The sequence below is a fragment of the Haematobia irritans genome, chromosome 4 (assembly GCF_050003625.1).
Source record: "Haematobia irritans isolate KBUSLIRL chromosome 4, ASM5000362v1, whole genome shotgun sequence".
Classification (NCBI taxonomy): domain Eukaryota; kingdom Metazoa; phylum Arthropoda; class Insecta; order Diptera; family Muscidae; genus Haematobia; species Haematobia irritans.
Genome location: NC_134400.1, coordinates 116,065,528 through 116,209,706, shown reverse-complemented (window position 1 = coordinate 116,209,706; position 144,179 = coordinate 116,065,528). Strand labels below are relative to the sequence as shown.

General features: G+C 33.2%; 9 protein-coding genes across 9 annotated transcripts; 4 read left to right on the top strand and 5 right to left on the bottom strand.

Moving 5' to 3' along the window:
• Nucleotides 1-41,407: 41,407 nt before the first annotated feature.
• Nucleotides 41,408-63,962, bottom strand: LOC142234039 (dynein axonemal intermediate chain 4). The gene is made up of 4 exons (XM_075305111.1): nucleotides 63,630-63,962; nucleotides 62,174-63,570; nucleotides 46,636-46,851; nucleotides 41,408-41,702 (listed from the first exon to the last, which is right to left on the bottom strand). Exons 1-4 carry the CDS (start codon nucleotides 63,810-63,812, stop codon nucleotides 41,504-41,506), a joined length of 1,995 nt encoding a protein of 664 aa, XP_075161226.1. The 5' UTR covers nucleotides 63,813-63,962; the 3' UTR covers nucleotides 41,408-41,503.
• A 10,930-nt stretch (nucleotides 63,963-74,892) lies between these two features.
• On the bottom strand, nucleotides 74,893-85,589 carry LOC142233681 (uncharacterized). Its single transcript, XM_075304679.1, has 6 exons — nucleotides 85,336-85,589; nucleotides 85,125-85,269; nucleotides 84,429-84,491; nucleotides 78,773-78,862; nucleotides 75,227-76,257; nucleotides 74,893-75,164 (listed from the first exon to the last, which is right to left on the bottom strand). Exons 1-6 carry the CDS (start codon nucleotides 85,522-85,524, stop codon nucleotides 74,940-74,942), a joined length of 1,743 nt encoding a protein of 580 aa, XP_075160794.1. The 5' UTR covers nucleotides 85,525-85,589; the 3' UTR covers nucleotides 74,893-74,939.
• On the top strand, nucleotides 78,858-80,611 carry LOC142233682 (uncharacterized). The gene has a single exon (XM_075304681.1). It carries the CDS (start codon nucleotides 78,908-78,910, stop codon nucleotides 80,540-80,542), a length of 1,635 nt encoding a protein of 544 aa, XP_075160796.1. The 5' UTR covers nucleotides 78,858-78,907; the 3' UTR covers nucleotides 80,543-80,611.
• A 4,093-nt stretch (nucleotides 85,590-89,682) lies between the features above and the next one.
• Nucleotides 89,683-109,587, bottom strand: Coq4 (Coenzyme Q4). Its single transcript, XM_075308344.1, has 5 exons — nucleotides 109,452-109,587; nucleotides 90,715-90,971; nucleotides 90,428-90,632; nucleotides 90,136-90,359; nucleotides 89,683-90,078 (listed from the first exon to the last, which is right to left on the bottom strand). Exons 2-5 carry the CDS (start codon nucleotides 90,960-90,962, stop codon nucleotides 89,925-89,927), a joined length of 831 nt encoding a protein of 276 aa, XP_075164459.1. The 5' UTR covers nucleotides 90,963-90,971; nucleotides 109,452-109,587; the 3' UTR covers nucleotides 89,683-89,924.
• LOC142237026 (uncharacterized) lies at nucleotides 92,207-95,134 on the top strand. The gene has a single exon (XM_075308341.1). The coding sequence runs from the start codon at nucleotides 92,207-92,209 to the stop codon at nucleotides 94,988-94,990; it is 2,784 nt and encodes a 927-aa protein (XP_075164456.1). The 3' UTR covers nucleotides 94,991-95,134.
• On the bottom strand, nucleotides 107,494-108,953 carry frc (UDP-sugar transporter UST74c fringe connection). Its single transcript, XM_075308342.1, has one exon. It carries the CDS (start codon nucleotides 108,815-108,817, stop codon nucleotides 107,744-107,746), a length of 1,074 nt encoding a protein of 357 aa, XP_075164457.1. The 5' UTR covers nucleotides 108,818-108,953; the 3' UTR covers nucleotides 107,494-107,743.
• A 1,304-nt stretch (nucleotides 109,588-110,891) lies between the features above and the next one.
• Nucleotides 110,892-113,912, top strand: Gorab (Golgin, RAB6 interacting). Its single transcript, XM_075303326.1, has 4 exons — nucleotides 110,892-111,114; nucleotides 111,476-112,094; nucleotides 113,158-113,298; nucleotides 113,374-113,912. Exons 1-4 carry the CDS (start codon nucleotides 111,024-111,026, stop codon nucleotides 113,588-113,590), a joined length of 1,068 nt encoding a protein of 355 aa, XP_075159441.1. The 5' UTR covers nucleotides 110,892-111,023; the 3' UTR covers nucleotides 113,591-113,912.
• Nucleotides 113,913-116,300: 2,388 nt separating this feature from the next.
• Nucleotides 116,301-118,733, bottom strand: Zyx (lipoma-preferred partner zyxin). Its single transcript, XM_075303325.1, has one exon. It carries the CDS (start codon nucleotides 118,563-118,565, stop codon nucleotides 116,547-116,549), a length of 2,019 nt encoding a protein of 672 aa, XP_075159440.1. The 5' UTR covers nucleotides 118,566-118,733; the 3' UTR covers nucleotides 116,301-116,546.
• Nucleotides 118,734-124,502: 5,769 nt separating this feature from the next.
• LOC142233535 (mini-chromosome maintenance complex-binding protein) lies at nucleotides 124,503-126,703 on the top strand. Its single transcript, XM_075304494.1, has 3 exons — nucleotides 124,503-125,872; nucleotides 125,943-126,186; nucleotides 126,250-126,703. The coding sequence occupies exons 1-3, from the start codon at nucleotides 124,644-124,646 to the stop codon at nucleotides 126,637-126,639; spliced, it is 1,863 nt and encodes a 620-aa protein (XP_075160609.1). The 5' UTR covers nucleotides 124,503-124,643; the 3' UTR covers nucleotides 126,640-126,703.
• The last annotated feature ends 17,476 nt before the right edge of the window (nucleotides 126,704-144,179 follow it).

Sequence of the window (144,179 nt, the reverse complement as noted above, 5' to 3'; positions counted from 1 at the left end):
GATTTGGCTTGCGGAGCCTCAAAGAGAAGCAAATTTCATCCGATCCGGCTGAAATTGGGTACATGATGTTGGTATATGGTCTCTAACAACCATGCAAAAATTGGTCCACATCGGTTCATAATTATATATAGCCCCCATATAAACCGATCCCCAGATTTGGCTTGCGAAGTCTCCAAGAGAAGCAAGTTTCATCCAAGCCGGTTGTAATTTGGAACATGGTGTTAGTATATGATCTTTAACAACCGTGGCAGAATTGGTCCATATCGGTCCATAATTATATATAGCCCCCATTTAAACCTTCTCCAGATTTGACCTCCGGAGCCTCTTGGAGGAGCAAAATTCATCCGATCCGGTTCAAATTAGGAACGTGGTGTTCGTATATGGTCGCTAACAACCATACCAAAATTGGTCCAATCACTCAATAATTGGGCCATATCGGTTCATAATCATGGTTGCCACTAGAGCCAAAAATAATCTACCAAAATTTTATTTCTATAGAAAATTTTGTCAAAATGTTATTTCTATAGAAATTTTTGACAAAATTTTATTTCTAGAGAAAATTTTGTTCAAATTTTATTCAGTTCATAATAAAATTTTCATCATTTTCAAAATTTTATTTCTATAGAAAATTTTGTTCAAATTTTATTCGGTTCATTATCATGGTTGCCACTCGAGCCACAAATAATCTACCAAGATTTTATTTCTATAGAAAATTTTGTTAAAAGTTTATTTCTATAGAAAATTTTGTTAAAATTTTATTTCTGTAGAAATGTTTGTCAAAATTTTCTTTCTATAGAATATTTTGTCAAAATTTTTATTTCTATAGAAAATTTTGTGAAAATTTTATTTCTGTAGAAAATTTTGTCAAAATTTTATGTCTACTTTGTCAAACTGAATTATATACGTATTGGATCGATCTTTTTTGATTTAATATATACCACGTATGGACTTACATACAATTTAGAAGATGGTGTTAGGAGGTTTTAAGATACCTTGCCATCGGCAAGCGTTACCGCAACTTAAGTAATTCGATTGGGGATGGCAGTGTTTAGAAGAAGTTTCTACGCAATCCATGATGGAGGGTACATAAGCTTCTGCCTGGCCGAACTTACGGCCGTATATAAAGGGTGATTTGTTAAGAGCTTGATAACTTTTTTTAAAAAAAAAACGCATAAAATTTGCAAAATCTCATCGGTTCTTTATTTGAAACGTTAGATTGGTCCATGACATTTACTTTTTGAAGATAATTTCATTTAAATGTTGACCGCGGCTGCGTCTTAGGTGGTCCATTCGGAAAGTCCAATTTTGGGCAACTTTTTCGAGCATTTCGGCCGGAATAGCCCGAATTTCTTCGGAAATGTTGTCTTCCAAAGCTGGAATAGTTGCTGGCTTATTTCTGTAGACTTTAGACTTGACGTAGCCCCACAAAAAATAGTCTAAAGGCGTCAAATCGCATGATCTTGGTGGCCAACTTACCGGTCCATTTCTTGAGATGAATTGTTCTCCGAAGTTTTCCCTCAAAATGGCCATAGAATCGCGAGCTGTGTGGCATGTAGCGCCATCTTGTTGAAACCACATGTCAACCAAGTTCAGTTCTTCCATTTTTGGCAACAAAAAGTTTGTTAGCATCGAACGATAGCGATCGCCATTCACCGTAACGTTGCGTCCAACAGCATCTTTGAAAAAATACGGTCCAATGATTCCACCAGCGTACAAACCACACCAAACAGTGCATTTTTCGGGATGCATGGGCAGTTCTTGAACGGCTTCTGGTTGCTCTTCACTCCAAATGCGGCAATTTTGCTTATTTACGTAGCCATTCAACCAGAAATGAGCCTCATCGCTGAACAAAATTTGTCGATAAAAAAGCGGATTTTCTGCCAACTTTTCTAGGGCCCATTCACTGAAAATTCGACGTTGTGGCTCGTTAGTAAGTCTATTCATGATGAAATGTCAAAGCATACTGAGCATCTTTCTCTTTGACACCATGTCTGAAATCCCACGTGATCTGTCAAATACTAATGCATGAAAATCCTAACCTCAAAAGAATCACCCTTTACTTGTTTTTTGTTAAATCTCTACAGAAATAAAATTTTGGAAAAAGATTCTATAAACTATTTTTTTTTTTGAGAAATTTTAGAAATAAAATTTTGATAATAAATTGTATAGAAATAAAATTTTGAGAAAAAATTCTATAGAAATAATATTTTGAAAAAATTTTTTATAGAAATAATATTTTGAAAAAAAATTCTATAGAAATTTTGACAAAATTTTCTATAGAAACAAAATGTTGACAAAATTTTCTACAGGAATAAAGTTTTGACAAAAAATTCTATAAAAATATTTCTTTAGTAGATTTGTGGCGATTTGTGGTAATCTTCAAATTTTGTTACATTTTTTTTTTTGGCACGAGTGGTAAAAATCAAGCCTTTCCAGCTTCTAATTTCCTCCTCTAGAGCCAACAAAATGTAAAAATTATTACACAATGTCCCTACATTCTGGCCCTTCATCCCTACCAGACGCTAAATATTAGACAAACCCCACATATAGGGAATTTCCCCTACTTCTAGTAACACTGGCTGTAGTTGATATTGCACCTACGGGGTTAGTATTCCACTAATATTGAACCCATTATTAAAAAAGAGAAAATCGCTCAATTAGTGTGGGTAATAAATCCAAATTTGTAAAAATCGTGCAATATTCTTATGTAAGAGCTACAAGTACGTATAAATACGATCGGTTAGTATATCAAAATTTGAAATTTGAGTAACATTGGTTAATAAATAAGAGTATTATGGGCAAATTTGGGAAAATCAAGCGATGCATATATATGGAAACTATATGTAAATCTGAACCAATTTGCATAATATTTTGCGGGGTTGATTAATACCAGAAAAGTTTACCTTGTGCAAAATTTGAGTAAGATCAGTTAAGAAATGAGGCCTCTATGGTCAAACATAAAGTTATTAGGGGCAAATTTTTCAAAATCGGGCGATACATATATAGGAGCTATATCTACAACTGAACCGATTTCGATGAAATTTTGCACATACCGTTAGTACTATAGAGGACTGGATCTAGCCAACTTTGAGTAAGATCGGTTGATAAATAAGGGTCTTATGGCCAAATTTAGAAAAATCGGGCGGTACATATATATGGGAGCTATAGCTAAATCTGAACCGATTTCGATGAAATTGCGCACATACAGTTAGAGGTATAGAAGATTATATTTAGCCAACTTTGAGTACTATCGGTTGATAAATATAATAAATTACAGCCAAATTTAGCAAAATCGGGCGATACATATATATGGGAGCTATATCTAAATCTGAACCGATTTCGATGAAATTTTGCAGACTTAAAGGGTGATGCAGAATATTATTTTGTGCTAAATTTGACGACGATCGGTTAGTAAAAAAGTGCAACGTGACCCCATTTGTCGAAATCGGGCGATACATATATATGGGAGCTATATCTAAATTTGAACCGATTTCGATGAAATTGCGCACATACAGTTAGAGGTATAGAAGATTATATTTAGCCAACTTTGAGTACTATCGATTGATAAATAAGGGTTTTAGGGCCAAATTTGGCAAAATCGGGCGATACATATATATGGGAGCTATATCTAAATCTGAACCGATTTCGATTATTTTTGGCACATATGGTCAGTACCATAAAAGATTAAAGTAAGTCAAGTTTAAGTAAGATCGCTTAATAAATAAGGTTTTTATGGCCAAATTTGGGAAAATCGGGCGATACATATATATGGGAGCTATATCTAAATCTGAACGGATTTTGATGAAATTTTGCAGACTTAAAGGGTGATGAAAAAGTTTACTATGATGACGATCGGTTTGTAAAAAAGCGCAACGTGACTCCATTTGTCGAAATCGGGCGATACATATATATGGGAGCTATATCTAAATTTGATCCGATTTCTTCCAAATTCAATAGCGTTTGTCCTTGTGTCCAAAAAACACCCTGTACCAAATTTTATCCAAATAATTGCGACCGGAATCCTGTGAACAACAAATACATGGACAGACGGACGGACGGACGGACGGACACCAAGCGCTAGATCGACTCAGGAGGTGATTCTGAGTCGATCGGTATATATTTTATAGGGTCTAAAATCAATATTTCTGGTAGGCACATTTTTTGGCCGGTCAAACTTATTATACCCTGACCACTATGTGGTTTGGGGTATAAAAATGAATTCATACACTTGGTGTCAACTCGACAAAATGCTGAAGAAGTAAATCATATCCAGCAAATATACGCTCATATTAAACAAAAATTTCAAATTTATTCCCTCTCTTCATGATAGAAAATTTTTTCTTAAGAATATTTACTTGTACTCATGCTCATTCACTACACTAAATAGTCACGCTCGCATCTCTAGTTAGTATGTGGGTGAATATATTGCTTTATTAGCTACAACTCTCCCACTTGCCTCAAAACAGAATAAAAAGGATTTCTTTTTTTTCTCATATCAGTCACACACATTTGTGTCTGGTAATTATGAAATTTCTAAAGAATATCTGTTATTTTTTGCCCACTTCATTCATCACAGCTTTATCTTTGTAATTTCTTTGGTTCATTTTTTTGACAGAAGCTCAGTTGTACTCAGTTTTCATTAGAAAGCATCTATCTGTCACACACACATTGATACATTTGCCTCATCCACACTTTTAGCCATTTTGAAGGGAGTTTCTTCAGAGACTTTAGCATTACACTGAGTTTTCTTTTCTGAGGGACAAAATGTTGACGCTAAAATATTTTTTTTGTAAATCAAATAAAAAATATTATAAGATAATCATTGCATCGTTTGTTATAAATTAGGATTTATTAGAAAATACTTTATATATTTCCTTCGTCTAAAATTTCGTTCCGGAGGAAAGTATTTTTTTTTTTTTTTTTTGATGTAGCAACAATACTTTCATATGCACTGAAAAAATTCTTTCCTTTGAAAAATTATTGAGAACAATCGCAATATTGTGAGTAAAAATAGGGTTTAATTTATCTTAAAAAATTCAATTAATTGACAAAATGTTCTATAGAAATAAAATTTTGACAAAGTTTCCTATAGAAAAACAAAAATTTGACCAAATTTTCTGCAGAAATAAAATTATGACAAAATATCCTGTAGAAATAAAATTTTGACAACATTTTCTACATGAAAAAAAGTAAACTGTTTTATAGCAAGAAGGAACTACATCGTACGAAAATTGAACTAAATTATAGTCCATATATCACAATGGACTGAATAGTCTAAGTGAGCTTGAAACTTAATCGGGCTGCCACTTTAACCTACTTCACATTTTGCGATTCCAACAAAGCGTTGTTAAAAACAGGAAAATTTAATGCCCTGGTGTACTTTTTAACTACAACTCACGAAGTCACACCCACTCATAGGAGAAAAAATAAGAAAAAAATCATTGGCACCAAATCATGACCATTTTAACCATACTTGAGTTCATTTTTCCTATTTTTGGCAATCATACGATTTTTTTTTTTTGCTTTAGTTCATATTGAACTTACGTGAAAGGTCATTACACACTTTAATTTTTCCCACGTTTACTTTACCCACGTTTATTTCATAAAATGTTTCAGACGTACTTAAAAAAAGAACGATATCATTGGGTTGTGGAAAATTTCGAAGAAAATAATAAAATTTAACTACAAACAAATAAATTTTTTGCAATAACAAAAGTTAAATTTAACGTCTATTTAACTTTATATAGAAATAAAATGTTTACAAAATTTTTCTAGAAATAAAATTTTGACAAAATTTTCTATTGAAAATAAAATTGTGCCAACATTATATAAATAAAAATACAATTTTTACTAAATTTTCTGTAGAAATAAAATTTTTACAAATTTGTCTATAGAAATCAAATTTCGACAAAATTTTCTATAGAAATAAAATTTTTGACAAAAAATACATTTTGACAAAATTTTTTATAGAAATAAAATTTTAACAAAATTTTTTATTGAAATAAAAATTTGACAAAATTTTTTATTGAAATAAAAATTTGACAAAATTTTCTATAGAATAATATTTTAAAAAAAAATTCTATAAAAACAAAATTTTAACAAATTTTGGATAGAAATAAAATTTTCACAAAATTTTCTTTAGAAATAAAATTTTCACAAAATTTTCTATAGAAATAAAATTTTGACAAAAATTTCTATAGAAATAAAATTTTGGGAAAAATATCTATAGAAATAAAATTTTGACAAAATTTTTTATAGAAATAAAATTTTGACAAAATTGGATATACAAAAGAAAATGTTGACAAAATTTTCTATGGAAAATTTATTTTCTATAGAAACAAAATTTTCTATAGAAATTTTTGACAAAATTGTATATACAAAAGAAAATGTTGACAAAATTTTCTATTGAAATTTTATTTTCTATAGAAACAAAATTTTCTATAGAAATAAAATTTTGACAAAATTTTCTATAGAAACAAAATTTTGACAAAATTTTCTATAGAAACAAAATTTTCTATAGAAATAAAATTTTGACAAAATTTTCTATAGAAATAAAATTTTGACAAAATTTTCTATAGAAATAAAATTTTGACAAAATTTTCTATAGAAACAAAATTTTGACAAAATTTTCTATAGAAACAAAATTTTGACAAAATTTTCTATAGAAATAAAATTTTGACAAAATTTTCTATAGAAATAAAATTCTGACAAAATTTTCTATAGAAATAAAATTTTGACAAAATTTTCTATAGAAATAAAATTTTGACAAAATTTTCTATAGAAATAAAATTTTGACAAAATTTTCTATAGAAATAAAATTTTGACAAAATTTTCTATAGAAATAAAATTTTGACAAAATTTTCTATAGAAATAAAATCTTGATAAAATTTTTTATAGAAATAAAATGTTGACAAAATTTTCTATAGAAACAAAATTTTTACAAAATTTTCTATAGAAATAAAATTTTGACAAAATTTTCTATAGAAATAAAATGTTGACAAAATTTTCTATAGAAATAAAATTTTGACAAAATTTTCTATAGAAATAAAATTTTGACAAAATTTTCTATAGAAATAAAATTTTGACAAAATTTTCTATAGAAATAAAATTTTGACAAAATTTTCTATAGAAATAAAATTTTGACAAAATTTTCTATAGAAATAAAATTTTGAAAAAGTTTCTATAGAAATAAAATTTTGACAACATTTTCTATAGAAATAAAATTTTGACAAAATTTTCTATAGAAATAAAATTTTGAAAAAGTTTCTATAGAAATAAAATTTTGACAACATTTTCTATAGAAATAAAATTTTGACAAAATTTTCTATTGAAATTTTATTTTCTATAGAAATAAAATTTTGACAAAATTTGACAAAAAAATTTCTATAGAAATAAAATTTTGACAAAATTTTCTATAGAAGTAAAATTTTGACAAATTTTTCTATAGAAATAAAATTTTGACAAAATTTTCTATCGAAATAAAATTTTGACAAAATTTTCTATAGAAATAAAATTTTGACAAAATTTTCTATAGAAATAAATTTTTTTGTTTGTTATTGTTGGCTTCTCTTCATTTTCTATAGAAATAAAATTTTGACAAAATTTTCTATAGAAACAAAATTTTGACCAAATTTTCTATAGAAACACAATTTTCTATAGAAATAAAATTTTGACAAAATTTTCTATAGAAATAAAATTTTGACAAAATTTTCTATAGAAATAAAATTTTGACAAAATTTTCTATAGAAACAAAATTTTGACAAAATTTTCTATAGAAACAAAATTTTCTATAGAAATAAAATTTTGACAAAATTTTCTATAGAAATAAAATTTTGACAAAATTTTCTATAGAAATAAAATTTTGACAAAATTTTCTATAGAAATAAAATTTTGACAAAATTTTCTATAGAAACAAAATTTTTACAAAATTTTCTATAGAAATAAAATTTTGACTAAATTTTCTATAGAAATAAAATGTTGACAAAATTTTCTATAGAAATAAAATTTTGACAAAATTTTCTATAGAAATAAAAAAACAAGCATACTTTTCCTCTTTTGGTTAAACTACACTTGTAGTTTAGTCAATGCATGGCTTTAAGCTGAGATCAAAAACAACAATAACGATTGAAGAGAAGCCAACAATAACAAACAAAACGAATGAAGATAGAGTAAGCACGCTCAAAAACAAACCCAGTCAACTATATTCAAATCGATGATTTGAGTTTGACAAAGGAAAAGAGATATGCTTGCAAAATTTGTTTAGGTAGTAGCCGACTATAAAACCCTTTTTCGGAAGTTCAAGTGTAATTCACTTTGGGTTGAGTGAATTACCCAAATTTATTCTGATAATTGGTTGATAGTTTTGCTGCAAGTAGAGGATGCTGATGAGGAATGTGGTAATTCCGAAACAGCTGTACATCCAACCATCTTGCAGTCTATAGCGCTTTGCCCTAATAAATTTGACAAGCATACTTTTCCTCTTTTGGTTAAGCTACATTTGTAGTTTAGTCAATGCATGGCTTTAAGATGAGATCAAAAACAACAATAACGAAATAAAATTTTGACAAAATTTTCTATAGAAATAAAATGTTGACAAAATTTTCTATAGAAATAAAATTTTGACAAAATTTTCTATTGAAATTTTATTTTCTGTATAAATAAAATGTTGACAAAATTTTCTATAGAAATAAAATGTTTACAAGATTTTCTATAGAAATAAAATTTTGACAAAATTTTCTATTGAAATTTTCTATAGAAATAAAACGTTGACAAAATTTTCTGTAGGAATAAACTTTTGACAAAATTTTCTATAGAAATAAAATTTTGACAAAATTTTCTATAGAAATAAAATTTTGACAAAATTTTCTATAGTAATAAAATTTTAAGAAAATTTTCTATAGAAATAAAATGTTGACAAAATTTTCTATAAAATAAAATTTTGACAAAATTTTCTATAGAAATAAAATTTTGACAAAATTTTCTATAGTAATAAAATTTTAAGAAAATTTTCTATAGAAATAAAATGTTGACAAAATTTTCTATAGAAATAAAATTTGTACAAAATTTTCTATAGTAATAAAATTTTAAGAAAATTTTCTATAGAAATAAAATGTTGACAAAATTTTCTATAGAAATAAAATCTTGTCAAAATTGTATAAATAAAAATAAAATATGTATAAAATTTTTTTTAGTAATAAAATGTTGAAAATTTTTCTATAGAAATAAAATGTTGACAATGTTTATTGTTGTTTTGATTTCAACTTAAAACCATGCGTTGACTTAACTTCAAGAGTAGCTTAACCAATAGAGGAAAAGTATGTTTGTCAAATTTATTTGGAATTTGTTTAATTTGTTAGATTTGTGGTAATATGTTTTTCAAATTTTGGTTTGATTACCGTGACTATAAATCTCCGCACCCAAATAAGCAATGTGATAACCTCATACATGTTTCAAGAGCAAAATGTTATTTTTTTTTTTTTGGCAAAAATGGTCCTTGTTTCCCATCCAAATATAGCCTTTTGCTTTGGAAGGTCATCATCATATTGCTTCTCTGCGTGCACGTTGGGTCTGCAAAATTCTTTATGTTTTAACAAATCAATAATTTGCTTTTTTCTATATACATACTTAAAGGAAAAACATTTAGAAGAACTTAATGAGTCCGGAATTTAGTTTCAGACGAAATTATAGATTTTCCATTGTTTTTACAATTACACAAATAAAATCGAAATGCTAAGAAAAAAATTAAATTCAAGACTACATGCAATAACTCAACGTACAAGAACACAGCAATAAATGCTCTTAAAAATGTGCAAGTCTGAAGTATAGGTTCGTTTTCCTGACAGGATATGTCTACAAAGAATGTCAATGAAATTAAAAAGAAAACAAAATCAAAACGGTTAGTACCGGCAATTCAATGACTTGAATAATGACGTTGATGCTATATAGAAATAACACTAGCAATATTCTTCAAAAAGCAAACATGAACTGTAGTGGTACACAAAAAATAATAATTCTTTGCCGTCACTAACGAAAATTTGAACAAACGATCAACGTTTGCTTTATTTTTTTTTTTTTTTGCGGTAAAAAAGTTTGTTTGGATAAAAGATTTACGGTCATTTTTCTGTAGTTCCGTTAGCCTTTAACAGCCAGTTAATAGAAAGTATATTGCGAATAACTTCTCTCCAGTTAACTTTAACTGAAAATTTGTCAGCAGTTAAGTTCCTAACTGACATATGAGATATATAGAGAAAGAAATAGAGATGGAAACCGGGAGGGTTGACGAAAGATATCAACATAACACAGCGAGAGAATGAAAAGAGAGCAATTTCTGTGAAACCGCTTGTATGTTGTTTCGGAAAACTGTTTTATAATAAAGCCAAAAATTTGATATGCTTAAGTCTAAATATTATTTAATTTAAATATTAGAATGAGTATTCGGAGTAAAGAGAATAGACATTCGGAACCAAGAGAATAGACATTTGAAAAACAAAATCAGCATGTGTTTTCGCCTTGAGAGAAGCATTTTATGTATGTGTGGACATCAGGGATGGAAAATGCAGTACTATAGTACTTTTTTCAATACTTTTTCACCCCGGTCAGTACCGTAGTACCCCCGCGAATGATTTAGTACCTTTTGTGTAGACATTTTTGAGTCGATATCAGATTTATGGTACAATAGCTTTGACAAAATATTTTATTATTTTGAGAAAGTCTTTACCAACTTTATTTGCTAATAGTCTTTTACAAATATGGCAAAACAGGCATGTTCATGTGGGAAGAAAATCTCGATTTTGTAAAAGACATAGTCAAAAACAGGATTTTATTGAACTTCAAGAATGTTTTAGTCGAAAAAAGAAAGTGATTCTATATTATGGATTTTTTATTTCGGTAGAAAATGTTGTCAAAATTTTATTTCTATATAGAATTTTTGCAAAATTTTATTTTTATAGAAAATTTTGTCAAAATTTTATTTCAATTGAAAATTTTGTACAAATTTTATTTCTATAGGAAATTTTTGCAAAATTTTATTTCTATAGAAAATTTTTACAAAATTTTATTTTCTTTAAAATTTAGTCTCTTGACAATAATTTTCCGGTGAAATTTTTGTTGAAATTTAGTAAAAAGTACCTTTCCGCTTAAAAAATACATTTTTTGTACTTTCTTAAAAATTGTATTTTCCATCCCTGGTGGACATGTGTTTTGTTTATCATTTTGGCATTATGGTTCGTTAAAAGAAATCGGAACGTACGATGAGTAAGTTAAAACATTCAGGCAAAGTAAAAAAAAAACGGCGGAAAATAAACAAAAATTAAAAAGGGATCATCATAAAAATAACGAAAGGACTCTTTTTAGAGTTGGGACAGTAAAATGAAAAAAGCAAAAAATAGTGAAAAATTAACAATAAAATGTATAAAAACAAAGTTTAGTTCCTCTTTATTAATAAGTAGTCCAAGAGTGGACGCACACCATTAAGTTCGAGTTTTGCAGCTAAAACTATTGAAAAAGTTTTTTTTCATTAAAATAAATTATTAAAGAAAAGTAAAAGGCAAAACAGGGTCATTTAAGAGCGATAATGCTAACGTAATACCGGCCATAAAGGTAAAAATGAAATTAAGTACAAAACACGATAAGTTTTAAATGCATTTAAAATTGTGTTAAATGCTAGTAAAAAAACTGTTCACGCCTAAATAAATTTATGTGTATTATTATAAAATTATTTATGTATGTTTATACTCGACTCCACGCTCTTCTTTTGTTAGAGTTTTTGAAATCCATCCAAAATTTCAAACTTTTTATACCAAAAACAGTTTTTTGTTACAAAATTGTTATATTTGCAATAAAAAAATAATATTTTATCCAATAGCTCAGTCCATTTCGTATATATCAAGCACGGTTTCTGACTGTAAATCTTTAATAACCCACATTTCGAAGTTTCATTATAAAAATTTAATATAGTATAAATATAAGTGTGTAAATTAAAAAAAAATTGGTTTTCGGTCGGAGCAGGGATTGAACCCACGACCCTTTGCATGCCAGGTAGACATGCTAACCACTGCTCTAAGTAGTCAACAAATGTATGTATGTATGTATGTATGCATGGACTCGTGGGCGCTGCAAACTATGCTATATAAATGTAACTTATAACGATAATTGGCTACTGGTGACTATAACGGCTACGTAGCCCAGTGGATAGTGTGTTGGTTTACAAACTGTATGGTCCTCGGTTCGATTCTCCGTTCAGGCGAAAGGTAAAATTTAAAAAATCATAAAATTGAATAATTTCTTCAACATTATATGTATTACAGAAAAAGGTGCCAAGAACTAAAAAATTTCGTGGAAGTGAATATTATGTGAGGGAATGAGCACAATCTTCTTTGGGGAAAATTCTTCCAAGCATATAATATTTTTGGGCTCAAAATGCTTTATGTGAACATATTATATGTTCACATAAAACAAACATATTAGTGTTTCGGCAGTATCCAATAATATGTTTGGAACATATGTTAGAGAAGCGATTTTTTTCAAAATTTGTATTTTTAAGAAAGTGGCCAAAAAAGGGTATGTTTCTGGCAAATAAAGTTTCTTTACATCGGCTAGTGAGCGCCCAAAGCTATGCTCTATTAATAAACCAGCTTGATTGTATGCTTGTTTATAGCGATATTTATCTGTTAATGACAATAACAGCAAATTAGCCCAGTGGATTGTATGAGTGGCTTGCGGTTCGATTCTCCGTCCGGACGAAAGGTATAAAATCGAATAAGTTATACTTTTCTTCCAAACAAACTTCTGTGCAGTGAAAAGCAAGTGGCAAACGATATTTGTTTGTCTAAAATTTCGTTTTAGAGGAAAGTATTATTTTTTGCGTGTAGTTAAGTGATTCAACATAAAACTGGGTATCTTTACATGAAAGATAGGCTTGTTTGACTAAGATCAACTTGACTTATAATAATTCTGAAAAAATATTCAAAATTAATGAAATCGTCCAAAGCAAAAAAGCGTTAAAAAATAGGAGATGTTTTTCAATACTTTATACTTGAAGTCGGGTCTGAATTTCGAAATTTAAGTTGTCTTTAACACGTTTTCAAAGAACTTCGATAGCACATGGAGAAAGCTGAAAAAATGAATAAATTAAAATTTGTTCCATAGAATCAAGTACGGAAAACTCAAATTTAAAAGAACATTATGTCCTAAAAATATCCTTATTTTAATTCTCCGCTTCTTTGGCTCGGAATCAATACAAAATTAGTTGTGTAAAAACAAACTCGAAGCTTTGTTTTCAGTGTAGTTACTATTCGTCTTGTTGTGCGTTCAAACTTCTTCTACCCATCGTACACTTCATTTAATCCAGGAAATCCTTAACCCTTTCGACCCTAAAGTTGCCTGTGGGCAACTTTTTGTGTTTTGAGACTCACTGTCAGCGTTGTTTTTGTTTTTGTTCATAAAACTGTAACGGTATCGAAAGCTACAAGTGTTTTCTTCAAGTTAAATGAAAAATCAGCTAATTTGGTTGTCAATTAGCAAAAAAAAAAATCATTAATACGCACGTACCTCAAGAAAAAAATATATGCGAATTTAAAAAGAGGTTTATACATGTGACGTTTTTCAAAAATTACAACTAAAATGTTGAAAGTTTTTATTAAATCTATTGTAGTACAAGTCAAATAAAATATTTCTGGAAGTCAAATCTTAGAATTGCAAAAAAACAACAGATGAGAAATTTTTAAAATTGAAAAGTTGCCTGTGGGCAACTTTGGGCAATTGTGGTAGTAAAATTACATATTTTTGAACATAAGGCCTGGAGAAAAAAAGTTTGAAAAACAATGATTTTGAAAAAATTTTGAACTTCAATTGGGATGTCCCAGTGACGAGAAATGCGGCGATGATGTGGAAAACATATCTGCAGTGCCACTTCTTGGCAACATACTAGTGGATTTGCACGAATATTGACGCTTTATAATACTTTGGTTTTTTACACCGCCAGTTAAATTGACATGGGTTAAAAACAAAAAAAAAACATTTTCGTGAGTCACGCGTGATTCACGCGAAGCCGTGAATGAAATTTAAACGAAATCTCGTGAATATGCGTGAACGGGATTAAAGAAAAATGTGTGGCGCGTGAGCGTGAGTAAAAATCAAATTGTGTTCGTGATTGTGAGTGAGTAAACTTTCTCGGAAATCACGCTCCCGATAAAATTCATGTTCACGATAAAATTCACACTCACGGTAAAACAGACACAAAAAGTCACAATCACGAACAAATTCACGTTCACGATTAAATTCAAGCTCACCGATTTTAATCACTCTTACGTATTTAATCACGCTTAAGATTTCAATAGCGTGAGTCACGAGAAATTTCGTTAATTACCAGAATTTTATTGAGCCACGAAAATTGTCGTGTTCCGAAAATATTCGTGACTCGCGAGATTTGTCGTGAATTACGAAAATTGTCGTGAATCGTGCGAAAGCGTGAGACATAAACGTTGTTCATGTGTGATCGTGCGCGAGTATGACTTTTCATTTCGTGAATTCATTTCGTGGCCGTGAATTCCTACCCACATGGCGTGCGTGAGTACAAATATTGCTTCGTGAATGTGTTTGAGCGTGATTGAAATTCCACTCACGCGCGCATCTAAGTATATATTTACTGTAAAATAACAAAAAACTTAACAAAAATCCAATAAAACGTAATATGTCCATCATTACAAAACAAACTATTTTGTAGTCACAATTGCCCAAAGTTGCCCACAGGCAACATTCTCTACCGCCTAAACGAATGGGCGTGGCCACCCGAAATTTTGGCTAGACGCTTCTTAAATGACTTTAACATGATTAAAAGTAAAAAAAAAAATTTGCGATACCTAAAAAAAATTCGGGGTCGAAAGGGCTAACGAACTCCCATCGTGCAATAAATCGGAAGTCAAGCCAAGGGATTGATTTGTATGAAGGGCTATATATAATTATAGACCGATATGGACCAATTTTTGTATGGTTATTAGAAGGCATATATGGATGAAATATGCTTTTCCAGCAAGATCCATAAGTAAAATTTGGGGATCAGTTTAAATGGGTACTATACCGATAGGGAACTTGTATAAAGTTCCAAGGCGATAGCTTCTTTCATTCGAAAGTTAGCGCGATGTAAACAAACTGACGGACGGACGAGTTTCCGGGAAACTCGAGATGTAAAATTTTGGGTTCAGTTTATATGGGGGCCTATGCCGATACGGTCTATTGGCCCCACCATCCGACCTGCATCATTAACGAAAGCTTGTTTCATTCGAAATTTAGTGTAATTTCAACAGAAAGTCACTCGGAGGGCATCACAAGATCCACTCAGAATTTCACCACGACCCAGATCTAAGACCAATATTTTGATGCGTTACACACGGAATGAGAACGTTAGTGAGTGGCCTCATCCTATGGTGGTCTGTATAATTGATTCAAATAAAAAATATTTGAGGAATTTCATTGGAACAAAAAATATTTAAATATACTAAAAGGAAAGAGGAAATATCTCTTCTTTCCTGCTCTAGACTAACAACACCATCAGTCCCACAATCCAATCCCAGCCCAGAAACAGAGCAGAGAGTGTGATATTTAATGAAAAAAAAGTATATACATACGACATGGCGCGCCATAGCTAAAGCTATTGAGAATTTATTGATTTTTATATAAAAACAAATATTTTTAGCCCCAGAATGTCATGTCGTTGATATATCTTATCGTCTAGATGGCTTGGTTGTTTTTGTACCCTTCTGAATGGAGCAGGGGGGAGAATTTTATATTTTCATTACTGAACATTATTAAAAATTGTTTTAATCTTTGGCAAATAACTCATAACAATAACCAACACATACCCAACAATACAACAACAAAACCTCTGTGTGGCCACCCACACACATAAAAAGAAACACACAACCACCACCACCCTAGTCAAATTCATCTTTCTCCCACAAGCGATTACCCAGTCTGTGTGGAGTCCTGTCTCATCATGGCTGGGCCAACACTTAAAACAACCCCAATAATTTCGAGTTATAATTCCTCGGTGATAGAATTTTGTTTTTTTTTCGGTTGGGAGAAAAACGTGTGCAACACATTATGTGCGATATAATCGTGGCCAGGGGCAGTAATAGGAATAGCGGCGAACAAGGAAAAGTTACATTATCGCAAATATAAAAATATCTAAAAACTTTATTATATATATCGTTTGATAATGATAGTCATGCTACATTAGAGTGGATCACTTTTAAAGGTAAGAAAAAATGTTTTTTCTTATAGTGATTTAGAAAATAGATATTTCTTAAATTATATCCTAGAACTTCTTTATCATATCCTTCGAAATATTCTGTAAAGAACATGGTTGACCCATGGCGATTACGATTGTTATTAAAAGTGCAACATTTACAAAAATTTTTGCAACATACGACGGTTGCCTTGTATTAGGCGGAATTGGGCAATCTGCCAATTGACAGCTCTATTGTAGAGCTTGACATTTTGAGGTTATACGTAAACTCAGAACGTTTCGACATACACGGACGTAAAAGTCTGTTCTTCATGTGTTTCGGTGTAAAAATTATGTGTTTGGAACTCAAATTAATAGCACATTATTTTTAAGTGCAAGCATATAATGTTCATAAAAAAGCATAACATGTTTGCGACATATCAAGACTTCATAAAAATAATATGCATAGATGTAAACATATATTAATTGAGAAATTGCGTTTCAACATATATATGTTTAGAAACCTTAGATACACGCACAGAAAAAAACATGTTTGAACATGGTTGCCGCATCCATTTAATGCTTATCTAGAGTAGGTAATTGTCGCGAAAACCATGCATTTTGTCTTTGTAAAAATAATTTTCGAGCGGAGAAAAATATATGCTGGCAATAAGCATTTAAATGGTTCTCAAATGCCGCAAACATGTTCTATTATTTAAATGATAGAATTTGAGACCATTACATGGTCGGGAAAATCATGTACATGACCATTCAATTTTTTTTTACTTTTTTGCAGAGAAAAAAGTATTTTTATAGGTTACGTATAGACATGTCTAGAACCATTACATGGTTCTCAAATGCCGCAAACATGTTCTATTATTTAAATGATAGAATTTGAGACCATTATATGGTCATTGAGTTTAACATGGAATCGGGCAGCTCTCAGTGATAAGAGAGAAGTTCACCACTGTGGTATCACAATGGACTGAATAGTCTAAGTGAGCCCGACACATCGGGCTGCCACATAACCTAACCTAACCTATGGTCGGGAAAATCATGTACATGACCATTCAATTTTTTTTTAAGTATTTTTATAGGTTACGTATAAATACCATGAACATTGTTTTCGTGACCATATAATTTTTTAATTTTTTTGCAGCGAAAAGAATTTTATAAAAACACGATTTTCATTTTGCGCGTCAGTCGCGTGTTGATTGTTTCTTGGAATGGACGGAGAATACGGAATTACTGTGTTTTGTGTTAATTTATTTATTCAGAAGAGGCACGTGGTTGAACACAAAAAAGGAAAGTGTAATTAAAAAAATGTACCTGTTGTTTTGTTCTGCATTTTGATATATGGTATCATTTATTTTTATTTACAGTTACATGATATCTGCGTATGTTAATTTGCACGACGCAAATATGGAATGATTACTTATTATTGAAATAAAGCCAAATTAGAGTGTATAAATATATGTGATGTTTGTTTGCACAACATTATAAATACAAATAAACAATGAAGTAGTTTATAAATAAATAAATATAAATAACAAAGTTAATTTTGTGTTTTCTTTTCTCGAGTGGCGTCCTTTTTCGACGACGAAAAAAGTTTTTTCATAAATATCAAAACATTTTAGGTTGTGACCATGTTATTTTAACTGAAAAAAAACAACATTTCTGACTAATACCATAACATTTTAGATCGTGAGCATTGTCTTTTAATGGAAACAAAATTCTTTTTATCAATATAACAACATTTTAGATGAGGACAATTTTATTTTTCTTAGAACCATGTTCACTGAGCCAACATGGTCGCAGGTGAAAATGTTACATGGTTGCCGCAAAAATAGCTCCTATCATATTATTTTGTTCTTCGAATATGATTGTGACAATCATGTTTCTTCTATGCGTGTAGAGAGAATGGAGAAAACAGATATGTAGGTATGCGTCTCGCACATGTTCCCCAAAATTTGAAATGTCTAAAAAAGATATGTTTGCATAGTAAAAAAAAATTAGTTTGAAAAAAATCTGAAAATATATATGATTGAAGCAGAATTTTGCAAATTATTTCTCTCCAACTAAGAGATACTTTACAAATTTTCTATAGAAATAACCTTTTGACATAAGTTTCTATAGAAATAAAATTTTGACAAAATTTCCTATAGAAATAAAATTTGGCAAAATTTTCTATAGAAATAAAATTTGGCAAAATTTTCTATAGAAATAAAATTTTGACAAAATTTTCTATAGAAATAAAATTTTGACAAAATTTTCTATAGAAATAAAATTTTGACAAAATTTTCTATAGAAATAAAATTTTGACAAAATTTTCTATAGAAATAAAATTTTGACAAAATTTTCTATAAAAATAAAATTTTATTTCTGATTGCACCAGAATTTCTGTGCACACCAGAATAAATCCTTGAAAACGGTTTTGACGAAGTCAACCGAAATATTGGACATAAAACTTAAATAAAAATATCAATCCTATGTTTCTTAATCGACCTATAGCCGAAACTACGATAAGTATTGAAATAAAATTTTGACAAAATTTTCTATAGAAATAAAATTTTGACAAAATTTTCTATAGAAATAAAATTTTGACAAAATTTCCTACAGAAATAAAATGTTGACAAATTTTTCTATAAAAATAAAGTTTTGACAAAATTTCCTATAGAAATAAAAATTTTTAAAAAATTTTTCTATAGAAATAAAATTTTGACAAAATTTTCTATAGAAATAAAATTATGACAAAATTTTCTATAGAAATAAAATTTTGATAAAATTTTCTATAGAAATAAAATTTTGACAAAATTTCCTATAGAAATAAAATTTTTACAAAATTTTCTATAGAAATAAAATTTTTACAAAATTTTCTATAGAAATAAAATTTTGGCAAAATTTCCTATAGAAATAAAATTTGACAAAATTTCCTATAGAAATAAAATTTTGACAAAATTTCCTATAGAAATAAAATTTTGATAAAATTTTCCATAGAAATAAAATTTTGACAAAATTTTCTATAGAAATAAAATTTTGACAAAATTTCCTATAGAAATAAAATTTTGATAAAATTTTCTATAGAAATAAAATTTTGATAAAATTTTCTATAGAAATAAAATTTTGACAAAATTTTCTATAGAAATAAAATTTTGACAAAATTTCCTATAGAAAAAAATTTTGACAAAATGTTCTATAGAAATAAAATTTTGACAACAATTTCTATAGAAATAAAATTTTGACAAAATTTTTCTATAGAAATAAAATTTTGAAAAAATTTTCTATAGAAATAAAATTTTGACAAAATTTTCTATAGAAATAAAATTTTGACAAAATTTTCTATAGAAATAAAATTTTGACAAAATTTCCAATAGAAATAAAATTTTGACAACATTTTCTATAGAAATAAAATTTTGACAAAAGTTTCTATAGAAATAAAATGTTGACAAAATTTTCTATAGAAATAAAGTTGTGACATTTTTCTATAGAAATTTTTCTATAGAAATAAAATTTTGACAAAATTTTCTATAGAAATAAAATTTTGACAAAATTGTCTATAGAAATACTATTTTGACAAAATTTTCTATAGAAATAAAATTTTGACAAAATTTTCTATAGAAATAAAATTTTGACAAAATTTTCTATAGAAATAAAATTTTGACAAAATTTTCTATAGAAATAAAATGTTGACAAAATTTTCTATAGAAATAAAGTTGTGACATTTTTGTATAGAAATTTTTCTATAGAAATAAAATTTTGACAAATTTTTCTATAGAAATAAAATTTTGACAATATTTTCTATAGAAATAAAATTTTAACAAAATTTTTATAGAAATAAAGTTGTAACAAAATTTTTCTATAGAAATAACATTTTGACAAAATAAAGTTTTAACAAAATTTTCTATAGGAATAATATTTGGACAAAATTTCCTATAAAATTAAAATTTTGACAAAATTTTCTAAAGAAATAACATTTTGACAAAATTTTCTATAGAAATGAAATTTTGACAAATTTTTCTATAGAAATGAAATTTTGACAAATTTTTCTATAGAAATAAAATTTTCACAAATTTTTCTATAGAAATAAAATTTTGACAAAATTTTCTATAGAAATAAAATTTTGACAAAATTTTCTATAGAAATAAAATTTTGACAAAATTTTCTATAGGAATAAAATTTTGACAAAATTTTCTATAGAAATAAAATTTTGACAAAATTTTCTGTAGAAATAAAATTTTAACAAAATTTTTTAAAGAAATAAAATTTTGACAATATTTTCTATAGAAATAAAACTCTTTATAGAAAATGTTGTCAATATTTTATTTCTATAGAAAATTTTGCAATATAATATTTTTTTGTTTGGTAGTTTTTTGGTAAAATTTTCTTAATGGGTCATCCGCCATGCTTCGACAATTGATGCAAACGCATGTAAATGTGTATAGATCTTAATGGGGAATACTAAAATTATGCGAGTTTCGGTGATTACTATTTGTTTTTTTTTTTCGAATCCCGAAATATAATACATAGAAATATTGATTTCCGATCCTATGCATATGCACCACTGTGGTCAAAAAAAGAGTAATTTTTAAATTTCGTTATCTATTCCGGAAAATCTAATTCATTCACATAAAAGTAATGCTCCATCCTCAACACACTTATGCCAACGACTCTTTTCAAATCGCCTAACAGGTGTTAAAGCCAATCCAGGAGGATCAAGAAGTCATATCTAGAGATCGGTGTATATAAAAGTGGTCCGATATGGCCGATTTGCAATACCACCCGATTTACGTCAATAAAAGCTATTTGAGCCAAGTTTCAAGCCAATAGCTTGATTTCAACTTTCGAACGGAAAGCCATCGCTAAATGGGATTCGAATTTCACCAAGGCCAACCATACTCATATATACATCCTGGAGTGTGAGGCGAATATTTCGATGCATTACACAAGGAATGACAAAGTTAGTATTAGTGAAGAGTATAAAAATTAATTAAGTTTCTAAAATTTTATCTTGGCAATAAAGCATTACATTTATATATATTTTTGTTAAATTTCCATGTTGACAATATTCATATCTTTATGTGTTGCTCTTAGGCGTGGTAGATAATATAGAATTTTTTTATGTGTATATTTATTGATTATATATATTTATAAATCTGTATATGCATATATGTACAAAATTTATGGTTATTTTATATACAATTATAACATCTGTATGTAGTATATCATGTGTACTATATTCATAGATACCATTACGATCATTAAAAGGGATATTTAATAGGTTGGTTGGATAGGTGATATAGAATTTTTTGTTTTTTTTTATAATTTTGTCTAAATTTTGATTTTGTCAATGCGCATTCAAAGTAAGTGTTTAATTTTGTTCATATTTCGTCTTTGCCATGGAACCAAAAACAATAGAAGAGAAGAAGATGGGAAATTGACTGCTGACAACATCAAACCATTGGCGGCGTTATGTCCCTACTTGTCATTTACTCGTTTGGTTCGACGCATTGAAATACAAAGAAAAAGAAATTAAGAGTTGAAAATAACTTGGAACAAATGGAGAAAATGTATTTATTTTTTTATTTATTGCTCAAAATTTAAAATTGCTTAATTAAAAAAATTAAGTTTTTTATAAAAAAAAGTTTTTTTATATAATTTTTTTTTTTTTTTATAAATTTTAAGTTGTTCATAAAAAGATTACAAAGGAACGAACATGTATGTATCGAACACCGTAAATGCAACATTTGGTTTGACGCAAGCCAATTTCCCATCTTCTAAAGATTATTGTCTTTGCATGAAACACAGCAAATGAAATCGAATGAATACCCAACAAAGATGAATCTTTTTCTTTCCATATTGCATATGAAAAAAGGACAATTTATTTATTTTAAATTGTTGTTTTCTACGCTAGATGTTGTTTTCCACGGCGTAGACCAAATCAAATACAATAGAAGAGAATGATGGACAATTGGTGGATGTCATACCAAATGTTGCATTTACGGTGTTCGATACATACATGTTCGTTCGTTTGTAATCTTTTTATGAAAAACTTAAAATTTATAAAAAAAATTTAGATTTTTCTATGAAATTTTTGTAAAACCAAAAATCAAGAAAACTTCAAATGGTTTGATACCCCCTGCTTTTAGTTTCCTATCTTCCTTTTAAATTGTTTTTTGGACTAAATATGGAAAATAAATACACAAAACAAAAATAAACACAAACTTCGATATGAAATTTCTTCAGTAGCAAACATACATACATATTTGTTTAGGTTTTTTTATTTATAAATATTTCAATTATATAAATTAAATTCCAATTAATATTTTTTTTATTTATAATTCAATTTTTTCTGGGGCCAATTCCAATTTCGAATGTAAAATGTTTTTAAATAAAAGAACCTATAAATGGAGGAAACGGATGTGGATACAGTGCAGGAAGGTATTATATTTATCATATGCATACATATTACTAGGATTAGGCAATCAAACTATTTAGGCATATTAACTATAATTGACTAAAATATAGTTAAGTAGAATATTTTAATTTAATGTTCTGGGACTCACAATGTCTCTAGGCATAGTCCTTTCATAACTTAATTGTAAATGTTTGTCAAAGGAATTTACGGTAAGCAATATGACAACTATTATTAACGACATTTTTGTTTTTTCTCGTTCAGCAACGTACAACACCGAATAAATATATTTGCAAAACAAAAAATCCTTGAGATTTTATTTATAGTCCTTGTTAATTAAACCGCTTTTAGTTATATTGATATATTGTACACACTTGGCCACTGAAACCGAAAGTTCAATATCTATTTTTTTTTTTTTTTTGGAAAACATAGAGTTCTTCAGTTTGCTTTATTTTATCTTGGTTTTGTATTCTAACTAAAATTAGTGATATTTTGATTTAAATTTAATTTTGTTTTTGTTTTTTATTTATCTTTTGTTATTTTATGTGTCCATCCAACCATCCGTTTATCCATCCATTTTACCGCTTTTAAATTATTCACATTTCATTTATTATCTTTCCGTTAATTTTCCTTTGCTTTCTATTTATTTTTGTTTTTCTTATTATTAACAAAAGTTTCTTGTGATACAAGTTTCTTTGTAACCTTTTATTCTGTTTATCCTTGAACAGAGGTCCTTTGAATTTCTATATAAATAACAAGTGAAATTTTACACAAATATTGCTTTGTTTTTGTTTGAAATTTTCACTAATTCTTTTTTAAATTTATTTTCTGTTTTTTCTCTGTGTTTATTCTTTTAATAATTCATACATAAAACAATGAAATACAGAGGGGGAAAGAACCATAGAGAGAGAGAGAGCACTCGATCAATGCGCTTCTTTTCTTAAGTGGCAGTTATTTTCATGTTGTTTCTTTGATTTCATATTGAAAATGAGAATGTTTGTGTATTTCTTGTTTTTTCTTTTTTACTTTTGTCTCAACTTACTGAACTTTTACAGGGTGTATCACTTATTTATCATACCGACAAAATATTACACGCCGAAAGTGTAGCCACGACCGGCTACTTCTTATTCACGTACGCGTTTTCTGTAGACTGATTTGAATTTTCCGCCTTGAGTCGTTTGCAAGCCAGCTGCTGTTAAGGCCAAAAAGGATGCGAGAGTATCACAGAAAAGTACTCTACTCAACTTAACATTTTCCAACTGCACACACTCAGGTTTTTGGGGTCCTCTCTTTCTCTTTCTTTTTTTCAAATGCTGTAGTAATAACCTTTTTGTTGGTGTTACTGTTGCAGCAGAATATTAGGTTATTTGACTTTGATGTATAATGCTGTTGCTTGCGTATGTATGTATGTGTGTCGTCCTTCCTTTATTTACCAATCCACCCACAACTTTGACCATTGAAAATAGTGGAATTGTATTTGCTACTTACTCTCTTTTCTAATTAGATAGAGAGAAACTATCACCACCAATTTCACTCTCAAGAAGAGAGAATTCCATAGAGAAAAATCAAACACAACATGTTGGCTCAAATAACACCCCCACACCAATATCTCATGACAACCTTATTTCTTATTGGAATCGGCAAGAAAATAAAGGAAGAATTTGAACACACACACATAACATACAAAGGGGAAGAAAACATGGTTTTTCTATATTTTGGCGGTGTTTCAGTTGCTGTCTCCTCGACTTGTTTACATCTTACTGTCATAATTGTCTAGTACAACAACAATAACACAAGGCAATACTGAAAATTTATAAAAATCATCTCACACACACACAAACTACCACTACCAAAAAGGGGACATATTTAGCCTTACTATGTATTTGTGCCTTCAATATCCTTACAGCCACAAAATTAGCAAAAATTGTCTCTATTATTGTTGTCAAAAAGGATTTCACCTCAAATCTGTGATTATTTTATTCACTGAAATTGAAATACGCAGTTCATGTTTTCTATTGTGTCTGTATGTGTGTATACTTGTATGAGGGGTTTTCATATCAATCTACCACTGCAGGCTGGCATGATTTATGACCATTTAATAAATTTGTTATGTTCTTAACAGTCTACGGGTTTTCGTCAAAAATAGAATAAGAGTACATTATTATGTGCAAAATTTCAAATTATGGAATTATTATTGTAATATTATCTGGAATTACAATAAAATTACTATTTTTTTTTAATTTTTCTCAGAGACATATAGAAATTCAGGTTAATAGAGAAAAATGCACATTACCATTGAAGTAGCCCTCTGATGGCTTTGTCGGTAGTTTGAAGGCCATCAATGGTAGCCAATCCCAAAAAAAAATCTAAAAAGATTTTTAAATGTTTATGATATTTCCGATTTATGCTATCCTAAATATTTGAACTATCTCTCTTACTGTATTTATGAGATTGTAATCTTTTGTATGTGAAACTATAAAATAAACATAAACCTTTTTTCTTTTGGAAAATAAAATAAACAAAAATAGATAAAAACAAGTAAGGAAAGTCTAAAGTCGGGCGGGGCCGACTATATTATGCCCTGTTCCACTTTGTAGATCTAAATTTTCGATACCATATCACATCCGTCAAATGTGTTGGGGGCTATATATAAAGGTTTGTCCCAAATACATACATTTAAATATCACTCGATCTGGACAGAATTTGATAGACTTCTACTAAATCTATAGACTCAAAATTTAAGTCGGCTAATGCACTACGGTGGAACACAATGTTAGTAAAAAAAAAATATGGGAAACATTTCAATCTAAAGCAATTTTAAGGAACTTCGCAAAAGTTTATCTATGATTTATCGCTCGATAAATCATATGTATTAGAAGTTTAGGAAAATTAGAGTCATTTCTACAACTTTTCGACTAAGCAGTGGCGATTTTACAAGGAAAATGTCGGTATTTTGACCTTTTTTGTCGAAATCAGAAAAACATATATATGGGAGCTATATCTAAATCTGAACCGATTTCAAATTTGGCACGCATAGCTACAATGCTAATTCTACTCCCTGTGCAAATTTGCAACTAAATCGGAGTTAAAAATTGGCCTCTGTGGTCATATGAGTGTAAATCGGGCGAAAGCTATATATGGGAGATATATCTAAATCTGAACCGATTTCAACCAAATTTGGCACGTATAGCTACAATGCTAATTCTACTCCCTGTGCAAACTTTCAATTAAATCGGAATAAAAGTTTGGCCACTGTGGTCATATGAGTGTAAATCGGGCGAACGATATATATGGGAGCTATATCTAAATCTGAACCGATTTCAATAAAATTTGGAACACTTGACTACACTACTAATTGTACTCCTAGTGCAAAATTTCAACCGAATTGGGGTAACCGTATTAGTCCATATCGGGCGAAAGATATATATGGGAGCTATATCTAAATCTGAACCGATTTTAATAAAATTTGACACACTTGTCTATAGTACTAATTGTTCTTCTTGTGCAAAATTTTAAGCAAATTAGGGTAAAACTCTGGCTTCTGGGGCCATATAAGTCCATATCGGGCGAAATATATATATATGGGAGCTATATCTAAATCTGAACCGATTTCTTCCAAATTAAATAGGGTTCTATTCTGAGTCGAAGTCGATTGGACTTCGAGATAGACACATGGTGTCTTTGGCAAAAATGCTCAGGGTGGGCTCCTGCGTCGATATAGCCATGTCCATCTGTCCGTCTGTCTGTGAACACATTTTTGTGATCAAAGTCTAGGTCGCAGTTTTAGTCCAATCGACTTCAAATTTGGCACAAGTATTTGTTTTGGCTCAGAATAGAACCCTAATGATTTTGGAAGAAATCGGTTCAGATTTATATATAGCTCCCATATATATATTTCGCCCGATATGGACTTATATGGCCCCAGAAGCCAGAGTTTTATCCCAATTTGGTTGAAATTTTGCACTAGGAGTACAATTAGTAGCGTAGTCAAGTGTGTCAATTTTTTTTTGAAATCGGTTCAGACTTAGATACAGCTTCCATATATATCGTCCGCCTGATTTACACTCATATGACCACAGTGGCCAATCTTTTACCCCGATTTACTTGAAATTTTGCACTGAAAGTAGAAAATTTGCTTGAAATCGGTTCAGATATAGATATAGCTCCTATATATAACTTTCGCCCGATTTACACTCATATGACCACAGAGGCCAATTGTTTACTCCGATTTAGTTGAAATTGTACACAGGAAATTAGCATTGTAGCTATGCGAGAATTAGCATTGTAGCTATGCGTGCCAAATTTGGTTGAAATCGGTTCAGTTTTCGATATAGCTTCCATATATATGTTTTTTCGATTTGGGCAAAAGTGGCCAAAATAACTAACTTTCTTTGTAAAATCGCCACTGCTTATTCGAAAACTTTTAAAAGTGACTCAAATTTTCCTTTATTTATAATACATATCTATCGACCGATAAATCATAAATACAATTTTGCGAAGTTGCCTAAAACTTGGTTAAGATTTAAATGTTTCCCATATTTTTTTACTAACTAGTGTTCCACCCCAGGGCATTAGCCGACTTAAATTTAAAGTTTATAAATATTGTAGGTTAGGTTAGGTTAGGTTAGGTGGCAGCCCGATGTATCACTTAGACTATTCAGTCCATTGTGATACCACAGTGGTGAACTTCTCTCTTATCACTGAGTGCTGCCAGATCCCATGTCAAGCTCAATGACAAGGGACCTCCTTTTCATAGCCGAGTCCGAACGGCTTTCCACATTGCAGTGAAACCACTTAGAGAAGCTTTGAAACCCTCAGAAATGTCACCAGCATTACTGAGGTGGGTAATCCACCGCTGAAAAACTTTTTGGTGTTCGGTCGAAGCAGGAATCGAACCCACGACCTTATGTATGCAAGGCGGGCATGCTAACCATTGCACCACGGTGGCTCCCTTATAAATTATAAATATTGTAGAACTCTGTCCAGATTTGGTCAGATTTAAATATATATATATATATATGGGAACATAAACCTTTATATATAGCACCCAACACATTTGACGGATGTGATATGGTATCGAAAATTTAGTTCTACAAAATGGTGCAGGGTATAATATAGTCGGCCCCGCCCGAATTTAGACTTTCCTTACTTGTTCTAATTAATTTACAAATTTGTACCACCACGCTGTGGAACAGGGTACACGAACATTTTTTCCAATTAAAATCTTAATTGAGTTTTAAAAAAAATTCAATTAAAAATTTAATTGATTCAACGAATGTTTTAATTGGAAAAAAAATTAATCACACAAATTAAAAATATCAATTAATTTTTTAATTGATACTATCATTTCTGTGATTGAAGACATTTCAATTAAAAAAATTAATTGGATCAATTAATTTCGTGATTGAATCACATTTTTTGTGTGTATATTGCAACGCCCAGAATGACACATGGTGTTTTTGTCAATAATGCTCAGGGCCGGCCTCTGCATCGTTCTAGTCATGTCCGTCCGTCTGCTTGTGATCAATGTCTTGGTCACAGTTTTAGCCCAATTGACTTCAAATTTAGCAGAAGTATATGTCTTGGGTCACAACAGAACCCAACTGAGTTTGGTAAGAAATCGGTTCAGAATGAGATATTGTACAGGTAGTAGAAATAACTTTCTAGCAACTCATATCTAATTTGGTTGAAAAGCATTTTGGATTTAGCATTCCAGCTAAGCATGCCAAATTGGGTTCCAATACACGCAAAAAAATAGTTCTTTCCTCCCAAACGAAATTTTAGACAAACGAAGTTCGTTTCTCATTTGCTTTTTGCTTTAAGGAAGTTTATTCGGAAGAAAAGTATACACTTTTTGTGATAAACGTTTATTCTTTTCCAGGATGTAAAAACAATTTCATAAAGACTAGCTCAAAAAAAAAAACAATCTTTTGTGGCTAATTGCATTTTCCCTCACATCTTTCTCACTTCCACGAGGTTTTTTAGTTCTTAGCACCTTTTTCTGTAATACCAACAATGTAGAAGAAATTATTCGATTTTATAATTTTTTTTTTTAATTTTACCTTTCAACATTACATACTACTATATTAAATTTTTACTATGAACTGTAAAATGTGTCTTATTAAAGACTTAAAGTCAGTAAAAACAAGTATATACGGCCAGGCCGAATCTTATGTACCCTCCACCATAGATTGCATACACGCAAAGAAAAAAAACGTTTGGAAAACGTGTACCGAAAACGTTTTTCTTTTGTTAGAGTTTTTTGAATTGCTTCGAAATGTATACACTTTTATCACGAAAAAAATTCTTGAACCAACAACACAGTCCATTTCGTTTATATCAAACACTGTTCTTTTCTGACTTTAGGTCTTTAATAAGACACATTTTACAGTTCAAAATTTAATATACTACAATGTAATGTTGAACATTTTTTCGGAATCTTCTTAACATATCTGGAATATATGTGAAAAAAAAACTTTGGTCGAAGCAGGGATCGAACCCAACCCTTGGCATGCAAGTCAGACGTAGCAACCACTGCTCCATGGTGCCCAACTAAATGTATTTTTCTGTGAAATAAACTTGGTTTAATCGGCTCGTGGGCGCCGCAAGCTATGCTATATAAATATAACTTATATGGGTAATTGTCTATTGATGACATTTTACAGTTCAAAATTTAATATACTACAATGTAATGTTGAACATTTTTTCGGAATCTTCTTAACATATCTGGAATATATGTGAAAAAAAAAACTTTGGTCGAAGCAGGGATCGAACCCAACCCTTGGCATGCAAGTCAGACGTAGCAACCACTGCTCCATGGTGCCCAACTAAATGTATTTTTCTGTGAAATAAACTTGGTTTAATCGGCTCGTGGGCGCCGCAAGCTATGCTATATAAATATAACTTATATGGGTAATTGTCTATTGATGACAATAACGGCTACATAGCTCAGTGGATAGTGTGTTGGCTTACAAATTGCATGGTCCACGGTTCGATTCTCCGTCCAGGCGAAAGGTAAAAAAAAATTAAAAATTTATAAAATCGTATAATTTCTTCTACATTGTTTGTATTACAGAAAAAGGTGCTAAGAACTAAAAAACTTCGTGGAAGTGAGAAAGATGTGAGGGAAAATGCAATTAGCCAGAAAAAAAAATTTTTGGAGTTAGTCTTTATGAAATTGTTTTTACATCCTGGAAAAGAATAAACGTTTATCACAAAAAGTATATAATTTTTTCCAAATACACTTCCTTTCAACGAAAAGCAAATGAGAAACGAACTTTGTTTGTCTAAAATTTCGTTTGGGAGGAAAGAATTATTTTTTTGCGTGTAGAAACTTCTACGAAAGACTGTCATCCACAATCGAATTACTTGGGTTGTGGTATCTTAAAACTTCTTAACATCGTTTTCTAAATTGTGAGTTAGTCCATACGGACCAATTTTTGTGTGATTGGGGATCGATTTATCTGAGCGCTATATATAACTATAGACCGACATGGACCTAGTTAGGCATGGTTGATAACGGCTATATACTAGCACAATGTACCAAATTTCAACAGACTCGGATGAAATTTACTCCTCCAAGAGGCTCCAAAACCAAATCTCGGGATCGGTTTATATGGCGGCTATATATGATTATGGACTGATATGGAACACTTTTGGCATGGCTGTTAAATATCATATACTACCACCACGTACCAAATTTCAACCAGATCGGATGAATTTTGCTTCTCCAAAAGGCACCGGAGGTCAAATCTGGGGATCGGTTTATATTGGGGCTATATATAATTATGGACTGATATGAACCAATTCCTGCATGGTTGTTGGATACCATATACTAACATCACGTACCAAATTTCAACCGAATCGGATGAATTTTGCTCTTCCAAGGAGCTCCGGTGGTCAAATCTGGGGATCAATTTTTGCGTGGGTGTTTGAGGCCATATATTAACACCATGTACCTAATTTCAGCCGGATCGGATGAAATTTTCTTCTCTTAGAGGCTCCGCAAGCCAAATCGTGGGATCGGTTTATATGGGGGCTATATATAATTATTGACCGATGTGGACCATTTGTTCATAGTTGTTAGAGACCATATACTTACACCATGACCAAATTTCAGCTGGTCCGGATGAAATTTGCTTCTCTTAGAGTCCCCGCAAGCCACATTTGGGGGTCCGTTTATATGGGGGCTATACGTAAAAGTGGACCGATATGCAATACCATCCGACCTACATCAATAACAACTACTTGTGCCAAGTTTCAAGTCGATAGCTTGTTTCGTTCGGAAGTTAGCGGACGGACGGACATGCTAAGATCGAAGAATTTCGAAGAATTTCACCACGACCCAGAATATATATACTTTATGGGGTCTTAGAGCAATATTTCGATGTGTTACAAACGGAATGACAAAGTTAATATACCCCCATCCTATGGTGGAGGGTATAAAAACAGTGCTTGATATAAACGAAATGGACTGTGTTGTTGGTTCAAAAATATATTTTTTTGTTGAAAAAATAAAAATTTTGTAACACACGAATTTTTTTGGTGATAAAAGTTTAAAATTTTCGAAGGAATTCAAAAAACTCTAACAAAAGAAGAACGTTTTCGGTACACGTTTTCCAAACGTTTTTTTTTTTCTTTGCGTGTAGGTTCAGATTTAAATTAGCCCCCAATATATCTTTCGTCCGAATTAAAAGTATACGTATTCTGAGTCGTGGTGAAATTCTGAGACAATCTAGCGATGTCCGTGTTTTATCAACGCGCTAACTTCCGAACGAAATAAACGATCCACTTGAAACTTAGCACAAGTAATTGTTATTGATAAAGGTCGGAGGGTATTATAACTGAGCCATATCGGACAACTTTTGGGTGCAACTGGGCCATATTCGACCGATATAAACCGACCCTCAGATTTGGTTTGCGGACCCTTTTGGAGAAGCAACTTACATCCGATCCAGTTGAAATTTGGTACGCGATGTTAATATATACCCTTTCAAGATCCATAATTATATATGTATAACCCCCATATAAACTGATCCCCAGATTTGATTTGCGGAGCCTCTTGGAGCATCAAATTTCGTCTGATCTGGTTGAAATTTGGTACGTGGTGTTTATATACAACTTCTAACAACCATGCTAATATTGATCCATATCGCTATATAATTACCCAGCAAAAAAAGCGTCGCCAAAAAAGTAATGAAAATGTTCTTTTTGGATCCGGAAGTGGTGCATAATTGACGCAGAAGCGATGAATTTAACTTGGGCTTGTCATAGGATGGAAGTCCTCCATTTCAACAGCCGTTGCACTGAATTTGCATCACTTCTTTAGGTGTAATCCGAATTCAGTGTTTTGGATGTAAATTAAAAAATTGTGTTATATTTTGTCAAATAAATATTTTTTATAATTTTTTATAATTTTTAATGGATTCTAACGCTTGTTGGAAACGTTTGACCTCAAATATTTTCAAAAATTCACAATTTTTTCAGATTGAATTTAGCATTTTTTTTCGACAAAATTTAAATGATTTGTACCATTTTATGAATTCTCACTCTGTTCTTAACCTATTTGAAACAAAAAAAGTTAAAATTACCCATTAAAAGTATGAACAAATCAAGTTATAAAAAATTGAATTAAAAGAACTCTCTGGGTAGTTAAAATAAAGAACATCAATGGGAGTGCATCTTATGGAAGTGCTTTTAAAGTTTTGCCTTTGGAAGAACTTCCAAATTTTTTTGCTGGGTATATATAGCTGCCATATAAAGCTATCCCCAGATTTAATTTCCGAAGTTTCCTAGAGGTGAAATTTGGCACATGATGTCATTATATGGCCTCTAACCGCTATGCAAAAATTGGTCCATATCGGTTCATAATTAAATATAATCCGATCACCAAATCTGACAATTGATACGATTGTCGATGACAGTCTACACCCTCAAAAAAAGTCGCCTCTGTAACATATACTCCCAAATATATTCTGCTTCAAGCATACATATATATTTTCAGAATTTGTGCAAACAAAAATTGTTTGTACTGTGCAAACATATTTTATGTTTCTTCCTAATCATATCTTTTTAAAGGCTTCGAATACACAATTGAATGAATAATTTGTACACTTTCAAACATTTCAAATTATTGATTTTGATGAATGTAAGCTCATTTATCCCCATAAAAATATGTCTCTCAAGCATCGCATTTGATTCTCTCAATGTGGTGCGTTGATGTCCTTTGTTATCTATATCCTTCGCCATTTTTATCTTTTCTCTCTATTTCTTCTTGCCCAAACATGTTATACTAGTTTTTGAACAATATATAATGTGCTAAAAATTTGAGTTCCAAACATATAGTTTTTACACCGAATAATATGAAAAACAGTCGTTTTCGTACGTGTACGCAATCTATGGTGGAGAGTACAAAAGATGCGGTTTAGCCGAACTTACGGCCGTATATACTAGAGGTGTGCACGTGAGTAATATTTTACTCACAATCACGCACGATATTGTTTGCTAGGCCTCAAACACACTCACGAAAAGAAAACTTTTACTCACGCATGAAAATTTCGTGACTCACGAATAATTTTATGAGTAATTTACCTGAGGAACGTGTCTGAAATCATGAGAACGATTAAAATAGATAGCGTTATTAAACTCTTAACATACTAGGTGTCACTAAAATTGCAAATGAATTTAACTTTTAAGCGTTTTATGTTGGAGAGCGGGATTATTTTCGTGAGCGTAATTCGTTACTCACGCACACTCACGAAGATATTGTTTTCGTGACTCACGGTCACGCACAACATTTTGGTTTGTTAATCACGCACACTCACGCCGTTAACATGAGCGTGACTCAAGACTCACTTGTGAGTCACGACAATTTCGTGACACGTGCACACCTCTAGTATATACTTATTGTAAACTCGGTTTTCCAAAAGGAAAATTCAACAACATAAGATACTAATTTCAATTTTGTAAATCCTTGACTTAAATTTTGTTCATTTTCTTAAAATATCTTCATTTTGAAAAAGCCACGTATTTGGCTCACGGTTTCCACTCGAACCAAAAATATTCTACATAAATATGGAGAACATTTTACCAAAAACACTCCAAACAAAAAACTTATTTTGCAAATGTCATTTCTATAGAAAATGATGTCAAAATTTTATTTCTATTGAAATTTTTGTCAAAATTTAATTTCTATAGAAAATTTTTTCAAAATTTAATGGAAAAATTTTTAAGCTGAGATCAAAACAACAAATATGATTGAAGAACAACCAACAATAATAAACAAAACAAAATTTTATTTCTATAGATTTTTATACCCTCCACCATAGGATGGGGGGTATACTAACTTTGTCATTCCGTTTGTAACACATCGAAATATTGCTCTAAGACCCCATAAAGTATATATATTCTGGGTCGTGGTGAAATTCTGAGTCGATCTGAGCATGTCCGTCCGTCCGTCTGATGAAATCACGCTAACTTCCGAACGAAACAAGCTATCGACTTGAAACTTGGCACAAGTAGTTGTTATTGATGTAGGTCAGATGAAATTTGGTACATGGGGTTAGTGTATGGTCTCTAACAACCATGCAAAAATTGGTCCACATCGGTCCATAATTATATATAGCCCCCATATAAACCGATCCCTCGATTTGGCTTGCAGAGCCTCTAAGAGAAACAATTTTCATCCGATCCGGGTGAAATTTTGTACATGGTGTTAGTATATGGTCTCTAACAACCATGCAAAAATTGGTCCATATCGGTCAATAATTATATATAGCCTCCATATAAACCGATCCCCCGATTTGGCTTGCGGAGCCTCTAAGAGAAGCAAATTTCATCCGATCCGGCTGAAATTTGGTACATGGTGTTAGTATATGGTCTCTAACAACCATGCAAAAATTGGTCCATATCGGTCCATAATTATATATAGCCCCCATATAAACCTATCACCAGATTTGACCTCCGGTGCCTTTTGGAGGAGCAAAATTCATCCGATCAGGTTGAAATTTGGTACGTGGTGGTAGTATATGATTTTTAACAACCATGTAAGTTGAAATTTGTGGATGACAGTCTTTCGTAGAAGTTTCTACGCAATCCATGGTGGAGGATACATAAGATTCGGCCTGGCCGAACTTATGGCCGTATATACTTGTTTTTAAATTCAATTTCCTTCATTCGTTTTGTTTTGTTATTGTTGGTTTTGTTCTTAAATCATTGTTGTTGTTATTTTGATTTCAGCTTAAAAGCATGCATTGACTAAACTACAAGTATGGCTTAACCAACAGAGGAAAAGAATGTTTGTCAAATTTATTTGGGCAATGCCCTATAGACTGCAAGATGGTTGGATGGACGCACGTTTCGGAATTACCACATTCCTCATCAGCATCCTCTACTTGCAGCAAAACTATCCACCAATTATCAGAATAAATTCAGGCAGTTCATTAAACTCAACAATGAACCACACTTGAAACTTATATTAAAACTTATATAAAAATCACTGACCGACTATGTCCCAGTTCTCCTGGCTTGACCCCTTTGTGGATGCTACATCAAGAATGTATCAATAGTTGCGGTACTTACAATTCTAAATTTAAAGCAAACCAGATGATATGTTTGAAACGATATTTTGTAGATCTGTGTATAGAAAAATGAACCGATATAGCACCTTGGTAGGAGCCACCGTGGTGCATTGGTTAGCATACACAAGGTCGTGGTTACGATTCCTGCTTCGACCGAACACAAAAAGTTTTTCAGCGGTGGATTATCCCACTTCAGTAATGCTGGTGACATTTTCTGAGGGTTTCAAAGCTTCTCTAAGTGGTTTCACTGCAATGTGGAACGCCGTTCGGACTCGGCTATAAAAAGGAGGTCCCTTGTCTTTGAGCTTAACTTGGAATCGGGCAGCACTCAGTGGTAAGAGAGAAGTTCACCAATGTGGTATCACAATGGACTGAATAGTCTAAGTGAGCCTGATACATCGGGCTGCCACCTAACCTAACCTACACTTGTAGTTTAGTCAATGCATGGTTTTAAGCTGAAATCAAAAAAAGTAACAACAAAAATTCAATTTCTATAGAAAATATTTTCCAAATTTTATTCCTATAGAAAATATTGTCCAAATTTTATTTGTAGAAAAAATTTTGTCAATTTGTTATTTGTATAGAAAAATTTGTCAAAATTTTATTTCTATAGAAAATTTTATGAAATTTTTATTTCTATAGATAATTTTCTCAAAATTTTATTTCTATAGAAAATTTTGTCAAAATTTTATTTCTATAGAAAATATTGTGCACATTTTATTTGTAGAGCAAATTTTGTCAAAATTTTATTTGTATTTATTTCTAAATTTCTATAGAAAATTTTGTTAAAATTTAATTTCTATCGAAAATATTTTCCAAATTTTATTTCTATAGAAAATATTTTCCAAATTTTATTTGTAGAGAAAATTTTATCTAAATTTTATTTCTACAGAAAATTTTGTCAAATTTTTATTTCTATAGAAAATTTTGTCAAAATATTATTTCTACAGAAAATTTTATGAAATTTTTATTTCTATAGAAAATTGTGTCAAAATTTCATTTCTATAGAAAATTTTGTCAAAAATTTATTTCTACAGAAAATTTTATGAAATTTTTATTTCTATAGAAAATTTTCTCAAAATTTCATTTCTATAGAAAATTTTGTCAAAATTTTATTTCTATAGAAAATTTTGTCAAAATTTCATTTCTATAGAAAATGTTGTCTAAATTTCATTTCTATAGAAAATTTTTGAAGTACCTTTTAGTTGGAGAGGAATTTTTTGCAAAATCTACCAAAACATCAAGAATTCTACAAATCTACCAAAAAAGTAAAACATCTACTATTTTTGGTAGAATTCTACCAACTGTGGCAACCGTGATTTGGCTCGGAAACCTTAAGTGAAAATCAAAACAATTGGGTTCAAGTAGACTTTTTTTTGAGTGTGCAGTATACAAGGACCGTTCTCCAAACAGCTTTATACCAACTCATTTACCTTATTTTCACCACCCGACCTTCGAATAAAATCCCTTAAAAGTTTCAGTAAATCGATTCATTCATACAAACAAATAAATAAACACAAATTAGTTTATATTTATTAAATTGCTATAATGAACTTTGCATTCGAATTCTCTGTCAATGACAATGGAGCAGTTTTGTAAATGGCTCCCCAATAAAAGAAATACACCGACAACGTAGCATAATTTGTCTGTCATTTGAAAATACTTCGACCTAAAAGTTTTTCAGCAAAAATTTGAATTTGGGAACATGCCATGACATAGCTCGTTTATGACATTTATTTGTTAACTCAACTGAAATAAGGTAAACAATCTAAAAAGAGACTATAAAATTGAAACGCACACAAAATAAAAATTTGAATATTTCGTGTTAAACACAAATTCAAATGAGTGAGCCAATGTTTTATATGTTATTTCATTTTGATATTAGAAGAAAACAAAACATGGAATCATTTCCGGTTGATATAAGCAATGATTTTTCGTTTTCAAACCGTTGTCCTCCCACCACTGTAACGAGAGGCAAACCTTGAAGGAGTATCACAGATTAATGAATCATAAAATTTAAAATCAAAATTCGTTTCTAATTCTTTCCAATAAATTTTGGACTTTTCAAAAAGTCGTCTTTTGACGTCTCGAGTTTCGGCTTTTTCATATACTATGTACACTGTTAGAAATATACTATGTACACAGATTAATGAATCATAAAATTTAAAATCAAAATTCGTTTCTAATTTTTTTCCAATAAATTTTGGACTTTTCAAAAAGTCGTCTTTTGACGTCTCGAGTTTCGGCTTTTTCATATACTATGTACACTGTTAGAAAAATATGTTTTTCATATGTTCCGATATAAACAAAATGTGTTTTGGGCACAATTTTTAAATACAATATATTTAAATGCAAACATGTAATGTTCCTAAACTAAAACTAAATGTTTGGTACACATATGTTAATATGTTAGAATATAAAGGGTGATTCTTTTGAGGTTAGGATTTTCATGCATTAGTATTTGACAGATCACGTGGGATTTCAGACATGGTGTCAAAGAGAAAGATGCTCAGTATGCTTTGACATTTCATCATGAATAGACTTACGATCTGCCACAACGTCGAATTTTCAGTGAATGGGCCCTAGAAAAGTTGGCAGAAAATCCGCTTTTTTATCGACAAATTTTGTTCAGCGATGAGGCTCATTTCTGGTTGAATGGCTACGTAAATAAGCAAAATTGCCGCATTTGGAGTGAAGAGCAACCAGAAGCCGTTCAAGAACTGCCCATGCATCCCGAAAAATGCACTGTTTGGTGTGGTTTGTACGCTGGTGGAATCATTGGACCGTATTTTTTCAAAGATGCTGTTGGACGCAACGTTACGGTGAATGGCGATCGCTATCGTTCGATGCTAACAAACTTTTTGTTGCCAAAAATGGAAGAACTGAACTTGGTTGACATGTGGTTTCAACAAGATGGCGCTACATGCCACACAGCTCGCGATTCTATGGCCATTTTGAGGGAAAACTTCGGAGAACAATTCATCTCAAGAAATGGACCGGTAAGTTGGCCACCAAGATCATGCGATTTGACGCCTTTAGACTATTTTTTGTGGGGCTACGTCAAGTCTAAAGTCTACAGAAATAAGCCAGCAACTATTCCAGCTTTGGAAGACAACATTTCCGAAGAAATTCGGGCTATTCCGGCCGAAATGCTCGAAAAAGTTGCCCAAAATTGGACTTTCCGAATGGACCACCTAAGACGCAGCCGCGGTCAACATTTAAATGAAATTATCTTCAAAAAGTAAATGTCATGGACCAATCTAACGTTTCAAATAAAGAACCGATGAGATTTTGCAAATTTTATGCGTTTTTTTTTAAAAAAAAGTTATCAAGCTCTTAACAAATCACCCTTTATTATGTTTGGGCCATGAATGTTTTATAAAAATAATATGTTTGAATGTAAACATATATAAATTTACAAATTTTGAGTATACATATATATGTTGTGATATTTTATTCAGAGAGCGACAGAGAGATTATAGAGAAAGAAATAGAGATGGAAACCGGGAGGGTTGATATCTTTCAACATAACACAGCAAAAGAATCAAAAGAGAGCAATTTCTGTGAAACCGCTTGTATGTTGTTTCGGAAAACTGAATTATGATGAGGCCAAAAATTTGATATCCTGAAGTCTAAATATTATTTAATTTGAATATTAGAATGAGTATTCGGAGTAAAGAGAATAAACATTCGGAACCAAGAGAATAGACATTTGAAAAAAAAGCAGCATGTGTTTTCGGCTTGAGAGCAGCACTTTAAATATGTATGTGTGGACATGTGTTTTGTTTATCACTTTGGCATTATGGGCACAATTTTTTTCTTGGTTTAAAAGAAAACTGTGGAAACTATACAAAAGTTACAAAGGGATCTTCATAAAATAACGAAAGGGAACTGGAAATAGTGAAAAATTAAACAGTAAAATGTATAAAAACAAAGTTTAGTTCCTATTTATTAATAAGTAGTCCAAGAGGGCTTGACGGACACCTTCAAATATAAAAGCGGGCATTAAGTTCGAGTTTTGCAGCTAAAACAATTGAAATAGTTTATTTTCTTTAAAATGAATTATTAAAGAAAACTAAAAGGCATTATCGCTCATTTTAGAGCGATAATGCCAACTTAATACCGGCCTTAAAGGTAACAAGTGAGTAAAGTAGAAAGTCGGGCGGTCGACTATATCATACCCTAAACCACCCCTACTGAATTAGTAAATATAAGCCTTTGTGGGGTATCATTGGTATAGGTTTTGGAGAACATAAAGGGGGGTACATGTTTATGGGTGTCTTGACACAATCTGAGCAGAAATGTCTAATTTTAGGAGCTATAGTTTATTTTGCACCAAAAGAGTTAGTATGCCACTAATATTGAGTCCATTATTAAAAAAGGGGAAATCGGTCAATTAGTTGTGGGTAATAAAACCAACTTTCTGCAAAGAGGGCAATAGATTTATGTAAGAGCTACATGTAAGTCTAAATACGATCAGCTAGTACATCAAAATTTGAAATTTGAATAACATAGCTTAATAAATAAGAGTTTTATTGCCAAATATGACAAAATCGAGCGATGCATATATATGGGACCTATATCTAAATCTGAACCAATTTGTATATTTTGCAGGTCACTTTGTGTAAAATTTGAGTACGATCAGTTAATAAATGAGGCCCCTATGATCAAAAATAAGGTTATTAGGGGCAAATTTTTCAAAATCGGGCGATACATATATATGAGAGCTATATCTAAATTTGAACCGATTTCGATGAAATTTTGCACATATAGTTAGTGCTATAGAAGATTACATTTAGCCAGCCTTGGTTACGATCGGTTGATAAATAAGGGTTTTACGGCAAATTTGGCAAAATCGGGCGATACATATATATGAGAGCTATATCTAAATCTGAACCGATTTTGATGAAATTGCGCACATACAGTTAGAGGTATAGAAGATTATATTTAGCCAACTTTGACGACTATCGGTTGATAAATAAGGGTTTTACGGCCAAATTTGACAAAATCGGGCGATACATATATATGGGAGCTATATCTAAATCTGAACCGATTTCGATTATTTTTGACACATATTGTCAGTACCATAAAAGATTAGAGTAAGCCAAGTTTGAGTAATATCGGTTAATAAATAAGGTTTTTATGGCCAAATTTGGGAAAATCGGGCGATACATATATATGGGAGCTATATCTAAATCTGAACCGATTTAGATGAAATTTTGCAGACTTCAAGAACGATGAAAAGGATTACTTTTTGCCAAATTTGGTGACGATCCGTTTGAAAACAAAGGTAACGTGACCCCATTTGTCGAAATCGGGCGATACATATATATGGAAGCTATATCTAAATGTGATCCGATTTCTTCCAAATTCAATAGCGTTCGTCCTTGTTCCCAAAAAACTCCCTGTACCAAATTTCATCAAAATCGGTTAATAATTGCGACCGGAATCCTGTGAACAACAAATACATGGACAGACGGACGGACGGACACCAAGCGCTATATCGACTCAGGAGGTGATTCTGAGTCGATCGGTATATATTTTATAGGGTCTAAAATCAATATTTCTGGTAGGCACATTTTTTGGCCGATCAAACTTATTATACCCAAACCACTATGTGGTTTAGGGTATAAAAATGAAATTAAGTACAAAACACGATCAGTTTTAAATGCGTTTAAAATGGTGTTAAATGCTAGTAAAAAACTGTTCACGGCTAACTATGCTATATATGCGCTGCAAACTATGCTATACTATATAAATATAACTTCTAACGATAATTGTCTACTGGTGACTACAACAGCTACGTAGCCCAGTGGATAGTGTGTTGGCTTACAAACTGTATGGTCCTCGGTTCAATTCTCCGTCCAGGCGAAAGGTAAAATTTAAAAAATTTATAAAATTTAATAATTTCTTCAACATTATTTGTATTACAGAAAAAGGTGCCAAGAACTAAAAACTTTAGAGGAAATGAAAATTATGTGAGGGAATGAGCACATTCTTCTTTGGGGAAAATTCTTCCAAGCATATAATATTTTTGGGCTCAAAATGCTTCCAAACATATAATATTTTCACATAAAAAAACATATTAATGTTTCGGCAGTGACCAATAATATATGTGCTTCCTGCAAAATATGTTTGGGACATATGTTAGAGAAGCGATTTTTTTTTTTTTGACGAGTAGGTATTAAAAAAATGTTGTACTATTTTATCCATGTGGATTAGGAGTGTGTTTATTAATTTAATTTAAGAATTATACTGCACTTAATAAATACGTTTCAATATTATTCGTGTTTATTTGTTAGGATAACCAAAATACCCCAAACTTTTAACATCACGCAAAAGCTCTTTATTATTTTCCAATATTTTATATATGGTTTTCTCCAAATGCTCGTACTGAAAATGGGGTGGAAATGGCATCTCTTCAAATTTCAAAATCTCCACATTGCCTCTGTCATTACCTACAGCTGCAGATCGGCCACAAAGAGTCAATCTGAAATTGAAAAGGTATTAAAATATTTGAATAAGGTATTTAAAACGAATTAAACTGATGAAAATCTAAAACTTCGGTTTTCTGTGTGTGATAAACAGCACTTACGGTAGAAGGCCAGTATTCTCGCAATTACTTTTTTTTTAATTATTAAAAGTATAAATGAAAACAATCAAAACCTACACTGAAACAAGTAAGGAAAGTGTAATGCCGGACGGGCCGACTATGTTATACCCTTTACCACTTTATAGCGCATCATTTATGATGCCATCTGAAGCCATCGAAATTTGTTGGGAGCTATATTTGAAAGATTTATATTCTCTTATATTAAAATCTTTACCGATTTGGACAAAATTTTGACCGTACCGTAAGCCACAGTTGGTAGAATTCTACCAAAAATGGTAGAATTTTTACTGTTTGGTAGATTAGTATAACTCTTCATTTTTTGGTAGATTTTGCAAATTATTCCTCTCCAACTAAGAGGTACTTCATAAATTTTCTATAGAAATAAAATGTTGACAAAATTTTCTAAAGAAATGAAATGTTGACAGAATGTTCAATAGAAATAAAATGTTGACAAAATTTTCTAAAGAAATAAAATGTTGACAAAATTTTCAATAGAAATAAAATTTTGAGGAAATTTTCTATAGAAATAAAATGTTGACAAAATTTTCTATAGCAATAAAATTTTGAGAAAATTTTCTATAGAAATAAAATTTTGAGGAAATTGAAAAAAAATGTTGATAAAATATTCTATAGAAATAAAATTTTGACAAAATTTTCTATAGAAATAAAATTTTGCAAATAAGATATATATATATATATATATATATATATATATATATATATATATATATATATATATATATATAATATATATATATATATATATATATATATATATATATATATATATATATATATCAGTATGCTTTGACATTTCATCATGAATAGACTTACGATCTGCCACAACGTCGAATTTTCAGTGAATGGGCCCTAGAAAAGTTGGCAGAAAATCCGCTTTTTTATCGACAAATTTTGTTCAGCGATGAGGCTCATTTCTGGTTGAATGGCTACGTAAATAAGCAAAATTGCCGCATTTGGAGTGAAGAGCAACCAGAAGCCGTTCAAGAACTGCCCATGCATCCCGAAAAATGCACTGTTTGGTGTGGTTTGTACGCTGGTGGAATCATTGGACCGTATTTTTTCAAAGATGCTGTTGGACGCAACGTTACGGTGAATGGCGATCGCTATCGTTCGATGCTAACAAACTTTTTGTTGCCAAAAATGGAAGAACTGAACTTGGTTGACATGTGGTTTCAACAAGATGGCGCTACATGCCACACAGCTCGCGATTCTATGGCCATTTTGAGGGAAAACTTCGGAGAACAATTCATCTCAAGAAATGGACCGGTAAGTTGGCCACCAAGATCATGCGATTTGACGCCTTTAGACTATTTTTTGTGGGGCTACGTCAAGTCTAAAGTCTACAGAAATAAGCCAGCAACTATTCCAGCTTTGGAAGACAACATTTCCGAAGAAATTCGGGCTATTCCGGCCGAAATGCTCGAAAAAGTTGCCCAAAATTGGACTTTCCGAATGGACCACCTAAGACGCAGCCGCGGTCAACATTTAAATGAAATTATCTTCAAAAAGTAAATGTCATGGACCAATCTAACGTTTCAAATAAAGAACCGATGAGATTTTGCAAATTTTATGCGTTTTTTTTTTAAAAAGTTATCAAGCTCTTAACAAATCACCCTTTATATATGCATCGTTTAGTATACCATCGTTTAGTATCCAAAGTTATACTCCCATATACGTGAAATTTCGCATAGATAGCAGAATTATTATTTATATATATATATATATATATATATATATATATATATATATATATATATATATATATTATATATATATATATATATATATATATATATATATATATATATATATATATATATATATAATATATATATATATATATATATATATATATATATATATATATATATATATATATATATATATATATATATATATATATATATATATATATAAATAATAATTCTGCTATCTATGCGAAATTTCACGTATATGGGAGTATAACTTTGGACCCCCTGGTCATATGAGTGCAAATCGGACGGAAGATATATATGGGAGCCATATCTAAATCTGAACGGATTTCAACCAAATTTGGCACAATTACCGATACTACTAAACGTACTCCTTGTGCGAAATTTGATGCAAATCACGGCAAAACCCTGGATTTTGAGGCCATATAAGTTCAAATCGGACGAAAGATATATATGGGAGCTATATCTAAATCTGAACCGATTTCAACCAAATTTGGCAAGCATAGCTACAATGCTCATTCTACTCCCTGTGCAAAATTTCAATTAAATCGGAGTAAAAGATTGGCCTCTGTGGTCATATGAGTGTAAATCGGGCGAAAGCTATATATGGGAGCTATATCTAAATCTGAACCGATTTCCACCAAATTTGACACGCATAGCTATAATGCTAATTCTACTCCCTGTGCAAAATTTCAACTAAATCGGAGCAAAAATTGGCCTCTGTGGACAAAGGAGTGTAAATCGGGCGAAAGCTATATATGGGAGCTATATCTAAATCTGAACCGATTTGGATGATATTTTGCAAGTTTTTCGAGACTCATAAAATATTGGGATGTACGGAATTTGAGGAAGATCGGTTGATATACACGCCAATTATGACCAGATCGGTGAAAAATATATATGGCAGCTATATCTAAATCTGAACCAATTTTTCCCAAAATCAATAGGGATCGTCTTTGAGCCGAAACAGGACCCCATACCAAATTTTAGGACAATCGAACTAAAACTGCGAGCTGTACTTTGCACACAAAAATACATCAACAGACAGACAGACGGACAGACAGACGGACATCGCTAAATCGACTCAGAATTTAATTCTAAGACGATCGGTATAATAAACGATGGGTCTCAGACTTTTCCTTCTTGGCGTTACATACATATGCACAAACTTATTATACCCTGTACCACAGTAGTGGTGAAGGGTATAAATATGGGAAACGTTTAAATCTGAAGCAATTTTAAGGAAACTTCGAAAAAGTTTATTTATGATTTATCGCTCGATATATATGTGTTAGAAGTTTAGGAAATTAGAGTCATTTTTACAACTTTTCGACTAATCAGTGGCGATTTAACACGGAAAATGTTGGTATTTTGACCATTTTTATCGAAATCAGAAAAACATATATATGGGAGCTATATCTAAATCTGAACCGATGTCAACCAAATTTGGCACGCATAGCTACAATGCTAATTCTACTCTCTTTGCAAAATTTCAACCAAATCGGAGTTAAAAATTGGTCTCTGTGGTCATATGAGTGTAAATCGGGCGAAAGCTATATATGGGAGATATATCTAAATCTGAACCGATTTCAACCATATTTGGCACACATAGCTACAATGCTAATTCTACTCCCTGTGCAAAATTTCAACTAAATCGGAGTTAAAAATTGACCTCTGTGGTCATATGAGTGTAAATCGGCCGAAAGCTATATATTGGAGCTATATCTAAATCTGAACCGATTTCAACCAAATTTGGCACGCATAGCTACAATGCTAATTCTACTCCCTGTGCAAAATTTCAACCAAATTGGGGTAAAACTCTGGCTTCTGGAACCGTATTAGTCCATATCGGGCGAAAGATATATATGGGAGCTATATATAAATCTGAACCGATTTCAATAAAATTTAGCACACTTGATTATAGTACTAATTGTTCTTCTTGTGCAAAATTTTAAGCAAATTAGGTTAAAACTCTGGCTTCTGGGGCCATATAAGTCCATATCGGGCGAAAGATATATATGGGAGCTATATCTAAATCTGAACCGATTTCTTCCAAAATCAATAGGGTTCTATTCTGAGCCAAAACACATACTTGTGCCAAATCGATTGGACTAAAACTGCGACCTAGACTTTGATTACAAAAATGTGTTCACGGGCAGACGGACAGACGGACATCGCTATATCGACTCAAGAGCCCACCCTGAGCATTTTTGCCAAAGACACCATGTGTCTATCTCGTCTCCTTCTGGGTGTTGCAAACATATGCACTAACGTATAATACCCTGTTCCACAGTGTGGAGCAGGGTATAAAAATTGTCTCCTTTAAAAATGTGAAGTAGTTGAGATGGTAACACAAATTTTGGCCTACATAGGGGTGAAGGGTATAATATAGTCGGCCCGCCCGACTTTAGACTTTACTTACTTGTTTAATTAAAAATTTAATAATTTTCAAGCACTGACTTAATTAACTTAATGCTTCTATCTTGATTAAAAAGTTAATTGTATCAATTAATTTATTAATTGAAAATTTTTTCAATTCATTTAACTTTTTAATTGGAAATATTTTGGTGATATTTTTTCTGTGAACGCTTCTAATAAATTCGGCTTTATTTGCTCTCAAAGAAAGGTCTTTGACTAAAATTTCGTTTCGAAGGAAAATATGCGAAATCGTCGAGTGGTGTAGTCAAAGATTATTTTGTGTTACTTCGTGTGAATAAGTATCTCTCTACAAAAAATTCGACTTTCGAAACATATGACAAAGTAGATAGAAATTTCATGGACATAACATTACAGAAAACCGTTTAACCGATGGTCAAAAACCGGTTTTCGTGGCTAACCGAAAATGCCAATGTTTTCACTATCCGGCTTGAGTAATTGAATCCGATTAACCTGTGTCGGTTTTGAACACCCTAATTTTGACCTAGCCAAACAATGTAGCAGTTGTTACATTTGTTCAGACTGCCATTCTTTGCAGACTTTTCTCCACACATGTTGGTATTTCTTCTTGATAAATGAATATGATGTTTTATGTATGGATGTGTATGGATGTGTATGTATAGTGTAGTTAAAATAATTACTTCATTATGGTGTAGAAAGCTGTCTGATCAATCCTTGTCGAAGACGCTGGCTGCAGAATACTTCGTTTTAAGTCCCAAACATCAACAGCGTCCCGATGGAGAGCTACTATTATCGATGAATGGACAGTACTCCAACAAGCTGCATAGACAGGACTCATATGATATTTAAGAGTTACCAATGGCTTGAAGATACCCATCAACCAAATTCGTATGCACCTGAAATATTGATAAATTCAATTATTGGGATGATATTTCTACTTTTCAATTTCAATCCAATTTTTCAATTCGTCTTTATGGCTAATTAATTTCTTATTATAATTACAATGTATGGATGAGATTTTATCTTTTGGATTTTTCATCAGAGCTTTTAACAATATGTTTTTAGCTAAAGGGTGATTCTTTTGAGGTTAGGATTTTCATGCATTAGTATTTGACAGATCACGTGGGATTTCAGACATGGTGTCAAAGAGAAAGATGCTCAGTATGCTTTGACATTTCATCATGAATAGACTTACTAACGAGCAACGCTTGCAAATCATTGAATTTTATTACCAAAATCAGTGTTCGGTTCGAAATGTGTTTCGCGCTTTACGTCCGATTTATGGTCTACATAATCGACCAAGTGAGCAAACAATTAATGCGATTGTGACCAAGTTTCGCACTCAGTTTACTTTATTGGACATTAAACCAACCACACGAATGCGTACAGTGCGTACAGAAGAGAATATTGCGTCTGTTTCTGAGAGTGTTGCTGAAGACCGTGAAATGTCGATTCGTCGCCGTTCGCAGCAATTGGGTTTGTGTTATTGGACCACATGGAAGATTTTACGCAAAGATCTTGGTGTAAAACCGTATAAAATACAGCTCGTGCAAGAACTGAAGCCGAACGATCTGCCACAACGTCGAATTTTCAGTGAATGGGCCCTAGAAAAGTTGGCAGAAAATCCGCTTTTTTATCGACAAATTTTGTTCAGCGATGAGGCTCATTTCTGGTTGAATGGCTACGTAAATAAGCAAAATTGCCGCATTTGGAGTGAAGAGCAACCAGAAGCCGTTCAAGAACTGCCCATGCATCCCGAAAAATGCACTGTTTGGTGTGGTTTGTACGCTGGTGGAATCATTGGACCGTATTTTTTCAAAGATGCTGTTGGACGCAACGTTACGGTGAATGGCGATCGCTATCGTTCGATGCTAACAAACTTTTTGTTGCCAAAAATGGAAGAACTGAACTTGGTTGACATGTGGTTTCAACAAGATGGCGCTACATGCCACACAGCTCGCGATTCTATGGCCATTTTGAGGGAAAACTTCGGAGAACAATTCATCTCAAGAAATGGACCGGTAAGTTGGCCACCAAGATCATGCGATTTGACGCCTTTAGACTATTTTTTGTGGGGCTACGTCAAGTCTAAAGTCTACAGAAATAAGCCAGCAACTATTCCAGCTTTGGAAGACAACATTTCCGAAGAAATTCGGGCTATTCCGGGCGAAATGCTCGAAAAAGTTGCCCAAAATTGGACTTTCCGAATGGACCACCTAAGACGCAGCCGCGGTCAACATTTAAATGAAATTATCTTCAAAAAGTAAATGTCATGGACCAATCTAACGTTTCAAATAAAGAAAGAAAAAAAAGTTATCAAGCTCTTAACAAATCACCCTTTATATTTATCTATATATGTATTATCAAAGGGAAAAATTAGGATAAAACCTTTATATACATTTTCAAAAACAATTCAAATATTTTGGCTATACAGGGATATTCAGGTAATTGGAATTAAGCATAACAAGAAATTCTTCAAATTTCATGTATCCTGTTTCGTTGCGGAGTAGAGATGTAGAAATGTATAGTATCTCAAATGCTTATTATTTATCATCTTTAGGCATTTATTTTGAAGAACTTGCAACTTTTTCAAGTTGCTCTGCACCAAATTGGACAAGCGTATGTGATAGTAGGTCTAATTACACTTTTGAATAGCATATTTTTATTTTCGTGATTGAGATACGAGTTTCTGTGGAGCAGTGGCCACAAGGCAGTGTTAGTTTTGAGCGCCTTTTGGCGGATATCATCAATGTGCACTGAAAAAAATATTGTCGTGAGGTCAAGGATTTCATGTCTTTAAAATACGAATGCAAATTTTGCTTAGCATAGAAGACGCATTTCTCTAATATAAAGTTGTTTTCCTTGTCCAAAAGTCGATTAACTTTTCAAAGAAGTCGCATTGTCCTTATAATTAAGAGATTTCACTTAAAAATGGATATCATAACATGAAAGAAAAAATGTTTGGGCTAAGGTCAACTTGACTTTAATAATTCAGAAAAATCCTTCAAATTTAATGAAATTGTCTTTAAATTTGTTGCCTTTTTGCATCTTGACTACAAAGCAAAAAATCATTCAAATATAGGACATGATTTTCAACACTTTATTTTAAAGACGTTTTTTACTTGAAACAAATCATATTTCTACAGTAAGTTTAGTCTTAATTTAGAAAATAAAGTTGTCGTTAACTCGTTTTTAAAGGACTTTGATAGCATATGAAGAAAAAAAGCTGCAAAAGCGAAAAATAAAAATTTGCTTCCTAGAAGCAAGTACACAAACCCCAAATTTAAAGGAGAATTGTGTCTTAAGAGTATCCTTACTTGTATTCCCCGCTTCTTTGGCTCGGAATCAATACCAACATTTTTAAAGTGAAGACAAAATCTTTGGAACCGAGCATGCTTTTTTTTCAGTGTGATTACCAAATGTGAGTTTTTTTTATCAAGTGTGACGCCAAGATATTTCACACTACCAGATATAGCCATTCTCTCATTACCAAAGTTTAGGCAACGATTGGGTAGATGTTTGGGAGATTTATTAAAAGGAACTATAATTGCCTGGGCTTTGGCTGGATTGATTTTTATTTTCCACTTAGTAAGGAATTTGTTGCATGCTGTTAATCCTTTTTCCATCATTTTTAGCAAGGCTTTCGTAAGCTTGCTGGAGGTGATTAAAGCCGTGTCGTTCGCGTAGTAAACCGTTTTAACATAAGATGATGTTTTAAAATCGGATGTGAAAATGGAAAACAGTAACGGTGACAGTACAGACCTTGGGACTTTTATTGCGTTTAATTAAATTAGTTATTCGGTGAACTTGGTTGACAGCGCTGTGCTCTTTTCTGAAACCAAACTGAACGGCAGAAATCAAAGCATTGTCGGTGGAATAATCATAAAGGGTGATACGGTCAAAATTTGGTCAATATAAACTTGACGTATTTCTTTCAATTTTGCATTTAAAAAACCTGAACACCCTCATTTTGAAGATGTGTGTGTGTAGAATGTTGTTCCTATTTTGATTTTGGAATTCACTCTTCAGTTGTCAAAATGCCGTCCAAGCAAGAAGAGCAGCGTATCAAAATTTTGCTCGCGCATAGCGAAAATCCGAGCTACTCGCACGCAAAGCTGACGAAATCGCTAAAAGTTGCCAAATCAACCGTTACAAATGTAATTAAAGCGCGATCCCGGAGGCTGTACACGACGATGCTGACGAAGTTTGACTGCGTGGTAATGGACGACGAAACCTACGTCAAAGCCGACTACAAGCAGCTTCCGGGACAGGAGTTTTATACGGCAAAAGGAAGGGGAAAGGTAGCAGATATTTTCAAGCACATAAAACTGTCAAAGTTCGCACAGAAATATCTGGTTTGACAAGCCATCTGTACCTGTGGCTTGAAAAGCAGCATTTTCATAGCTTCCGCGACTGTCAACCAAGAATAAACGTCTGCTGCCTTTCCTGAAGAAACACGGTTGTTCCGGACTGTTTTGGCCTGATTTGGCATCTTGCCATTACGGTACAAAGGCCATGGAGTGGTACGCCGCCAACAACGTACAGGTGGTTCCCAAGGACAAGAACCCTCCCAACACGCCAGAGCTCCGCCCAATTGAGAAACACTGGGCTATTGTCAAGCGGAACCTAAAGAAGACCAAAAAAACTGCTAAGGACGAGCAGCAGTTCAAGGCAAACTGGATTTCTGCGGCGAAGAAGGTGGACAAGGTGGCTGTACAAAATCTGATGGCAGGTGTCAAGCGTGAGGCCCGGCAATTCGGATTTGGAAAAGCGAAAGCCTAACTGAATATTTTTCCTGAATTTTATACTAATTGAACTTGAAAAAGAAATGTAATTTGATTTTTTAAATAAACGATTTCACCGATTTACACGCGATTTCCCTTGACCAAATTTTGACCGTATCACCCTTTAGAGTCTAGAATGAATCACGTTCTCGTAGATTTTAAACAAGTTGCTTAATAGGCTAATTGACCTATAACTTGAGTCATCCGATTTAGGTTTATTGGGTTTATGAATAGTGCTTACCTTAGCAACCTTATAGCTTTCAGGGAAATAATTTAGCCGAACGTTTCAACTGTTGATTATGTTTACAATCACTTTAAGAGCCTTTTCAGGTAATTTTTTAATCAGCACATTGGAAATACCATCGAATCCGTGGGATTTTGAGGACTTTAGTGTAGAAATAATTTCGCGAATTTCTGCTAGTGAAGTTGGAATAATCGAATCTACATCCGGTTTTTCACTTTTGAACTTGTTAAGCAATGAATATACCGTTTTATCTATTGAATGTTTAAAATGTGAAGCAGCGTTGCCAGACTTATTTCACCAAAAACCGCTTGATTTGCCAAAACAAGCTAAAAAAAAGTTCTAAAAATAGCTAGAAAAAGGCTAATTTTTTTTTGTATCAAAAGCTACATGTTTGATTGAAATTTAGCAAACTTAAAGGCTTCATTTCACTTAAAATGCATATTATTTTAATTGCATTCATTTTAATTCTACTTCGGTGAGACTATAACAATATTTAAATCATATTAGCTCTGTTTGCGTACTCGATACATTTCGATTACTATCACAAATTTTTACTGGTAGTCCTTCGTTTACATTTCACAGTAAAAACAATTCAAATTTCAATTTTTTTAAGTTTAGGGTGGATTTGTCAATTTTTTGGGGGTGGTCACGAATTAAAGTCCTTTTCGCTCTAGGACGCTTAGTTTAGGAGATATGAGCAAAAGAAGTTTTTCATATAAAAATTTAAATTTTTTTTAGGTTTTGGGTGGATTTTTAAATTTTTTGGGAGTGGTCACGAATTAAAGTCCTTTTCGCTCTAGGACACTTAGTTTAGGAGATATGAGCAAAAGAAGTTTTTCATATAAAAATTTAAATTTTTTTAGGTTTTGGGTGGATTTTTCAATTTTTTGAGTGGTCACGAATTAAAGTCCTTTTCGCTCTACGACGCTTAGTTTAGGAGACATGAGCAAAAGAAGGTTTTGGGTGGATTTTTCAATTTTTTGGGGGTGGTCACGAATTAAAGTCCTTTTCGCTCTAGGACGCTTAGTTTAGGAGATATGAGCAAAAGAAGTTTTTCATATAAAAATTTAATTTTTTTAGGTTTTGGGTGGATTTTTCAATTTTTTGAGTGGTCACGAATTAAAGTCCTTTTCGCTCTAGGACGCTTAGTTTAGGAGATATGAGCAAAAGAAGTGTTTCATATAAAAATTTCAATTTTTTTAGGTTTTGGGTGGATTTTTAAATTTTTTTGGGGTGGTCACGAATTAAAGTCCTTTTCGCTCTAGGACGCTTAGTTTAGTAAAAACTTGCAATTAGTTTTGTAAAAACTTGCAATTATCAGCTGGTTAATCGTGAACAAATCTAATTGCACTAGAATTAGAAAATATAAATATCTTTCGTTTTAATTGGTTTAAAACCGCTGAATTAATGATAGCACGCACAGAAAAAACATGTTTGGACATGGTTGCCCCATCCATTTAATGTTTATCTAGAGTAGGTAATTGTCGCGAAAACCATGTATTTTGTCTTTGCAAGAATAACTTTCGAGCGGGAAAATCATGTACCTGACCATTCAATTTGTTTACTTTTTTGCAAAGAAAGAAGTATTTTGATAGGTTACGTATAGACATGTCTAGAACCCTTACATGGCCATAAAGACCATGTACATTGTTTTCGTGACCATTTAATTTTTTAATTTTGTTGCAGCGAAAAGGATTTTATAAAAACATTGAGCAGGTACACACGATGTTCATTTTGCGCGTCAGTCGTGTGTTGATTGTCTCTTGGAATGGACGGAGAATATGGAATTACTGTGTTTTGTGATAATTTATTTATTCAGAAGTGGCACGTGGTTTTATGTGAACACAAAAAAGGAAAGTGTAATTGAACAAATTTCCCTGTTTTTGTTCTGCATTTTGATATATGGTATAATTTATTTTTATTTGCAGTTACATGATGTCTGCGTTGGTACATTTGATGGGCACGAAGTAAATATGGAATGATTACTTATTGTTGAAATTGAACCAAAATAGAGTGTGTAAAAATATATGATGTTTGCTTGCACGACATTATAAATACAAATAAATAAATAAATAAACAATGAATTAGTTTATAAATGAATAAAAACAAACAAATAAAGTTAATTTTGTGTTTTCTTTTCTCAAGTGGCGTCCTTTTTTCGACGATGAAAAAAGTTTTTTCATAAAGATCAAAACATTTTAGGTTGTGACCATGTTCTTTTAACTGGAAGAAAAACATTTGTGACGAATACCAAACACTTTAGATCGTGACCATTGTCTTTTAATGAAAACAAAATTCTTTTTATCAATATAATAATATTTTAGATGAGGACAATTTTATTTTTCTTAGAACCATGTTCATTGAGCCAACATAGTTGCAGGTGAAAATGTTACATGGTCGCCGCAAAAATAGCTCCTATCATATTATTTTGCTCTTCGAATATGATTGTGACAATCATGTTTCTTCTCTGCGTGAAATTCGTGAACGTGTACACTTCTATCTTGCTATTTATACTGAATAACTTTTATTGGAACATTACCTAAACAAACCAATTGTTGTCCAATTTTCGTAAAAGTAAATCCATTCCATTAACCCTCTAATGCCCTAATTTTTATACCCTCCACCATAGGATGGGGGTATATTAACTTTGTCATTCCGTTTGTAACACATCGAAATATTGCTCTAAGACCCCATAAAGTATATATATTCTGGGTCGTGGTGAAATTCTGAGTCGATCTAAGCATGTCCGTCCGTCCGTCCGTCTGTCCGGCTGTCCGTCCGTCTGTGGAAATCACGCTAACTTCCGAACGAAACAAGCTATCGACTTGAAACTTGGCACAAGTAGTTGTTATTGCTGTAGGTCGGATGGTATTGAAAATCGGCCATATCGGACCACGTTTACGTATAGCCCCCATATAAACCGATCCCCAAATTTGGCTTGGGGAGCCTCCCGGAGCAGCAAAATTCATCCGATCCGGTAGAAATTTGGTACCTGATGTTAGTATATGGCCTCTAACAACCATGCAAAAATTGGTCCATATCGGTCCATAATTATATGTGGTACCTGTACTAAATTTCAATTGGATCGGATGAATTTTGCTCCTCCAAGAGGCTCCGGAGTTCAAATCTGGGGATCGGTTTATATGGGAGCTATATATAATTATGAACCGATATGGACCAATTTTTGCATGGTTGTTAGAGGCCGTATACTAACATCAGGTACCAAACAGCGTTACCGTTGTGCCACTTTGGTGGCAAATTTGCCACTTTTCTTGGGCGGTGCCACTTTTGCGCCACTTTTTGTTTGTGCCACTAAATGTGATACTATTTACGATTTTGTGCCACTTTTCCAATAATTTGTGCCACTTTTTCAAAAGTTTAAATATTATGGGTAGTTATCACCATAGATGTGTTATTAAGAAAATTTAATATTGTGCACCAACAGCCTTCGCTCATTAATTCTTATTACGTGAACAGTTACGATTCAACTTATTTGGTAAACCGTACTTTGAATATGACAAATTTATTGTGGCATGAAATATCAGGATAAATATGAAAATGTTTGTATTACGACCGCAGGAAATAATTGATGATGGATCCCATAAGGACCCAGTTAGAAAAAATACAATCGCCTTTGGACAGATTGTTCCAATTCTACTATATTCCTCAAAATGAATGCTGGAACAGTGGACAGTATTGAAGCATTACCTCATTAGAGAAAAATTGGAAGAAATGTCCTAAGATATTAGAGAAAGTATATGTTAAAGATCCAAAATGCACTTTCAAATACCAAAGATTTATCTTAAATTTTTAGTTTATATTATCAAAAGTATGAATACCGTTAACAAAACATTCCAAAGCGAATCCTCCTAAACGTGAGTACTATGTTCGGTTTTCGAGTTGAAAATCACTTTATTTTCGCGATTACTTTTCCTGAAATAATCAAAATTATAAATGATTGAGTTAATTTATCTGCTTTATATTGAACTGTTTTAGTAAAGTAACCGCAAAAATTTCAACTCGAAAATCGAACATAGTGCTTACCTTAAATTGTTTATTAAATATATTTAACAAAAATATTCTATTACAAATATACATAAATTTTGTAAGAAAGTTTGTAAAAACGTGATTTAGCAGATATCGACTATAAAAATTCTTTGTATATTAAAAACATTAAAACAATATAGATAGGTCACAAAACGACATCACAATCCGAAAGTTGTGGACAAATTTTACCATGAATTGACATAAATGACAAAAAACTGAAAAAAAGGGGTTCCGCATTACTTAAAAACCAATGATGATATAAATTATTTTGATATCGTTAATAAATTTAAAGATATAATTGAAAGGCCTGATTATTTTATAGACGCTTAAAAAATAATTTTAAATAGGATTTGTTGACCAATTTGTATGAATTCGCAAAATATATTTTAACTTGACCTCATAGCAGTATTTATTTCTTAAGTTTTTTTTTTTGTATAAGTTAATAAAAAGAACGTGCCACTTTTTGTGCCACTTTTCAAAAATAATTGTTCCCCTTTTTTCGACGTTTGCCACTTTTTGTGCCACTTTTTGAAAATTCCCAACGGTAACGCTGGTACCAAATTTCAACAGGATCGGATGAATTTTGCCCCTCCAAGAGGCTCCGGAGGTCAAATCTGGGGATCGGTTTATATGGGGGCTATACCGTCTACTAAGGGTCTCTAACACCCATGCAAAAATTGGTCCATGTCGGTCCATAATTATATATAGCCCCCATATAAACCGATCCCCAGATTTGACCTCCGGAGCCTCTTGGAGGGGAAAAATTCATCCGATCCGGTTGAAATGTGGCACCTGATGTTAGTATACGGCCTCTAACAACCATGCAAAAATTGGTCCATATCGGTCCATAATTATATATAGCCCCCATATAAACCGATCCCCAGATTTGACCTCCGGAGCCTCTTGGAGGGGCAAAATTCATCCGATCCTGTTGAAATTTGGTACCTGATGTTAGTATACGGCCTCTAACAACCATGCAAAAATTGGTCCATATCGGTTCATAATTATATATAGCTCCCATATAAACCGATCCCCAGATTTGAACTCCGGAGCCTCTTGGAGGAGCAAAATTCATCCGATCCAATTGAAATTTAGTACGTGGTGTTAGTATATAGTCTCTAACAACCATGCAAAAATTGGTCCATATCGGTTCATAATTATATATAGCTCCCATATAAACAGATCCCTAGATTTGACCTCAGGAGCCTCTTGGAGGAGCGAAATTCATCCGATCCAGTTGAAATTTGGTACATGGTGTTAGTATATGGTATCTAACAACCATGCAAAAATTGGTCCATAATTATATATAGCAAAAGTCATCCGATGCGGTTGAAATTTGGTACATTTCGTCAATATATGGCCTCTAACAGCCATGTAAAAATTGGTCAATATCGGTCTTTAGTTATATATAGCCGATGACTTTTTACACAAAAATTGGTCCATATCGCCAAAAATAATCTACCAAAACTTTATTTCCATAGAAAATTTTGTCAAATTTTATTACTATAGAAAGTTGTGTCAAAATTTCATTTCTATAGAAAGTTTTGTCAAACGTTTATTTCTATAGAAATGTTTGTCAAAATTTTATTTCCATAGAAAGTTTTGTCAAAATTTTATTTTTATAGAAAATTTTGTAAAAAATTTATTTCTGTAGAAAATTTTGTCAACATTTTATTTCTATACAAAATTTTGTCAACATTTTACTTCCATAGAAAATTTTGTCAACATTTTATTTCTATAGAAAATTTTGTCAAGTTTTTATTTCTATAGAAAATTTTGTCAAAATTTTATTTCTATAGAAAATTTTGTCAAGTTTTCATTTCTATAGAAAATTTTGTCAAACTATATTATATACGTATTTAATAGGCCTTTTTTTGTTTAATATATACCCCGTATGGGCTAACTTACAATTTAGAAGACAGTGTTAAAAAGTTTTACGATACCTTGCCATCGGCAAGTGTTATCGCAACCCAAGTAATTCGATTGTGGACGACAGCCTTTAGTAGAAGTTCCTACGCAATCCATGGTGGAGGGTACATAAGATTCGGCCTGGCCGAACTTACGGCCGTATATACTTGTTTCTTACAAAGATTTTGTACACTAATGATTTTGCTATTGATTCCGAATTGGAATTAATTCGTTTTTTTTCAGCTTTTTCTTCATGAGCTATCAAAGAGCTTTAAAAACGGGCTAACAACAATTTAAATTTCCAAATTCAGACTCGACTTCAAGTAGAAATTATTTTATGTATACGTTTTTAAAATAAAGTGTTGAAAACATCTTCTATTTTTGAATGCTTTTTGGTTTGTGGTCAAGATACAAAAGCTCCACAAATTTAAAGACTTTTTCTTTAATTTTAACAAGTTGGCTGATAAGTCCCCGGTCTAACAAAGAAAAACACATTTTTTTTGTCAAAATTCGTTTTTATTATTCAACTTATTTTATTATTCCTTTCAAGAGCGATACAATGATTATAACGACCTTCCAATTTTTTAATACCATTTTAGTAGTTCTTCTTCGGTTTTGCCTCAAAATAGGCCTCAGTTTCGGCGATCACCTCTTCATTACAGCCAAATTTTTTCCCTGCGAGCATCCTTTTGAGGTCTGAGAACAATAAAAAGTCGCTGGGGGCCAGATCTGGACAATACGGTAGGTGGGGAAGCAATTCGAAGTCCAATTCATGAATTTTTGCCATCGTTCTCAATGACTTGTGGCACGGTGCGTTGTCTTGGTGGAACAACACTTTTTTCTTCTTCATATGGGGCCGTTTTGCAGCGATTTCGACCTTCAAACGCTCCAATAACGCCATATAATAGCCACTGTTGATGGTTTTTCCCTTCTCAAGATAATCGATAAAAATTATTCCATGCGCATCCCAAAAAACAGAGACCATTACTTTGCCAGCGGACTTTTGAGTCTTTCCACGCTTCGGAGACGGTTCACCGGTCGCTGTTCACTCAGCCGACTGTCGATTGGACTCAGGAGTGTAGTGTTGGAGCCATGTTTCATCCATTGTCACATATCGACGGAAAACCTCGGGTGTATTACGAGTTAACAGCTGCAAACACCGCTCAGAATCATCACAATTCACAAATGCTACTATAACCAAAATTCGCGTTCGTATTTTAAGGACATGAACTCTTTGGCCTCACGACAATATTTTTTCAGCGTACAAAGCAATTCACATCTAGAATATTATAATAACATAAAAAGGATAAACGAGTCAAATGCTAATATTAATATAATAGCTTTGAAATATGTGGAAAACCTTATTCTGGCAACAAGGCTTGGATAGAAAATGCCGTTTTATCCATATTTCAATAGAAACATGTCGAAAATAAAAAAAAAATACAAAAATAGCTAAAACGGTCATGAAAAAAGCCAGAAAAAAGCTAAATTCATTTTTTCCCCGCTAAACGACTTCAAAAAAAGCCAAATCTAGAGGGAAAATAGCTAAATTGGCGGCGCTGATGTGAAGTGATGCCGTTGGATTTAGCCAAGGTTTCTGCAAGTAACTCAACCTTTTCGATATCAGTTACTATTTTATTATTGCAATGGTTTAATTGAGGATTTTTGTTAAAAAGTTCGACCGCTCTTTATTACGTTCAAGTTTTATCTTCTGGTCAATTTTTTTGCTTAATAATTTAACACATTGTTCATAGCGAATTTGTCTGGTCTTCTACTTAATGAAATACAAAATATTTTTTCTTAATTCCAAAAAAACTTTAAACCAAAGATGCTGAATCCTCAAAATAAGTCTTAGCCTATATTTGAAGCGTTTTCATCTTAAATCTAAAGTTTCAATATTTCAGTTAATTTAAGATTGATTTCTTTAAATAAAAAAGGTGTTTCTTTAATTTAAAGAAAATTTGCCTTAGTTCAAAGACATGCAACTTTAACGGAGGGACGCAAATTTCAATGATTCGTGTCCTAAATTTTAAGAAAAAATTTAAAACAAAAATGTCCCCTACTGAAAGACAGTAATGATGGTTCAATATCAGGGATATTTTGCCGACATCTAATGACAATATATCTCCAATAATGTACGAAAAGGAATATGATCAATTCCTAGAGCAAAATATTATTTTTGGATGGGGAGAAAACAAAATTTTTGTCCCAAAAATGTAGTTCTCTCGCTAAACATAACATTTTTGTAGAAATCAGATACATAATGTCATCGCTCAAAAAGCTACAAGGTTATCGGAGCTCGATCACCGACCATAGCACCGGAGGAAAGAAATCTCCACGTAGATCAGTGGTGTTTGCAAGTACAGCCGCCTGAATTCCTACCTATGTTATCAGTAATTGATAGAAGCGTAACTATCTAAAACCAAGAGAGCTAAACCTACCCGACTCTCCACCAGATAACTCTGGACACATCCCACATTAGTCATAGAGTTTCTTGATTTGGATACATGCTGAGGTACCAAAGCACAAAACAACAACAATAACCCAACAAAAAAATTGACAACTGTTCCACAAACATTCCCAGGAAAAAAAAGCGTTGCCAAAAAAGTAGTGAAAATGTTTTTTTTTTTTGATCCGGAAGTGGTGCAAAGTTGGCACATGGGCTTTTCATAGGAAGTCGTTGCACTGAATTTGCATCACTTCTTAAGGAGTAATCCAAATTCAGTGTTTTGGATGTGAATTAAAATATATTGTGATATTTTGTCAAATAAAAAATTGTTATATTTTTTATGATTTTTAATGCATTGTAACCCTTGTCTGAAACGTTTCACCTCAAGTATTTTCGACAATTTGCAATTTTTCTAGAATGTATTTTTCAGCAAAATGTAATTGAAACTTGAAAAAAAAAATAATTTGTAACATTTTATTAACATAATTCTTACTCTTTTTTTAACCTATTTGAAATAATAAAAGTTATAATTTTAAAGATATGAGAAAAGCGAGCGCATTCCGGGATCCTCCACAAATTTTTTCCACTTCCGATGAAGTTCTTTTGGAAAATTCCAAGAAAATACGCTATTTAGCCGTTTAAAGTGACAAATTTGGACAAATGTAAAAATGTCGTAGGAAATAAAATCAATAAAAAGTAAAAAAAAAACTATAGGGCTTTGCCCAAATAATTTGACAAACATTCTTTCCCTCTGTTGGTTAAGCTACACTTGTAAACAACAACCATGATTAAAGAAAGAAACCAACAATAACACAACAAAACGAATGAAAAAAAGAGGAAACACGCTCAAAATAAACCCATCCAACTGCACTCAAATCGATGATTTGATGGTGGCAAAGAAAAAGCGAAATGTTTGTATGAATTTATTTCGGCATAAGCCGGCTATCATAAACCTTTTTTTGGAAGGTTCAAGTGTGGTTCACCTTGGGTTTATTGAACTGCTTGAATTTATTCTGATAATTGGTTGATAGTTTCGCTGCAAGTAGAGGATGCTGATGAGTAATGTGGTAATTCCGAAACGTGCGTCCATCCAACCATCTTGCAGTCTATAGGGCTTTGCCCAAATAAATTTGACAAACATTCTTTTCCTCTGTTGGTTAAGCTACACTTGTAGTTTAGTCAATGCATGCTTTTAAGCTGAAATCAAAAATAACAACAATAATTAAAGAAAAAAACCAACAATAACAAACAAAAATAAAATTTTGACAAAATTTTCTATAGAAATAAATTTTTGACAAAATTTTCTATAGAAATATAAAATTTTTGGGGGCTATATATAATATAGATCGATACGGACCAATTTTACCATGGTTGTTATCGGCCATACACTAGCGAAATGTACCAAATTTCAACCGGATCGGATGAATTTTGATCCTCCAAGAGGCTCCGCAGGTCAAATCTTGGGATCGGTTTATATAAGGGCTATATATAATTATGGATCGATATGGACCAATTCTGCCATGGTTATTAGATACCATATACTAACACCACGTACGAAATTTCAACCGAATCGGATGAAATTTGCTTCTCTTAGAGGCTCCGCAAGCCAAATCTGGGGATCGGTTTATATGGGGGCTATATATAATTATTTACCGATGTGGACCAATTTGAGCATTGTTGTTAGAGACTATATACTAACACCATGTTCCAAATTTCAGCCGGATCGGATGAAATTTGCTTCTCTTAGAGGCTCCGCAAGCCAAATCTGGGAATCGGTTTATATGGGGGCTATATATAATTAGGAACCGATGTGGACCAATTCTTGCATTGTTGTTAGAGACCGGATCGGATGAAATTTGCTTCTCTTAGAGGCTCCGTAAGCCAAATCTGGAGGTCCGTTTATTTGGGGGCTATGTAAAAGTGATCCGATATGGCCCATTTGCAATACTATCCGACCTAAATCAATACCAACTACTTATGCGATAGCTTGTTTCGTTCGGAAGATAGCGTGATTTCAACAGACGGACGGACATGCTTAGATCGACTCAGAATTTCACCACGACCCAGAATATATACTTTCTGGGGTCTGAGAGCAATATTTCGATGTGTTACAAACGGAATGACAAAGTTAATATACCCCCATCCTATGGTGAAGGGTATAAAAACAACGTTTAACATAATAATATTTTTTAAAAAAATATTTGACATTTGAATCTGCGTTCCTCAGTTTTTGTTTATAATAATAAAGAAAATCTCGAAAAGTAGTTACAATGTTATGCCTTGGTGTCATATTACGATCATTTTGGTTTGTGGCTGAGTGTATTAAGGCATTCTGCTATGGTGTCAGTAAAGCCAGGTTCAACACCAACAATCGATCAGAGCGACAATTTTTTTAAATTGAAAAAAAAAATAAAGAAAATAATGGTTTAAAATATTGAAAATATTGAAAAAAAAATAAAAAGTGAAATTCGTGGATTTTTTTATTTTTTAAATTTCTTCATTGAAATGAACTTCCAAGGAACAACATCTAAAATAATGCAAGGGATCAAAAACGGTGTACTTCCATCCTATGATAAGCTTATGTAAAATTCATTGCAGATGGTCAGTGATCCAAGTCTACTACTACACTACTTTTGGGATCAAAAATTGGGTATGTAAACTTCTTTATTGGAAGCTCTTTTCTTGCTGGAAAGTTTCCGTATAATTTTTGTTTTTTCTTATTCGAGACACAATTTAACTCGCCAATTTATCCTCACAACATTTGCTAAATTTTTAGAAATGCTTACCAATCATTGCCACAGGTTAGAAACAATTTCGGAGACCATGGTGAAAATTCCATGTAATTGATACCAGCCTCATGCAACTGCAAAACGTGCAACTGTTGATTTGGATAATTCGTGGAGCACTTGTGCATACATCCTTCATCCGTAAGCACATAGTAGACATCTTTCTGTTGAGCATCAAGACAAAGGTGTACGGCATGAGGATGGCGATTAGCTTCCAATAAACTAGGTTTGAAATCGAAAAATAAGCCTTCAGCATTTCCATCAACACGATCTAATTTCATTAAAGCCAATCCCAGGAGATATGGGCTGTTTATAAGGGTATAACGGGTAATGGAACCATCCCTAGACAAAGCCAATAGAGGTTCGATGTCAAAGAGTTTAGTTTCACTGACACTATGTGGTATCCACTTCAAACACGCTATAGGTTCACTGCTGGATGAGGTTAGGCGCTGGGACATTGCTATTTGTGGTCTTTGTATGTTACTGATGTCATAGACATAAACGGAGCCATTGTAGAGTCCAACGGCCAGCAGTTGAGGAGCAAATGGTGAAAATTCGACACACTGGACAGGAGCATTAAAATAATAGGTTCTCTCCGGATTCACAGGATTCTTAATGTTCCAAATACAAACACACCCACGTTGTGGTATGGAGGCACATACTGATCCAAATGTCCCATAAGCAACAGCTAATATATCACCATGACTAGGACACCAACTAAGATCGGATATGGCCTTACTGTCACCATCTTGTGGGTTTATAGAAAACGTCCAAAGAAGGTCAACGCGATAGCTGTAGCGTACCTCAAAGGCCAAAGGATCTGGTAGGGTCATATTACGAAATCTTCTCTGGGGCAATTCGTAATTATTTCCAGCCAAAATGCGCATGGTCAACATCAAAGCCAGATTGAATTGGGGAGTCCTATTGATGTCCGCAAATTGATCAACACCGCCCACTTTGTAGGTGGTAACCTGGATTTTCTTTTTCCCATCAACATCAACACTTTGTGTTGTTTGTTCCAAGTCCTTATAGGTATCGAACATTTCGAAATTTGATACATATGAACCCACATTGTCCTTGGCAATTGAATCCGTGTTAACTGCACGTGTCTTGGTTAGCACAACCGATGTTTGTGTCTCCACCGGAAAACATGTACGTTTACGGCCTTGTCCCTCAGTTAGGTATTCATAATGTTCATTATCCTCCTGCACCAAGCGACCTTCTTCAGTATTTTTCAGTACCGTGCTACTACGCTGTTCGAATAAAACAATGTCCGATGTTTTCTTCAGAGTTATCTTAATGAATGGATTCATACGCTGTATAGGGTTTCGTGTTGCACTACGTAATTGACATCCAATGTCAGGCCTTATTTCCACCTTCATTTTACTCTCCTTAATCTAAAAGCGAATTCAATCTGTTAGAAATCTCTGAGAAAAATAATAGAACAACATCCTACCCCATTTTCAATATCATCCAAATTTGTTCTAATTGAGCCGAGCCCCTTTTGCGGCGGAATCATTGGATCATCTTGTTCTTCGCTTCTTACTGATTCTTGACTCTCTAAAGTTTCATGTTTATTAATTTTAATATTTAATTTTTCAAATTTCTCCCTTAAATAGTCTTCCGGATTCAAAGGCATTGTGGCTACAAGTGTCTCTTGAAATACCGACAGCAGTTGGCTACCTTGGTTGCATTGTCCTATAATTGTTTGTAGCAAACTTAGCAACGGTTCAGTTGTTATCTATACAACGGGCTTACAAACACGGTTGCCACAGTTGGTAGAATTCTACCAAAAATGTAAAATATTCCTCTTCAACTAAGAGGTACTTCATAAATTTTCTATAGATTTTTTTTCAAAATTTTTTATAGAAAAAAAATATTGACAAAAATTTCTATAGATATGAAATTTTGACAAAATTTTGTATAGAAATAAAATTTTGACAAAATTTTTTATAGAAATAAAATTTTCTTTAGAAATAAAATTTTGACAAAATTTTCTATATAAATAAAAATCTGGCAAATCCTTCTATGGAAATAAAATGTTGACAAAATTTTCTATAGAAATAAAATTTTGACAAAATTTTCTACAGAAATAAAATTGTAACAAAATTTTCTATAGAAATAAAATGACAAAAATTTCTATAGAAATACAATTTTGACAAAATTTTTTATAGAAATAAAATGTTGACAATATTTGCTATAGAAATAAATGTTGACAAAATTTTCTAAAAAAATAATAAATGTTGACAAAATTTTCTATAGAAAAAAAAATTTGACATCATTTTCTATAGAAGTACAATTTTCTAGAGAAATAAAAAATTTCTACAGAAATAAAATTTGAACAAAATTTTCTATAGAAATAAAATTTTGATAAAATTTTCTATAGAAATAAATTTTTTTTTCTATAGAAATAAAATTTTGACAAAATTTTCTATAGAAACAAAATTTTGACAAATCCTTCTATAGAAATAAAATTTTGACAAATCCTTCTATGGAAATATAATTTTGACACAATTTTTTATAGAAATAAAATTTTCTTTAGAAATAAAATTTTGACAAAATTTTCTATATAAATAAAATTTTAGCAAATCCTTCTATGGAAATATAATTTTGACAAAATTTTCTATAGAAATAAAATTTTGATAAAATTTTCTTTAGATATGAAATATTGACAAAATAAGATATTTTCTACAGAAATAAAATTTTGGCGAAATTTTCTATAGAAATAAAATTCTGACAAAATTTTCTACAGAAATAAAATTGTAACAAAATTTTCTATAGAAATAAAATGACAAAAATTTCTATAGAAATAGAATTTTGACAAATTTATAGAAATAAAATTTTTTAAAAAATAAATGTTGACAAAATTTTCTATAGAAATAAAATTTTGACATCATTTTCTATAGAAGTACAATTTTCTAGAGAAATAAAAAATTTCTTCAGAAATAAAATTTGGACAAAATTTTCTATAAAAATAAAATTTTGACCAAATTTTCTATAGAAATAAAATTTTCTTCAGAAATAAAATTTTGACAAAATTTTCTACATAAATAAAATTTTGGCAAATCCTTCTATGGAAATATAATTTTGACAAAATTTTCTATAGAAATAAAATTTTGACAACATTTTCTTTAGATATGAAATATTGAGAAAATAAGAAATTTTCTACAGAAATAAAATTTTGACGAAATTTTCTATAGAAATAAAATTTTGACAACATTTTCTTTAGATATGAAATATTGACAAAATAAGAAATTTTCTACAGAAATAAAATTTTGACGAAATTTTCTATAGAAATAAAATTCTGACAAAATTTTCTACAGAAATAAAATTGTAACAAAATTTTCTATAGAAATAAAATGACAAAAAATTCTATAGAAATACAATATTGACAAAATTTTTTATAAAAATAAAATGTTGACAAAATTTTCTATAGCATTCAACAACCAGCTCTCGTAGTGAACAGTTGTTTTCTTTTTACTCTCTCGCATTGTTGATTCAAATTTCGCTCTTATTATTTTTTTAACTCTAAATTGCAAAGCTTTCTTTATTACTCTTGCCGGTTTAATTTATATTTTCACCGCTTTTCTGATCGTTTCCTACTATGGCCTCCTCCTCCGGAGGGAATTATTATGAAATTCTCGGAGCTAATCCATCTCCGAAACGCAAACGTAACAATAACCGGATCAATCTAAATAACAATCGCGATTATCCAACTTTAAGTGCTACAAAATTATTTTCCAACCATACCAAACCTCAACAACCGAAATATGTAGTGTTAAAAAGCAAGATAACTGAAGTTCCTATTAGAAGTCACAACATCTTCCTAGTATCCAAGGCCCTCGAAGGCATAACTTCGGAACCTCCTCAAGATGTTTCGTTCCTACGGGACGGCAACCTTCTTGTTTTGACTAAAAACGAAAGCCAGACAAACCGATTTCTAAAAGCAACAAATCTGACAGGGGTAGGCCCCATCGAATGTTTTTTACACCCCACGCTTAACACTATAAAAGGCGTTGTCTTTTCGAGAGATCTAATTGAACGCACCCCAGAAGAAATCATTGATGGCTTCAAGCACGAAGGAGTAATTGGCTGCAGAAAAGTGACCCGTTTTTCAGAAGGCAAGGTAGTTAACACTTCTATGCATATCCTTGATTTCAATCTATACCAGCTCCCATCTGAGGTAAGAAGCGGACAACTTCTCAACTGCAAAGTAGAACCGTATATACCAACACCGATGCAATGCAAAGGTTGCTTTAAGCTCGGTCATACAGCTAAACACTGCAAAAGCGAAAATGAAATGTGTGAGGTATGTTCAAAAACTGTACATGATCCAGAGCCATGCACCAGAATCCAATGCACTAACTGCAATCATGAACATAAATCTAACAATAAAAACTGTCCTGTCTATAAACAGAGACAAGATATTTTGAAAATTAAAATCATTGAAAAAATTCCTTACAACGAAGCAAAACTCAAAGCCATACCCATTCAAAACTATGATGTTCCCAAAGAAGACCTGAAAACAGCAATGGATGATAGAAAAAAGAGAGTAGACAGAATAAAATCTTCAATTGTAAATAAAACAGTTACCCAACAAGAACAATCCACAACACAATCAATAAACACCAACAAAAAAATACAACAAAACACAACATCAACATCAATAACAACAGATTCCACAAAAAACCACACAAAAGAAAAATCATCAATAAAGAAACCTAACCAAAACAATTTGGAGAATAACTCTCCTAAAATTAAAGATCTCTTATATAAACAACAAACTCAATTGAATACCAACGACTGTTCTAGCAGCCCTACCACTCATTCAATTAAATCTAATGTACCACACACAAACGAACATTCAGCAACCTCTCATCTTACTCAATACACTGCGGCTAAAATCTCACAAAGAAGATGCGCCATCGACTCACCTATACATGATGATGATATGGATGAATTATAAATTGCTCTCTACAATTCTCTTGCTTATATTTTATGTGATCTCAATGCATGTTTTCAAACTTATTTTATTGGTTCTAGAATATCCATGTCCGACTTTAAGATTATACAATGGAATATAAACGGATTATTTAATAATTATACAGACCTTCAAATTTTGATTAAAGATCACAATCCACATTTTGTTGCACTTCAAGAGACCCATCTGCCATATCTTACTAATCCCATACCACCCAAACCTTTTCGTGCATATTCAACAAATCATCCTTTCAATACCAATTCTAAAAACGGTTTAGCGGTTTTCATCAAAAGCCACATTCCTCATAAACAAACATTCAATTCCTCAAAATTGCTGAATATATCCATCGAAGTAAAATTAAACATAAAAATCACTATAATTTCACTTTATATTCACCCTACTGAGTCGTTTGATTCCAAAGATATATCGTATCTTTTCGTAAATGTGAAGACCCCAATTTTGCTAGTTGGTGATGCGAACTCCTGGAATATTTTATGGGGTTCTAGCAAGAACAACTCTCGTGGCTTGCTCCTAGAGAGTGCACTAAATTTACACAACCTTTGCGTTCTTAATGATGGGAAACCAACCCACTTTTCTACATTCAGCACCCTGACGAATGTGGACATTTGTTGCTGTTCGGCTTCTCTTTTACCTATTTCAACTTGTTACACTCTCGATGATTTATATAGCAGTGATCACTTTCCAATTGTTACCAACATCTCAACTAACTCCAATTGGTCTGGTTTCAAAAAGATACCCAAATACAATATTAAAAGGGCCAACTGGACCTCCTTCACAAAAATCGTTGACGAAAAGTTGGAAAATTGCTGTCTTCAAATGAATCCAAATAAAATTAACGCCACTATCACCAAAGCAATCAGGACAGCTGCAAGTCAAACTATTCCTATCTCTTATCCAAAAAACCGTCGTCCAGTCCCTTGGTGGAGCAAGGAACTCCAGGAACTGCGCTATACCAAAATCCGAGCATATCGCCTTTTCCGAAGAAAACCGCTAATGGTTAACCTGATTTCTTATAAAAAAGCTAATGCTAAATTTAAATATGTAAGTAAGAGACAAAAAATTACTTGTTACATAAACTTCACGAAAACCATTAGCAGAGATTCTCCACTTTCAGTCGTTTGGAATAAAATAAATAAGATCTCCAACAGGAATGCAAATCACATTTTTACAACAATTGAAACAGATGATGGCATACTCGTCGATCCTTGTGATATAGCTAACTATTTTGGCTACAGATGGTCTATTGATTCTTCAATTGATAACTTCTCACCAGCTTTTTGTCAAGCAAAGAACCAAATTCCAACAATCTTTACTGATGTTGCGGCCAATAGACACGCTTTAATAATCGACGATAAACTATGCATGGCAGAATTAACATTAGCTCTAAACAAGGTTAAAGGGAACACCCCTGGTCATGACAGGATATCATACCCAATGTTACGACATATGTCAAACTCTAGCAAATCGAAATTACTTGAGCTATATAACCTCATTCTTGATACCGGCTGTATACCTTTCTCATGGAAATCTGCAGTGATAATTGCGTTGCCAAAGCCTAATAAAAGCAAAACTGATTTTTCTGGATACAGGCCAATTTCCTTGCTACCATGTATGTCAAAAATCTTAGAACGTATTATCGCAAGCCGCCTATCTTGGTTTTTGAACACCAGAAAATTAATAGCAACGAACCAAGTAGCATTCAAACATAATCAAGGTTGCGAGGATCTTCTTGTTCACATTGATTATCAAGTAACAAAAACACTTTCTACTAAAAACCATGCGTCGATATTGGCAATTGATTTTGAAAAAGCCTTTGACCGAATTGGAGCCCATATCATTCTAAACACCCTTCGCTCATGGGGCGTCGGATACAAACTCCTTAATTTCATCAAGGCATTCCTAACCGATCGTAATTTTCGGGTTCGAATAAATAATTTTTACTCTATTAATTACCGATTAGATAATGGTATACCGCAAGGTTCCCCACTTTCGGTTGTTCTTTTTCAAATAGCATTCAACCAAATTAGTAACGTCATTCCCAAGCACAGGAATATACATCATTGTCTTTATGCAGATGACCTTTATATTCTTAGTACCAGCAAAGATAACGAAAACACTAACGTAATGTTTTCTAATATTATCACCGACCTGTTTGAATGGTGCAATATATCAGGAGCCAAAATATCTCCCAGCAAATCATCAATACTACATATATGCAGAAAACACCGCTGCTATTCGGAAGATATTTGTATCGATGACTTAATTTTTCCACAAGTCAATCACCTGAGAATATTGGGGATAGTTTTCGAAGGTAACTACAGGTGGAAGAAACATATTTTGGAACTAAAAAAAAATCTCACACAAAGGTCCAATGTAATAAAACATCTTGCCGGTAAAACCTCCATCCACATTAACACACTGATATACTTAGTAAAAACTCTTGTTCTTAGTAAAATCGATTATGGGCTTTTCCTTTTCGGAAGTAGTTCAAAAACTAACATGAAACATATCAGTGCTATTTATAATGCTAGCATTCGTGCCTGTATCTACGCTTATCGCACAACTCCCACAAAAATGTTGTATATAGAAAGTGGTCTTCCTACACTTGAAGTTCGTTTTATCTCTGCAAAAAATAGACTGCTACCTAAAATCATGTTCCTGAACAGTAGTTTGACAGATAACGACGTCTCCAAAGTCTTAGCTGCTAAGCGGATACCTAAAGTCCCATCAGTCATATATGACTGTCTTCACAAAAATCCTTTAAACTTTAAAGAAAAGGTACAGAAATACCAATGCAAATATCCGGTTTGGATATATCCACAAAAGAGCTGCAATTTGTCTCTCTCACGCTTTGTAAAGTCCATTACTACAAATGTAGTATATTCCCAAAATTTCAATGCATTTACTTCTCAACACTCCGATTGGAAACTTTTATACACGGATGCGTCAAAGTACGATGATAACATCGCTTATGCAGTCGTTGACAATACCGGCAAAGTATTGGGGGCAGAATTAATTAACAACATTTCGTCTATTTTTACAGCTGAAGCTGCTGGCATCATTCGCGCCATAAACCTTGCAGTTCAAACAAAAATGAAAACGATAATTTGTTCGGACAGCCTTTCCGTATTAAAGGCTGTGGTAAACATTTCAAACTGTAAATGGAATTCAGTCAATACAATAAGAGACAAATTAACGGAACACAGTAAAAAAATTATTCTGTTCTGGTTACCCGGTCATGTAGGTATACCTGGCAATGTTTATGCTGACTCAGCTGCAAAGGAGGCTTGTTTAGCACCGTTAACAACTAACCCATTACTGGAAAGATTAGATCTAAAAAATTGCCTGATATCAAAACTTAAAGATCAACAGAACATAGCTAGAACAAACTACAAACACACTCATTACAGCCTTATTAACCCCAATTATGTCACTCCTCTCTATCCAACCAATATTGAAAAGCACAAGATACGGATTTTCTCACGCCTTCGGATGGGTCACACAATTGCAACCCATCAACATCTTCTAAATGAAAATGCTAACCATTTGTGCCCAAAATGTGGTCTAATTTACTCTGTTATACATATAATCGAAACCTGCAACTCTATTGCACATTACCACAAAGCAATTCTTAATAACAAAGGAATGGACCTTCTCAGCAACCCTTGCGAAGAAAACATCAATTTAATATTCAAATTCATATCACAGTTAAACATTAAGATATAGATCTATTACACTATTGTTAAATTTATACAACTGTATAGCTGATGGCCTTAGCAGCCAATGCTACTTTTCCCTTTTCTTTTTTTATCATACATTTACTGTATGATTAAAATAAACAATAAATAAATAAATAAATAAATTTTCTATAGAAATAAAAATTTGACAAAATTTTCTATAGAAATAAAATTTTGACATAATACAATTTTCTAGAGAAATAAAAAATTTCTACAGAAATAAAATTTGGACAAAATTTTCTATAGAAATAAAATTTGGACGAAATTTTCTATAGAAATACAATTTTGACAAAAATTTCTATAGAAATAAAATTTTGACAAAATTTTCCATAGAAATAAAATTTTGACAAAATTTTCCATAGAAATAAAATTTTGACAAAAATTGAGTTTGCAATCAACATCAATAAAATTTTTTTTATGAATCAATTAAAAAATTAATTGAAATTTGCTAATTTGTCAGCACATTTTCTAAAATTAACCAAAACTTTCCTTTATGGTGGGTTCACTGTTTTTTGAGTGTAATATTAATATATTAATTTATTTCATTAGGTAATGAATTAAATTAAAATCGCAACTTATGTACCCTCCACCATTGCGTAGAAAGTTCTACTAAAGACTGTCATCTACAATCGAATTACTTGGGGTGTCTTAATCCATGTGGAGGTAGATTATTTACCTATATAAGGGAGTCACCGTGGTTAACATGCCCGCCTTGTATACACAAGATCGTGGGTTCAAACCCTGGTTCGACCAAACACCAAAAAGTTATTCAGAGGTGGATTATCCCACCTCAGTAATGCTGGTGAAATTTCTGAGTGTTTCAAAGCTTCTCTAAGTGGTTTCACTGCAATGTGGAACGCCGTTAGGACTCGGCTATAAAAAGGAGGTCCCTTGTCATTGAGCTTAACATAGAATCGGGCAGCACTCAGTGATAAGAGAGAAGTTCACCACTGTGGAATCACAATGGACTGAATAGTCTAAGTGAGCCTGAAATATCTGGCTGCCTAACGAACCTACCTAACCTAACCTACCTATATAAGCCAATTAAGTTCTTGATTGGTTTATATAGAGGAGTCTATAGAGGGCCAAATTTCAAGTGAATCGGATGAAATTTGCACCTGCAGGAAGGAAATCAAATCTGGGTATCGATATGGGGGCTATATATATATAAAGTGATGTGAAAAATAAGAGAACCACCTGAAGTTCTATAAATAGAATTTTTTGTTTACTTTAAACAAACAATTTTTAAAACAGGTTTTTGTATGCATTATTACTTAGTCTTCTTCTTATTATTATCCCGTTATTTTTTCTGTAATTGAAGCAACAGTTCTTAATTCATCGATGTTTGAATAAAGATTGTAGAAAAACAAGTGTGAAATAAAATAGAGCCAATTTTAAAGTTAAACAAGTAAGGAAAGTCTAAAGTCGGGCGGGGCCGACTATATTATACCCTGCACCACTTTGTAGATCTAAATTTTCGATACCATATCACATCCGTCAAATGTGTTGGGTGCTATATATAAAAGGTTTGTCCCAAATACATACATTTAAATATCACTCGATTTGGACAGAATTTGATAGACTTTTACAAAATCTATAGACTCAAAATTTAAGTTGGCTAATGCACTAGGGTGGAACACAATTTTAGTACAAAAATATGGGAAACATTTAAATCTGAAGCATTTTTAAGGAAACTTCGAAAAAGTTTATTTATGATTTATCGCACGATATATATGTATTAGAAGTTTAGGAAAATTAGAGTCATTTTTACAACTTTTCGACTAAGCAGTGGCGATTTAACGGACGGAAAATGTTGGTATTTTGACCATTTTTGTCGAAATCAGAAAAACATATATATGGGAGCTATATCTAAATCTGAACCGATTTTAATCAAATTTGGCACGCATAGCGACAATGCTAATTCTACTCCCTGTGCAAAATTTCAATTAAATCGTAGCAAAAAATTGGCCTCTGTGGTCATATGAGTGTAAATCGGGCGAAAGCTATATATGGGATCTATATCTAAATCTGAACCGATTTCAACCAAATTTGGCATGCATAGCTACAATGCTAATTCTACTCCCTGTGCAAAATTTGAACCAAATTGGGCCAAAACTCTGGCTTTTAGGACCATATTAGTCCATATCGGGCGAAAGATATATATGGGAGCTATATCTAAATCTGAACTGATTTCAATCAAATTTTGCACACTTGACTATACTACTAATTGTACTCCTAGTGCAAAATTTCAACCAAATTGGGCCAAAATTCTGGCTTCTGAGGCCATATAAGTCCACATCGGGCGAAAGATATATATGGGAGCTATATCTAAATCTGAACCGAGTTCAATCAAATTTTGCACACTTGACTATACGACTAAGTGTTATGTTTGTACAAAATTTCAAGCAAATCGGTATAAAACTCTGGCTGCTGGGTCCATATTAGTGCATATCGGGCGAAAGATATATATGGGAGCTATATCTAAATCTGAACCGATTTCTTCCAAAATCAATAGGGTTCTATTCTGACCCAAATTAGGAACACGTGCCAAATTTGAAGGCGATTGGACTTAAATTGCGACCTAGACTTTGATCACAAAAATGTGTTCACAGACAGAAGGACGGACGGACGGACATGGTTATATCGACTCAGGGGCCCACCCTGAGCATTATTGCCAAAGACACCATGTGTCTATATCGTCTCCTTCTGGGTGTTACAAACATATGCACTAACTTATAATACCCTGTTCCACAGTGTGGCGCAGGGTATAACAAGTGTGAAATAAAATAGAGCCAATTTTAAAGTTACAAAAAATATTAAAGTCAGAAGTAATTTCTTTCAACTTTTTTACGCAAAAGTGAGTAAAAAGATAGACTATTATATTTCTATAGTAGTCTATCATCAAGATGGTAATTCTCAAAGAAACATTGATGAAATCATTCAAAGCTCAAAAATTGTGGTAGAAAATGCTTTAAAGTATGAAGATAAACGAGAAACAAGTGGAAGAAAAAGCAAAATATCTGAGACATTAAAAAGAAAAATACTGCATCGCGTGTGGCGTCATCCACGTAAAAAAAAAAAAACAATATCAACTTGATCTAGATACATCAACAATACGGTATATGAACCTGAAGAATGATTTAACCCTGGAAAGTCATCTTTATTTTTTGTACACTAACGTCATCCTTCGTCATTTTGACTACGGCTTATTTCAAGACGCTATAATTTACATCGTAAGCAAAAATGAGAACCAAAATTGAGTTTATTATCTTATTCAATGTTTTTAAATAGTATGAAACAAAAATTCATAAAATGGTTGAATTATTATAACTTAAGTTTATCATTTCCCAATCGACAAAAATGCATTTTAAATCGAAAATGAAATTACGCGTCGTCATTTTGACGAAGGATGGGTTAAAGGCAAGAAGTCCACGTAAAGTGCCCCTACTATCAAAGCGCAACATAAAACAACTAGAATTTGCAAACGAACACGTAAATTGGCCTCTGTCTAAATGGCGCAATATTTTATGGTCGGATGAGACCAAAATTAATCTATTGAATTCAGATCGAAGTTGTCTTCTAGTTCGAAGACGCAAAAATTAAGACAACTTCGATCTGAATTGAATAGATTAATTTTGAATTGAATAGATTAATGGATAAATGTCGGCCACCGAACATAAAAATTTATATCGGCTTAGCCGTCAAGACGCCTCCGCCGGAGGCAATAATTTGGTGTCAGCCGCCGCCGACAAAAATTGGTCGGTTTCATTCTCTGTTCCCGTTGGGTTGTATCAGCATGTTTCGGCTGCTGAAATAGTAAAATCTGCATGGATTGCCCAAAACTAAACGGTAACATTTTTACAGCAACGGAAGGTGGCTGACGCAGCAAACTTATCCCGGTCCCACGCATATTTTACTCAGTGATATGCAGTGAATATGCAGTAAAATTATACAGTTGTAATGAAAAGATGTTCATTGAGTATTTTGTTAATTATCATAATTTTTAGTTGTCAAACATTTATTGTTGTTATTTGGATTTACGTTGACGTAATTCTAATAATTCTTTGTATTGTTCCAATGAACCATCTTCATGTTTTGAAGTGTATAATTCTTCTTTTTGTTCTGGCTTTTCCAAATCTTCTCGAGATGCTTCTTTAGATTTCTTAATTTTATCTCGGACACGTTTTCCCAAACGTGAAGCGGCCAATACTTTACTCACTTTCGAGCTCTTCATATACCGAGAATGCCAAGACTGGAAAAATTAACGAAATTTATTAATTGCGAAAATTGATTACGAGTTTTTCCCATACTCACTTGATTCTCTTCATTTGTGTCGTCATCGCTATACTTTTTCTTCTTTGATCTTTTTGTTGTTTCTGGGTAATTCTCTACATCATCTTCCACAAATGATGATTTCCTTGCGCTGACTTCGCTTTCCAATTGTTCATCCATCTCATCTTCTAAATCTTCACCTAAAGATATAACATCGTCATTGTGATCTTCGTCGTCTTCCTCTTCGGGCTTGGTACCACCGGCAACAGGAGGTGCATTGGTATTATCCATATTATACTCTTTGCAAGACATTTTATTAACTTCTTTCTCGTCAGTACTTGTTCTGCTAGTTCTTTCGTCATCACCTTTGGGACTCTGTTCCTGATCGGATCTTTTGTTTGTTTCTTCATTTTTTTCTTCGTCAGTTTTATGGGAAGGTTTCAATTGATCTTCATCATTAAGTTCTCCTTCTTCAGTTTCCGACTGCTTACGATCTCTGTTTTCATCTGTTGATTGTTCCACAGGTTTTTTTGATTCCTCATCAGATGAATCGTTTATTAACAATGTTTCCGGCTCGGCAACAATGGGTATAACATCTGGAGACGGCGAACGACTTGATTTTTCCTTCTTAATTTTGTCTTCTGCATTAGATTGTAGAGACTTATTGTTTTCTTCTTTTTCGGGGCTACGACGTTTTTCAGATCTGTTGTCATTTCCAACTTCTTGTACATTGCGATCGAGTCTTTCATTGGTTGATTCTTCTTCTCTGCTTTGCATCGACGAATTGCGATAATTCCGTTTGATTTTAATCTTTTTTGTTTTTCGTGCTTCAGAATCATTATCGACCGATTTGGATACTGTGTTGGATGAGTCTTGGGATTCTCTTGCACTTGATGTTCGTTTTCTTTCATTTTTATTGCTTTTCTTGTCTTTTTTTGAAGATTTACTATCTTTTGCTTCATCGCCAGAATCTACCTCGATTTTGGTAACAGGCTCCAATGCCAATTGAGATCGAATAGCTCTTGCTCTAGCTTGTAATTCAAGTAATTCCAGTACACTAATTTGGCCATCCTCTAAAAAGAAAGCAATATCATCGATACATTAATTTTATTTATTCATTTTCAAATGAAGTACCACATATGCAACAGAATATAATATTATATTCTTGAAAATTTTTTTGCCAACACATATTCGCAGGGAAGTAGTCAGGGTAGCCCGGATACTTGGGGCCCCCAAAAGTCTACAGTAAATTTTCGTTTGGGCTTTGGGCAGAGGCATGCTAACAGATTCTAGTTCGCCTGGGTAGTTCCTAGCCTTACTAACTCATCCGCTTCGCAGTTCCCTGGTATGTTCCTGTGGCCAGGCACCAATATTAGGTGAATATTGTACTGCTCAGCCATCTCGTTGAGAGATTTGCTGCAGTAGATGACCGTTTCAAGAGTCCAAGGATTTTATTGCAGGTTGACTGTCTAAGTATATATTAATTCGCCACCTCTTTTAGTGCCAATATTTCAGCCTGAAAAACACTACAGTGATTAGGTAATCTTTTCTCCAAAACCCACTTGCCTATCCAATTTGGAGCCATCGGTGTAGAAATCTATATAACGTTTGTTCCCCGGGGTCTGTGTGCCCAGCGTAACTGCTGGGGATTAAGGCCGACACACAATGAGCACACTGCTTAATACTTCGCTTATTTCTTTGCTTCGGAAAAAGTTAAAACGTTCATAATTATATGAGTGTGCGCACAATAAATGCAAGCTTGGCGCCGAATCGTAAAAATGAGTTAAAGAAATGTTAGCTTTTTCGGTTTCTATAGGCTGTTTTGACGTTAAAAACATTTCTTGCTTGCAGTTTGCATATAGAAATATAAGTTTGTTTATGTTTATGAAGCGAGAATTATGTTTTTTCGCTTTAAAGCAAAGAAAACTGCTAAAGCCTAGGCTTGATCGGAAACGGCTGAACCGATTTACTCGAAACTTTCATAGATTGCAAGGGGCGCTCATGTGGTGGAAATAGGGTACCTCATTTTTTGACACCTGGTCTCGGTGGGGAACCTCCTCTTTGTCCGACTTTTTGTTAATTGGGCCAAGGTTGACTGATTTGCTTGCAATTTTCATTGAAGGCTGGGGTTGGCATCTAGACAAAGATCCGTTACTTTATTATACCCTTCGCCACACTGTGGAACAGGGTATTATAAGTTAGTGCATATGTTTGTAACACCCAGAAGGAGACGAGATAGACACTGGTGTCTTTGGCAATAATGCTCAGGGTGGGTCCCTGAGTCCATATAACCATGTCCGTCTGTCCGTCCGTAGGTCGCAATTTAAGTCCAATCGCCTTCAAATTTGGCACATGTTCCTAATTTGGGTCAGAATAGAACCCTATTGATTTTGGAAGAAATCGGTTCAGATTTAGATATAGCTTCCATATATATCTTTCGCCCGGTATGCACTAATATGGACCCAGCAGCCAGAGTTTTATACCGATTTGCTTGAAATTTTGTACAAACATAATACTTAGTCGTACTCAAGTGTGCAAAATTTGACTGAAATCGGTTCAGATTTATATATAGCTCCCATATATATGTTTTTCTGATTTCGACAAAAAATTCCTTGTTAAATCGCCACTGCTTAGTCGAAAAGTTGTAAAAATGACTCTAACTTTTCTAAACTTCTAATACATATATATCGAGCGATAAATCATAAATAAACTTTTGCGAAGTTTCCTCAAAATTGCTTCAGATTTAAATGTTTCCCATAGTTTTTTTACTAAAATTGTGTTCCACCCTAGTGCATTAGCCAACTTAAATTTTGAGTCTATAGATTTTGTAAAAGTCTATCAAATTCTGTCCAAATCGAGTGATATTTAAATGTATGTATTTGGGACAAACCTTTACATATAGCACCCAACACATTTGACGGATGTGATATGGTATCGAAAATTTAGATCTACAAAGTGATGCAGGGTATAATATAGTCGGCCCCGCCCGACTTTAGACTTTCCTTACTTGTTTTTTTATTAAATTTGCAAAGATTATCACCCTTATTCCTGAAGTCGCCCTCGCTCCCGGCGTCGCTTTTTGTCGTCTGTCGATTTTTGTCGTCTGGTAATTGTTGAAGATTAGTCACTTTACCTCTTACCAATTTCCATTTTTAAAATTTATTTTTTAATTGTTCGTCGAAAAAAACTTCTTCAAAAATTAAACACTAATCTCGTCGCTGGTAAATTAAACGGCGACAAAAAGCGACGATATTGGCGACAAATAGCGACACCAGGAATACCGAGTTTCTTCGACAGCAGAATATATCGACGAACGGAATACCAATTAGTGGCGACAGACGAAAAGCGACGGCGAGGGCGACTACAGGAATAAGGGTGTATGTCTTCATTTTTAATTTTCAGTGTTACTTAGATCTTTAGCTACGAACTGACCCTTATATCAATAGTATTTTGTGTTGATATTTCTTTAACATATATCTACTAAAGTTTTAATTTGTTTGCATTTACCAAAGTATGCAATACAAAAACTTCAAATTTACACATCAAACAACAATTATACACAAATACATATTTTCTTTTACTATTTACCTGCATTTGGCTCTGCTGTTTTCTGTCCATCAGTTTTAGCTATTGGTTTCACATTTTCTGCATTGGTTTTGGATACCCTCTTCTTTTTGCCTGTGAATAAATATTAAGAAAATTAAAGCAAAAATTCTTAACGAGATGACTTTTAGTTTAAAAGGAAATGATGACAAATTTACAATTTTATTAAATAGTCAAAGCGATATAGACCAACAACTTATTGAGTTCAAGAATGTTTGTCAACAACATGCCCGACACCATCGGAAGCGTTGTAAGGGACGCTACTATCGATTAGCTTTAATGGCAAGACTAGAAAGGCACTCAACCCCAGAAGAAATACAGAGACTTTTAAAAAGTGACGCAAGAACATTTTTGCTAGATGCAATAAGAAATGAGCCTAAGGATATTGAAAGCATTACATCTATGATAAACAGTACAATAAGTAGCCTGCAAACAGCCGATCAATCTACACAAATGGCCATAGGATTGGCATTGGAAATTACGGGTGATTGCTGTCGCATAGGTCGTATACGAAACAATTGTTCCATTTTTATGGAAAACAATGATATCATAATATTAACAACTGATATAGCTTATAAATATTCAGGCTTTAAAGAAATATGTTATGCCATCAACCTGAAATACTATTTGCCATCTGTGAGTATAAACGATCAAATAAAAATCGGCCAAGAAGTCTATGGTAGAATTACAAAGAAGCTAAAAAACGGTATAGCTTTACATATTGAAAAGCCTGGTATAATTAATTCTTATGAATATATAGAGCTACCGGCACAATGCCAATTGTTGGACTTGCAAACCATACCACAGTTTTTTCTACAAGATCTTGAGATGGCCGCTAAAATACAAGCCGATTTTATCGTAATACCAAATATACGTTGTAAACTATTTGTCAAGTTGTTAAAACGGCACCTGAAAAATAATTCCCGCCTGAAATTAATTGGCAGTATAAATTTTAATAATGGATGTTATACAACACTGGATATATTGGCCATTGTAAAGCTTTTGGATTTTATATTGATGTCAAATATATTCAACATTAATGAGTCTCTATATTCGTACGTTTGCCAAGAGGTCATACCGATTGTAAAGTCTTTGAAAAAACCTATTATAGCTTCAATACCGCTGGAAAATTATAACGATTTTAGCTTATTTAAAAATCACGAGTTGTTATGGAAAATCGATTGTATTCTTATAGAAAAAAGCCAACAATGTAATAAGTATCCTCTAATTGTCAAGAAATTGCTACCTATTAAAAGTTCTGGTGGCATATTTGGTCAAAATACGGTGTCACCTCGAAATATTCAAACATCCTATCAATCTATAGTAAACTGTATAATACGAACCATCAACTTCATTGAATGTCGAGCAATTGTTATCCATTCAAAATGTGAAGCAGCAGCATTGGCTCTGAGTCGTGTAGAAATCTATTGTCCAGTATATGTTATTCTTCGGTTGGATAATATTGAAATTGATAACGAAGAAGAAAGGCAATGTCGATTACAATTGGCCAAAGTTTGGAATCTAAGAAGGAATCTATATCCAATTGTGTTCTCGAAAGATATGAATTTTTGCGGATACAAACCCATTAATATTGGAATCGAATATATCCGTGCTAAGGGTTGCATTGAAACAGGTGACTTCATTATAACCATAGAAGTTAAAGAGGATGATGACGAACAACCCAAGCAAGATGTTATTGTTACTCGGGCCTATTACCTACCTCCAATTATGCATGGTGAGGAATTTAAATGTTAAAGTGCAGTTTTCTGTAAATACATGTCAATAAATTTCTGTTCTTTATACTAGACAATTGTCGAGGGAAAATTTGCATTGTCAATTCTAGGGACACATAGACCTAGTGATTATTAGTCCTCAAAACTCATAAAAAGTAGAAAAGTCAATAATCACAAAAGGCGAAAGTTATTTTTCTCAATTTTTATTTTTGTTTACGCTGTTTTTAGAAATATATTCCTGCAATGGAAACCCTATTTTATTTATTTATTTTTATTTTATTTAACTCATTTTACAACCAAGCCGAAATGGCCATATACGGTTATAGGAATACTTTAATCCTATTTTAATCCTACCTTGAGCCATTAAAATCCCCACTAAAATCTTATTTAGGCCAACACTTGTCAAACACCAATCTTTTTGGTCAAGTACAAAAATAGCATAGATGAATTTCCGTTTCCTCCAATAAAACGTCAGTCTTGTTCTCTACCAACTTTTAGACTGGTAAGATCGATATCCGGTTCGAAGGACCAAAATGTTGAGGTGAGGGATAATTAATCAGTCTAAAAGTTGGTAGAGAACAAGACTGACGTTTTATTGGAGAAAACGAAATTCATCTATGACAGTTTTGTACTTGACGAAAAAGATTGGCGTTTGACAAGTGTTGGCCTAAATAAGATTTTAGTGGGGATTTTAATGGCTCAGGATAGGATTAAAATAGGGTTTCCATTGCAGGAATATATTTCTAAAAACAGCGTAAACAAATTTTTTCATTTGTTTTATTGTGTATAAAATTTGTTGTGTATTCATTGTATTGTATTGCATTCAGCTGATATGGTAGAAGACAAGAGGTTAGAAATATCCATATTCTCTTCTATTTTAAAATTACTATAACAATATTTGAACAATGTTCTAGAATTGATAGTAGTATATAAAGTAAAGGACGCGAAACCCTTTTTAAATATTTTGTATTAGTCATAATTTTGTAAATGTATACCGAAGCTAGTTCATTAATATGGCAGTGCTGGGAATCTCTGTATTTGTCCCTGAAAATTTCTGTTTTTCAAACTTATTCTTAATTAATTCGAAGTCTGTTAGGACGTGAAGACGTTGAGTGGAATACAACAACCGAAGGTTATATAGAAGTTTATTTTGATCAATTTACAGCTTTTTAATGTGGAATCTGGCTAACGGCTAATTGCTTTGTATAGCAAAGTTTTATTTTCTGTAGTCATTTCGGATTTCGATTTAAAAATGGATACAGCATTCGTACTTACATTGTCTAAGATAACGCCCAGATATGTAACATTATCTTGCCATGATATGTTATAGTTATAAACAAGTATATACGGACGTAAGTTCGGCCAGTCCGAATCTTATGTACATGGATTGCATAGAAACTTGTACTAAAGACTGTCATACACAATCGAATTACTTGTGTTGCGGTAACACTTGCCGATGGCAAGTTATCTTAAAATTTCTTAACACCGTCTTCTCAATTGTAAGTTAGTCCATGCGGGGTATATATTAAACAAAAAAAAAATGCCGATTAAATACGTATATAATTCAGTTTGACAAAATTTTGTATAGAAATAAAATTTTGACAAAATTTTCTATAGCAATAAATTCTTGACCAAATTTTCTATAGAAATAAAATTTTGAAAAAATTTTCTATAGAAATAAAATCTTGAAAAAATGTTTTATAGTAACAAAATGTTGACAAAATTTTCTATAGTAATAAAATTTCGATAAAATTTTCTGTAGAAATAAAATTGTGACAAAATTTTGTATATGTTAGTACTAAAATTTTAACAAAATGTTTTATAGTAACAAAATTTTGACAAAATTTTCTATAGTAATAAAATTTTGATAAAATTTTCTATAGAAATAAAATTTTGACAAAATTTTCTATAGAAACAAAATTTTGGTATATAACTATAGACCGATATGGACCAATTTTGGCATGGTTGTTAGCGGCCATATACTAGCGCAATGTACCAAATCTCACCACGTACCAAATTTCAACCGGATCGGATGAATTTTGCTCCTCCAAGTGCTCCGGAGGTCAAATCTGGGGATCGGTTTATATGGGGGCTACATATAATTATGGACCGATATGGACCGATTCCTGCATGGTTGTTACAAGACCACATGCTTACACCATGTACCAGCCGGATCGGATGAAATTTGCTTCTCTTAGAGGCTCCGCAAGCCAAATCTGGGGATCGGTTTATATGGGGGCTATATATAATTATAGACAGATATGGACCAATTTTTGAATGGTTGTTAGAGACCATATACTTACACCATGTACCAAATTTCAACCGGATCGGATGAATTTTGCTCCTCCAAGTTGCAAGTTCGGTTGAAATTTCCACGTGCCAAATTTCAACCGAATCGGATGAATTTTGCTCATCCACGAGGCACCGGAGGTCAAATCTGGGGATCGGTTTATATGGGGCCTATATATAATTATGGACCGATGTGGACCAATTTTTGCATAGTTGTTAGAGACCACATGCTTACACCATGTACCAGCCGGATCGGATGAAATTTGCTTCTCTTAGAGGCTCCGCAAGCCAAATCTGGGGATCGGTTTATATGGGGGCTATATATAATTATAGACCGATATGGACCAATTTTTGCATGGTTGTTAGAGACCATATACTTACACCATGTACCAAATTTCAACCGGATCGGATGAATTTTGCTCCTCCAAGTTGCTCCGCAAGGCAAATCTGAGCGTCGGTTTATATGGGCGCTACACGTAAATGTGCTCCGATGGCCCATTTGCAATACCTTCCGACCTACATCAATAAGAACTACTTGTGTCAAGTTTCAAGTCGGTAGCTTGTTACGTTCGGAAGTTAACGTGATTTCAACAGACGGATGTACGGACATGCTTAGATCGACTCAGAATTTCACCACGACCCAGAATATATACTTTATGGGGTCTTAGAGCAATATTTCGAAGTGTTACAAACGGAATGACAAAGTTAATATACCCCCCATCCTATGGTGGAGGGCATAAAAATGAGTGGACGTTGTAGAGTGAAACGCGGGGCTCACCTATTCATGAAATATATTGTTTTCATCTTGGCAGGATTTACTAGTAGTTCCCACTTAGTAGAAAGTTATTTAGTTTGAATAACGCCGACTCTAGATTGTATATAATGGTATCCACACATATTAGAGCTTAGAATATATGTGTCATCTGCAAATAATGAAGTTTTACATCCTGTAATCGTGGGATATCGGGCGTAAATAAGTTGTAAGGAATGGGCTTATACTTCTCAAATTTGAAGAAAGTGAATTAAGAAACCCCATAAACGTTCTTCCATCTCAACAAATACGGGGTTTTCAATTATTGCAATCGGAAAGTTGAACTTCGTTCGGACTCGGCTATAAAAAGGAGGTCCCTTGTCATTGAGCTTAAGATGGAATCGGGCAGCACTCAGTGATGAGAGAAGTTCACCAATGTGGTATCACAATGGACTGAATAGTCTAAGTGAGCCTGATACATCGGGCTGCCACCTAATGTCTTCCCATTTTCAATTAAAGCAAAAGTCAAATTTGAGAATTATTTATGATACCAAAGTCATTGAATTTCTAAAACGAACTAAAAATCCCGATCTCTGGGAGTTCGTTATAACCATGTTCGACTGTATTACATATCGGCATTATGGTTACGAAAATTGATTATTTAAAACTACCTAATGCAACGCAAATTTTGACTGAATTCATATAATTTAAACATTTTCAGAAAGAAACCTCATCCAACCAGCTTGGTGAAGATTTTATTGTGAAAATTTTTTTAGTTTTCTATTTCAAAATTTGCTAACTTTTTTTTTATTTTGAACTAAGTTAGTATATAAGTAATACATATATTTTAAAAAATAAAGAATGTTACCTTTTTTAGAAGTTCCTCCCTCTATTTCGCTATCTGACGAAATTTCCTCCAAAGAAACGTGTTCTGTAACGAAATTAGAAAATGTTATCAATAACATACAAGATAAATATAAAATTCAATATCATGCAAATCTCATTGGTACTTTGGACACTATTTTTACCACTCATATATTAAAACGGCGTGTAACAAATATAGCAATTTGTAGAAAATATATTTTGGTCTAAATACGTACATATTAATAATCAAACAAATTAATGTGTTTTGGTATAGCTTGTCAAATTGCCCAATTGGATAAGATATTTATACAAAATCGGTAAAATTACAAAGTCTAGACGTTCAAATCTAGAGATCGGTTTATATGGGAATATGACAGCTTATGGATATCTATTAAATGTAATATTTGGAGGCACATTAATAGTTATCGTGACAAATTTAACGAGGGCGAACATAGCTGTCTAGACGCTCATTTTTGGAAACCATAAATGTCTTTTGAAGCAAGATTGTAAACAAACTAAAATTGGAAAAAGCAGAACGGATATAATCAATGATTCCAATATTTAATTCCTATAATATTGCATAACTAGCGTTACTCAGGATTTTTTATACTATGTAAAACATTATTACTGGTAAATTATTATTATATGTGTTAAATAAATAAAAATAACAACATAGAAATCATCAAATTGAAATATTCACCTTCCTGTCTTTGTACATCATCATCCTCTGAAGATTCCGTGTCCGTAGGACATTTTGTTGCAGTTATTATTGACCTCAAACGTTTTGTTGATATACAAAGTAATTCATTCAAGCAAGCCTCTTCGATTTCTTCCAAACCTTGAGTCTACAACATAAAGACTTCTTAGTAATAATCAAAATGTACCATATAACCACCATACAATGTATATACTTTTAGGAATTCTGGAGCCAGGTTTATAATTGTTTTTGGTTTCAGTGAGCCAAAAATCTGTTTCACCATTTCCAGCCTATCATCGATGTAATGTGACATAGGCTGCGGTAGGCGATCCTCATCACTTTTTTCCTTCTTTACTTTGATAGGTTTAGGCAATTTTGCCGTCTTTTTCTTGGTTTTATGCATTGAAAACTAAAAAAAAATTACTGTGCCGAATTCGTATTGTATTTATGTTAACAGCTGTTTAACGCCAATTACTTACCAGAGATACAACCGTACCTAATACAAATGTGCGACGTCTGACGTACTTTATATGAATTCGTTAAACACAAGCGTGCGCCGCTGCATACGTGTGTAATTATAACCATAGCGATAGGCGGTAGGCGATACATTTCTGTCACGACGACAAATGCAAGAAGCTTGTCGGCAAAAATTTCCTCTTTTCTTGTTTTCGAGAGTTTTTGATGTCAATATAGCATGATTTTTAATTACTTCATATGGGAGATGAACTGAATGTCTAAGTGAGCCTGAAACTAAATCGGGCTGCCACTTTAACCTATTGGAGATGAATAAAACCATGTAAGAACTTTTTACTTGTTGAGTTATTTCATGATAAAAGATTGTCCACGTGGCCAGGCAAAATTTGGTTAGTAAAATTTGATAAGCGATGGCAACATTACCATTTTCCGCCAAGGAATTAGAATAGATTTCAATTTGGCGACACGATTTTGGGCTCCCATAAGGAATACACGTAAACTAGTGTTTAGGCCTGGTTACGCATCTAAAATTGTAACGTAACCGTAACATAACGGCAACGTATGTTTTTTTGGAGATTAGCCTAATAGAAACTATCAAGAACAGGCAAAAACAAGTATATACGGCCGCAAGTTCGGCCAGGCCGAATCTTATGTACCCACCACCATGGATTGCGTAGAAACTTCTACGAAAGACTGTCATCCACAATCGAATTACTTGGGTTGTGGTATCTTAAAACTTCTTATTCCTGCATGGTTGTTGGATACCATATACTAACATCACGTACCAAATTTCAACCGAATGGGAAGTATTTTGCTCTTCCAAGGGGCTCTGGAGGTCAAATCTGGGGATCGGTTTATATGGGGCCTATATATAATTATGGACCGATATCGACCAATTTTTGCATGGGAGTTTGAGGCCATATATTAACACCACGTACCAAATTTCAACTGAATCAGATGAATTTTGGTCTTCCAAGAGGTTCCCGAGGTCAAATCTGGTGATCGGTTTATATGGGGGCTATATATAATTATGAACCGATGTATACCAATTTTTGCATGGTTGTGAGAGACCATATACTAACATCACGTACCAAATTTCAGCCATATCGGATGAAATTTGCTTCTCTTAGAGGCCTCGCAAGCCAAATCGGGGGATCGGTTTATATGGGGGCTATATATAATTATGGACAGATGTGGACCAATTTTTGCATGGTTGTTCGAGACCATATACTAACAATATGGGGGCTATATATAATTATGGACCGATGTGGACCAATTTTTGCATGGTTGTTAAAGACCGTATACTGACACCATGTACCAAATTTCAGCCGGATCGGATGAAATTTGCTTCTCTTAGGGGCCTCGCAAGCCAAATCGGGGGATCGCTTTATATGGGGGCTATATATAATTATGGACCGATGTGGACCAATTTTTGCATGGTTGTTAGAGACCATATACTAACACCATGTACCAAATTTCAGCCGGATCGGATGAAATTTGCTTCTCTTAGAGGCCTCGCAAGCCAAATTTTGGGGTCCGTTTATATGGGGGCTATACGTAAAAGTGGACCGATATGGCCCATTTGCAATACCATCCGACCTACATCAATAACAACTACTTGTGCCAAGTTTCAAGTCGATAGCTTGTTTCGTTCGGAAGTTAGCGTGATTTCAACAGACGGACGGACGGACGGACGGACATGCTCAGATCGACTCAGAATTTCACCACGACCCAGAATATATATACTTTATGGGGTCTTAGAGCAATATTTCGATGTGTTACAAACGGAATGACAAAGTTAATATACCCCCCATCCTATGGTGGTGGGTATAAAAAGATAACCATAGTGATAGGTTAGGTTAGGTATAGCAGCAGCCCGATATTTCAGGCTCACTTATGCGCTTTACAGACTATCAGTTATTCCGGACGGAATGTCGGTGTTTGTAAAGAATCCTATTGTGTGTCGGATCGGAATAACTGTTAGTCTGTAAAGCGCATTATGTGTGAAGGCATTTTTTAATAAATTTTTAATAAATTGAAAAAACAATAACATTTTTAAGCAGAATTAGCGATTTAACATAAATTTCATTGCAGAAATACTTGTTTTAATTATGAAAATAAATTTGTTTTTGCTAATGCTTGGCGAACATTCCCTTATGCGCTTTACAGACTATCAGCTATTCAGGAAGGAATGTTGGCGTTTGTAAAGAATCTTACAGTGTGTCGCATCGATACGACTTGTCGGCGATGACTAAATAATCGGTAAATGTGTTATCGATCCCATAAACATGCAGCAGTATCGATTATGCCTTCGGACTTAACTTATAATGCGCACAATATATGGGATATGTTCGACACTAGCACTGTCGTCCGGAATAACTGATAGACTGTAAGGCGCATTACACGTGAAGATTTTTGCCTCCCAACCAGAAAAAATCAAAGTTTGTTTTGATTTTATGCCAACACGTCGCCGCAACACCGAACATGGCCTTATACCCTGCCAGCATTTCAATGTTCCATTTCATCCTCATCGCTACCACAGACTCGTAAGTGACACTGCAACAATCGCCAACTGTGATAGTATTTTGCCATCACTATTCGCATGAAAGTATTTTGCCATCACTATTGTTACAAGAGCCATTTTATATTTTGTGAAACACCAAGCGCAACTGGCTTATTATAATTTATTTCAATGAAAACAAAAATAAAGTGCTGAAAACATAGTTATTACGCTTAAAATTGTGAAAAGTAAATTGGTGAACAATTTTTTACTTTCCAAATGGAATAAAGTGATAGTTTTTCAAATATTTTTCCAGACACGCTGCCTCCATTGGGAATAAAAGTACTGGCTGATAGACGCTACAACATTTAACTTACAACTTGTAACTCAACATCAATCTCTTATTAATGCATAAAAATGTGTTAAATGTGATGTGATAGCCGTATAAATGTTATATTTATGAGAATTTATAAATGTTTCATAAAATTAAAACACATCCAAACAATCGTGTTTTACTTGACCACAATGATTCTTTTACAACGATCTTAAAATGCACTTTGTCTGATTGTTTGAAGGGGCTCTTATTGGCGTCCTTCTAAATGTATCCAGAAGGGCTCCTAATAATTACACTCATGCGATACTTTTTTGTAGTAACTTGGCGTGGTACAACTTCTCAATAGTGACGGCGCTTTTCCGAGGAGTTTTGGATATCGTATACGACTGTTTTCGACGTAGTGGGGATTCTCTGAAGCGCCCCCAAATTCAAAAAATGTTGGCAGGGTATTAGCGGATTTGTCTCCGCAACGTGTTGTGTCGCAGGGTTTATCCGACCGTATAAAATCCCCTTTAGTCTGGCCTACAACCATCTAGAACATTCTACAAGTAGCCGGCAGATGTCGCACATCAGGTTATGTTCATAGTCTTGCCTACAACTATCTAGAACAAGTAACCGGAATATGTGGCACATCAGATTATGTTCATACACACAAAAAAATTTCACGAAAATTTTTCCAATTAAAATTTTTATTGAGTTTTAAAAAATATTCAAGTAAAATTTTAATTGATTCAACAAATTTTTTAATTGAAACAAAAATCAATCACAAAAATAATAGTATCAATTAATTTTTTAATTGGATCAATTAACTTTGTAATCGATACTATCATTTCTGTGATTGAAGACATTTTAATTAAAAATTAATTGGATCACTTAATTTCGTGATTGAATCAGAAAAAAAATTTTTTGTGTGTAGTCTTGCCTACAACTATCTAGAACAATCACTTTGTCGTTTCGTTCTGCCTATCAAGTATCTCGTAATTTAGCTGACAGAGGGTTGTGCTCAACAATAACAAAACAAAAGGGGTTACGACAATTATTGTGAATCTAAGAACACAAAAGATGTTTAGGAAAGTACTAGAAAATGTGGTGACGCAATTTGACCGTTACAATTTGAAACTTTACATTAACGGAAACTAATTTGAATAAACTTAAATCTAGAATTATCAAATTCGTAACAATATTATTTATTTGATTTTTTATTTAGGCTATCATCAAACACAACTTTGATAATTAAAAACATTAGATACTAATTTATATTAAGTTCAAAGGACCGTTAACCAATTTATTTCCAATTTATACTATGTTCGGGTTTCCCGACAAAACTCTAAATTGAAAGTGCAAAAATTATATATGGGACGATTTTTTTATCAGAACTTGTTTGGACATTTTATAAAGCATTTATTGCGCACAGTTTCATCTTTGATTCAATTGATTCAATAAAGTAACTTGGGAAACAGCTACATTTCGGCTGGAACATAGTACCCACCTTATATTAGCTTTGTAGCGTTGTAATTTGTAGTTCCCTACGCATCTCTTCAATATCTTGTTCCCAACGCTCCTCCCAAAACACAGCCATCAATGGTTTTGAAGTTTTACCATTTTGTATGGCCCAAGGAAGATATTCGGACACATACAGTCTCCTTTGCCTTCGAAAAAAGGAATGCATGAGTACGGAATATATAATGAACATACTGCTACTTTACTTTGGTCTCAAGCGCAAAGCGCCAAAAACTGCTCCACCATAACACATGGGCAATCCAATGTTTAGAGCTTCAACCCACTTAACTGCCACCTCTCCCAGCATATTTGTGGGCATACCCAGCACAGCATGAACTAAGTCATGGCATTCCCGATAACGAGTCATAATATATGCCAGATCTGGATTATCAATAAAACGTACTTCCATTCGCGAGTCGGGAGTTACTTGCTGATATACAAATGAATATTAGAAAGACGGAAACCACGACTAATACAATTTGTGGAACTTTAACTCACATTGTCATCTAAAAACTTTACATACACTGATCCAAATGTATTCTTGGGGAGTTGACGCAATTTATCTAAATTTATCGTGCGAGTGTTAATGCGTGGCTTCTGTTCCAATATACGTTGACCTTCGGCACTGGAACGCATAGTAAACTGAATTTGTTGCAAAGCGTGGTCACCTGTTGTCTCACCCAAACAGGCAATCATATCATGTCTATCAAGGCGATAATAGAAGACGAATAAATACGTTTGTCATTAACAAAGAAAGAATCTTTCTAGAGGGGTTATACATATACCTTCTCGGGTCGATAAGGGCAGCAATTGACGATCCAGCTCCGAGCAGAATCTTCTGAAAGCGATTTATTTCAATACGATTTTGCATAAACTCTTCGGTAAACGCATCGGTATCAGGACGTTCAACATTTTCTGATGTTCCATTTGAGCAACGGACAGCACTATTGTATGCTAATGTCGCAGCCCTCATGCATTCCGCACAAGTTTTTGATCGCAGGTAAAAGAAAAGCCGACCAGAAGTAGGTAGCATTGTACCAACCTGAAAAGAATAACAATGTATAGAGTCAAATCATAATACACACCCTCAAAAAATTGCTTCTGTAAAATATACTCACAAAAACATTCTGATTCAAGAATATATTTTCAGAATTGTTCAAAAAACTATTGTTTATATCATGCTACATATTATACTTTGCCTGAAATTGAAGAATAATTTGATCGAATCTGCCCAAAAAATAAATCTGGAAGATGGATTTGTATTTGTCCAAGATAATGACCCTAAGCATGCGTCCAATATTGTTAAAGAATACTTGCTATACAACACCAAAAAAGTATTACCTCATACTGCGCACAGCTCGGACATGAATCTAATTAAACATCTGAATATATATGAAAACAAAGCTGAATAACTTTAACATTTTTAGCAAAGAAATTCTTAAAAACGTCCTTATAGATATATGGAGCTCAATTTCCTAGATTTGACGAAAACCGTATCCCACTCAATGCCAAAGAGACTCCAGGCAGTAGAAAAAACTAAGGGCTGCCATAAAAATATTAAAAATTTGTAATATTTAATGTTTAAACCAATCATTATACCCTGCGCCACACTGTGGAACAGGGTATTATAAGTTAGTGCATATTGTTACGAATGTGATATTTCTTGATTTAAGTTTATTTAAATTAGTTTACGTTAATTTAAATTTCAAATTGTAACGATAAAATTACGTCATAACTTGTTAGAGTCATTTCTTTATTTTCTAGTACTTTCTTAAACATCTTTTGTGTTTCCAATCGTTCATTGTAAAAGTAACGCCTTTTGTTTTATGCCTGCACGACATCTACCTAATCTAGTAGAATGCACTAGATTATTAGCATAAGCCTAAAAGTATGTGTGCCATATCACCTGTAAAGTAACGCCGATAGAATATTCCAGATGGCTGTAGGCAATGAAGATAACCAGTTGAATATGTGGTGTTAGATAAATTGTACAAGATAGTTCTAGATGGTTGTAGGCCAGACTATCCAGAATTTTCGAAATCGTCAAATCACGGTATATAAGCCCCTGGCGGAGGGAGCAGTCAAGTCAGTCGTAAGCTAAAGTTTATACAGTACACATCGTAGAGCAAATAAGTGAAACCAATCAGTTAAACAAATAAATTGTAGATTAACGTTATTGAAAAGAACTGTCTTTTTAATTATCGGGTAATTAAATACGCCTCAATATAAAAACGTAACAATTGGTGTCAGAAGTGGGATAACGAAAAAAAATCTACAATGAAGTTTAATCAGCTCCGAGTGGAAGACTTGAAAAGGGAATTGAGCAAAATGGGGCAGTCGACTACAGGAAACAAGGCTCAATTACAAAAGCGACTACTGGAAGAGTTCGAGCGGCGCAGTATTGATATCGAAACACATGAGTTCGATTATAAGGAAGATCTTGACGAATCAGTAGTAGCCAGCGCCTTGGAAACTCCATCTGTAGCTTCTAATGTTGTTGATTACACATCGATGGTCAATATTTTAAGCAAAATGATGGAAGAAAATTCTCTAAAAATGCAAGAGAATTCTAGAAAATTGGAAGAAAAATTCGACGAAAATTCAAAAAAGATGGACGAAAATTCTAGAATTCTAAGTGAGAATCTTCAACAAATTGCTGAAGGCATGGAAAAACGTGTGGACCATATCGAAAGCCAAATTGGGGAGCTGGATAAGAAGATTATTTCTGTGGATGAGAAAATTATGGTTCATGATGAGAAGTTTCTACACATTGAAAGAAAAATGTCAGAGCTGGAAATTAAAGGTGGACCAGTGCGCGTTATCGAGGGCTCAAAAACCAAACCTCCTGTTTTCGATGGCTCAACTTCATTTGATGTCTTCAAATTCCAATTCGAAATGGTTGCTTGTAGAAATTTGTGGAACGACAACGACAAAGCAATTGAACTTCTATTGGCATTAAAGGGCAATGCCGCTGACGTGATACAAAGCATTCCCGCTGCCTCTAGAAATAATTATAATGAAGTAATAGCGGCACTTCAACGTAAGTACGGCGGAGAACATAAGCAAGACATCTTCAGAATGGAATTAAGTGGAAGAGTCCAGAAGTCAAATGAGACTCTACAAGACTTTGCAACAGAGGTTGAGCGGTTGGTGCTTTTGACATATCCAGGAGAAAGTCATCCACTTGTGGACCGCATCAAAATCGAGACCTTTGTGAATGGAATTAGAGACCCTGATATAAAATGTGCAACATATGCGTCACAAAAGGCTACATTCGCAGAAACAGTAACATTTGCACATGCACAAGAAACTGCGAGATTGTTGGCACGGCCTCAAATTCACAAAGTACGCAGAGTAGAGACCCAGTGTGAAGAAACGCAATCGGTCATTGAATTGGTAAAAGAGGCTCTAAGGCAGATAATGCAAGAAATGAAGCAGCAGGCAAATGAATCTAGAATAAAATGCTATAACTGTGATAAGGCTGGACATCTATCCCGGGAATGTAAAGCGTGGCGTAAAACGACGGGGTCAATCTCGCCATCTCCATTAAACAATAATCATAAGAAGGCGACCACAAAGCCAAGCGACTCAAATTTAAATTTTGCGGATAATAGAAAAGGTGGCAAACAAGTTATTGATCAAGCCTTGACACGACGGCATTGCAATGTAGAAAGCACACGCCACTCGAAGGCTGAACCACAGGAGACAGTTGTAAATGTCAGGCAGTTACACATCGAATCTGGCACGGACTGGCCAGCAGAACAGCGTAAAGATCTCATTTTGAGCAAAATTATTTCGGCGAAAGAAGAAGATAAGAAACCCAGTAAGAAAGACATCGCAGCCGAAAGCCCACTTATGAAATCATACTGGGCTCAATGGGACAGTCTATGTCTGGTCAACGGAACCCTACAACGTAAGTGGGAAAGTGAAGATGGCAAGAATAGCCGCAACTTGATAATCGTGCCAGATTCCAAGGTAAAGGATGTTTTGACGGAATTCCACAATGGACCTAGTGGAGGTCACTTAGGAATAACCAAAACAGCCGAGAAAGTGAAGCAACGATTCTACTGGGTTGGATGCCAGAAATCAATTGCTGAATGGGTGGCAAATTGTGAGAAGTGCATAAAGGCGAAAGGGCCAAGACGAAAAAGTAGAGGTCTTATGCAAGAGTATAGGCCAGGAGCGCCTTTTGAAAGAATAGCAATGGACGTTGCAGGGCCTTCCCCAGTAAGTGATTCTGGAAATCGATATGTCCTTGTGGTCATGGACTACTTCAGCAAGTGGCCAGAAGTTTATGCCATTCCTAACCAAGAGGCGAAGACGATTGTAGATGTAGTCGACAAGAACTGGATATGTCGCTACGGTGTGCCGACCGAGATACACTCAGACCAAGGAAGAAATTTTGAATCGGCCATATTCAAAGAGATGTGTGACTCCCTTGGTATCAAGAAAACAAGGACCACGCCATTGCATCCGCAGTCTGATGGCATGGTAGAAAGGTTTAATCGCACTCTGGAAGAACATCTTCGAAAGGTGGTGGATAACGGCCAACGAGACTGGGACGATCATATACCAAAGTTTTTGCTGTCGTATAGATCAGCCATACATGATTCTACGTCACGAACACCGGCCAAGGTCCTATTCGGAACGGAATTGAAGTTGCCCGGAGATTTGATATTTGGCGCTACACCCAATGAGCTCGCCATGGAAGAAACCAGTAACGACATACCAAACACATTTGGTAAAGTTCACGAATCAGTGCGAAACAAAATAAAAATGGTTAGCAACAGAATGAAGGCGAGATATGATCGTGCAGCAAACACTGAGGGCTTTAGTGAAGGACAACTGGTTCTGCTATTCAACCCGCAACGAAAGAAAGGATTATGTCCTAAACTACAAACACAGTGGGAAGGCCCATATAAAGTCATCAAGAAGATCAATGATGTTGTATACCGCATTCAAAAAGACGACAGCCCAAGGTCAAAGATGAAAGTCGTTCACCTGGAACGTTTGGCTCCATACGGAACGGGTTCTGTGCCTATTCGGGACGAACAGGCTTAAGCGGGAGGCAGTGTTACGAATGTGATATTTCTTGATTTAAGTTTATTTAAATTAGTTTACGTTAATTTAAATTTCAAATTGTAACGATAAAATTACGTCATAACTTGTTAGAGTCATTTCTTTATTTTCTAGTACTTTCTTAAACATCTTTTGTGTTTCCAATCGTTCATTGTAAAAGTAACGCCTTTTGTTTTATGCCTGCACGACATCTACCTAATCTAGTAGAATGCACTAGATTATTAGCATAAGCCTAAAAGTATGTGTGCCATATCACCTGTAAAGTAACGCCGATAGAATATTCCAGATGGCTGTAGGCAATGAAGATAACCAGTTGAATATGTGGTGTTAGATAAATTGTACAAGATAGTTCTAGATGGTTGTAGGCCAGACTATCCAGAATTTTCGAAATCGTCAAATCACGGTATATAAGCCCCTGGCGGAGGGAGCAGTCAAGTCAGTCGTAGGCTAAAGTTTATACAGTACACATCGTAGAGCAAATAAGTGAAACCAATCAGTTAAACAAATAAATTGTAGATTAACGTTATTGAAAAGAACTGTCTTTTTAATTATCGCGTAATTAAATACGCCTCAATATAAAAACGTAACAATATGTTTGCAACACCCAGAAGAAGACGAGATAGACACATGGTGTCTTTGGCAAAAATGCTCAGGGTGGGCTCCTGAGTCGATATAGCCATGTCCGTCTGTCCGTGAACACATTTTTGTAATCAAAGTCTAGGTCGCAGTTTTAGTCCAATCGACTTCAAATTTGGCACAAGTATGTGTTTTGGCTCAAAATAGAACCCTATTGATTTTGGACGAAATCGGTTCAGATTTAGATATAGTTCCCATATATATCTTTCGCCCGATATGGACTAATACGGTCCCAGAAGCCAGATTTTTACACCAATTTGGTTGAAATTTTGCACTAGGAATACAACTAGTAGTGTAGTCAAAAATGGTCAAAATACCAATATTTTCCTTGTAAAATCGCCACTGCTTAGTCGAAAAGTTGTAAAAATTACTCTAATTTTCCTAAACTTCTAATACATATATAACTTTTGCGAAGTTTCCTTAAAATTGCTTCAGATTTAAATGTTTCCCATATTTTTTTATTACCATTGTGTTCCACCCTAGTGCATTAGCCGACTTAAATTTTGAGTCTATAGATTTTGTAGAAGTCTATCAAATTCTGTCCAGAAACCTTTATATATAGCCCCCAACACATTTGACGGATGTGATATGGTATCGAAAATTTAAATCTACAAAGTGGTGCGGGGTATAATATAGTCGGCCCCGCCCGACTTTAGACTTTCCTTACTTGTTTTTTTTTTTTTTTTTTTTTTATTTGGTATGCTGGATTTCTTTTTTACCCTTTTGCATATTATAATTTTTTCGGAGGAATCGGTGATCTTGTGCATTTAAGGGTTAAGAAATATCAAATGTTTCGCAATCACTGCCTTGGATCTTTTCCATCCATAATTTGACCAGACTTCATAAAAATATACATACCCTGCCAGCATTTCAAAGTTCCATTTCATCCTCATCGCTACCACAGACTCGTGACACTACAACAATCGCCAACTGTGATGGGGGAAGCGTATAAAAAAGAATGAAATGTACATGAAAGTATTTTGCCATCACTATTGTTACGAGAGCCATTTTATATTTTGTGAAACACCAACTAGCTTATTATAATTTATTTAAATGAAAACGATAATGAAGTGCTGAAAACATAGTTATTTCGCTTAAAATTGTGAAAGGTTTTTTGGTGAACAGTTTTTGACTTTCCAAATGGAATAAAGTGGTAGTTTTTCAGATACTTTTTCAGACACGCTGCCTCCATCGAGAATAAAAACACTGGCTAATAGACACTGCTGTTGAATGTGATGTGATAGTGGTATAAATGCTATATTTGTAAGAATTTACAAATGTTTAATCAAATGAATAAACATCTAAACAATCGTGTTTTACTTTACCACAATGATTCTTGTACAACTATCTTGAAATGCACTTTTTCTGATTGTTTGAAGGGGCTCTTATTGGCGTCGTTCTAAATTTATCCCAAAAGGCACCTAATAATTACACTAATTCGATACTTTTTTGTAGAAACTTGGCGTGGTACAACTTCTCAATAGTGACGGCGCTTTTCCGAGGAGTTTTGGATATCGTATACAACTGTTTTCGACGTGGTGGGGATTCTCAGAAGCGCCGTCAAATTCAAAAATTGTTGACAGGGTAGAAAGTGATTCTATTACATACAATTTTATTAATGTCCCCAACATACGCCAATTAAAGGTGTTTTATAATTTTTTGAATGAAAAATAAATAGAGGAAGAATATATGCTGTTTTAGCACAAATTCATATTAAATCAAAGGATGAGGAAACTAAGATAAGTTTATATGAGGAAACAAAGGACGTGGGGATATCAATGAATGTTTCATTATCGTCAATAGACGATACAATGTCCAACAATTGATAAAAATAAAAACGGATAATGTATCAATACTAAAACAGAGGGTAACCGTGAAATGGCAGCATCTACACAGAAAAAAGATGCTGCTGTATAATGGGAAAAATGAACTATCACGTACGAAAATTGAAATAAATTTTATACCATTTCTTTTTGGATTTTTAACTACCATTTACGAAAATCTTCTTCATTAAATCAAAACTAATCTAAAAGTAAACAAAAATCATTGGCGCCAAATCAGTACAATATGGTACCATGCTGTACTTACTTATTACTATTTTTAAGGATTGTGCAAAAATTTTCTTATGCTTTAGTTAGCATTGAACTTATTTGTACCGTCATTGAAATTTATACTCACGTTTAGTATACACAGAAAAAAATATCACCAAAATATTTCCAATTAAAAAGTTAATTGAAGTTGAAAATTTTTTCAATTAATAAATTAATTGATACAATTAACTTTTTAATCATGATAGAAAATTAGGTTAATTAAGTCAATGATTGAACATTTTAAAAATTTTAATTAAAAAATTAATTGATACAATTAACTTTTTAATCAAATTCGGAAGACTAATTCAGTTAAAAAAGTGCTGATTTTTTTTTTAATTTTTAATGAAAAATGTATTTCAACCAATCATTTGTTAATACAAATAAAAACTTTAAGCCAATTCAGAAAGTAATTAAAAATAGTTACCTTTTTTAATTAATAAATTATTTGAGTTTTGCAATCAACATCAATTAAATTTTTAATTGAATCAATTAATAAATTAATTGAAATTTGCTGAAAAAAATCAATTAATTTTTTAATCAAGATATTTGTCTATGCCCAATTAAAACTGTGATTGATACTATCATTTTTGTGATTGAAGACATTTCAATTAAAAAATTAATTGGATCAATTAATTTGGTGATTGAATCAGAATTTTTTTTTGTGTGTAGCAGTTTTGAGATATATTTGGAATAAAGCAATTTTCATTGGCCATGGGAAATTTTCAACTCGGTGCCTACCAAAAATTTTCTAAATTCTATTAATGTTTTTAGATTTCCATAATGCATATTTAAAATAGCGACGATTATCTGGCAGGTGGACTATTGTGGGTTTTGAAGCAATATTTGGCCACATCGGGCTAAATTTACACAAGTCGGGGCCTTATCTAAGTCTAAACCTCTTTCTTCTTTCTTTCGGAAAGTCTGCAATTGCACTATGGAGGATATGGCTACACAATAGGGAGAAATCATTACTGAAATTGTATGTAAAATGTGCGTATTTTTTGTAATATTTCCCTAAATCGGAAGAACAGTTTTATGGCGACTTTATCTAAATCTAAACAGATTTGGATGATTTTCGACACACTTTTCATACGATATTTAGCATACTTAACGATACCATCCGTTGTACAGGCAGAGAAGGAATATGATCACCTTTCTGGGTGTAACTCTGGCCTCTGGGGCCATATAAATGCATATCGGGTGAGAGATATACATATATGTGAGCTATCACAAAAGAAAAACTTTTCATCAGTTTACAACATAAAAAATGGTGCAGAAAAGCAAGATAGAATTGAGTTGAAACAATCTTCAGGCAAATCAAAAAAAATTCAAGAAGAGACGAACCAAAAATATTGAAACACATTCAAGACAAACCTTATGCCAGTACAAGACTACGGAGTTGAGGTTTCACCAGGGTTGGCCTGTCGCAAACTGTGAATTTTGCGACATACGTTTACGATGGTATAATACGTATGTCGCAAAAGTCGTAAACCTATTGTAGAAAACCTAATTTTGAATTAAAGATATTGTGAATATTTTTTAATTTAATTTAGTTAGGCTCCCCGATAAAAGGTATCCAAAAAATGTTTTATATTGTATTTATTAAAAACTCTACAAGATATACATCTCTCATTCGCAACTTCAAACTATTCGTAGTTTTCGTGGTCCATAATGTCCATCCAGCTTTAGTTGCACCAACGAATGACTAGCTACAATTTTGAAGAAAATTAGTATGGAAATTGACTCTAATAAGCCAAAAAGTGATTTTATAAAATTCTCTCTAAACAGCAATTAACTTATGCAAGACATAAGTAGTTTCCTTCCTTCCAGTTTCTGCAGAAATTTGTGAATGGTTAACTATGAGCAAGTACCGACCGTCACGTTCGAGTAGTTCATAATAATTTTGGCTTGGAGTTTCCAATTGAAATAACTCTATTCTCAAGTTTTTTAAACACGTTAATAATTTTATGAACATTCCTGAGAATTGAAACTTTTCGCATATACCATCATCTTGGATATCATTCGCTGACTAGCTGAAGGGACTGAAGTATTTTGAGTTTGCGACGTTTGATACTTTTTCTACATTTACGACGTTTACAACTTTGCGACAGTCGCAAACCTTAAAAAGTTTGATACAGATCATCTCTGGGTTTCACATGAAACCGTTCGAAAGTTGCTAATTGAAAACAAATATTCATTGCATGTTGCCAGAAAAAAGCCCCTGCTATCACAAGTAAATATTGAGAAAATATTATCTTTCGCGAACAAGCACGTTTCCTTTCCTAAAGACTATTAAGATGATGTTATTTTTTAGTGATGAATCGAAAATAATACGGACCACAAAAAGTTTGGAGGAAACCATTAACTGTATTATAACCGAAAAACGTTATACCGACTGTAAAATTTAGAAAGTTCTTCGCTATGGCATGGGCTTGCATATCGAGTAAAGGAGTTGGGAATGTCAAAATGTAGCATGAAAATATACGAAATCGGTCTATCTAGACATTTTAAAGAATGAATTTATTTCCAGCGTTGCAAAGTTGGGATTTGTTCATTCATATAATTGCCAAAGGTATACATATAAACTATTCCAGGACTCTTTTATAGTTGTATAGAAATTTTTGGACGCTCTTTAAATTTATAGAGGAAGAATGAGAAAATCTGCCGCTGGAATAAGTTTTCGAACATTAAATTGGATCTGTGGAAAGAAGATTGCAAGCTGTAATTGCTGCACTCCAAAAACTGAGCAATGTTTAGCTTATAACTTAATCAAAAACGTTTTCTAAAGAATTAGTTTACATAATTACATGAAATTATATATAATTTTATAAAACCAAATTACACAAATAATAAAGACCAACTAAAAAAAACTAAGAAAATCGGTAATATTTTTCGGTAAGAATTGTTTAACTATTTTTCTAAACATTTGTATGACAAACTATATGTAACGGCCATTTACATGTAGCTCCGTTAGACTTTAACTCCCAGTTAACAAAAAGTAAAATGGAAATATCTTTTCTCCGGTTAACTTTAACTGAAAAATTTTTAGCAGTTAAGTTCCTAACTGTCATATGGAGTATATAGGCAAGATGACAGATGTGCCCAGAGTACGGTTTAAAAGTTCGTTAGCTAACGTAGTACTAACGGATCTTCATGAAAATGGGGGTAAGTATTTTAAATAAAATTGTAGTAGAAAAAACAAGTCATTTCTAATTTTAGCAGGATCGAAGATGCTAGCTGGTTTTTTAATGCCGAAAAAGAAGCTATTTTCTATTACACCAATATTTTATATTTACCGAAGTTTTTGTGACCCATGTGCACTTGCAAATTTTGTGTTGAGCATTAGCGTAGCTTGACAATTTTCCTAGGGGGGGCTATAGCCCCCCTAGCTAAAAATTTATATTTCATTTATTTATATTTCAATTAATGTTTTATTTCATAAAAATGAATAAAAAAAATTAGACATCAAAATAACTCGAAAATTAATTTGTAATAAAGCAACTAAAAGTAGTTCCACACATTTCCCAGCAAAAAAATTTGAAAGTTCTTCCAAAGGCACAACTTTAAAAGCACTTCCAGAAGATGTACTCCCAATGATGTTCTTTATTTTAACTACTCAGGAAGTTTTTTAAATTCAATTTTTTATAATTTGGTTTTTTCATACTTTTAATGGGAAATTTTAACTTTTTTGTTTCAAATACCTTAAAAACGAAGTAAGAATTCATAAAATGGTACAAATAATTTAAATTTTGTCGAAAAAAAATTCTAAATCCAATCTGAAAAACTTGTGAATTTTAAAAAAATATTTGAGGTCAAACGTTCCGACAAGCATTAGAATCCATTAAAAATTATAAAAATTATTTATTTGACAAAATATAACAGAATTTTTTAATATACATTCAAAACATTGAATTCGGATCACACCTAAAGAAGTGATGCAAATTCAGTGCAACGGCTGTAGGAATGGAGGACTTCCGTCCTATGACAAGCCCATGTTAAATTCATCGCTTCTTCGCCAATTTTGCACCACTTCCGGATCCAAAAAGATCATTTTCATTACTTTTTTGGCGACGCTTTTTTGGCTGGGCTTGTCTATTTTTTATAAAAATGGAAAATCGTAAATAGGTTTTCAAATTCGGGGGGGGGGGCTAAAATTTTTCTGGGGGGGTCTAAGCCCCCTCCCCAGAGGCCTTCCTACGCTTATGGTGTTGAGTCTCCAACATATATTTTTTACACCGAAAGAAGAACGTTAACCCATTCTGTGACCCGGAGTGAAACAACTCCCCACTTGATTCTCTATGCTTAAGTATCTAAACAAGGCATGTGATTCATTGACTGGAACATCTTCTGAGTAATTAATATTTGTATATTGTATATATGTATGCTCAGTTCAAGTACTTAGTTATATCTGTGAAACTATGTGGTACATAGCAATAGCCTGAAGATTGCTTGGAATAGTATTTTATTGTTTTAGCAATATCGTAAAATAATGCCTTGAGGGTATTTCTTGCTACTTTGCCCATAGATGACGAAAGCCAAATAACAACCGGTTGTCTTTCGGACTTCTTATAACACAAAAAAAACCTCAGCAACATTTAATAAATCTTTTCGTTGGGTGTCTATCAATTGTATATTTTATACATAAAATGGTACAAATAATTTAAATTTTGTCGAAAAAAAATTCTAAATCCAATCTGAAAAACTTGTGAATTTTAAAAAAATATTTGAGGTCAAACGTTCCGACAAGCATTAGAATCCATTAAAAATTATAAAAATTATTTATTTGACAAAATATAACAGAATTTTTTAATATACATTCAAAACATTGAATTCGGATCACACCTAAAGAAGTGATGCAAATTCAGTGCAACGGCTGTAGGAATGGAGGACTTCCGTCCTATGACAAGCCCATGTTAAATTCATCGCTTCTTCGCCAATTTTGCACCACTTCCGGATCCAAAAAGATCATTTTCATTACTTTTTTGGCGACGCTTTTTTGGCTGGGCTTGTCTATTTTTTATAAAAATGGAAAATCGTAAATAGGTTTTCAAATTCGGGGGGGGGGGCTAAAATTTTTCTGGGGGGGTCTAAGCCCCCTCCCCAGAGGCCTTCCTACGCTTATGGTGTTGAGTCTCCAACATATATTTTTTACACCGAAAGAAGAACGTTAACCCATTCTGTGACCCGGAGTGAAACAACTCCCCACTTGATTCTCTATGCTTAAGTATCTAAACAAGGCATGTGATTCATTGACTGGAACATCTTCTGAGTAATTAATATTTGTATATTGTATATATGTATGCTCAGTTCAAGTACTTAGTTATATCTGTGAAACTATGTGGTACATAGCAATAGCCTGAAGATTGCTTGGAATAGTATTTTATTGTTTTAGCAATATCGTAAAATAATGCCTTGAGGGTATTTCTTGCTACTTTGCCCATAGATGACGAAAGCCAAATAACAACCGGTTGTCTTTCGGACTTCTTATAACACAAAAAAAACCTCAGCAACATTTAATAAATCTTTTCGTTGGGTGTCTATCAATTGTATATTTTATACATACAATTGATAGACGCCCAACGCACCACCTGAAATTTTTGTCGACTTTTAAACTCAAAACGAAATAGAAGAGAGCGAAAGAAATTGTTATCAGTATTTTACATGAATAAAGAGATAAAATCTGCAAGCACTAGCATTAATTCTTGTTCTAATGAACAACAATTTGTACAATGTTTATGTTTTTAAATATTATACGACGGATTTTTAAGAATCACCCTCATAAAAACGAAAATTCCATCCAAATCCTCAAAAAATGATGATGGATTAATGATCAACCCAGCTAAATCTAAAGCTATGCATTTCCACACAAGAACTCGCAATGCTTTATGCCCTCAAATTGTTATCAATAATCAGATAGTTGATTACGTGGATTCTCTTAAATGTCTTGGGGTTATGCTTGACCCGAATCTAAATTTTGATGTATTTAAATTATTTATCAAATCGTATTTGCCTCACTTTAAGAAAGTTATACCAATTGAGGGCTTATACTCCGAGATATATTCGTAAAAAATTGGCCCATGCTTTACTTATGTCTCTTGTAAACTATGGCATTGAAATATTTTCTGGAACGTGGTCTTACAATTTAGATAGGCTAGAGAGAATTGTCCACAGAATTGTCCGCTATATATATGATGTTAAATGGTATGATCATGATCGTATTCATGCATGTACTTCTGATTTTCTTGGTTGCACTTTTCGAAATTACTTGAATCTGCGTACTGTTCTTCATTTTTTTAAGATTATGCAATCTAGAAAACCAGAAGTTCTTGTAAATAAATTTTCATTTAAAATTCAACGCGTAATGTTCAAATTGATGTCCCTATGATACATTCCTCGATATATGAAAAGTCTTTTTTGATTCGAGTTCTTCGCTTTTGGAATCATTTGCCTAATTCACTAAGAAATTTTTCCTTTTCTTACCAATCATACAAGAGTAATATTTTGGATCATGTAAATGACACACATTCTTAATGAGTTACAATTTTCTTAATAAATGTGCTGGTTATTGGGTTTTTATATTATTTAATTTTGCAATACTTTGTGGTTGGGGGACCAAGTTTTAATTGTAATGTATTTATCATTGATAAGAAATTTACCATTAATTTAGTTATACTACAACTTAGTCGTAGTAGTTAATCTTACAATACATGTATTATAGGCCTTATTAGGCTTCCTATGTATTGATGTTTGAAATAAATTGAAAATTGAAAATCCAAATTTTCTTTTCGCTTTGCAAATCCATTGATGTTTGCTGCTACTTCTTAAATAATTAAAAAAAATAAATGCAAAACAAAAAACGACCGAGGTTATACTTATAGAAAAATCTGCTGTTAATAGCAAACACTGAGTGTTTTTTCAGCAGACAAAAATTTGCTCTTTTAGGCACTTTTGTTTTGTATAGTGCAAAAACTTCTAAGTGGTTTAACTGCGGAACGCCGTTCGGACTCGGCTATAAAAAGGAGGTCCCTTGTCATTGAGCTTAACATAGAATCGGGCAGCACTCAGTGATAATAGAGAAATTCATCACTGTGTTATCATAATGGACTGAATAGTCTAAGTGAGCCTGAAATATCGGGCTGCAACTATACCTAACTTAGCCTAACATTTGCTAGGATTTTGAATGTGGTCGAGATAAACCGGAAATTGTGAGGCAATCTTTGCAACACCATCAGCTAATCTTTTATCCAATATTCATACATATCCTGGCATTCACATTATTTTAAATTTAGTATAGTATTTAATAAGGATAATTTCATTTTTGAAATAGTAATGTTTTTGATGTTTTGTATCGCGACTATCAAAAATTGCCAGTATATTACTGCCGACTCTGAAGTGAAAACTCATTAATAATTGTCTAGTAAAATTTTTTAATTGTCACAAGTGTTGAAATTGATTTGGAAATTTTGCATAATACGTATATTGGACTTTCGAAAACGTCGAAAAATCGAACTCGAAATGTTAACTTTTCTAAGTCTTAAAAAATTCGAAAGCTCGAAAAGTTGACTTTTTGACTCTGATTACAATATCCCTATTTTATGATCTCATAACGTTTTTCTGTTTTACTCTATGTGTCGAGTTTTATTCTCATATATGATCCCATCTATTTTCTCAAACAATCTCAAGTTATAATAATAATTCGGTAAATCGCTTGTCCATAATAAAAATTTTAAAAAAATGCACGAAGACATGTTATGCAGAGGAACCTGGAATTTTATTAATAACTGTCGTAGTTTTGCAATCTGTTGAATTTAAGCTTAATTGAAGTGATTCATATATAGTCACTAATTGTACTTCGGATACATTAGCGGGCTTCTATTATTTTGATAACAACTGTATAAAAGGTTCTCTAATTTGAATAGACCATGATGCAGAAAAAAGATAATAAAGTTTCGAGTTGACATATAAATTTTGTTTAGCTTTATCTTTTATTTATTTTGTGATAAATTTACATATGCCTACAAATAGTAAAATTAACATACAAATGAAATACGTACATTCTAATATCTTATATAATATGGCTTTGGTCAATTCTCTAATATTTACACAATTTAAAAATAACTATAATATAATACACACGTGGGAAATATGAGAAATAACAAAGTACAAGTAGACATTTTTTCTATTCCACTGCAGGCGAATATTTTACATTTCTTTCAAATATTTAACAAAATTTTAACATTATAACTTTACGAGAATATTCTTATCAATTCTACAATACATTAATGACGTAGATTTTTTTGCCAAAGTGTAGCTTAAATTTACATATTCACTGATAATTTTAATGTCTCAAAATAATAAAAACAAATATATATTTTTTCATGATTTTGTTTAATTTGTTTTCACTTTTTTCTTAGACTTGTATTGCAGTCATAAGCGTAGAAAGGACCCTGAGAGGAGAGCCCTCTCCAGAAAATTTGAAAACCTATTTACGATTTATTACTGTATTTTAGATACGCTGAAGATTGCAATAGTATTCTGGAATCGATAATCCAAACATATAAGTAATATGGTCTTACGACTTTAGACTGTAATCGTTGTATTGTGAAGGTATATAACAGCAAATAAATGTGTGGAAATAAAAATTTTATGTCATACATTTTTGTAACTTCCATAATCGAGATTGAAGCAATGATGAACTCATCTGAAACTCAGCTACGAATTGATCCAAGAAAATGTAATTACAAGAAATAAAAATCCATAGCATGATACGCTTCTAGTTGATAGAACGTAATCATAGATTTCTTTAAACAACTGTCAAGTCAGTAAGAATCCTAACAGGCAGGATTCCAAACATATCCGACCAACTATTTAAAAGTTCGTTAGCTAACTTTTCACAAAAGGAACTTCATGAAAATTTAGGTAAATAAATAATTAATTTCAGAGCACGTAACATGTGCGTTTTTCAAGCAGATTTTGGCAATATAACTGAAAAACAATTTTGTCATTGGTGCCGGAACATAGTACTCGCCTTGCGACGAAATCGGTACTAGTTTTCGAATAACGTTTTTGAAGCCTAGATGGTGAATATATTTGAGCAAGAAAGCACCGTCATTTACACTTCTAGATTAAATTTTGGGCTTAATACATGGAGAAATGTATCCTTGATATGAAAGAGGATCAATATTGGACCAAAAACATTTGTGGGCAAATTCGGTATATATACATTGTATATAATCCATGTGATTAGAAACATGTCAAAAAGTATAGCCTAAGAAAAATTTTCCTTTACAAATATTGAATTTTACCATACACCACATAGATATGCATCATTTGGATTTAGTCTTAAATGCTGCCGGGTTTCTTGGTGAATGATAAACATTTTGTGCTCCTTGGACAAATAAAAAAATTAATGATGGACTTCATCTGTCAGGCGGAATGGCTCCATTAGTTTATGGTCGAATATTATTGGTTATAAAAACTAAAACTACTAGAAGTCAATGTAGGGACATTTTTAAATTATATTGCGTTTTCACTTCCGAAACCTATAAAACGTTATACTAAACCAAATTTATATTCGTTTTATGGCGCAATGTCTAGTCATCATTTCTATTAAATATGCATATACGTTCTTTGTGACCTATCTTAAAATTAAACATTTTCGTGGAAAATCAAAGTGTCGTTCTCATTTTCAGCCGATTAACAAGTGAAGGCACTCTTTGTTTATATCGACTTTGACTCTTGAAAAAAACTCCTTGCCAATTTAGAATTATGAAGTATATGAGCGATATGTATTTAACAAAAAATAATTTCTTAACAAATATTCTACAATAATAATTTACATATCGTCGTAATAATTAACTCATTTGCTGCATTGGATAGAAATAGAACAGTCTAAAACGATCTAATATATCCAGCAATATACGAATCAAAAGTTTATAATGAAGTTCACCATTTCGACAGCAACAATCATATGGAGCAAGGCGTTGTACTAAAATAAATCTACAAATATTTAAACAGCTTCGCTTTTCGATGTTGTGGGCAACAATAGTTCCTTATCGGGGGCTTGCTTCCGTCGGAAAGTTACGTATGTATAAAGAAGACTAGCAAACACACTGATATTTATACCAATGCAGTTCAACCACGAGAACACATAATCACCGCCAATAAACATTCCCAAATATGTGACACATATGTTTTTCAAACAACCAACTATTGTTGTCGTCAAAGCCGAGTTATATTGTGTACAAAGAATTGTGCTGTAGGACAATATGAAACCCATGAAACAACTCATTAGGAACTGTATAACAAAGTATGGATTGTTCCATTCGCCGAATGCAATGGACTTATCCCAATCTCCGGTTGCGATAGTTATCAACAAGGCGGGTATAAACATGAATAGCGAATTGTAAAACATTAATCCATATTTTCCTATTTCGGATGTATCCAATTTTTTCTTTACAAAAACGCCATTAGCTGCTGTCATTGCATTTGTAATCATCACAAATGTGTAGCCCTGCATGTTGAAGGACAAATCGTCTGATGCCGCCAAAAGGGCACCGCCAATCATACCATATACACTGATCTGTACAGCTGTTGAGGGTCGTATACCTAATATCTTCAATTCCAGCAACATAGTCATCAGAATGGAAAATCGTCGTAGTGCAGCAAACATAGGCAAACTCAGAGCTTGAGTACCTCCCAAGCCAAACATCATATTGCCCAGAAATATTAAAGGCAGGGGAAAGATTTTTCTAAATGTATTTCTTTGCAATGGGGCAAAAGAGACCAGCCGTATACGTTTGCCCACTCCCAGCACTACAATGCTGGCAGTTAATTGGCCCAAACTCAAAAACAAAAATGACGGGAACTTGTGCGAGGTCAGTACAGTTTTATTGACAACTGTTATCATGAAGGAAGCCATTCCATAAAATAATGCACTTCCCACCTTTTTGACATACAGAGTAACATCTTCTTTTTGCTGTTTGGACTCTTTGGAAATTAAACTTGATGTGCTTCCACCTCCTTTATTATTGCTATTGATGTTGCTCAGTTCGAGTGTTAATCCAACGCTGTTGTTGTCCATTGTAGTACGCACAAGGTGCCGGAATCCGGTGGGGTTAGCACCCACTCGACGTAAGTCTTTAGCACCTTTGTAATAATTCTTCAATCAAAGTATCGCACATGCAGTCCCAAGATCTGTTAGATAAAATCAAATGGAGAGACACTGCGCTTAGGTCCAACTAGTCACTATCTATGTTCTGCTTCCAGTTGATAACGTAATTCGATTTTGTCTCTTTTTTTCTATGGAAAAGCTATCAACTCATTACTTGTTTTTTTTCACAAACAAAATAAATTTGCCATGCTTTGCGCAGATGTATTTTTTTTATTAGTACACGCTATTGTTTGTTTATTCGTCACTTATACGTAGCATTTCCAAAACCTTTCATTTGCTAATGTTTATTCTTCATCCCAGAATTAAATTATTTCCGGCTTTTCACAAAATATTATACATTGTACATACGACGGACAGCGAACGCACGTACATAATTGCTCAAGCACTTCACACGAATGTCTTTACTTTTTTGATATTGACGAATGATTGCGTTATTCTCTTTCTCTTTGGGTGACAGCCCATGAGATGCCGTCATATGTTTGCGACGCATAGTTTACCGTACATAAGGAGTTACAGGGCATTGTAAAATTAAAATATTACTTACAGTTTTATTATTCCCACAAATGAGTACTGTAATTTTTTATGTAAATTAAAATTTAAAATTTTATTGCTATAATTTATTTGCTCTGTTGGTTGTCAAAAACAGCTGATTGGAGTGTAACTAAAACAGTGGGACTAGCCTTGATACTCATTTCAACGCCAATTAATGGGTCGTTTAGACACATTTTATTGATTTCAATATACTTATGGGTTTCATCATAAAGTTCGCAATATCGCGCTAAAATAGCAATTTTTCAAGAGTACTATTCTTTAATAATTCATTTAACGGATTAGAACATTTTTGATTTGGACCATTCCCCATCAAGTTTTTTATAAAATTTTCCCAAAAGAGGTTATGACCTGTTTTCTAATAGAACTCGATGCAACATTTTTATGAGAACACCATTGCACTGTATTCTATCCAGAATATCTCATCAGTGCAAATCGCTTCCGTGTTAACAGATTTTGTATTGATAAAATAACGTTTCCTCGAATCACAGTAGTAATTTATTGTGATTAATTTGTTGAAAGTGTCATAAACAATATACTATTTTAACATTCCATACATTAAAAAAATGATTAACCTGATTTCTTTTAGTCCGTCACGGCTTGGGTATCCAGTTCTAAGAGAAGACAAGCCAGTGTTTGTATCCACGATCGAGACAGTATGCTTTGAAAAGTATTTAAACAAAAATGCATATTTGTTTCGGCAAATGTGTCATTAATCACATAAATTAGTGTTCTCGGCCACAATTTTTAGTTTGGACAACATTTGGGATTTGACTCATGCGTCTTACAGACTATAAGTTTTTCCGGACGGAATTTCTGTAATGCGCTTTACAGACTATCAGTTATTCCGGACGGAATGTCGATGTTTGTAAAGAATCTTAAAGTGTGTCGGATCGATACGACTTGTCGGCGATTACTAAATAATCGGTAAATGTGTTATCGATCTCATAAACATGCAGCAGTATCGATTATGCCTTCGGACTTAACTTACACTGTGTACAATATATGGGACGGGCAAAAGTGCGAAGAGCTTCGAATTCTCTTGTGAAAATAGTGCTACGCATAGAGGCAAATTGCGGGCATTTTCAGCACTACCGACAAACGAGAGTGCTGCGATTGCCCTGTTGCTTCTGAATTCTATTTTGTCCGCTGAAATGATAGCATGTTTTTAAGTGCTGGAAACATTTTAAAAATGCGTATTCTGTACAGACAAAATGATGCAGCAGTATCGATTATGCCTTCGGACTTAACTTATAATGAGGCCAATATATGGGATATGTTCGACACGACCACTGTCGTCCGGACAAACTTGTAGTCTGCAAGGCGCATCAAATTATTGGATAGCGAGATTTTATAACGAGTAATGTATAGTGTGCACGGTACATAACATTTATAATATGCTAGTGATCCCTGCAAACATAATTTGTACGATGATACCATTTGATGATGTAGGCATTTGACAACTAAAATAAGAAGTCGCTCTCTTTGTAGACTTGCCTCGATCACAATTTGTTTATTTGAGTATTTAGCATCTAAAAAGTTGTCGGATTATTTGTGATTTTATAAAATGACCGACAAATTTAATGGTTTCAGTCAGGATGAAATAAATCGAGTTTCCGGTCAAAAGGTTACAAAGAAAAATCTAATCGAAAACAATAGTGAGTATAGAATACATAAGATCTTACATAGTTCTGCGCTATGATAGCATTTACAAACTTTTTAAGAATATAATTTTGAGACTGACTTAATATTCCAAACATTCAAAAGCTTCGGTTGTCAAACAATCAGTAGTAGTCTTAAATAGTCTCCAATAGTTTTGAAAGAATACATTTGATATGCATAGTATGCTATATTAATTTCCAAACTTTTTAAGAACATGATTTGGAGACTGACTTAATATTCCAAACAGCCAAAAGCTTCGGTTGTCAAACAAACAGTAGTAGTCTTAAATAGTCTTTAATAGTGTTGAAATAATACATTTGATATTCAATATTATTTATTAACATTTCTGCATTTCAGTGAAACCAGCAACATTGCGTGGACACGGTGGCATCAGACGCATGCCAGATAAATGCGAGAACCAACGAACGGTCAGTCAGTCGAAAGCTCAATCTAACGTTATATCGAATAAAAGGGTAACTTCGGATAAATTGCAAAAAATGGAGACAAATGATTCAATGGAAGATATAGATCTGGATGGCAGTATGTCAAAATCAATAGAAGAAGCTTTATTCTTTCAAACTCAGAAAAAAACATCTCAACCGAATTCAATAGAAAAAGCACCAACAACTATGCCTATCCCTTCCAAATCACCTATTACATCGCGCCAGAAATCTAGCGATACACCCCGAGGTACAAATCTACAACGATCGTCAAATGATTCCTCTATTTTAAAGTTGAATTTGGAAAACGAAAGCCGCATATCTTCCACTTCTTCCAGTGGTCTAGATGATGACGACTCATCTATTTTATCTTCATGTGTGAGCAATAAAACTACACCTTATGTCCCACCAAGTACACTGGAAGCGCAGTCTCCATTCAAAGGAATCTCCTTAAAAGATTTTGAAACTCATCGAAAAATGATCGAGGAACAAAATCGTCAGAAGAAAGACCTGCTGTACAAGGTCATTGAACAACAGTGAGTAGTCAGCTATTCTTGTGATATATGTAAATCGATCTTCACAACGTTTATATTAAGCTTCGAGGTTTAATACCGTTTAGTGGTCTCTCGACGATTTGCTCTGAAAGAGGCCACTTGTCCCACTTTCCATTTTGTTCCTACATCCATATGGCGCAAAATTGTTCATAGTTTATGTTTAAATATGTTTCCATTCATATTCAAGGCAAAAGAAAATTATTTATTCCTATTTTCGCAGTCCACTTCATCTTCCATTAGATACTTATCTGATATTTTTTGGATATTTGCGTAAAAAGTTTGCTATTACTTTAGATAAAATGTATATACATGTACTTTTACTAACACGTGTATGACAATAGCTTGACTATGGATACTAAATAGTATCAAAAAGTCAGAAGTCGAACTTTTTTCGTCGGAATCGGGGTTCAATGTTTTTTCAATTCAACCCAAATCTAATGATGGCATTTTTTGCTGGCCAGCGTCAACGTTTTAAGTTGCCCAGGATCTTCGTTTTTGGTAACCTCTGTTAAAGTCCACTGATTTGAAGTTGATGGAAAAAGAGCTATTACAGCAAAAATAGAAAAATTGACTTTGAAGTATCAGAATTTTATGTCGAAAGTGAAATATTAGTTTAGTTTTTTACTATTTTCCAAATAGTATTTACTCTGATAACCAACACATTAATATTATTCTATTATTCCCTAATATTCTATTCAGTCCATAGAAACTTGCCAATATATATGACAATCTATAGATTTCTATGATTGTTTTCTACTTTTTTCCATATGCACGTATAAAAGTATAAATACCCCTTTTTAATAACCACTATTCTAAATTTAATGTGGTCAAAAGTGTCAGTTTAATTTTTCTAAAATAGGTATTACCATTATTTATTTATTTCATAAACTTTAGAGATAATTTAAAAGCATATACAAAATATTTCAAATGGGATACTCTATTCAACCTTGAAATAGGATTTAAATGGAAATACACGAGGAGTATCTAAATTTTTGGGGTCCATCAGAAAATCTCAAAATTATTAAGTAAACTAAATATCTTTTAGTTCACAAAAAACAGCTGCGGAAGCACGGAAAATTGAAGAAATCAAAGCTGAACTTTCTAAATTGGACAATGACTTAGCTGTAGATGTAGCAGTATTGAGGAAACAAATCGAAAGTGCCTGCATACACTTTGCTAATATAGAGTAAGTAGCTAACGAATTCGAGTTATTGATTCATTCAGCTTTTATACAACAATTATACATTCTATAATAAAACAGGAAAAATTATTTAAAAATAGAAGCCCAATTTCTGAAAGCCAAAATAGAGCTACATAACGCTGCCGAGAAAAAGGAACTTTTAACTGAACACCTCTGTACTGTAATTGCTCACAATGAAGATCGCAAAGCGCAAAAACTTACAGAACTTATGGAAAAAGTTGGGCTATCAGCTGGCAATTGCGAAGAATATGAAGCACCAAGTTCAACTTCGAAATGAAAGTTTGTTGGACATGTGCATTGGGCAGCACTCAGTGATAAGAGGGAAGTTCACCACTGTGGTATTCCAATGGAGTGAACCTGAAATACGGGTCTGCCATTAAAACTAACCTAACCGAGATATGTGCATTACTTTTAACTCAAAATATATTTGTAAGTGTTCCATATTTGTTAAGTATTTAAGTATGTACAAACATTTATTTACTAAATCAATAGACAATAGTTTTCCAAAGTGTAACCATTTATAGTTATATAACTTCTTGCCTATTATAAATTGTAATCTACAAACAAATGATTATTAAACATTTCTTATACTATTGAAATGATTGTTTCTTATTCAGTACATCAACAGCAAAAAAAATGTCATAACTTGGAACTTAATATGAATTTAGCATAAAGTTTCCACTGAGAAATCTTGTATTTTTGAGGAAACACTGTGCTTACCAGCAAACACAAGTGTTTGAGAAAGGATTTTATTTAGTACGTTTTTGAAGAATAATCGTATTCCAATCTCTGTTGTAGTTTTTGTCATTCTACTACTCATTGTCATTCCAACAATCATAGAAAGAGCCCATAATTATAATTAATAGCAAACACCAACTGCTGTTCTTCAACAATCAGTGTGTGATAAAAAATGCCATGCATGTGTCAGTTCGTGAGTATGATAGAATAGCATCAACTAGATAAGCTTGCTTCCTTTAGAATAACACAGTAAAGGGAAATAAAACCTTAACTGGCGACTATATGGTGAATCATTCCTTGATTAAAAAAATTACAAATCAAAACTTTGGTGAAGACACCAAAAACGTGGCCAAATCTTAATTTGATGCGTTCATTAGATTTATTAATTTTATTAAAATATGAGTTATCATTCCTGATATCAGTGCCGACCGATCCATGTCTGAGAGAATTTTCATAAACAGAATGGGTTGAAATACAATGACTGTTACATGAGCTGTAACGATGAAGAGGAAGAGAAACAATCAAATCCTCTTGTGAGAATCACACTTGGCACCAAAATCGTAGTTTTCCTCTGATTTTTTTTTTCATTTCCTGTACAAGTAACAGATCTTTTTTTTACGGGGTTACATTTGTATCAGTGAAGAAAGTCTGCTAACAAATCAATATATCTAGCAATCACTAAACACGATCACGACATTCAATTGCTCCCTTTTTGAAAACAGTGCCGAAAGTGAAGACCAACATTTTTCAGAAAGAGAGAATATTGTACGTTTTACATATATATTTGGTATTCAATGGAAAAAATTTATTAGTAAAGTACACATTGTAAAACATTTACTAGGATGACACATATTTTTCATAGTTCTGTAAACATTATGCGATAAAATGTAAAATGACGCTGCAAATGTAAGTATGCATGATAGTAACGGTATAGTCACACTGGGCAAATATTTAACAGAATACAATAGAGAATTCATCGCCACAGTCAAACCAACAAACATTTTTAGTTAATGGACATATAACATCATAGAAAGTGTCCTATAAAAAAGTTTGACACTCATATATTTGCTTAGTGTGATCATACCCTAAGAAAAGCATATAACATATTGAGTTACAACTTAATTGGGCCGTTTTCTTGCTGAAAACGCATTGATTTTTTAAATGCATATTTTAGTTTTGTTCTTCATATACAGTCATATGCGTTCTGATCTATAGTACAATATTAGTATTGATATCCCTTTATCAATTTTGGCTTTAAGATGGACACTATGTTCGGGGGTTTCAACAAAACAATATATTAGAAGTGCATAGTAAGCTAAATCAGTTCAAATATACAAAATATGTGACATGAATAATTGAAACAAACAGTAGTACACTTCACTTATCATCTAAGAATAATAACTCATCAATCATTTGTATGAGAACGGACCTAATTAAGTTGTACACCAATATTTCAATATATATCTAGTTTTATTTATGTGTATACTCGTACCTATATTATATGGAATGTAAGTAGTACATATATGTTTACTAATATGTATGTAGTTTTTTTTTTGTGCTGCTTAAATCATTGAAAATAACTCAATAATAAATTTTGTGAATGGATCGTAACTTATGAAACACCTTTATGAATCTAACGAAATCTGTACGGATGTAAAAGAAATAACTGAAGAGCTTTAATAAAATGGGGCTCCGTAATCATTGAATACTCAAGAGCTCTTCGAAGGAGTAGCAAAGAAAAACGTGGTCAATTCTAGGTCATTCAAACAACATAGTGTACTACAGATAATCCCAAGTGAGTAGTTTAATAATTTATGTTTCAAAAATCAAGGATAACTGAAGAAGGTAATAAATACACACTGGAAGCGATTTTTAGCAATGACATAAACATTAACATTAGGCCACCTCCAGCAAAATTTTAGCCTCCTTTCATATTTTAAAATTGTCGGGAAGCGACATGGGAAATGTTCTATAATGTGTAATAAAACACCGGAATGATATTATTTGGAGACAAATAGCAAGAGGTCGTATTTTCCAGAAAATTTCATCCTTTTGCGTTTTTGTTCATATATAAAGTACATTAAAATGTAGACGAACGTGTTGTTTTAACCACGCCACAGTAAATTATCTTATATACCAAATAATACAAGAATGAAATGAAGATTTTAAGGTATGTAAAAAATGTGATTTGCTCTCAAAACAATAATTAAAAATAGTAAGAAAAAATAGCAAAGAAAACAAGAATAAAGTAAAAAACATGTATGTGTGAGGCAAAACCACCTCTTTGTTATTCAGATATTTGCGATATTTTATATAAGCAAGTGGACATAGAGTTTCTTGTTTAATAATTGTTTAGGACTAAAGTATTTATGTCACCCGAATATATAACTTGGCAGTTGTTATAAATGCTTTAAGCTGTTCTATATCAATATCGTTTGGAATGTCGGCATTTTCATATATATAAAATGTATTTAGTTCATTATGGTATTATCTCTTCAAAGTTCCGTAGTGTTTGCTATGCAGTTTGTAAGCATTTGTACACGCCGCGCATTACAACTCTTACACAGAACATGATCGTCCAAAGGATAGCAGCCACGGCCTTCAGCTTCCGACGACAATAATAGACCACAATCCTCGCATTTATAGCATTCGAAATGGAAACTTCTGTCTAGAGCCACAACACGAACAGTTTCAGTTTCTCCCAGTTCGGGCATAATAGGTTCCTTGCATACACAACAGCATGGAGCGAATTTCTTATGGAAATCCTCTATACAATAATTTTGATTTGTAGCGTCGACAGTAAATGGTATGCCATCCAGACTTTTTTTGCAGACAACACATGTAAAACATTGTGGATGGTATGGTTTTCCAGTGGCGCGTAGAATACGCTCTAATATAGGATTCATACATACAGAACACTTCTCAAGAGTTTGTAGGTAATCATATTCACAGTACGGTTTTCCATCTAAAGTATAGAAGGGTTTGCCTTGCAAATTTAAAGCACATTGGGAGCATGTGAAGCATGCTATGTGATAAATTTGATCCATTGCAGTGCATCCAGAATTCTCGCCTACAACTCTTTCGTTACATTTAAAACAAGTGCCATAATTTTCCAAATCCTGGGTAGATCCCATAGATTGCACTAAGTAATCTGTAAGAGTTTCTACTTCATCTTCCTTACGTGTGCTTGGTGCGCTATTTAAAATTCCACTAGCACTGTCTCGGGTATTCTTTGGATAAATATGTGCGCTAGAATCAATATCGCTACTTAAGTTGTCGCTATTGGTATTGCTTAACATACCTCCACACGGTATGGTACTCATGCTGCCCTTAAGGCTCGTCGGATACATGGTATTGTTGGAATGATTGGACATTTGACTTGGTGGTCTTGGATTAATTGGTTCATATATAGATTCGTATGTAGATGAAGCCTGAGAAAATCCTCCATAGCCATAAAAGTCGGAATTAACGTTCGTGTTCGCCGCCTGCATATTATTGTAGTTGTTATATGCAGTGTTTGCAACGTACGGCTTATTCATGTACATATGCCGGGAGTCATTTGCTGATACAAGTCCTTTATGGTCCAGTGGCAAACCATAACCACTTATGGGTTTGGCAACACCCATTTGATCATTTGAAGTTGTTATTGGTTTATTTGGTGTACTATTTGTTTTGAATACCTCGGTGGCTCGCCTTAATTCACTGTACGAGGAGCTCACCGGGCTAGGCGGTGGAGGAATCTCGTCTTCTGGGAGCATAGCCATATTGTGTGCGTAGTAAATGCTTCCATCACCCAAGTCTGACTGTGGTGGATTTATAGGCTGTATATTGGTATATATATTATTCATGTTGCCGTACACATTATTTCTGTTTGGATTGCCACCCATAACTGGTGAGGTTAATGATGGGGAGCGTCTCATGTTTGCATAAGTAGCACATGAGCTATCCAAAGAAAGTTGTGGTTTAATATCTACATCTGTCAGCAATGACGTTGATGATAGCTTAGGTATAGTTGACAGTTTCGATTTTGTCAACGTACTCGTATCATTTTGGCTGCTGATTTTGCCGCGTTTTTCTAGTTGCTTCTTATGGTGCTCCAAAGCTTCCAATTGTTGTTCCAAAATTGCAGGATTATCTAATGTTACTTTAGACGATGCAATAAGAGGTGAAATGCCTGTTCCCCCCATTGTGGATGATGTAGACGATTGCTTTCGAAGCAATAGGGGTTTTGGAAAACCTTCGGCAACAGACGTAGATTCATAAACTCCATTGTCTAGACTCTCCGAAAAATGCTGTGCCTTTTTATGAGGTTTAGGTGGAACCATAGGGGGCCCCACCTTTTTATTGGAAGTGAAGCTATATTGCGGATTACTTCTCTCTTCGATGTTATTGACCAATTTGGCGACTCCACCAACATGATGGCTCTGAAGTGGATCTTCCTTATTAGAAACAGATAGAGACAAGCGCCCATTTATCAAATTTAACTGTTTCAATTGTTCGTCCAGGTCATCCATATTCCGTAGAAAATAAAGATTACTCAAAATACAAATATATATAAATATATCACTTATTCATTATTTATTTCTTCTTTCTGTATTCCAAAACTAAATACCAATGGGAGCAACTCTAGCTATACCACTCAAAAATTTTTTTTGGTTTTTTGGGTCGATAGAGAATTAAATTTGATGTCGAAATAGCAAGTAACCGGTTTGCGGTCGTAACCGGATAACCGGTTATTCGAGCCTAAAGTATATGTAAATATTCGTTAATAAAATCGGTTCTACTGAACCGATTACTTTTATATGTACATCACTAAAAAGGTAAAGCTATCACCCAATAAACACAAACGTTTGAAAAATGCTAAATTTCAACAATTTTTCAAACATTTTTTCAAAGGGTAATATTCAAGTTCAGAAATTGTTGAGAAAATCGCGTTCTCAACAAAAAAAGACATTACCCTCAACAGTGAAATTCAACACATTAGCAATAATATCTCAAGTGTTATCTTCAAATTGAAATACATCGCTACTCAATAATTTGTCAAACAATTTTCGATGCGAGTCAAATTCAAAATTAACATCAACCTAAATTTGTATGAATGATATCCCCACTTCAAATTGAAAGTCAAAGCCAAAATTCTATGAATTTTGTATAATTTATTCATTTTCATCAAAATAAAATATATAATAATACACTACAATACCAATTGATAAATAATAATCTTATTAAACATATCAACAAATAAGAACAAACAACAAAACTTTAAATATCTTAAACATTATAGGTGGGTATTAAGATCGAGTTTAGCCGCTAAAATCGTCATTTTTTCACGATTACTTTTCTTTAATAATCCATTTTAAAGAATACAAACTTTGTGCAAATTTACTTTGGGATATTCCCCATCAATTTATAATGAAATCTGCAACAATTTTGTATAATTTTATGCCTTTTTTTTACTGATTTAGTTTTCACTTTAGTGAAAATTAGCGGCTAAACACATTTTTTCATTGATAATTCGTTTTCCTTCCTTTTGTTGTCATAAAACAGCATTAAAATTTATTAACATGCGGGCAATTTGAAATTAGGAACGTACTGGACTGCGTGTTAGAATTGATTTCCAGCAGAACGAATTCACAAAATATCCATTTTGAACTGATAATAGCATATGAATTAAACTGACGATGTGATGCACACTTTCATCCAGAAGTTGTTGATTTCAACAATTTGTTGTTTTTAACAATTTTAATTAGTTGCACTTGTAATGTTTCTGGAAACTTGTTCTTGTCGATAAGCCACTCATTTTTCATTGGCCAGCTTCTTAATGTTTGCAAGAGTAGCATCTAAAGATTTTAGTTTTCTGCAAAGCGATTTAAATTTAGTGACTTTTTTACAAAACTGGCTATAAATCAAAAAGTGTTCGATGTAAAGGTACTAAGTAACCGGTTGGAAATGTAGCCAACACTTCCACTTATCCGCTAAAGTTACATTTAGGCAAATATCTCTGAACCGGAACCGGAGTTATGCGCCAATGAATCTAATTGTATCCGTGAAATGTGGAATTTTGCATAGTAAACTATTATACTAATTTTTATTTAAAAGTTGTTTTTCGGGTAGAATAAAACAGAAGTGGTTTTAAACCGGTTATGGCAACATGGTTGTAGTGAATTGTTTGTTTGGAAAGTCACATTTTGCAAAAACAAAAACACGCGAATTTTTGAAAAAAACCTTTTTAAACCGGATATGGATATAAATCTGTTAATATATCCGGTTCTAAAAAAAATTCGATATAAAAAGCGCCGCGGGCGAACTTGTTGTTTAAGGGATATGGATATAAATCGGTTTATATATTTGGTTGTAAGAAGAATGTATATGTAAAAACCGCCTCAGACGGAAAGTATTTTTTTAACCTGGCTATTGATGCAAATGAATAAATATTTCCGGTTTTAACTACAATTTGGATGTACAAAGCGCCGCAGGCGAAAATTTTTCATTTTCTTTGCAAACCTAAAATGAATAAATCGGCGAAAATCTTCGGTTTTATGAAGTAATTAAATGAAAGAAGCAGTTGTAACAACGATTTGACTGTTAAAAGCGCCGCCGGCAAAAAATTTTTTCAAAAAAATTTTTAAATTTTCTTTGTAAACCGGATATAAATATAAACCGGTTAATATCTACGGTTTTAGTGGTGATATCCGCCTAAATTTAACTATGACGGATAGGTAAAAATGTTAGCTACAAAATGGAATCAGTTAACTAGCACCTTTATATCGAGTAGTTTTTGAGTTTTGAGATGTTTTGTAAAAAAACCGGTTCCAAAAAACACGTTTTCATCTGTATATCCGGAACGGATGTATCGAATAGATCGATTTATGCATAATTTGAAAGGGGTTATCATTAGCTTGCTAGAGATGTATATTTCACAGTAATCCGTTCATCAGAACCGGTTTTATTAACGATTATTTACTTAGACTTTAGAACCGAATAACCGGTTACCCGGTTACAGCCGCCAGGGGAAAAATTGTTGTTGTAATCTACTCTTAGAGTTCTACCATCTATGAAGTTTTGGATCTGAGAGGTATAGCTAAACTACACCCAGAGAAATGATTGGTTGCAATTCGATAATTACAATGAGGAAATGATGTCAGTAACTTATTTTTTGTTACAAGAACAATGTTTTGATTATTTTCCCCATTATACATTCAACACGATCATAAAAAAGTTCACAGGATCAAAACGAAATTCCCATAAACATTCAATTGGTTACAATAATCAATGCCGATAAATTTGGTTTTATGCTGCATAAAATTGTTGAGCTAACCACCAGCATAGTGAGACCTACTTCATGGGAATCAACAAATAGTTGGTACAACCAAAAGTTTAGTATACTAATAGAATCTTAGTTCAATTATAGGACGGGCGTAAGGTAGTTGTGGCAACAAATAAATATTTATATCAACATCGACATGGTCAATGGTATGACGCTACAAAATTTGCAAAACGGGGAACAGCATTTACTTGATAATAGTCCGCAATACATTGAATAAATGTTATCCCATAGAAAAGAAGTTGCCTTCAGGTAAGTATCGCAGCGATTTATAAAAAAGGAATATTACAAAAGTTTCCATAAAAATTGCAGGCTTCATACACCAACAAACACAAATACTTTTTACGGCAAGCGAGCTTTTTTATTGAATTAAGAATACAGGAAGAGTCTAAGTCGATCTGTATTTATATCTGGAGGCTTAAGGAAGAAATTTCTGGCAAGTATATATTGAATTAGGTTCTGTAGTTTGACCACATAATTGCAACCTAATAACCATCTGTCATTGGTATACAAACATTACCTATAAAAAATTGTAAATTGTAATGTAAATTGATCTCACATATATGTAGATCAAAAAGCCTTTGTTGTTAGCACCTTTTGTATTTATTTTCGTAGTTTATTATGATTGTAAATCTTGTAATAAATTAATAAAATCTCAATATAATCTGCCCTTTCATTTGATATTGGAATTTGGTTAGGATAATAGTAAAGAAAATCGAGGGCGGCTGCACCAACAAACAAAACAATTAATATGAAATTGCGACAACCAATGCAAAGTTGATCCAACATACTACCATGTAGTTACAATTGTCAAATGTTAGTTGTGCTGACAGATATCATTGATAGTTGATGGAACCACCTGCTTTAGGTTGGCAAATAATTCGGTTGATGCAACGAATTTGTTTTCTGGGTGTAGAGTTTAGCCTACCAATGAAAAGTGCAAAAAAGGTGGAATGTGAATAATCGAGTCAATGTCTACAATCTAATTAGTTGCAAAAGTGCAGTAACGTAAGTTCCTTACGGAAATTCTTCAAAAGTAATACCTCATTCACATTACACTTCCAATTTACTAATTTTGAACTGTTATTTGCCTTATAACAAAAATAATTGAGGCTTATTTTCTTTCTTTTACATAGGAATATTCTTTACAGAAGAATGTATTGTCTACTTAGAACTATCTTCGTCTTATTCTAATACACGATGATGTGTGAGAAATGCTACTAGCATGATTATACCAAAAAAAGGATTTCAAATCCTTCGCTTTCGCGAAGGTGGTAGTACTTGTTCGTTACTATTGTCGCTTACGGAGCAGATAAGGGAAAATTTGAACAGTAATAGAATGTCCACTATGGTGGCGTTGGATTTGAGTAAGGCCTTTGACACTGTGTGCCATCACATTTTGGTAGATAAACTTGTTCATCAGTTTGGGTTTTCTCTAACATCGTCTAATTTGATATTTTCGTATCTGTCAGCAAGGCGACAATTTGTAAGTCTGGGAGGTAGGCAGTCGAGTATTTTGGAATGTGTTAGTGGCATTCCTCAAGGTTCAATTCTTGGGCCTTTACTTTTTCTAATTTATGTAAATGATTTTGTCCAGGTTGCGGATTCCAATGTTTGCAGGATTTATCTTTTCGCGGATGACATTAATTTACTCTTTACAGGTGATAGAGTTGACTTGAGCTCTTATGAGGCTATTATTAATAATACCTTGTCTCGTGTGGCCCAGTGGGCATCCGTCAATCGCCTTCACTTTAACCCGGATAAGACCAGAGCTCTCAATTTCGGATCCATTCCTTATCGACTTGATATTCGCTTTAGTGGTGTTCTTGTACAATTTGTACAGAGTATAAGGTGCTTAGGAGTCTACCTTGACTGTGACTTAAAGTTTGAGGAACACATATCAAAGATTTCTTCCAAAATTTGCGGCACCTTACGCGGTTTATACAACCTTGATTGTTATTTACCTACACCCGTCAAAGTACGGATTTCGCATGCTTTATTAATGTCTCACATTTTGTATTGCTTGGAGGTATACTGTGGCACAGGTCTAGGCATTCTGAGGAAGCTGCATGTTGTTTTTAATAGGATTATTAGATATGTTTACGGCCTCAGGATGAGGGATCATGTTTCGCCATTTGCTCAGGAATTCCTACAATGTTCCTTTGAGGACTTTGTTAAGATCAGGAATCTACTATGTTTCAATCGTATTATCGTCACCCAGTCACCACTCGATATTGCTCAATCATTTCGTTTTTCCAGGTTAACCCGAAATCAAGTAATTATTTTGCCGAGAATATCATCGTTAATATATGAGCGGTCATTTATTGTAAGGATTTGTAGGTTATGGAACTCTCTTCCGGTTTCCTTAAAGGCATTTGACTTCTCGAACCCTCTTCTTAGGAAAAAACTAATGGACCACTTCAATCAATAAAGTCACATACCATATAGTACCATATTTTCTTAATAGACTAACAAAATATTTTTTTATGATTATTGAATAATTATTGTTACATGTATGTATATTTTTTTGTAATATGAAATTTATGAATGAACTAAATATCATTACACTTTTAATATAATAATCGTATATGGCCAATATTGGCTCGATTATAATGGATTAAATAAAAAAAAAAAAAAAAAAAAAAAAAAAATCCAGTTTTAGTATATTTTGCCCATTATCATTATAATGATAATGGGCATATCCCAGTAGTTGGCTACACTATAAGTTATGTTAAGGTGGATACTATGCTCGGTTTTCGAGTTGAAAATCTCTTTTAACTGCAGCCTGTTAATGTGATCGATAACATTTATGGATTTTTTAATTATCCCCGACAATTCTTAGCTTTTGGTCACAATGTTAGATTCTTTTCAAATGCAGTCATGTATTTGGGATAAACTTATTGTGTGAACGGTGCATTAGATATCAATTTTACAGCCAATTTCTCATTTCCGAAACGAATGCTTTCGATCGACTGAAATGCCAAAAACAGCTGATTTCCCATTATAAATTCAGCTGTTTTGGGCATCCTTGTCGAACGAAAGCATTCGTTTCGGATATGAGAAATTGGCTGTTATTGTATGAATAAAATTAAAATATGAACGGTACATTACATACCTGCAATCCCAAAATGCCAAGTTTTGCATCTCTGTCACTAGATTATCTAGTCTAGATATGCAAAACTAATTTGCGCGCAAAAACAAATTGAGCCGGCTTGAACATAGTCAATTATTTGTATTCTTTCCGCTATTGATATACATTTCAATTCAAATGCTGGTTAAAAACGAAATTGCTGAAACGAAATTACCTTCTACACCTGAGGAATTTGTTGGTCCTAAAAATGAGGAATTTTGCAAATGGCTTAAAGACCCAAATCTTTGGTCAACTATTCCACTTCTTAACTATACCCCCTTGCACGAGCTAAAGGATTATTCGGTGGTAAGATTCCGTGGAATGATACAGGACATGCTTGATCCAGAAATATATTTGGAAACTTATGAAGTGAAGAAATGTGGGAGTGCTACTGAACCACGAATACAGCAGGGAAAATATCGCGATTGCCTTGTACTTGGAAATGACGAAGAAGTGAACTACCATGCAAATGCAAACATACAGGGCGAACGTCGTGTTCTATTTGTAGTTTCAATACCGGGTATAAATGATTGGGCGAGAAATTACGAGGAAATGTCTAACAAATGCAACGTCCCAGAAGTTTACCAACGAACGTCTTCAGAAACAAGTGCAAAAAAGAGGTCTGCACCAGACGAGGAAATGGAAACAGAATGTGATAAGGTGGAAACAATATCTGATGGTATTGTAGACGTACACAAACGTCAAAAAGTGGATACAGATAGTGCACTTAGTAAACCGTCATCTAGTTCTAACCAAGCTTGCTTAGGAGCTGAGTATCTACTTAATTCCCCTATACCGAGTAGACCCAGCAAAGCATGCATGGTGAAAGTCTACAGTGATTTCGATACATTTACATTAAATACTGTTATTGATGTCGTTGGTTTTTTGTCAGTGGACCCCGCTTTGGATGGAACAACTATGGAAGTAGATTACGATAATGCAAGCGAACTGCAAGCTCTAAATCCACCACCATCACTTATACCGCGATTACATGCGATAGCTGTGCATCAGCTACCGCATTCTAATCCTCTGTTGGATATGCGATTCGGAAGACAGGGGTACAATGACGAAATGGATAATATGAATTTATTGTCTGTACAAAAAGAACTAAAGACACTGCTTAAATTGTGTCTCTTCAATGATGACTTGGCCGCAGAATACATGATATCGCATCTAATTTCAACAGTGTATAGTCGATGCGAACTTAGAAGTATCGGTAAATTTTCCCTTAATGTTTGTAATTTACCCAAGGATATCGTAGCCGATTACACTAAACAGCTCTATGGAATATTGGAACAGATATTGCCCGCTAGCCATTACTTACCAATGACATTAGACACAATGAATACTGCAGCTTTTGTTCCGAAGTAAATACATTATCTATGATTGAAATAATATTGCTTTTACAGTTTTTTTTATATAAATCCTTTATTGTAGGAAAGACTACGAAACTAACAAATTGATCTCTGGATTATTACAATTGGCTCCTCACACCCATTTGGTACTGGATGAAACTTGTATGCAGCAAGGCAAACTGGAAGCAAGTGGTGTTTTGGCTATTCAAAGCGTAGCCAATCTTATAAACAATCAGCAAATCAAATGCAATTTTCAGTACTATGAAATAGACTACAATGTCGATATTCCTATTTTAATCTTGAGTGAAGGTCGAAGTATGCTTCCCGTAAGTACGACAAAGGAGCTGGCTTCATATAATGCTAATCAATATATTTTTCTTGAACTGCAGAGTGACATATCATTGCCATTGAAAACTGATGATGAATCTAGAGATCTAATAATGGAGACATTAAAAGCAGCTAATCATTATCTTAGCCAGAATTCTCGTTTGGAACAGTTTCGTCGATATTTAACCAATGCTAAGATGTCTACATTTACGTTGAATCCAGACGACACCGAAATGATACAAAATGATTTTGTGGAAATGCGCAAAATAGATGCGGTCGTAAGTGCTGATGATCTGCATTCACTATTAGTGCTGTCTCGTCTCTTAGCCATAGCTCGGGGCAAAGAAATAATGGATAAAGAATCCTGGGAGTTAGCGAAAGAGATGGAATCTAAACGTCGCCAACGGCTTGCCGCATTGCCGAAATCAAATTTAAAAGTTCGCCATCAGTAATTGGATCGAATCGTTGTTTTAGTTTGTACTGTTTTTCTAAAAATATAAAAATCAATCATTTCTAGCCATTCAGTCCATCAGTCGTCAGAAAGGAAGAGTTCTACTTGCAAATGCGAAGGATATACCAAAGTTTCCATGATATAAATACGAACCTCTTCCATTGTGTGTGATATCAAGGAAAGGTGAGTAGCAGATTATTGCAAGATTTAGATTTGCCGAATTCTTTGAGATCTTTCGAAGTGAATTGTTTGATGACGGTTAGAATCTTGATGACAATTAAGACGTGTACCGTCTTAATTAATTTCTTAGGCTCCAACATCTGAAATTTCTTGCCGGTTTCTTGTGAAAAGTGTTGGTTCACCTCTCTTATTGCTAACCAGGGAAGAAAACGAAGTACCAATCCGTGCATCTGTCCAATAAGCTCGTATAACATAATATATGGAATTATTAATTTGGATGTAGAACCAGCATGCATTGTTATCATAAAAAAATTGTCTTCGGGAACCAATTATTCGAATCGATATTCCTGTAAAGCCAAAATCTAGAGAAACAAGAAAGTCCGATAGAGCACTAAAAGATCTATCTTTCACATATAAATCTGGAATCCCATATTTTTCCATTTGGCCACAGTAGTCACTTTTCTCTCGAGGAGCAGTGCCTCCAATTTATCCAGGCCATATATTGAGACATATAAGATAGAGCACTACAAGATCTATCTTTCACATATAAATCTGGAACCCCATCTTTTTCCATTTGGCCACATTGGACACATTTCTCTCTGTTTCGTATATGCAAAATGTTTTAATTCCAATCGAAAGGTATCGTTTTAGTTTATCTTTAGCTAAAATTCCCGTTTGGCTAATTTCTTTGGAGGATTATATCGCAATTTTTTTCTTGTATTTGTATATTTTAAAGTACCTGTTTAAGTCATTTAAGTGCTCTTTAATTTCAAGTAATTCTCCATCCGATTATGGCTTCCATGCCCTCACGTTGTCAAATCGGGAGTTCGGTCTACATGAAAAAATTGTGCCTTCTATGCCTTCAAGAAGTCAAATCGGGAGATCGGTATATATGGGGGCTATATCCAAACCTGGACCGATATATACCAAATTTAGCACAGCTCTTAAATGACTTAAAGTACCTCCAGATTTCAAACTTCAAGCAAATAGCATGAAAATTGAGGCTTGCATGCCCTCAATAAGTTAAATCGGGAGATCGGTCTATATGGGGGCCATATCAAAACCTGGACCGATATATAGCAAATTTAGCATCCCAGCAAAAACTCATTACCCGGTAATCTTGTAGGTAAGCCTGTTTAAAAATTAATAACCACTTATTAATTGTCATCGCTCCGGATTACATTTACATACGCATGTCCTAGGAGGAAAGTACTTCTCCCCAGGCATACCTTTGACCATGAAATAATTAGTGCTTTTAAAGCTTATAATCACCTAATATGTAATCACTTATTCGTACATACACCAAAGTTTGCAAAATAACCACTTATTGTCTCAGGCAACCAAATCTCGAAAATATTGACTTCTCTAGATCAAAATATGGCGAGTAATGCTGTAATATGAACATTACTTGAATAGAAACGAATATTGTAGAAATAAAAAAGTATATACGACCGTAAGTTCGGCCAAGCCGAATCTTATGTACCCTCCACCATGGATTGCGTAGAAACTTCTACGAAAGACTGTCATCCACAATCGCATTACTTGGGTTGTGGTATCTTAAAACTTCTTAACATCGTTTTCTAAATTGTGAATTAGTCCATACGTGGTAGAGAGCCAGAATTGAAATATGGGGGTCGCTTATATGGGGGCTATATACAATTATGAACTTGATATGGATCAATTTGTTGTGATTGGGGATCGATTTATCTGAGGGCTATATATAACTGTAGACCGATATGGACCTAGTTAGGCATGGTTGTTAACGGCCATATACTAGCACAATGTACCAAATTTCATCTGACTCGGATGAAATTTGCTCCTCCATGAGGCTCCAAAACCAAATCTCGGGATCGGGTCTATATATGATTATGGACTGATATGGACCACTTTTGGCATGACTGTTAAATATCATATACTACCACCACGTACCAAATTTCAACCAGATCGGATGAATTTTGTTTCTCTAAAAGGCACCGGAGGTCAAATCTGGGGATCGGTTTATATGGGGACTATTATAATTATGGACCGATGAGGACCAATTTTTGCATGGTTGTTAGAGGTCATATGCTGACACCATGTACCAATTTTCAGCCGGATCGGATGAAATTTCCTTCTCTTAGAGTCCCCGTAAACCAAATTAGGGCGCTATACGTAAAAGTGGGCTGATATGGCCCATTTACAATACCATCCGACCTACATCAATAACAACTACTTGTGCCAAGTTTCAGGTCGATAGCTTGTTTGGTTCGGAAGTTAGCGTGATTTCAACAGACGGACGGGCGGACGGACGAACATGCTCAAATCGACTCAGAATTTCACCACGACCCAGAATATATATATATATACTTTATGGGGTCTTACAACAATATTTCGATGTGTTACAAACGGAATGACAAAGTTAATATACCCCCATCCTATGGTGGAGGGTATAACAAAAATGTAACAAATCATCTAAATAAGATTACAGGCAAATTATTTTCACATTTAAAATATAAATAAATGTTGTCGTTTAAGGGAGTTAGATTCACATTATGTTCGAAATCTACTAAAAGTGGATTTTATATATCCTTTTTTATAAGGCAAATGACAGTTGAAGTCGATTTTGAAAGTGTAATGTGAATGAGGTATAATAAAGCATTTATTTAAAATGGTAATATCATTAATTTAAAACACAATTATTATGAAATATTGGTGAAGAATATTCCTTAACGGAAAAATCTGCAGAATTACCGTTACATAACATATTCTTTTTGAGTTTTTTTTTTAAGTAAATGCTCAATTATGTGAATAATTATACCTAATGGTACCGTCATTTATTCTATTTTATTAAGTCATTAACGGCCAAATGCATTACATTTTGAGAATATCAATTCAAAAATTACCGAGAAGTATTTATTATTGCCATTACAAGTTAGTCATTATAACTCACCGCAATGTAATGCAATGTGTAATGACAGCTTTACTCTTGGTAATGTAACTTGTAATGAGATGTGGTTACCTAGTTTTTGCTGGTATAGCTCTTAAATTACTTAAAGTACCTCCAGATTTGACATTTCAAGCAAATCGGAAGAAAATTGAGGCTTACTTGCCTTCAAGAAGTCAAATCGGGAGATGAGTCTATTTATTTTTTATTTTTGTTTATTTGTTTATTCATTCAATATAATACAAAGGCCTAGTGGCCCATATACTGTATTACACAGTAATAAATCATAACCATAGGCTACAGAAAAAAACTTTAAAATTAAAATCCTTACAACTAAATAAATACACATCACAACAAACGACCTCATGTAAACAGAATTCCTCACAAGAGGAATGAGTAATTGAGGATTTCTCGTAGATCTACTGAATGAAAAGCACTCATACAATGCTAAAGGTTGACCACTTTTAATAATCTTATGAAACATGTGAAGTAGACGAATGTTCAGAAAATTCTCAAAAGAGCAACCCAAAAATTCCTTCACATAATCAGAAATATGATCACGTCGATTAACGTTAAAGACAAAACGAGCAATAGTATTAACTATTCTATTCAAAACCAACAAATTACCATGGCAAGTTCCAGAATAAACTTCTAAACAGTATATAACTTGAGATAATAAAAGGCTGTGAGCTAGACATTTCCTGACAAATAAATGTAGAATCACTCTTGATGAGTAAATCCTACGCAAGGCACTCCAAACTCTACAACATACCAAATCAATATGCGGTCTAAAGGTAAGTCTACAATCAAGAATCAAACCCAAACATCTCAACCGTTCAACCAACTCAATACGATAATTGCCAAGAAATACATTCAAATTATAGTCATCGTGATTAGATGATCCAAACGAAATAACCTTCGACTTCGATGGGTTAACGGAAAGGCCGTTACTAACAGTCCAACCGCTAAACCCCGAGAGACACCCATTGATTTCCCGCTCCAAAATTCCAATTTCACCGCGATTGCCACTAAAAAGGAAAAAGACATCATCAGCATAACAAAAAGATTTGCACCTATCCAAGAAAACGCATTGATGTAAGTCGTTAATATATAGGATAAATAAAAGTGGCCCAAGCACGGATCCCTGTGGAACTCCGGAGTTTAAACCAAGCACAGAAGACTCATGACCCCTAAATGCAACGTATTGGAAGCGATCATACAAATAAGAAAAAATAAGTCTGCATGCAGATTTAGAAAAGTTAAATTGCGCATGAGGCTTAGAAACCATTGTGACAAAATCTATAGAATTAAAGGCTTTAGAAAGGTCTATAGATACAAGAGAGCATAGCCTATTTTCATTTAATTCCTCTCTGATCCCATCAGTCAATCTAATAAGAAGCATAGACGTGCTAAAACCCTTACGGAAGGCATACTGATCCCGACAAATCTGCACTGAACCACATTCCAATATCTGTGACTTAAGAATGTGCTCCATTACTTTAGAAAGTGCTGGTAAAATAGATATTGGTCGATAATCCTCTGGCCCACGAACCACACGCACTTTAGGAATCGGGACAACGCGAGCCAACTTCCATGGTGAAGGAAAGGTTGAAGTTGTCAAAATCGTATTAAAAAGGTGCAAAATAATACCAGAAATATAAGGAAAAATAAGCTTAATGAAGCGAATTGAAGCCTCAAGAAGTTCAGATTCAGTGATGCAGCGAAATGAAAATTCATGATCGCGGTCAGCAGTCATCAATGACACTGCGATCATAATCCACAACATCACTGCCCCCAACAAAAAACTGATTCAAGTCATCAACGTCAATCTCAAATTCACCATCGTCACCTGCAACACAACCACTAGCCTTCAGCAACTTCCACATTCCTGCTGTATCCAACCCCTTGAAGACCCTTTCGAAATGTCTCCTCTTTTGGCTACGTATGACGCCCTTAGCTCTATTACGCAATCTTCGGTAAACCTCCCAATTCTGAGGGGTCCGACTGGCACAGAATGTAGAATATGCTAAGTCTCTAAGAGACCTAGCATAAACAACATCATGTGAGTTCATCCACGAATCAGTATTATATACAACTCTCCTCCTAACCATAGGGACATATGTGAGTAAATCTCTAAACAATATAGACATTTCTTCACCCATGGTATTAACGTCAGTTGTAACAAAAAAAATTGAAAATACATAGTTATCCAAATATGTAGCTAAGCTATCCATATCAACTCTATTAAAATCAGGAAATTCAAAAAACTCCACAACCCGATCAATGTTAAAATGAAAAGATAAAAATACCAGTGCATGGTCAGAAATTGAAGGATACTGAACTTGGTCAGAACAACCAACTGTCATGGATGAACTCACAAGATAGTAGTCAAGAAGAGATGTAGAATTTCTCCTAACATCAAAATGTGTAGGCCAGGGTTGCCATTTTGGTCCGATCGGACCAAAATTGGTCCAAACAATTTTTAATTTTTAAATTTGGTCCGATGGTCGGACCAAATGGAATTTGGTTGATTTTGGTCCATTTTCGTCAAATCAGTAATTTTTCAAAATTTTCTGTAGACATAAAATTTTTACAAAATTTTCTGTGGAAATAAAATTTTGAGAAAATTTTCTGTAGAAATAAAATGTTAACAAAACTTTCTATAGAAACAAAATTTTGCCAAAATTTTCTATAGAAATAACAGTTTGCCAAAACTTTCTATGGAAATAAAATTTTGACAAAATTTTCTATAGAAATAAAACTTTGACAAAATTTTGTATAAAAAAAAAATTTGACAAAATTTTCTATAGAAATAAAATGTTGACAAAATTTTCTATAGAAATACAATTTTGACAAAATTTTCTATAGAAACAAAATTTTGACAAAATTTTCTATAATAATAAAATTTTGACAATATAAAAAATAAAATGTTGACAAAATTTTCTATAGAAATACAATTTTGACAAAATTTTCTATAGAAACAAAATTTTGACAAAATTTTCTATAATAATAAAATTTTGACAATATTTTATATAGAAATAAACTTTTCTATCGAAGTATAATTTTGGAAAAATTTTAGCTCTTAAATGATATTAATTTAATTTGGAAAAATGGTCCGCTGGTATGAATTTTGGTCCAATTTCGGAAAAATGTTGGGCCAAAATAAAATTTCATTGTGGCAACGCTGGTGTAGGCCTACAATTATGTAGCACAGATAAACCACAACATAAAGCAACTGACCTTCAATGTTCCGACTTAGAAATCTCAAATAAGTTGCAATTAAAATCCCCGCATACAATCACATTAGCATAATTCAAAAATATATCACGGTGGTTGCTCTCAAAAGTCTCCAAATTACCACAAGGTAAGTAAACAACACCTACTAAACAACGTGTGTCATTAAAAATAATTTCAATAAACAAGGTCTCACATGACGTAGCATCAGTATACCTGTAAACTACCTTAAAATTAAGTTTCCTTGATATATAAATACATACCCCACCCCCCTGGATCCACGGTCATTGCGAACAATCCTGTAACCTGGAATAGACACAGCATTGTCAGATATTGACTCGGATAACCATGATTCGGAGACTGCAAAAACATCAAAAATATTCTCTTTCAATAGTTGCCTTAATTCTTCCATTTTAGGAGCCAAACTCCTACAGTTCCAATGAGCCACCACAAATTGACCAGAAAACACCATCAACCTATTCTTTATAAAGCTATTGTCACTAACAATGGGGCCTAGATTGTCAAGAGTAGACATAGACATAAAAGTGTATTAGATTTGGAAACCAAGAATTTAGTGATATGTAAAAAACTATAACTAGGTAAAAATGTAACAAAAACTTCATATATAATTCATACAATATATAAATCGGCTAGGCACATGAGATCACATTAGCATTTAAATATTAATGTAAGTAGGTATTTAATTGAGAAAAAGATAAAAAAAGAAAAAAGATAAAAAAATTATCAATGCATCATAATCAAGATGACACATCATCTCCAGCAAGAAGCTTCTCACACCCAGTGATATCATACTTCACCTCCTTGCCATCAGGAAGATTCAAAATAGCCACAGGAATATCCGAATTCTTGATTCTAAATTTGGAGATTTTCTTCTCTCTCCGAAGTTTCATGCAAACCGCATTTAATTTATTAGCAGCGGGAGGAAAATGGTCATTAAGAAAGACTACTATTCAAGCCATCCACAGCCAAACCAGGTATAATTTTAGAGATAGTGAGAGGCATTGTCTTAATTGTTTTGTAATAAGCTTCAACTATCGAATCTCGCAATGCAAAAGAAGTAAATTTGACCATAAGAGCTTTTCCATTGTTGACATTATATACTCCATCAATTTCACGACGATTTACAGCAATACCATAAACAGCACCAAGGCTAATGACTACTTCAAATAGGTCTGCCATCCCACTGGGTAAACCACTGACAATTATGTCATACCTATTAAGCCTTTTGTGGAGAATATTAATATGAACATCAAATGCAGACATACGCTTATTGGTCTGTGTCTCAATATTTCCAACAAGTTTGAAACAGTTCTCAACATCAGATTTGATCTCTTTAAAACTGGAAGATATTTCTTGTTTAAATTCAGTCATCAAATCGGTCATCATTTGCCTAGTGGATAAACGCTCCTCATCAGTCTTGCGGATAATAAGATCCATCTTAGCATTTACAAGCGAAATTTCAGAACGCACCGATTGGGAATCGCTTTCAGGAGGTTTTTCCAGGCAACCAGGGCACACAAATGAGAGAGATTTATGTTCCCTCAGTGCAGCAATATCACCATCAGCAACATTAACACAAGCAGCATGATACCAAACAAAGCATGCCTTGCACAAAATCCCTCCAGACGTCTTGGTTAAATTTGAAAGACATTTGCCACACTGGTCTTTTTTAGCCACGGGCATATTGTTGTTAACTTACAAGTAGAATAACAAGTAAAAAACAGCAAAGATAATATGGCGGCAGTCAGTTCAGAAGCAAATACACGGCAATTACCCTAGTGCAGTTAGCCAAAACAACAACAGCAACGGCAGACGGGAAAGGCAATACATATCAACAGCTTAACAGCAAAAAGCAGCAAGAATCCACTAAAACTCCAATTAACCCGGATGACCAGCGTTCCAAATTATATGTTTTCAACAATCAAATTAGAAAAAGTTAGATGCGCAAGCAAATATTTAGTATACAAAAAAAGCGACCAGCCGATAAAGAAAAATGCGCTCATTCAGCCATAGGGTGGGGGCTATATCAAAACATGGACCGATGTAGCCCATCTTCGAACTTGAACTGCATGGGAGCCACCGTGGTGCAATGGTTAGCATGCCCGCTTTGCATACACAAGGTCGTGGGTTCGATTCCTGCTACGACCGAACACCAAAAAGTTTTCCTGCGGTGGATTATCCCACCTCAGTAATGCTGGTGACATTTCTGAGGGGCTCAAAGCTTCTCTAAGTGGTTTCACTGGAATGTATAACGCGTTGACATATCCTACAGAACTGAAATTTTGTCAAAATTTCCTATAGAAGTGAAATTTTGACAAAATTTCCTATAGAAATGAAATTTTGACAACATTTCGTATAGAAATGAAATTTTGACAAAATTTCCTATAGAAATGAAATTTTGGCAAAATTTCCTATGGGAAATGGTATATTTTGTCAAAATTTCATTTCTACAGGAAATTTTGTCAAAATTTCATTTCTACAGGAAATTTGGTCAAAATTCCATTTCTAGGCCAATAAATATATTACTCTTAGCAAGTACCTGAGCATTAAATAATTCTGTAATAAATCTAATATTTAATGACTATTTTTAGTCTAATACTAAAACTAACGCGGCTCCCCAGCCATAATAACAAAGGTGTATGATATTAAGATAAAAAGGGGTGAAGTCCCATAATTAGGTAGCCCAATATAGTAACCAGTTCAATTAAGAGAATGCAAAGGTAGGCATACTAAAAAAAGACTTGAAACACATGTTTATCTACTGCTAGCGACTTTAAGATACGTCATTAGCTTCACACGAAAAACATTTTTTGTCAAATGTTTGTCAAAATAATTTCTTCGAAGAGAAAAATGCATCCGATCCGGTTGAAATTTGGTACATTGTGTTAGTCTCTATCATGCAAAAATTGCAAACATTGGTCCATATCGGTCTATAGTTATATATAGTCCTCAGATAAACCGATTCCCAATCACACAAAAATTAGTCCATATCGGTTTATATTTGTATATAGCCCCCATATAAAGCGACCTCATATTTCTCTCTAATTACCGCACAAAAGTTTATAACGGTTCGTAATTATTTGTTGACTTCCCTGTATATACCGGTCAATAACTGTTATGAGTTGAAAAATTTACACTCTCGTTCCGACAAAAAAAGGGTTGTTCCGCCCCGCTCCTGATTCCTGTTGCATCACATCCTATAACGACTATTTTCTTTCTTTTCTCAGTATCATGTAGACTGAAGCAATTTAACGGTGACATTAGTCCATTTCTAGGGCTAACTAGAAATCATTTAATTATAGTAGCGCTGTATATGTTGAAGGCCTGAAGTCATTTCATTTACCTGTTACATGTGTACTAAATTTTAATATGAATTTCAATAAAACTATTATGAGCAATTCCACTTTATCATTAGAAAACATTATTTTATTATTTTCTACACCATTACTTACAAATGTTAATTTACAATTATGTTAAAATATCCACCACAGATTTTCATATATTTCTTGAACACAATACATTTCATATTTATAATCCTACAGAATGAACAATCCATGTGTACCATTTATAATAACTACATATTAATATAATTGTGTACAAGATTTTAAATTTAATTTTATTTGTAGAGAAGTTTTCTTATAATTACAGTATATGATAATAATAATTTCTTTCTTAACTCTATTTAGTGTTAGTTTCCGTTTTATAGTAAATTATAATGGTTTCATATCCTTTATTCGAATATATAGATGAACCTTTGGGGCATTGTCTACCTTTAACTTTATTTTAGTTCATGAAAATTAGTTTAATTTAGTTTCATTTCTAAAATATTCTTTAGTCTGATAAAAGTAATAACTTATTTGTATCAAATTGCAATTAGTAAAATAATTTAGTTAAAATTTTCTAAAGTAAGCCTATTGTTACAATTTTTATACGAGCTTATTGGACAAGAAGATGAGGGGAATTGATGCTAATAAGGAATTGAAAACGCCAGATACCGATATACATAAGCCTACTTATACGTTTCATAACAGGGTATAGCCTTTTAGTATAGATCTTGTGGGGAGAGATGATTCATTTTAGGTCCTATATGCTAACTTACATTAGCATTATATGCTAATTATAATTGTAATTATATGCTAATTACATACTCGAAATATTCTTCGAAAATTGAAGCATTTCTATCATCAGACATAATTAATTTTTACAACTTGTTATTTCGTAGTTTGAAGGATAAACTGGGATTCCAAAACACCAAAAAAATTGTTATAGTTGAAAAAGCAAACAGTTTTCTCTGCTGAAATAGCGAACAAATACTGCTGAACTAGAAAACGTGTTTGCATAAGCGTAGGAAGGCCTCTGGGGAGGGGGCTTAGACCCCCCCCCAGAAAAATTTTAGCCCCCCCCCCCAGAATTTGAAAACCTATTTACGATTTTCCATTTTTATAAAAAATAAACAAGCCCAGCCAAAAAAGCGTCGCCAAAAAAGTAATGAAAATGATCTTTTTGGATCCGGAAGTGGTGCAAAATTGGCGAAGAAGCGTTGAATTTAACATGGGCTTGTCATAGGACAGATGTCCTCCATTTCAACAGACGTTGCACTGAATTTGCATCACTTCTTTAGGTGTGATCCGAATTCAATGTTTTGAATGTAAATTAAAAAATGCTGTTATATTTTGTCAAATAAATAATTTTTATAATTTTTAATGGATTCTAATGCTTGTCGGAAACGTTTGACCTCAAATATTTTCAAAAATTCACAAGTTTTTCAGATTGGATTTAGAATTGTTTTCGACAAAATTTCAATTATTTGTATCATTTTATGAATTCTTACTTCCTTTTTAAGGTATTTGAAACAAAAAAGTTAAAATTTCCCATTAAAAGTATGAAAAAACCAAGTTAAAAAAATTGAATTTAAAGAACTTCCTGAGTAGTTAAAATAAAGAACATCATTGGTAGTACATCTTCTGGAAGTGCTTTTAAAGTTGTGTCGTTGGAAGAACTTCCAACTTTTTTTGCTGGGAAATGTGTAGAACTACTTTTACTTGCTTTATTATAAATTAATTTTCGAGTTATTTTGATGTCTAATTTTTTTATTCATTTTTATGAAATAAAACATTAATTGAAATATAAATAAATGAAATATAAATTTTTAGCTAGGGGGGCTATAGCCCCCCCTAGGAAAATTGTCTAGCTACGCTAATGCGTGTTTGCTAAAATAATGAAAAACATCTCTGCTCAAATATCACACTACATTAGTTAAAACTCTAATTTTTTTCCTGGCAAAAATCAACAACTACTAAAAACCAGGCGTAGCATTATCCTTATTAATACTGTTAATATTTTGAGTATATAAGTTGGAGGACTTCACAATCATGGTTCCGCGCACTGATTTGGCTATAACATGGCTCGACATGGGGAAATTGGGTATTCGAACACGAGCGATTCTTGGAATATCACAAAATTGCAGTGTTCGGGCGAAAATTGGTAATAATATTGGATATGTCCGTGAAAACAATTTTTATTCAGGAGTTGTCCATGACCTCAGATTTTAAATAGTAAAATTTTATCTTACTTGTGTCCGTACCTAAGAACTACACAGAAAAAAAAAATTCACGAAAATATTTCCAATTGACGTCTTAATTGAGTTTTTAAAACTATTCAATTAAAAATTTAATTGATTCAACAAATTTTTTAATTGAAACAAAAATGAATCACAAAAATTAATAGTATTTTTTTATTTGGATCAATTAATTTCTTAATTGACTTTAAATTAATTTTTTGTGATTGAAGACATTTCAATTAAAAAATTAATTGGATCAATTAATTTCGTGAGCGAATCAGAAAAAAAAAATTTGTGTATTATTATTATAAATTGCGCTGGGACTTCCAGAGCAGTTTGAAGACGAACTGAATATTTCTAAATGTATCAAATAGGCCATTGTAGTACAATTGTACTTTTGGGAAGTGGAACGTACCAAATTTGGTACAATTGTACCAACTTTTATATCCCAAATTAAAATATGTTTAGGGATAAAGGATAGCGAGAAAGAGAATAGACATTTGTTTATACTCAAATTGTGACAAATAATTTATAGTTTCAGTAGCATCACAATCTTGTTTGGGAGAAAATACTTCCAAACATATAGTATTATTTTGGTCAAGGTTCTTCCAAACATATTATATGTTCACATAAAACAAACATCATAAAGTTTCGGAAATGTGCTTTCTGGAAAGTTTTTTTTTGGGATATATTTTAGAGAAGCGATTTTTTTGGGTGCGGCAGTTTCACTGTCTGAAAGAAGGTTTCATCAATTGGATTTAAAGACTTAAAATCTTATTGATATTAAATCTAATATTTTTTCTGTGTGGATATTGTCGATTTATTTTTTAAATAAGTTGATTAGTGCTACTACCTATGTTTAAATTATATTATTTCTAATTTTATGTTAATATCTGAATATTATTTACTAAAATTGCAATTACATTAATAAAATTTTGAAGTTACTTAGGAGTTATATTTTCGATTTTTGATATATGTATCGGTTCAAATATAAAATTAATGTTTTTCACATTGTTTTAGTTACAAAATAACATATATTGCTCCTCTAAAATGTCGCAGTCTCATTCTAATGCGATATTATTTATTAGTTTTATTGATGTGAGAAACACATTTCTTTTTACAATCGTCTGTGTGACATCGAACGTCTGTTGTCTTTCGTTTCCTGCTCTCTGTATCCTTCTCTTTCCTGCAATGTGAAAAATCTGTTAGTTCATCTTTATAAATATTTCAATGTTTTCGAATTAGTTGGCGGTAATTTAATGGCAACTACAGAGACTTCATTTTATGTTTTGAGAAAAAATAATTTGCTAAAGTTTTATAAATAAAAGAAAATCTGAAAATAGAACAAGACGTAAATTTATTATTTTATCAAGTTAACAGTAGTTTATAGTATAATCATTGATAGTTGAATTAACAAATAAAAAAAATTCATGATAAAGTTCATACACTCATAGCAAAAAGTTTGTAAACTTTTTTGCTTTTATATACTTGTTCTTCAGGGTCTAAAAAACATCAAATTGTAAAATTTTTAGTTTTAAAATGTTATCTAAAGCCTATTTTAAAACCAAAAGAACTTTTTAGTATATTCCTTCTCCTTAAAAGCTTCTAAATGCAATCCATAAAAGCCAATTTGTTGTCTTTTATGGTTTACTTTGAAGAAAATTCATGTTTCTTGGCAAATACTAGACATATTCTTAATAAAATGTTTAATTTTTATACCCTCTTTCCTCCCAAACGGAATTTTTTGGACAAACAAACATCGTTTAAGGAAGTTTGGAAGAAAAGTTTTTTTTTGAATTAACCGGATAACTGCATCTTCCTTCTTATTATTATTCCCTCCACCATAGGATGGGGGTGTATTAGCTTTGTCATTCCGTTTGTAACACATCGAAATATTGGTCTAAGACCCCATAATGTATAGATTTATATATATATATATATATATAAATCGTGGTGAAATTCTGAGTCGATCTAGCCATGTCCGTCCGTCCATCTGTTCGGCTGTCCGTCCGACTGTGGAAATCGCGCTAACTTTCGAAAGAAACAAGCTATCGACTTGAAACTTGGCACAAGTAGTTGTTATTTATATAGGTCGGATGGTATTGCAAATGGGCCATATCGTATAGCCCCCATAAAAACGGACCCCCTGATTTGGTTTGCGGAGCCTCTTGGAGGAGCAAATTTCCACCGATCCGGTTGAAATTTGGTTCGTGGTATAAGTATATGGTCTCGAACAACCATGCAAAAATTGCTTCATATAGGTCCGTAATTTTATACAGCCCCCATATAAACCGATTCTGGATTTGACCAACCATGCAAAAATTGCTTCATATCGGTCCATAATTATATATAGCCCCCATATAAACCGATCCCCAGATTTGACCACCGGAGCCTCTGGGAGGAGTAAATTTTATCCGATTCAGTTGAAATTTTGTATGTTGTATTCGTATATGGACACTAACAACCGTGCAAAAATTAGTCCATATCGGTCCATAATTATATATAGCCCCTATATAAACCGATCCTCAGATTTGACCTCATGATCCTCTAGGAGGAGAAAATTTCATCCGATTCGGTTGAAATTTGGTACGTTGTGTAAGTATATAGTCTCTAACAACCATGCAAAAATTGCTTCATATAGGTCCGTAATTATATACATCCCCCATATAAACCGATCCCCAGATTTGACCACCGGAGCCTCTGGGAGGAACAAATTTCATCCGATTCATTTAAAATTTTGTATTTTATGTTTGTATATGGACACTAACAACCGTGCAAAAATTGTTTCATATTGGTCTATTGTTATATGTAGCCCCCAGATAAATCGACCCCCAATCAAGTATACCCCGTATGGACAAACTTACAATTTAGAAGACGATGTTAAAAAGTTTTAAGATACCTTACCATCGGTAAGTATTACCACAACCCAAGTAATTCGATTGAGGATGACAGTCTTTAGTAGAACTTTCTTAGGTTAAAGTGGCAGCCCGATTAAGATTCAGGCTCACATAGACTATTCAGTCCATTGTGATATGGTGGAGGATACATAAGATTCGGCCTGGCCGTATATACTTGTTTTTTTTTTTCTTCTAATTTATTTAGTTCTCAGTATTTTTTCTGATGTAATACAAACAATGTAGAAGCAAATATACGATTTTTTCAAATTTTACCTTTCGTCCAGACTGAGAATCGAACCGCGGGCCAAAAGCTTGTATGAACAACATACACGCAAAGAAAAAATACGTTTGGAAAACGTGTACGGAAAACGTGTTTCTTTTGATAGAGTTTTTTGAATTGCTTCGAAAATTTTAAACTTTTATCACCAAAAAATTCGTTTGTTACAAAATTTTTATTTTTTTTTCAATAAAAAAATTATTTTTGAACCAACAACACTGTCCATTTCGTTTATATCAAGCACTGAGAGCCACCGTGATGCAATGGTTAGCATGTCCGCCTTGTATACACAAGCTCGTGGGTTCGATTCTTGCTTCGACCGAACACCAAAAAGTTTTTCAGCGGTGGATTATCCCACCTCAGTAATGGTGGTGACATTTCTGAGGGTTTCAATGCTTCTCTATTGGTTTCACTGCAATGTGGAACGCCGTTCAGACTCGGCTATAAAAAGGAGGTCCCTTGTCATTGAATCGGGCAGCACTCAGTGATAAGAGAGAAGTTCACCAATGTGGTATCACAATGGACTGAATGGTCTAAGGGATACATCGGGCTGCCACCTAACCTAACCTAAGCACTGTTCTTTTCTGACTTTAAGTCTATAATAAGACACATTTTACAGTTCATAGTAAAAATTTAATATAGTATTATGTAATGTTGAACATCTTTTCCGAATCTTCCGAACATGCAATATATGTAAAACAAAAAGAACTTTTTGGCGTTCGGTCGAAGCAGGGATCGAACCCACGACCCATGGCATGCAAGGCGGACGTAGCAACCACTGCTCCACTGTGCCCAACTAAATGTATGTTTCTGTTAAATAAAGTTTATTTAATCGGCTCGTGGGCGCCGCAAGCTATGCTATATAGGTTAGGTTAGGTTAGGTGGCAGCCCTATGTATCAGGTTCACTTAGACTATTCAGTCCATTGTGATACCATATTGGTGCTATATAAATATCAGAGAACTGCAACCGGTGGCTTTTTTTTCGTATTGCAATCTTACCCACAAAATGTCGGTGGCAGTGAGTAAGACACCAATTACCATGCGATCTTTTACATTGATACAAATGCGAGAATAAAAACACCACTAGTATATAACAATGTTCGTATGCAGTATCTTGCAATCTTAAACCAATCGACATCGTAACAACGCTCGGTAAACAAAAAGCGAGTGTGGCACTTACGTGTGATTGCACTCAACAACAACAATTACCTGCAGTTGGCATTAGCTCAAGAGAATTGAGAGAGTACCAAAAAAGAGAATACCAAACTGCTGAGATATGGGTAACCAATTTGTGTGATTGCTTTACTACGGTGTTTTCGAGAGACCAACACTCAAATATTGGTGTTTACTAAATACACTGGTCGGTTGCGGTAGATCGCAGCCGTTCTCTGATAAATATATTAATATAATTGTCTATTGATGAAAATAACAGCTACATAGCTCAATGGATAGTGTGTTGGCTTACAAATTGTATGGTCCGCGGTTCGATTCTCCGTACAGGCGAAAGGTAAAATTTAAAGAATTTATAAAATCGAATAATTTCTTCTACATTGTTTGTATTACAAAAAAAGGGCCTAAGAACTAAAAACCCGATTAAACCAAGGGTCGTGGGCAGGGATCCGGAGCGGTCCATTTTCTTCGCTCCGCTCCGTTCCCGCTCCGGAGAAAAGAAAAACGCTCCGCTCCGAGAGAAAAAAAATCGCTCCGCTCCTCTTCGAGAAAATTATAGTATATTATATAATTATATAATCTGAACCAATTTGCATAATATTTTGCGGGTTTAATTAATACCACAAAAGGTTACCTTGTGCAAAATTTGAGAATGATCAGTTAAGAAATGAGGCCTCTACCGTCAAAAAAAAGGTTATTAGGGGCGAATTTTTCAAAATCGGGCGATACATACATGGGAGCTATATCTACACCGTTAGTACTATAGTTGACTTTGAGTAAGATCGGTTAGTAAATAAGGGTTCTATGGCCAAATTTGGGAAAATCGGGCTATACATATATATGAGAGTTATATCTAAATCTGAACCGATTTCGATGATATTTCGCACATATAGTTAGTGCTATAGAAGATTACATTTAGCAAACTTTGAGTAAGATCGGTTGATAAATAAGGGTTTTATGGCCAAATTTAGAAAAATCGGGCGGTACATATATATGGGAGCTATAGCTAAATCTGGGAAAATCGGGCGATACATATATATGAGAGCTATATCTAAATCTGAACCGATTTGGATGAAATTTTGCAGACTTGAAGGGCGATGAAAAAGATTACGTTTTGCCAAAATTGGCGACGATCCGTTTGAAAAAAAGCACAGCGTGACCCCATTTGCCGAAATATGGGAGATATATCTAAATTTGATCCGATTTCTTCCAAATTCAATAGCGTTCGTCCTTGTGCCCAAAAAACTCCCTGTACCAAATTTCATCATAATCGGTTAA

What these genes read in the sequence shown, in the direction of transcription:
- Zyx (XM_075303325.1), bottom strand. Translation starts at nt 118,565, where the DNA reads ATGGATGACCTGGACGAACAATTGAAACAGTTAAATTTGATAAATGGG.
- frc (XM_075308342.1), bottom strand. Translation starts at nt 108,817, where the DNA reads ATGGACAACAACAGCGTTGGATTAACACTCGAACTGAGCAACATCAAT.
- LOC142233681 (XM_075304679.1), bottom strand. Translation starts at nt 85,524, where the DNA reads ATGCATAAAACCAAGAAAAAGACGGCAAAATTGCCTAAACCTATCAAA. An exon ending in AACAGCAGAGCCAAATGCAG is followed by an intron (nt 76,258 to 78,772) that starts GTAAATAGTAAA and finishes CTTTCTTTTTAG; the next exon opens with AGGATGGCCAAATTAGTGTA. An exon ending in ACACAAATGAAGAGAATCAA is followed by an intron (nt 75,165 to 75,226) that starts GTGAGTATGGGA and finishes TAATTTTTCCAG; the next exon opens with TCTTGGCATTCTCGGTATAT.
- Gorab (XM_075303326.1), top strand. Translation starts at nt 111,024, where the DNA reads ATGACCGACAAATTTAATGGTTTCAGTCAGGATGAAATAAATCGAGTT. An exon ending in TACAAGGTCATTGAACAACA is followed by an intron (nt 112,095 to 113,157) that starts GTGAGTAGTCAG and finishes AATATCTTTTAG; the next exon opens with TTCACAAAAAACAGCTGCGG. An exon ending in ATACACTTTGCTAATATAGA is followed by an intron (nt 113,299 to 113,373) that starts GTAAGTAGCTAA and finishes ATAATAAAACAG; the next exon opens with GAAAAATTATTTAAAAATAG.
- LOC142234039 (XM_075305111.1), bottom strand. Translation starts at nt 63,812, where the DNA reads ATGCCTTTGAATCCGGAAGACTATTTAAGGGAGAAATTTGAAAAATTA. An exon ending in TGGATGATATTGAAAATGGG is followed by an intron (nt 63,571 to 63,629) that starts GTAGGATGTTGT and finishes ATTCGCTTTTAG; the next exon opens with ATTAAGGAGAGTAAAATGAA. An exon ending in CTAACCTGTGGCAATGATTG is followed by an intron (nt 46,852 to 62,173) that starts GTAAGCATTTCT and finishes TCAATATTTCAG; the next exon opens with GTGCATACGAATTTGGTTGA.
- LOC142237026 (XM_075308341.1), top strand. Translation starts at nt 92,207, where the DNA reads ATGAAGTTTAATCAGCTCCGAGTGGAAGACTTGAAAAGGGAATTGAGC.
- LOC142233535 (XM_075304494.1), top strand. Translation starts at nt 124,644, where the DNA reads ATGCTGGTTAAAAACGAAATTGCTGAAACGAAATTACCTTCTACACCT. An exon ending in ACTGCAGCTTTTGTTCCGAA is followed by an intron (nt 125,873 to 125,942) that starts GTAAATACATTA and finishes CCTTTATTGTAG; the next exon opens with GAAAGACTACGAAACTAACA. An exon ending in AAGGTCGAAGTATGCTTCCC is followed by an intron (nt 126,187 to 126,249) that starts GTAAGTACGACA and finishes CTTGAACTGCAG; the next exon opens with AGTGACATATCATTGCCATT.
- LOC142233682 (XM_075304681.1), top strand. Translation starts at nt 78,908, where the DNA reads ATGACTTTTAGTTTAAAAGGAAATGATGACAAATTTACAATTTTATTA.
- Coq4 (XM_075308344.1), bottom strand. Translation starts at nt 90,962, where the DNA reads ATGCTACCTACTTCTGGTCGGCTTTTCTTTTACCTGCGATCAAAAACT. An exon ending in GCCCTTATCGACCCGAGAAG is followed by an intron (nt 90,633 to 90,714) that starts GTATATGTATAA and finishes TCGCCTTGATAG; the next exon opens with ACATGATATGATTGCCTGTT. An exon ending in TAAAGTTTTTAGATGACAAT is followed by an intron (nt 90,360 to 90,427) that starts GTGAGTTAAAGT and finishes TTTGTATATCAG; the next exon opens with CAAGTAACTCCCGACTCGCG.